Consider the following 143668-nt stretch of genomic DNA (forward strand, 5'->3'; position numbering starts at 1 on the left):
TGCATGCCCTCAATTGGATTAATTAATCTTTTCAAAATGGCAAAATCCCATAAACTTTTAAAAAGAAGCTCATTATCTCCGATTTATTTGTCAAATACAAAGAGTTGCGATACCTTATTTTTGTTAACGGGGCTTAAGAAAAGTCTTGCGTCTTGATGTCTTTTTTTGAAAAATTCTTATTTGAACTAGCTTTGGTCGAATCAAATTCATAGATCAAGTATTTATACTCGATATGTGATTGATCAATTTATTTGAATTGTACATCCATTACATAATAACTCTATTACACTTGTCGTATAATTTTTATTTAGATTCGATGAAATCCAATCGAAATTAGAATTTTTTAAGGTTGTTGCATTCAACCCCACAACTTTTTCCTCCCAATTTATAAAGAGTGGGTGAGCGGCGAGAGGGTGGCAGGGCTTCCGGGTTCCCCAACCGGCCCAACTATAAAATGGACCCAATTCTGCTACGGGAGGTTTGCAGAATCAGGCTCAAAGGTTCCACCCAAAACTAGCCCAGTATAAAATGGACTGAGTTCTTACGCGTATGTAAGTACGTACGTGATCCAGCAGCTCAATGGGTCCGACCCATTTTAGTCAGCATAATCCCTAGTTTCCAGGAAAAGAAAAGAGAGAAATTAAGGAAGGAAAATGGGAGACAGAGAGAACATTCCCTGAAGTAGAGATGATTTTAGGGCAAAAGTGGGAGAATTTTGATATGTATGTAATGCAATGATGATGAGTAAGAGAAATGAGATGCATGTGAATGTGCACCCACAATAAGAAACCATAAATAAATAAATCACAACTTTTGAGTTAAGTGTGTGTGTGGTACGTAATTCCATCACCTTTGCATTAACAAGCAGCCTGTCCACGTCCTCTCAAAATTACACCAACTTTATCTTTTCTCCAAACTCATCCATCGTCTCTTCCTTATAATATTCTACATTATTTATTTATTGTGTTGAACAACAAATTTAAATTTTTGTATATACATATTATATGATTCGACAATGAACACGTCATTTTTGCTTAATTCTTCATCAATTATTTTTAAAAAATATATATTATCAATTCAAACACTATTTTTATTTTTTATTTTTTTAAAGAAAAATATGGGTGTTGAATTTTGATTAGTGATGAGATGTGTAAACGCGTAGGGGGCGGGGGCGGGAGCAGAGATACGTATTTGAAGCTCAAAAAGCATAAAATGGGGTGTCCTTTTTGAGTACATATATATGCTACACATCACTTTAATTGCTTGCTGCTTTTGCTTTACTTTATTAAGGATAAAGATAACAAAAATTAATTAGTGGGGATTATACTCTTACACATACACCTAAACCCCTTTTACATATTCCTAAAATACTTTATTTTCCAAAACTACACTCACATATATGTATTTATAACAATTTTGTTTTATTAAAAAAAATCACCTCCTAATGGATCACTCGGCTCGTAACATCAAAATAGGACGTTTGAGTCTGAATTTTTGGCTGAGCTCAGCTCGTTGGCATTCCTATATGAATGTTTTTTTAATATAAAAGGATATTTTTCATTCATCTGACTTACAGAATAAGGAGAGTGACCGATCAGTAGAATAACATTTGTCATATTACTAATTGAACTTGAAATGATAAGGAAATTAAGAAGACGAAAATACAGTAACAAACAGAGGGGGGGAAAATTAATTCCTGAGTGTTACTAAAATGCAGATCCAATTAGTGATGGGAATCATCGAGACCGCTTGATTTAAAAAAATAAAAAAATAAAAAATCCTGATTTCCCCAAAAGAAAGAACACATAACCAAACAGCTACATACGTGTACAGATAGATATATATACAGGGTGGGTTCTTGAACAGTTACCCTATTGGAACAAGGTTTACCGTTATGGGACGAGAAAGGTATGGGTATAATAGTTTAAGGTATATGTAATAAAGAAGTAAATATTTATTCCTTTCTTTTTGTTCAAACACTGCTTTTTCTAGTCTTGTGTACAAAACTTTGCCTTCAAATTATTTGGTATGTCTTTTTAGGTCTTCTAAGCTTTTTGACTCAGACTCACCAATACCCTCTTTCAACCAACATACACCTATTTATTTACTTACAAAATATCAAAGCTGGATTTTTTATTTTTGGGATTCCAACCAACAAAAATACACATGTATATACATATATTTATAATTTCTCTCAAAGTATTCTCCGATTCTAAATACTATCTTAATTTTATACATGCATGCGAACGATATATCTTGAAGAAAGCTAAATTTTTAAAGATTATATATATGTGTAGAACATAAAAATTATTGTAATTTCAAGATAGAATAATTAGGTAAGAATTTATATATATCGGATACAAACAGTTGAAGACACGATAGAAAAGATGAATTAGGTTATAATCATGAACAGTTAATTATTTTCTCTGCGTAAAGGAACTAAATGTCTGTTCATAATAAAAGTACATAATAATAAGTTATTAATTAATTATTCTCTGGAATTTAATATTTTACAGTATTATTGATAATTGTGTTATGTATGAAGTTTTAAATTTTACGAATTAATTTTAAAAATAGTTCAGTTTAATATCATGGGGGATGCGGTAAAATGAAAATAAATTATTTTATTTTCTAGAGAGAGAGAGAGAGAGAATGTTGGGGCGAAGTTCATAATCCCCATGCAAGGCATAAAGTAATTGAAGGAAGCATATGTACACATATGTATAAATGGATGTTACATGCATAGAAAGAAAGCTAACATCTTTAACTACATGGAGAGGCTCTTTATTCCTTTGGGTTTGAGTTTTCGAAGAAAATCGTACACAGTTCCCGATTCCTTCAAACAGACAGCCCCCACTCCTTCCTCACCTTTTCAGCTCCTCGTATTCCGTGAACCTCCACCCTTCTCCCTCCCTCTTCCCCCCCTTATTTCTTCTCCAACTCATCCATTATTATTTCTAATTATTTTATATATAAATCCACTTATGAACTTATATATATATATATATATATATGCACACACGCGTCTCTCTCTGAAATAATTCATGATAACAGGATTTAGTTTGGTGTGTGCTGGAGATGCAGTGATGGTATAATTTAGGTCTCTTTTGCTCCAATTGAGGTTATTAATTAATGAGTAAACTATGTATATATATATATATATTAAATGACCACTTGGGACTTTAGAAAAAAAAAATATAAAAGAAGAATACTACTACATGATATGCTTTTACATAGAAAGAGGTAGATGTGATTCATATCTGGGCTGCAGCTTCATACTTCTATGCCTTTGCCCAATAATTAATTAAATTAATCAATATGAATTGCATGAAAGGTAGAGTCCCACTACCACCACCACTACCACTATCACTACCACTACCACCACATCCCATATATCTTTGAATCAAATTATTATGGGCTAATTCTCGTAAATTAGGATCGATTCATTTAATTTTATATTTTCTGAAATTATATATTTAGCTTTACGTTTCCCTTCAAAGAATTGCACTAATATGCACATCACGTGTCTGTGTCATTAGTTTTTTTTTTTTTTTTTTGTGAAAAACTTCATTTATATTTAAAATTCTTAATTTTGGAATTAAATTTGTAATCTCAAAAGATTTGGGATTAAATGTGTCAACTCCATGATCAATAGGGCTAAAAGTGTAATGTTGCCAATTATTATGGATATTGGTATGAAAGAGAGTAAAGCTGATTTGCCTGTCTTTGGTACTGCTGCAGATTGCAATTCCTCCTCCTCATTGTCAGCACATGCATTCCACTTTCCACTGCAAATTCGACTTTGGACCCCAAATTTTACCTCATCTACAAGAAAAGAACCCCTCCCACACATACACACACTCATCTCCCTTATATTTCATTCATCTCTTCCATCACATCCTCATACGAGTTGCTGATCTTTGATTAATACAATTACTTCATTCAACAAAGGGTTTTGTTCTTTTGTTTCTGATTGTTATTATTACATGTTTTCTGATTACTGTTTTTGCGTTTGTGTCATTGTTTCCTCTGTTCCTCGCAATAGAGTCATGAAACGAACATCTCCCCGAGATTTTCCTTAGCCTTTTTACCCTTTTCAGCCTCCTTTTCGTTACTGTTTTGGCTGAGAATAATCAGTACAAGAAAAGAAAAGATTAAGAGTAGGAAATGAGAGCAGGAGGAAATTGTGCAGTGCAGCAAGCTCTCACTGCTGATGCCGCGGCAGTGGTTAAACAGGCGGTGGCGCTGGCCAAGCGCCGGGGCCATGCACAGGTGACGCCTCTTCACGTAGCCAGCACCATGCTGGCGGCTTCCTCCGGTTTGCTTCGGGTCGCCTGCCTGCAGTCACACTCCCACCCTCTCCAGTGCAAGGCCCTTGAGCTTTGCTTCAACGTGGCGCTTAACCGGCTCCCGGCTTCCTCGTCCAGCCCCATTTTAGGCCATCATTCCCAGATTCCATCCATCTCGAACGCGCTTGTGGCGGCCTTCAAGCGCGCTCAAGCCCACCAACGGCGCGGCTCTATTGAAAATCAGCAGCAGCCGCTCTTGGCTGTGAAAATCGAGCTCGAGCAGCTGATAATTTCTATTTTGGACGATCCTAGTGTGAGTAGAGTAATGAGGGAAGCTGGTTTTTCAAGTACTCAAGTGAAAAGCAATGTGGAGAAAGCTGTTTCTTTGGAGTTATGCTCTCAGAGTTCTCCTGATCTTTCTCCTCCTGAGAATAAGTCCAAAGAAAACAGGCTTCTGTCTCTGCAGCCCTCCTCTCCTCCACCCACCCAAAACGAAAGAAAAACAACCAAGCCTTCTACATCAGAAAAACCAGTCAAAAACGATGATGTCGGAATCATAATACGAAGTCTATTGATGAGCAGAAAAAGAAAGAGTCTTGTGATAGTAGGTGAGTGCATTTCTAACATTGAGACTAGAGTTAAAGAGTTGATGGATAGGGTCGACAAAGGAGGGGTTCCTGAAGAGTTGAGAGAAGTAAAATTCATAAGTATCCCACCACTTTATTCTTTCTGCAATCTCCAAAGGGAATTAGTTGAACAGAAGATGGGAGAACTAACCTGTCTTGTAAAGAGTCTTGTGGGAAAAGGGGTTGTTTTGTACTTAGGAGACCTGAACTGGATCAGTGAATATAGGGTTAACTTAGAACAAGAGAGAAGCTACTACTGTTCTGTGGAGCACATGATAATGGAGCTCGGCAGATTAGTTTGTGGGATTGGAGAGGTTGGAAGGTTTTGGCTCATGGGAATTGCTACTTTCCAGACTTACATGAGGTGCAGAACTGGCTACCATTCACTTGAAACCGTCTGGGGTTTGCATCCTGTTACCATTCCTGCCGATAGTTTGAGCTTGAGCCTTATTTCTCAAAGGTATATATGCATGTTTTATGTTTAACTAGTTCTCGATTTTTGTGTTTCTGTGCAGATTACTGCTTAATTCAGATTAAGTGTATATTAATTTCAATGTGTTTGCTTGTTTTTGTTCAATCTGTGAACACAGTGAAGGTAGACATAGAAGAGAGGAAGATGGATCCTGTCAGCTACTGCTTACAAATGGAGAGGTAAAGCTCACTTGCTGCGCAGATTGTTCATCAAATTTCGACGACGAAGCTCGAAACTTACGAACAAATGGTTGCAACACTAATGAGCCCACATTGTCAAGCCAGCTGCCTCCTTGGCTTAAGGATGAAAGCAGAAGACTTTGTAATCATGATCAGGTCATTATTTTATCTAACTTATGATCCTGGCTTTTATTTTCTGGAGATTCTTACTTTTTTTTCTCTTTATCAGTGTTATCTTTTCCCCTTTCGCTTGACAGTTGTGATGGGTTCAAAAAATTAACAGTGCCGTTTTATGATGCTTTTGAATTCCAGAACAGTGACGCAATCAGACAACTCTGCAAGAAATGGAATTCATACTGTTATTCAGCACACAGACAAGTTAGACCAGTACTGGAAAGAACCCTAACATTCTCTTCTGCATCACCTAATTCTTCATCTACTTCTTGCTTTTCATTTGACCAACAGAACCCTAATATACGTCAATTCCATTTCCCGTTGTCCGGATCGGCATTGAAAGAAAACCAGGGTTGGCGGGCCTCCAACTTTATACGCACACAGGAGAATGGAGACTTAAAACTCGCCTCGTTTTCGTCTAACCCGAATTCTCCTTCCTCAAGCGACATCATGGACACGGGAACTCACACACAAAAGTTGAAAGAATTCAACGCTCAAAACCTCAACACCCTATGCAATGCATTAGAGAGAAAGGTTCCATGGCAGAGAGAAATCATCCCTGAAATTGCTGGCACGATTCTTCAATCCAGGTCCGGAATGTTAAGACGAAAAGACAACCTAAGAGGGAATGGTTACACGGATGTCAAGGAAGAAACGTGGCTGTTCTTTCTTGGCCCTGACGCACGAGCCAAAGAGAAGATCTCAAGAGAATTGGCTAAAGTCGTGTTTGGCTCCTATTCCAACTTGGTAGCAATCGGGATAAGCAGCTTCGTACCATCCACAAGGTCGGATAATTCGTCGGAGGATTGCCGGAACAAAAGAGGGAGAGATGAAGAGAGCTGCAGCAGCTACATCGAGAGATTGGCCCAAGAAGTGTCGGCCAATCCGCACCGTGTGTTCTTGGTGGAAGATTTGGAGCAAGCGGATTACCGGTCGCAAATGGGCGTGAAAAGGGCAATTGAGAGAGGAAGAATAAGATGTGGAAATGGTGATCAAGAAGTTAGTTTTTGTGACGCCATTGTTGTTTTGAGCTGTGAGAGATTTAGGTCCTGCAGGTCCAGGGCCAGTTCTCCTACATCTAAGCAGAAAACGGGAGATGATCAAGAAGAGACGGGGCATTGTGTTCCGTTGGATTTGAATATTTGCTTCGATGATGACGATGTTGAGAAACAGTCCGACGTTGATGAGTTAGGGATTCTTGAAAATGTTGATAGGTGTGTAGTCTTCAAAATTCAGGACTCGTAGAGTTGTAATTATCTTTCTTCTTGTAGAAAACAAAACTAGAACATTCTTTTAATTTCTCCACTTTTCTCCTTGTGTTTTTTAGTACAAATGAAATCATGTCATGGAAACTCAAATAGATTGTGTATAAACAGTTCAATCAGAATGATGTCATTTAATCGCGGATGTCATATTTATATGAACACATAATTCAAGCAAGCAATGTGTATTTGAAATATGAAAATGTGCTTTCATACCTAAATAAGCAATTAGTCCCACACAGAACTAGTTTTGTAGCTTTTCTGAATATTAATTTGTAGAGACAAAGTAAATATTGCCTAAATATTTGAAATCGCACACACACACACACAAAGAAAACTCATTTTACGATCGTGGATATCGAGGATGTCTGAATTTAAGTGGCCTTTTACGAAAAATTTTAGTTTGGACTCCACTCAGCCGAACTTGAAACATGACAAATGCAACAGATTTGATGTGTGATTGGTGTACAATTTAGAGAAAGTGGCAAGTGTGATACACTTACTCTATAATTGATTCGATTCGACCAAATCTGATTCGGGCAAAAATTTTCCTCCTTTACGCTTTCAAAAGCCGTGAGCATGACAAAAATAAAAAGAGCTAACATATATATAGGTAAAGAGAAAAAGCAAAAATTAAAGCTAAAAATAACTTGATTTAACTCTTTTAGTTTTTACGAGGTCAGAAAGAAAAGAATTCAAGTCTTCCCATTCCCAACAATTTAAGTTTCAACATCAACTCTGTTCTTTCGTTTAGTAAAAAAGTAAAAGTAAATACATTGAAGAAAAAAAAAAGGTCCATTTTTTTAAAAGTGAAACAGTAAAAAGAAAAAAAGAAATTGAGAGCGTTTTTTTGTTAAACAAATGAAGTTGTATAATTTGCATGCAAACCCACTGGAAAAGACATAATTATATATACAACTAAACCCGTATTATTTAAGAATTTAATTAATTAGATTGGCACATACATTAAATGCCTTTTTGGAAAATTGATTATTCTCATTTATAATCATTGCAATTATTCTGTCTGGAGAATCTAACAGCTCAATCCAGTGAGAAACATTCTACGACAGACTATCTATATAGTCTCATAAAAGATATATGTTAACATATATATGTACCATACAAACATTACAAATCATAAATTTTATTTTTTCAAGGACTAAAATGGCAAACATCTATAAATATAAAAATGAAGATTGCAATAAAGCTTCTATAGATGCATATGTGCATGAATTTGCTATTGAACTTAATTCATCAATTGGTCAATCTTTTTTGTTATTTTGAGGAGTGTTTGCAATAGCTTTTGCTTTCGGGCTAGAGAAAAAATCATAAATAATGTTGTAAATTAAACAATAGTAAATCTTGAAAATATTTGAATACAAATTCGAAAAGTGAGAAAGGTGAAATTGGAGCGTTTGATTTATAAAACGACTTAATAATTATAATTTTATCAATAAGTTGTAAAAATTGGTAGCGACGATGCTTATAATTTTTAGTTTAAATCAACTTAATCTAAACGGTTCAAAAGTAGAAGTTGTAAATTAAAATCACTATTTTCAACTTATTATTAGCAAAAAATGATGAACACTTATCATAAACAATTGAAAACACTCTCTTAATTATAGGTTTTAAAAAATAAAAAAGTTTTGGATAATTTCAACTGTCCATCTATATTGAACCCACATAGATTTTATCAGATAAAAAACTTTGATTGTTCCAAAAATCAGGCAGATTAATTATAAGAATCTCCTGAGAATAATCCTCTTTTCTTATCAATGTGCTCAATATATAAAATTGTCGGATTATTGCGTATATCGTTTAATTGGTCAGTAACCAATGAAATCGTTGAGGAATAATGTCCGAATTATGCCCTCGAGATATACATATATATATATATATATTTATACTTAGCATAATTATTTAGGAGAATAAATGTCGGAGACCCCTACAAAAGATAGATTAAGATATGAATGGGAAATAATTTGGTTAAGAATTTTTTGAAATCGAGTTCGGATTTTATCGAATTTAAATCAATTATATAATAAGTGTAATATATTTAGGTCCCATTTGATTTGTGTGATTAGGCATAGTAAAATTATTTATCATGACTAATCACACGTTTTGTTAGTATTATTAGAGTCCGATATTAATACTGAATTCAGTCTTATTAATCCGTATGTATAATATTTTGAATCAAGCCTATTTAACTGGTATAAGTAATCCTACCCTTTTCTTCCATCTTTCTCCGATCAAAATCCAATGAATTCTGTATTCTTTTGAAGAGATTCTTTTGCTATTAACAGATGATTGAAACAGCGAGGAAGATAGTATTATTAACAGACGCTTATTTCTCCCATCTTTCTCCGATATTAATAATCATTCAATTTTTCATCCCATCTAATCCTATCACGCCTAATCTTATCACACGAACCAAATGAGTCCTTATTGTGTAATTGATGTATAATTCAAAAATATTAATCAATCACATGATAAATATATCATACTTACTCCATAATTAATTGGATTCCATCAAAATTAATTTAAATAAAAAAATTTCGATATGAGTGATCCATAACGTAACGGTTGCGCAAAGGAGGACCAACTTTTTCTTCTTTGGAAGATCTTCAAAAATAATAATAATAATTAAAGAAAAAGGGAAATAAAAAGCAAAATCTTCCCTAACAAAAGAAAGCACTACTTTTCATGGTATGTGAATGTGTTTTGCAAAAGAATCATTTTCCCTCCCTTTGATTTTTTCGTAACCCAACCAGCCGTGTTTAGCTCACCAAATTATCTACTTTATGAGTTTAAAATTCACCAATTTATAAATATTACTCTATTTTAATAATAATTATTTTATCTCTTGTAATCGTAATTATTTGTTAGTAATATGTATTTAATTTTAATATCAACATATATATTGATTATTAATAATTGAAATTTGTATTGTAATTACAATCGATTCACTAAAAAAAATAAAATTTTCGTAAACCAACTATAAAGTCGAAGAACAAGAATCCCAATAAAAAATTCATTATTAATTTTTTTTTAGAAAAAGGAAAATACATATTTAGGGGGAAAACATAAATAGATAAAGAATTAAGAATCTATCTTTAAACCTTGGAAAAAGAGGATGTTACTTTAGAATCGTCAAAAGACGATTATATTTAAATGAAGGCTCTAAGTGTAAGTAGGGAATTTGTCGCTCCCGCGACTTTTAGTAAAGTTGGGGAGTTTAGGGAATTAAATGCAGTTTGTAAAGGTGGAAAAAGCGGGTTTCATTACATTACATACATATTCTTCTCCAACATTCTTTTCCTATGTATGAATATTGCTTAATTATGGATTAAAAGCTGAAGATCACTCAGCTGTCGGCTAATAATTTGCTTCAAATGGTTGCACATAAACATATTTAGAAGTCAGAATAAATGGTGCAACTGTAAGACATTTATAATTTTTTTCCATAATTGTATTTTGTTAATTACTAAAAAACAAATTAATTGTGTAATTACTTGGACTTTTTTTCTTTCTTTCTTTCTTTTTTTTTACAAGATTCAATTTATTACATTATGCAATACATTTAAACTCGGGACATATTTTCATTTAACGAATATATTCGAAGGAAATAAAGAAACAATAAATTGCTAACGACATTTAGTTCTTTTTTAACAAACTTAGTCTGTGTTGACAATTTTTGTCCTAACGACCTATAGTTACAAAATAAAAAAATGAGATCTATTACTATGTGAAGGAGACCAAATTGTCAACACATGACTAAACTTAACAAAAAAAGTGACCAAATATGAAATGTTCAGGACTAAATTCATAAAAAAAAATGAATAAATATGTAAATTAAGTAAGTTGTAGGACCAAAACTGCTAACAACCTAAAGTTACATGATAAAAAATATAATTTTGCCTTAAAATAAACTATCCACCCATATTCTTGGTGCTCCAACCCAAAACATTTTAATTACGAGATTTCAAACTTACCGCTCGTAATTATTTTGACCTGATGTTAGTATAAAGCATCTAATCGTATTTGATGTGGAAAACCCCAATTTGTCTGAAAAGGACTGTTTTACACTTGAAAGGGCGCAAAATTATAATTTTATCAGAAGGATCCGTGCATTTTCGATCAGATTCGAGTCGCAACCCGAGACACGTGGAAAACGCCCATTGGACCAACCAGACCCCCAGCTTCTCCCTATAAATACTCCATAATCAGTGCATTAATGATACATTCACTTGACCACACTTTACTTTCAGGTCGCTTTAGCTCGCCAGCGACCTACTTACACGACATCCAAATCAAACACTGACTTAAGCATCGGAAGGTCTTAGCTGGGGGCCACTCCAACAAGCCTAACGATTTGTTTTTTTTCTCAGGGCTCAATCACTAGTTTGGGAGATGTAGCGACCTCGAACCGCTTGGAGGACCAATTCGGCCGATCAAGAAAGTCGTGTAGATTTCAACTCGAATCAGTATTCTATGTAATATATATACTATATGTATAATATTCTTTTTAAATAAAATAATTAATACTAATACCCCAAAACAGAACAAACTTATCGAAATCTACAGGAACTTCACAACTTTTTCAAAAAGTTCTCCTTGTGAAATTTAATATGAAATTCCACCATTATGAATGTCAAAAAGAATAAATTCCTAGTGGTTTTAAAAAAAAATATACAGAAGTACGAAATTCTCAAATCAAATATAAGAAGTTTAGCTACCAATTAAAAAGTTGTGATTTGATTTGGTTGCATATCTAAAAATAAATTAATAGCGAAAAAAGAATCACGTAATAAATTTAAGGATTAAATATAGTTACCATCCATGAAATATTCATTTCATATCAATTATTTCTTTAAATATTAAAACCTTCAATCCCCCCTCTCCATCTTTTATTTTTGAGTTTGAAAAGTTCATTTTACCCTTAAAAAATTACTTTCTAAGAAAAAAGATTGAAGGCATTTTTCTAAAATGCCAAATCATCCTTTGTCAATTTTTTTTTCTAATTCTAGTTTTACTTATTCATTAAACTCTTTTTATTATCGTAATCCTAAAGTACTTGGCGTTCATAATTTTTTAGTTTCACTTATTGGTCAAATCAAATTAAAAATAAATTCTCTGTGCTTTTATTACAAAATAATTTGATTTATGAATGATAGGTACCGTTGTTCATTATTAAGAATATTTGTCCAGCCAATTAAACTTGCAAATTCGTAATTGTTTGTTTAGTTCAATAACTAGTGGTAATACAACATAGTTTATCGTGTCGTAGTGGTTCATTGTATTGTGGGGAATGTAGAATCTAACTTAAATAAATCATCATAAGAATTTATTGGTTAGAATTGAGCCTTTCTAATTTTTAATGTTGTTGATAAATTAAATTTTGAGGATGAACCGAAGATTATTTACTAATTAAAGAATTAGTTAATGAACGTTCCTTGACTAACGATAAGGTAAGGAAAAGTGGGGTCGTTAGTTCGTATCAATTATCATAGCCAATTTATTTATTATGAATAATTATTATCTTCGCATCTATGATCAATCATAGAATTAAGCATGATCATGTCTTTAACTGAAAATCTTTCTTCTCATATTTATTTCTTTTTTTTTTATTTTATTTTCTAGAATTAGACTTTAACCCCCCCCCCTTTTATTTTTGTTTGAAGAAATTAATTTAAAATAAATTTCGATGGATTCGACCCTATTCACTACTTTCATAAGTTTTAATAGGATAATATTTTTTTATGGATTTGACACTCTTCAGATGAATACTTGAGAGGTGATAATTGTATTAATATTGTCACTGATTATATATATTAAGACAAAAATTTATATCGTCACAATATTATGTTCTTTAGTTTAACTATGATATTTATTATTTTATAAAAGCGGTTACTTGCAAGAATTGGTGAGCAAAAGAGTTGTGCATAAAGTTAAAAGTTATCACAAATTAGTCCCGATAATTATTTATTGTCACTATAAATGTGTTCTTAATATATGTATCGTAAAATCTCGTACATAGTTTTTGTCACTAGTAACTATATTGCGATAAGATAAAAAATCTTGTCGTTCAATGTGTATCTTTAGTGAATTTTGTTCACCTAATAAGGTTGAAATTTCGCAATTAAAAAATTATAGACTTAAATTCCATGAACATAGAAATATATGTCTACTTTTATAGTATAGATTCTGAATAAAATATAACGAATTGTGATTATGAAAAAGAAACCATAAATTATATTAAAATTTGTGATGACAAATTTGCAAATTTCATTTGTGGGTTAACTATATATACACTGTTTTTTTTAATAAGTCGATTATAATCATCAATATCGAATATTTATATCTAACAATTATAGCAATCATATACTAATCATCTATTTCATATAACTATATATAATCAATACCTATCATTTGCAAAGACCTTCATGAAGAAGGCTCTGATACCATGACGAGAAAACAGTAAAATTGCACAGACAAATACATGATTTCAGAAAGAAAGCTCTGAGATTTCATTCACAATATATCGACGGCAATGTACAATGAGCTCTGTATAAATACAGTGAAGAAGATGGCTTAACAGAAAGCAAAACTAACTCCCTGAACAAACTAACTACTAATACACGTCATCCTTCACGTGATTGCCATATCACATCCTAGTCAAAAAATAATAAAAATGTAAAAAGAGAAAGATAAATTGTTAACAAGAAAACACATTTTTTTATCGTCTTGTTGAGCAGCTCTGCAACTGTGTATAGATATATATAAATACAGACTAACTAAACAATAATGAACTGAAAATTGTAAGAGAAAATGGGATATAATTGAATTTGTGTGAAAAAGGAGGAGGGGAAGGAAGATATGCATAAGGGATTAAAATTTTAGGAGAAAAGTGTAAATGAAAAGTGGACAGCCCTTTTAACACAAAGTTGTTCTCTTTTCTTGCTACCCCTCGTGCCATTATTATTATTTTATTATAATAAAAAAAGGACTATCTACTTTAATCCACCCACCTTTTTGTTGCCTTTAAATGACTTTGCCTTTTTACATCCTTATTATCTGTTTATGTGAAAGAAAAAAGCACTCCTCTTGTTCTTGCAGGAATTTGCATGGTGGGAAAAGCCCACTCCACGTGTCGTTCACCCTTCATTTGCTTAGTGGCTAAACAAATCATCACTCACGTCACAGATAATAAGATTTGAATGGATTTGAATCAATTATACAATATTTATAATATATTTATGGCACGACTTGTATCTAATTAAAAAATAATAATTAATTACATAATAAATATGTCTGTTTTGTGATTGATTTGATTCAATCAAATCTTATTTGGATAAAAAAAATTTTAAAGACAAACAAAATTGGCCCAACAACTTTTTGGTGAAAAAATTGCAATTTTTGATCCCAAAATATAGAATGATTTGTAATATTAATCTCAGACTTTTTGAAATAATCAACATTAATTTCACACTTTAGAAAAACATTACAAAGTTAATTCCAAACATTGCAATTGTCTTACGGCAGGACTACTATCGATTATTTCATAAAATATAAGACTCGTACTCTGAATTATCCTATATTTCGAGACAAAAATTGCAATTTTCTCACATTCCGGAAGACCGACAGCATAAAGTTTATTAGGACAGCGAATTGGGCCGGGTTGTGTACTTGACTGATGGATCAATTCTCAAATTAAGTATCTTATTTGTCCCCAATGTGTTGAAATGATAAAAAAAAAAAAAAAGAAATTTTGTGCTCTCGATGACGAAAGGTATTAAACAGACTTTGATATATTTAAATTAAGTTTCATACACTTAACAACAGTTGAGAGAAAATAAACTATATTTGCCATGTCATTGGATCAATCTGTCTAAATTTTATCCCAAAGTCACATGTGGTTGGGCAATGACATATTATGACTACTCAACCCATCTTCTTTTAGTTGCCATATTTATGACTTGTATGGGAATTTGATAGACCCAACAAACGTTTGGGCTTTTTGTTGGGCCTCATTTATATGTCCAATTCGTAATCAGAAAATTTCAATTGCATGAAATCAAGAAAAGGAAATCTTAATTGAGTTCTTTATTTTATATAAATACTTTTAATTAATCATCAAAATATAACTATCGTGCAGTATAAAGATAGTATCATTGGATTTTATAAATGATCAAATCATACTATATCTTAATTTCTTAAATTAATATTTTACTATAGATTGTTAATTATGGATAATGATGCCCTCTAAATTTTTTGAATTGGGTCCTCAAGCGAAGGCAGATTAATCCAATTGGATATGAGCCAACCGGCCACCAGCAGGGAGACCATGTACCCTGACTTACCTCTTGTTTTACTGAATTGGCAGATACAAAAAACAAGCTCATTCAAATCAAACGCGTCATATGTCGCTGACACATTAAGATACGTCATCTTAAAATATTTTTAGGTGGCTTATAGTAGATTGATGGCAAATGAGTTGGGAATCCACGAGTAACAGATCCCCGAATTTTCAGACAGACATAATACGATTCAGTCAACCTAATGTATCCCGGTCAAATCAAGTCCAAATCGTGCACGTTTTGTTCAGTTAGTTTGCTAATTCCAATGGCTTCCAAAAGGCGTATGACTCTCCATAACAATCCTATATCCTGCTTTGTACACGCTTATAAATAGAGGTCCTGTGTACTCATTTGGTAACATCAACCATCACTTTCAAACTCTTACTTATTCTCTCAAACTCTCTCGATTTCATACTATGCTAAACTTACATTTTGCACTCATCATAAAATACTTATCATTCTTATATTATAGTTTAGCATTATTATCATTTTGATTCGAATTTTTTTTTAATAAATTATTACTAACTTAAATAAAAAAGTACTAATTTTTATTTTGCAAAAATCAGTCTCCATTGATTTTAACTTTTTTCTTGAAAATCCTCCTAACTTTGTGGTGTTATAAAAAACTCATCACCCGTCACTAATTTTTTTATCCGTACAGACTACCCGAATCCACAGTTCAGAGGACCGAATATCGTGTTGCTCGGAAGTAAATAGATATATTATATAGTATAGGTTGTATGTTTTGTCGATGATGATTTAAAGACTTCAGTTTCTGTGACCCCCCAACCATGGTTTTCTCCTCGTGGATGTCTCGCCTGCGTTCTTCCTCCAAACCCATTTACTCCAAACTCAGACATTCCTTTTCCCTCAAGCAGACCACTTCTCTACAAACAAGTCCTGCCCCAGAGTTTGCGAGCTCTGAATATGTGCGGAAACCATTTGTATCGTCGTGGGCTGGCCCTTTACTTCCATTGGCGCTTGCTGTCTCCGCTGGATCTCTTGCTTTCCAATCATGCGACAATAACGGCCCGTCGTACTGTCAAGCCCCAAATCTTGATCAAACGTAAGAATCGTGCTCCTTTGTCGTTTTATTGAATTTTCCTGCAGTGGTTAGCGTTTGAGTTTGATAGTCTTTTGGGTTCTCTTTGGAAGTCAGCCGTCTTTTGGAAGCTGGAATCTATTTCTGAGGAAAAGACTATCCTTTTCGTTGCTTGCCTGTGGTTATATTTCTGCTGGTTATGGTTTGATTTGTTATTGTTGTGGAACTGAATTGAATGAACATTTCAAGAATTTGAATGGTTGAACAAGAGATTTTTGGCATCATTTCTCTTAATGGGTTTTCATTTTTAATTGTTGTTTGGATGGTATGAAGCAATGTTTTAAAATTGTTTGGTTGGGGTGAATGTACGCCTTCAGCTTAAATTTCATTAACGACTTTCTTTGGATTATATCGGAATTCAGAAGTAAGAGAATTGGTGGCAAAGACAGCACTGATTTCTTAGTCAAAGGTTCATACAAGAAAGTCCCACAAGAGCTTATGGAAGAATTACAGGCTATATGTAAGGTATTGATGTTTAAGCGTGTTCTCTCACTCCAGAGTCTGGAATTAAGCTCTGGAGCCATTACATACATATTCCCTTCAGTTGTGGTCTTATACATTTTGGTTTTAGCTTTTCTGTTGCACGCTAATTTCTGTTTGAAATGCAGACTTCTTAGTTCTTTTATCAAGTGCAAACCAAGTGTATTATAAGTTTCAGTTAAAATAATTTATTGGGTTGATGTAGAGGGTAAAAGAAATATGTTTTGTTGTATAATCTGGAAACACCTACTACGTAATGCAGGAAAATATGACAATGGACTATGATGAGAGATACTTTCATGGGAAGCCGCAGAACAGCTTTCACAAGGCAGTTAATATCCCTGATGTAATTGTTTTCCCAAGGTCAGATTGGTTCTCACTTTTTGAAATATGTACAATGGCTTATAATTTGCATTTTCTTTTCGCGCTGCTGCGGCTAAATGTATAGATTTACTCTTTCAGTCTCTCCCGATTGTTACTATTCCAATCTTTATCCCAATCTTTATCAGGAATAGGAGAATCTTAATCCTAATTAGGCTGATCAAGGGGAATCACCAATTGAGTTAACTCTATCCATTCTTGTTCCAGACTAAAAGCCTGAGGGAGAAGAGTTTTGTTGGCAGAAATAGCGAAATAAGCTGGTGACAATTGATTAACAAATGCATGTGTGCAGAGATGTGAAACTCATGACCTCCCATTATAAGAACTTAAATCTAAAGGCAGGTGGCCGAAGAATGGAAACTACAGTTGTTGTTAATGTCAAATTTAGGGGCTGAAAGGTTGTCCATTTAACAGTTGCATGATAGAGTAACTGTAACCTTTCATGTTGGCTCGTTTGTTTAATTTTGTTAACCTGACGAATGAGTTTAAACTGTAATGTATTATTACTAGCAGAAAGAGTATCAAAGTTGTAAATATGGGTTCATGCACTTTGCAAGCTTTCCTTTGCCTTGCTGTAAGACCCAAAAAATTTGTCTTCAATCAATCTAGTATGTTTCTGTTGATTTATGCTTTGCCACTCTTTTAAAAATAATAAGAGCAAGTTGAAATAAACCGTGTATGTATCATCTAATTTTTCAGCTATTAGCAATACTCTTCTTCCGGTACACGTTCGTATGCACAATTTATATCTCTCTTTTTAACATGCAGGTCCGAAGAGGAGGTGTCTAAGATAGTTGCTTCGTGTAATAAGTACAAGGTTAAAGTTGCTGTTGTATTGCAAAGTTGTGAGCTTAACAATTGTGTATTTAAACTACTGGTTTATCTTCCTGATCCCATTGTGGTTTAACAATTTAAGCAAACGGTAGAATAGGTGGAAATTTGATCTTTAAATATCAAATGAAGGTTTGACCCATTCTCTTGTTGTTAACAGGTTCCTATTGTGCCATATGGTGGAGCTACCTCAATTGAAGGTCATACTTTATCCCCCAGTGGTGGAGTTTGCATTGACATGACGCTAATGAAAGTATGATTAGCTACTAAAAATGTGTATACATTTAACTTATGGTTTTAGCAAAATTGATAGGATGGCTTGCCTTTTCTTCTATCCCTTATTCAAATAACTTCTGGCTTGACGTGGTAGGATGAAGTCCTAAGAGAGGAATAAATTTTTCATGTGAACCTAAAGAGTTAAGGAGTGGGAGTTCCCATATATACACACAGAAGTATGAATACAGCCATTTGATGTTTGTAGAAAGGAGCTGAAGGAGGGTTTTAGTTCTTTCTTATGAAGTTCATGCAACCTGAATGATTCCCAAAATATTCTATCATGCATTGCCACCTGATCTTTATTTGTTACTATAACTATCTCAGCTCTAGATTGTTCCTTGTCAGTGTGCATCATTCTATTCCTATCGACTGCTGAGCTTTAAATCAGGATTACTAAGTGCTTATCTAATTTCTAAAATCATGATTGTCGGCCTACTTATATTGTTGGAGACATAAGTTTCTTGCTGACTTTTCCACTGCGGCTTGCTTTTACAGTTTGACTCTTCTATGTACATGATTGGTTGGTTTCTGCTATTGTCTGGCAGTCCTTGTTTGTTGTCTCATTTGCTTTCTCTGGAAGATATTGAACCTCATATGAATCTTTTTTTCTTTTTTCCTGTGGAAGTACTTTACCTGCGAATTCCATGAACGAGGGATATTCAATTGTGATATTAAATATAACCATCCTTGGCTATCATCCTGGTTACTTACCTTGCTAAATATTCAAACTGCAGCAAGTCAAATCATTAAATGTTAAGGACATGGATGTGGTTGTTGAACCCGGGATTGGATGGATGGAGCTTAATGAATACCTTGAACCTTATGGTTTATTCTTCCCTCTGGATCCTGGTGAGTTTTCCACGTGTCTTTATTATTTTTGCTTTTATTTGCCGACTTTTTGTCTTCAGTTCTTATGTTTAGGGTGTTATTATTCCCATCGTAAGAATATGCCATACATAGTATATCACTGAAAGTCCACAAATGAACTCTTTCAGTTGTAATTCACAAGATCGTTGATATGAGGATGTTGAACAGGTCATTGAGTTTTTTATAATTGAAAAGAAGCTTGCAGTATCAAGTTCTGAAAACTGTATTCAGAAATTTAATTGAAGTTTGGTTCTCCTACAATCAAGGACTGTATCAGGATGGCATTCCCCTCATTTGCCACATTTTTACAAATTGACCATTTTGACATTCATAACTTTCAAATCAAATTATCAAGTAATAAAATCTAATGTGCAGGCCCTGGAGCAACCATAGGTGGAATGTGCGCTACACGTTGCTCTGGTTCTTTGGCTGTAAGGTAGTTGCTTTATCTTCAATTTTACTAGCATAAGATCATGTACGCTTGCCTTATCAGTTGCCAAAGAATCAAAGTAATGATTCTGAATAAGTATGATATAGCAAGTTAGCAACCAATTTAGTGGCTGACAGTTCATGCATAGACATGTAGATTTATTCAAACTTATCAGCATCATGCCTATTGTTGTACGATAATCTAGTATCTTACTCCTTGACAAGTTTTTCTAGTATCAGATACTAGGATATGGCTAATGCATATGGCATGGCATAAGTGACTTTGGTAAAATATTGTAATGAGAAAAGTCAAAATCATAGAAGAATTTGAGTTTAATTATTTCATTTCTAGCATGTAGGTATGGGACTATGCGCGAAAACGTCATCAACCTTAAGGTTTGTAATATTCTTGTTAAATGCCTCTTGGTCACTTACATCATGCTCATCATGCTTATTTTTGTTAGGTTGTTCTAGCCAATGGAGAGGTTGTCAAGACTGGATCTCGTGCCAGGAAAAGTGCTGCGGGGTATCTTTCTTGTTTCAAATCCCTAGTTTGCTCTATCTCTTAATTAGGATTGAGTGCTACTAAGTTTTTACATTGCTTACCTGATCCATTTACTTCCATTCCATTATACACATTCTCGGCATGTATACATATGCTAAATTAGACCAACTGCCTGGTACTATAGGATTCATTATTTTTTCCACAGAGCAGTTCTCTCTTATCTGCAATGAGATTGGTAAGCTATTGTTTCTTCTGCAACCTTACTCCTTTGGCTGTTTGGAATTTATTCATTTCTGTAGAAGCATTCATAGCGCTTGCTCTGGTTGCTCATGAGTCTGGCTTATCCAGCACGATCGTGTTTCAGAATGTCCCTTGTTCAGTCCTTTCAAATGCTATTACTTGTTGCACTCCCTTGATTTTTTGTTGAAAACAAAAGGTTTGTTTGCATAACAATATTTTGTTTTCTATGCTGTATGAAGTCTTTATTACGGTATTTTGTTTGCATTATGACCTAATTTATTCAGTAACCTTCAGTAAATAGCAATTACTAACTTAAGGTTTTCCACTTAATAGGTACGATCTAACACGCCTCATGATTGGAAGTGAAGGAACCTTGGGTGTCATAACAGAAGTTACATTGCGTCTGCAAAAGATCCCTCAGCACTCAGTGGTATTTCCTTAGTGATTCAGATGTTGGTTCTCTTTCTTTTGACTGTAGCCAATTGTTTTTTATTGTCAAAAATAAAGATCTTATGCTTTATTATGAGTCAGGTGCTGGGGAGGTATTTCATGACCTCGGCGATGAGTAATGAATAATAGCAAAGGTCGTCTTAGTGGTAGGATTTGAATCTTCACTTCACCCCATGAACCATTATAAGTAGAAGACTTTCAACTAGTACATAAGGTCAAACTTCTCTAACAAAGTCCAAAGGCGGTTGATCGGTTGCTCTCCACAAATTGCATGATGTTCTCAGACTGAGAAACTTCCACCTTAAAATCCTAGATTGGGGCAGCATGACCAATTTGTGTTTTCAACTCATAACAAAAAAGTCCAGGGCAAGCATCGCACTAATGAGCCAAACAAATGACTCAAAACATCCCACAAGATCAAGTTTTTCAAAATACGTGGTCCCCACACCAATTTGTGATATGATTGTACTTCTGAACTCTTCTAGCCTTTGTCTTTGTTTTATATATCACTCTAGTGAGGAAATAATCTAAGGAGATGTTGAAGTTAAAGATGTAGATTTCTTGTATGATGCTGGAGTTTGTTGCCAAATGCACTATCTTGCTTAAGAACTCAAGATGTCTTCATCATATCTAATGTACAAAGTTTGTGAAGACGCTAGTATAAATAGTGGTAATTATGGTAATGATATGGCTAATATATCATTTATATAATGTCTCATTTTGGTTGCTGTTGTCTCGGCTTTGTCATTGATGTGGTTTTCCATTTAATAGGATTTCACTTCAATAAAGAGGTCGTGCGATATGACAGATAGTTTTGATGTGATTACTTTTCTATGAAGTTCCATTGGGCTGAAAAGACATGTAATTGATACTATTTGATAGGTAGCAATGTGTAACTTTCCTTCAGTAAAAGATGCAGCGGATGTTGCTATTGCCACTATGCTGTCTGGCATACAGGTCAGACAACCTTTGCTTAATTCTGATTCAAGTTGCAAGTCACTTAGAGTTCTCCACTTGTCATCATGATTCTTATATGCTATTTCATATCCGATGATTTATCTGCTAAATCTATATCTGCCTCCCCAAACTTCATTTTAGCAAACTCTTTCTGCATCTTCTTCTAGTTCTTTAAAGTCCTCAAAACAAGAACTTAATAAAAGACTAATCATTGTCGCTCTCCATATTTGTGCAGTAAACAGATCTAAACAAGAATAGTCTAAGCACCTTGACTATGTTGGCTTGTACATTATCCTTTTAGATTTCTGCTGTTTTTTATGCCTCTGTGTAGTTGGTTTATTTATTTATTTTTGTACATGTCGTACTCTCAAGAAGCAAATGCAACATAAATTAGTTTATGCTGCATGTAAGATGACTTATTATGTACATCTTCTAGTTTTTGAGCAAGGCATTTGCATGTTCCTTTCATCTTTTGACATGGAATATTGTCTCACATCTACACTGCAGATGCTGGATACAGTTTATGTGGATTTTTGAATATTAACAACGAGATGCTTATGAGACAGTTTGTCATTTCTTAGTCATTTCTTTATCTTGCTTTGTATTTTGTAAAAGGTATCAAGGGTGGAGCTTCTCGATGAAGTTCAAGTAAGGGCAATTAACCTTGCAAACGGGAAAAATTTGCCTGAAGCTCCGACTTTGATGTTTGAATTTATTGGCACAGGTTAAAAATGTTTTATCTTTTGGTATCTGCAGTGCATATATTCTTTTCTCTTCTAGCCTAGCATATTGGCTTTATTGGAGTTGATTTATTGGCTAGAAAAAGCTAGCGCCCCCCTCCTTTGTCTCATGGCGCTTAAATGGATATCACTCTGACCTCATGCTTTGAATTGCTTATGGTGCTTTTGGTTTCAATTTCCACAGAAGCATACTCACGTGAACAGACACTTATAGTTCAGAAGATAGCTCAAGAGCACAATGGCTCGGATTTTGTGTTTGCGGAGGATCCTGAAGCCAAAAAGGAACTGTGGAAGGTATGTAATATGGACCCACCTCACTGAAGAGAGTTTCCATCCAATGTCTTGTTTCACAGATGGCGGTGATATGCTATTGAGAAAAGCCCAATGGACAATGGTCTCTATTTAATCTCTTGGCAATCAAAGTATCAGTATCAATTAGTTTTCACATTTCCTCTTTCAAGTAACATCTGAGTCGATCATATGTACAAGAATCTTTCCGTGAAACTCTCTCCTTTGGTGTTCTCTGGACTAGTTTTCTATGTATTTCCTAATCATCTTTATCAACCTTTCGACTGTTTAATCAAGACTTGTGCACCCCCACCCCCCCATGGGGTTCGGGGTGGGTACAGTTGCTAATTTAGTGAAGTCTTTTTGTCATGTAGATAAGGAAGGAGGCACTTTGGGCTTGTTTCGCGATGGAACCAAATTTTGAAGCAATGATAACGGTTAGTTCTTTTCTGTTTAGAATACTATTTCCCAACTCTCGGAAGTAATTTCATCTTAGTTACTTTTGAAATTGTGGATCATAGTGGTTCCCCATCATATACCATGGTTAGGTGGCAAGTCATCCTGATTGTACATAGAATTGGCTTCCCCCTTCATCATAAGCTATATAATGATGAAACCTTTTCTAGAATGGCAGTGGAGGAGTTTAATGAAATTTCCTAATTTAGCTCTTTTAGAAAAACTAGTAGAGGCCCCTCGACTGATTTTTTGTTTCCTTTTGTGCATGTTATTTTGTGCCACCTGTGGTTACTCAAGACATGACATTCTTTTCCTATCCATTACAGTATCATCTTCTAACTGTACTCTAGATGTAATGATGTCCCTTAACTTTCTGTGGAAGTGTGTCGAGCTGCTGGGGTTAACCCTTGGTCATTTCCTGGTTTTGCTGTTGCATTTCCCCTTGGATATCAACTACACTTTTTTTGCTTCATATTCAACTTGCTTAATGCTTCATATTAGATAATCTTTGGATACAGGATGTATGTGTTCCGCTATCACGGCTTGCAGACCTAATATCAAGATCCAAGCAAGAACTAGATTCTTCATCTTTAGTTTGGTACCAAATCTCCTAATCAACACGCAATTCTTGGTTTCAGTATAGCCATACTTTGAGGCATTGTTTTGGCTTATCTGCATATGACCGTGTATTCTTAACAGCACGGTTATTGCTCATGCTGGTGACGGAAACTTCCACACAGTGGTTTTGTTTGATCCTAATCAAGAGGAGCAACGGAAGGAAGCAGAGAGATTAAACCATTTCATGGTCCACGCGGCTTTAGACATGGAAGGTATTGTGCAATCAAATTCAATTCATTAGCTGATAGAGGTTTCCGTATGTCTACTCAAACCAACAAACATTGTCCAGTATCTTCACCATTCGATCTCAGCTGCAGCTATTTTCCCTATCCTCCTTGTACTCTTGGACACATGGAAAAATACATAAAACTCTAAAACCTAGATATTCTCTTCTCCTTTTCTTTTTCTTAAAATTGTTTGATTTTGTGGGTGAGCAGGAACATGCACCGGAGAACATGGAGTTGGCACTGGGAAAATGAAGGTATTTTCAATACACAAACACCTGTGCTGCAATTAGCTTCCATTGAACCATCACCACAGCAAAACTTGATTTTATTGAGGCCGTTGAGGAACAAAACCATTACTTTCATCCTAACGACGCCCTCTTTTAATTGGGACTCGCTCGGATCTTTTGTAAAGAATGATTGGTTCTCTGTTTCAGTATCTGGAAAAAGAACTCGGGATGGAGGCGCTAAAGACTATGAAAAGGATTAAAGCTGCTTTGGATCCCAATGACATCATGAATCCTGGAAAGCTCATTCCTCCCCATGTTTGTTTCTAGTTTTGCACATTTTGTATCAACTGTTGTAGCGGAATGATGATGCATTAGGACAACCTTGAGATTGATACAAAGATTTTGTTGAAGTTCCTCTTGTCTTCTTTTCTTAAACCTTATGTGTATGTAAATCCTAATAGATCAGACTTTTTGGAAGCCTCTTGTTGTGAAAAGGATACATTAAGCAAACCAAGTCAATATTGTCCGATCGAAAATTAACTGTTAAGAATCGAGAGAAAGATCCTGAAATTGTGGTTCTTTAAGGGTTTAAATGTCCAAAGCCTGAGTGGGTTTTAATTATTTTTGTGAAGGGATAGGGGATAATGAATTAATAATCAAAATAGATTAAAAATACAGATAGAAAATGATGACGCTAGAGGAAGGGCTTGAACCTTCGACCTTGTGGTTAACAGCCACACGCTCTAACCAACTGAGCTACTCCAGCAACGCGTTTTTAATCTGTAGAAAAACAATGTGCTGAGCCTCTGAGAGTTCTTTCAAAATTCCATACTAATTCAAATTTGTCATTTCTAATTTTTTTATCGAATTGGGTTGGTTACAATGACATTATCTCATATTTTAACAATAAAATACACCTCATATGGACAGTATAAAAATTTCCGTCATCATAATGTGACTAGTTAAAATAGATTAAAATTATAAATAGCTCTGTTCTTAATTGTCAAGTATGTTATGTTGTTCATGCATTTAGACACTGGATTTATTCTCGAAATGAAATTTTATATTTTAAACATCGAGAGACTATAGCTAAAGATCGTAAATCGAATTGAGGACTTGAAAATGAATAAAGATCAGATACAACCTTTGCAGCTCTACGTTAGAAGCTTGATTAGGACTCAGATGACAATAGAAAGTGAGGGACATCCCCTTCACTGAAAATCCTTTTTAATTTAGGAGAAGTTAGAGTTGACAAAATGAAGAGTTGAGAGGCCGAGTAAGATAGTAATAAGGTCATGGGCTTGTTATTAGTTGTCTCCTTCCTTCAATATTGGATTTGACCGTTGGTGGGGTATATGTGTCCAGGTAGGGATCAACGGTAGCTGCATTAGAATTAAGATATATTCTAGTTGAAAAACGATTGTAAGTTTTCATCACTGGTGTTTAATTTGTTAGTTTTAGATTACTTGTACTATAAAGTTGGGACGTTTACTCATCCTACATGTTACAAGAAAAGCTACAAACTAAGGAAAAATTGCACATTTGGACCTGTAACTTCTGATTATTTCTCTAGTGATTCGTTTGATTTAAAAGAGAAAATGAGAAGTGAAAAGGGGAGGAAAAAAATATTAATTTTTTTTCAAATTATTTGGCATGATTGTAAGTGCAATAAATCTCAAATATCCGTTCTTGTTTGATACGAGACAAGTAAATTGAGAAGAAAAGACCAATTTTTATAGTTTTACAATTACTCTTTTTTTTTTTATTTAATATTGGGTAAATCAGCTCCTTTGAGGTGTGTCATAATTACAAATATCTCCTCGTTGTTTGAAAAATTATAAATATCCCCTTGAAACTACAAATATTCTCTTGTGATAGCTCAGTGTAGGAGAGTATTTTTTAGGGTATTTGTAGTTTCAGTGGAGTATTTGTAATTTTTCAAATAATGAGAGGGTATTTATATTTAAGGCAGGGGAGCCCATGCGATTTACCCTTTCATACTAGAAAATAAATAAGTTAATATTATACTAAAATTAATTATATTGTACACAAAATTTAAAAATCTTGTTAGTAAAAATATTCATCAAACAAGAACAAAAATATTTTTTATTAATAAAAATATTCATCAAAATGAGTATTGTATATTTATTATAAACTATTTAGTTTAAATAAAATAAAAATTACTATAAGTGATCGGCAATGTACTAGTTTTTCGGCAAAAAAAGTATGTACTAATATTATTAGCACGAAAAGAAAAAGAAAAATTGGAGGGGAAATATATAAATATGGATAATAAGTAAATAAAAATAAATTATTTTCGTTGGCGAGTCGGGGCAGGAGATCGCATCTTAGTATGGAAATCCCCATGGATACCGCAGCCAACCTCCTTTCGTCCCATCACCCCGGTATCATGCAGCTGGCGAATGGATGCGGAAGAGACTGATGGAGGTGTTCCACCCGATGGATGTGGAGGCCATTCTAGCTATTCCTTTGGGCAGGAATGTGGCCATGTGGCATTGTACTTGGGATCGTCGTTTCCTGTTTGCATCGCTTACCATTTGGATCGTACTCTGAATGTGGAGGCATCCATGTCTCACAGGGCTTTACCTTTGGAAATTCATATGGGAGGAAGCCTGTAAAAACGCTCTCCCTACCTCGTTTAATTTGCAGCAGCATGTCAGTCATTATTAGGGGGATGCCCCATCTGTTTGGATACAAGGGAGAATATTTTCCATGTCTTGGTCCATTGCCATTTTGCACGTCAATGTTGCGCTCTTTGTCACTTGAGTTGGGTTGTTGTGGGGCGTGAATGGGGCAATGTGGAAAGTTGGGTGAGGGATGTATGGGAGAAATTGGAGCATGATAGTTTCTGACTCCTTATGATTATTGCTTGGGGATTGTGGAAGAATAGGAATGGCGTCCTCATGGAGGGGAAGCATTAGCAGCCGACGGAGGTATTGGAGGGAGTGACAAGGTATTTGGCGGAGTTCCATACTATCTCTGGGAACACAGTGGGAGGGCGGGAAACTCGGGTGGCTGGGCGATGGAAACCCGCTAATGCGGGTGTTGAGAAAATCAACTTTGATGGAGCGATTTTTGAGGAGAGAAAGGAGGGAGGGTTTGGAGTAGTGGCTCGCTCCGCTGAAGGGGAGTGCACTGCATGGTCTTGCACTGCATCAAACCTATTTTTCTAGAATTGGTGGAAATGATTGCAGCTAGGGAGGCGATGGCGTTAGCTATTCGCTTTGGATGGCAGGAGGTCTTTGATCGAAGGGACCAGAGTTGCCCAGGCTCTCGCTCGTTCTGGTGGTGCTTTTGCTGTGGGCACTTTGCGTGTTCCTGAGACAATTGTTCTTTTATTGCTCCCAGATTTGGAGGCTCGTTATATACATTTATTTATTTATTTATTTTTTTAGCTTTATATTTTAACTTTTCTATCCAATTTAAATGGGAACGAAATTAGACTTCGGAGGGGTTCATATACATCCAAATTTACTTCTTCTCCAGCTATTTCCCCTAAACAAATTTTTTCTTATACATCTATTTTTACTTCCATTTTTCATCCCAACCAAATAAATCATAACTTTTTCTTAAAAAGCTTATAATATGCAAATATATCTTATTTGAGATCTTATGTGCTCTTCAAGAAAATTTTTTATAACTTTTGAATTTTCAAACATCTTATAAAATATTTTGAGAACCTTATAAGCTTAGCCAAACACCCTCTTACATGAAATACTTTAATTTTATTTACTTGTAATTATTATTTACTATATTGTACATAAACACAAAACAAAAAAGAGAAGCGTTGATTGATAAAGTTAGAAAAAACAATTTGAAACAAATATTATATCTCTCATGTGTAAAATAATTTCAACTGACGTTACAATTTCCTCATCTTCTTTCCTCACTTTGAATCAATCCAACCTCAACTAAATATTAAAAAAAGAAAAAGAAAAATGAATGAGCTGACAAACTCATAGACAACGCATGTTATCAATAATTGATATATTCAACTGGTAGGCCGCAATAAATAATTATTTTTCCCAATATGTTTGAACTGAAGACGCCCAATTTTGAGATGTAGCAACAAAATAAGTAAAGCCCTCCAGTCCTCACCCATAAGTCAATTTGAGGAAATTACCAAGCAACATCCTACCTCTTTTCGAACACACATCTCCATCATCTCATCAACCAACCGCGTTCATCCAATCCTATTTCCCTACCTTACCCTAATCAAATACTTATTACTTAATTTGAGTTTATCAATTTGAATTTCAATTAATGCGTCGGTTTTTATCTTATTTTATAATTTTTAATTCAATTTATTCAAATCTTATTTTATAATTTTTAATTAATGTATTACTCAATTTATTCAAATATTAATATAGTAATGTAATTATTATTTATATGTATATGAATTTTAAAAAAAAAAAAAGTGAATTACACAATTAGCCCACTCCGTGTGCCCTTACACGCCTTTTACCGATTCTTCAATTCACACACACAAACACAAACAAAGATTCAATCAAACACACGACTTTAAAATTTGTAGAGGGGGAGAGGGAGAAAGCGCTATAAATACAGACATTAGAATCCCTATTCCCAACCAGTTTTGTTAATTTATCTGAACCCCACACGTTTCTTTCACATCACAAGAGAAAAATTATCTGCTACTCCAAAAGTTCCAAACTCCGCAAACCGCTCCCCAAGTCTTCAACCAATGGGAGATAAACAACCCCACCTGAACGGAGCCTACTACGGCCCCTCCATCCCGCCGCCCTCCAAAACCTATCACCGCCCTGGCCGCGGAGGAGGCGGCTGCTGTTGCAACCCCTTCAGCTGCTGCTGCAGCTGCATCGCCAACTGCATCTGCACCTGCATATGCCAGATCCTCATCACCATTCTCGTTATCGTCGGAATCATCGTCTTCGTCTGCTGGTTGATTTTCCGCCCCAACACCGTCAAATTCTACGCCACCGACGCATCGCTCACCCAGTTCAACCTTGCCAACAACACGCTTCACTTCAACCTGGCGCTGAACCTGACGATTCGAAATCCGAATCGGCGCATAGGAATCTACTACGACAAGATCGAGGCTAGGGCTTTCTACCAGGGTCAGAGATTCTCCAGCGTCGATTTGCAGCCGTTCTATCAGGGGAAAAAGAGTACAGACTACCTGAACGCACAGTTCAGAGGGCAGAATATCGTGTTGCTCGGAAACAAAGAGATGTCTAACTACAACGACGATAGGACTTCCGGCATGTACGACATCGACGTGAAGCTCTATATGCGAATTAGATTGAAGTTTTGGTTTGTGAAATCAACGAAAGTGAAGCCCAAGATTGACTGCGATTTGAAAATTCCGTTGAGTTCGAACGGCACAACCTCAGGGGTTTACGAATCCAAGAGGTGCGATTTTGATTGGCGCTGATTTCTCGGGTCCACTATAGATGATTGCACTTATATCTTTTACTGCTTTTATCTTCATTCTTTTATCCATGTGTTGTTGCTATTATTCTTTTGTTATCAGTCTCCTGATATACGTTCATCTCCTCCTATCACTTGATTCTTGATGCAGTACATACGTAGTTCCGGAATGATATGTTGCTCCGATCATATTCTTCCTCTGTGGCTTCTTTGTAAATAAATAATGAGTTGAATACTGCTTCAGTTTGCGTGAATTCTTCTTGGTAGAGTGAATTTTTTTGAATGAATAAAAAAGCAGATATCAGAAAATGGGTAGATTAGAGAATGCTTGGGTGTAGGATAAAGCTGCCGTTAGTGCGAGGGAAAAGGTCAAAGCCCAGTAACGTTGAGATATTATTCCAACAGAATCATCATAATAAAGTGGACCTGAATGGATTGGTTTGAACTGTAGGAACTTTACGTTATGATATAATTCAAATTTTGAATTCGCAGCACAAGTTACAATAATGGAGCATCTTCACATACATACAAAGCTGACGTACACCAAACGTCACTGGCGCAATATTTTTCTTACTTTAAAGTTACTACTTTTCTTTTTCTTTGCTTTAAAAGCTCTTTGTTTGATTTCATCCTTTTTGAGAAAAAAAGGTTTTGTAAATGATAGAGTCAATATATATATATTTTAAAGTAAACAGTAAATTTAGTTTTATATTTGATATTAATACAGCATGAACAAAAATAAGGTGAAATTCATCAAATCTTGTAAAATACAAACTAACCTTCATGATGTTTTTGACTGCCCTTTAAATAATTACATTAAAGCCCTGTATTTTATGTCAAAATCAAGTTTACTTGAGTTACATGGGTACGCATTCAATATTTTTTGTACTAAATATATGAAGAAAAGAGCTTAGTTGGTAATGATCTAATTATGGGATATATAGAAAACACAGTGTATATCTGAACAACCTTCAATTATTCAATGATAATAAGCCTATAGACTTGCGGGTTTTGAATGAATCAAATGTAAATGATGAAGTTTCTTTTATATATTGGAAGCGACTCAAGAATGCATTAAAAATGAGTTGTTTTAAACAAATTGAAGCCTCTGCTTGTTGCATATAAATATGAAGTGAACTGCTACAAAAATTCATTCATACGAAACTTTAGCTGATAACAACACTTTAACAACTTGAAGAACCTTCCAACACATGCAAAAATGAAAGCCCCTTCTCCTCCTCTGCCCTTGTTTTAACTTTCATCTTATTCTACTTCACTTCTCCAATTACAATCCAATCACACAACCTCAACAATATCGTGTAGCTTCTGGGCCAGCTCACCTCACCCCCATTCTCATCCACATTATACCCTTTTTTTGGAGTGCGTGCATTTCACCATTTTGTCGGCTTCATCCGCTAAATTGCATTGACACTCGTGAGGTTAAATTTGTTTATATAAATACCTTATATCTTTTATGATACTACAAGTATATATTTGATGTTGTAATTATAATTACAATTATATTTTTTATTTAGTTGTAATATTTTACATAAATATTCTTTTAATTATATTATACCAACATCCTATCAGAAGGTGTATTTGTAATTTTACAAGGGGTAAAAAAATATTTATACATTTAGACCTAACTTCAATTAGAGGTGTCGATGTAATTTACACAATTCAAAATGTGCAAATCTCACGGCACTGAGTTCTTGTTTTTGTTTTTTTTTTTTCATTTTAAGCTCGATTTTGTTGATGTGCTTGAAGAATTTCAAATACAATATAACTGAAATTTTATTTGACTTGTTAAAAAACATTCAGATTATAATAAATTTGAGATGTAATTTGGGAATTAAATCCCTCCAACCTAACCTTATAACAACTAGTTTAATTGTCCTACGATGGAATAGGACCTACACACCCTATTGACAATATATAGTTAATATTTGAGAGCGACTTTATATACCGCCACCACAATGTTCCACATTAATATAATAAGAATAATTACAACTACGAACTTTTAAATTTAACGTAATTATAAAATAGACACTACTATTTTATCCATGCTTATTTTTCTAATAAAAAGAGTTTGATAAAATGTAAAAGAATTTGAGAGTGGCCAAAATAAATAATTCGTTAGCGCATATTATTTCATAAAAATAATTTAGAAAATTAAAAAAAATTAAAAATTATAATTCATAATTCAAAAGGATAATTTGATCAATTCAACATAAAAATTTAATAAAAATTAATGGAATAAACATATTATTATACTAATATTAAAATTAAAAAATATTTATAATTATATCGAATTTTATAAAAAGTGGCTTAAATGTACCCATACAAGAATAGGCATAGAGCATAGAGGAGTAAGTTATGTTTAAGCATGTGTAAGTGGGCTATATATATAATGTTTCCACTAAAATTAAAGGGAGATAAGGACAATTAAAGGCATACAGTTTTCTTAAGTCTCTTTCTATATTTCAATTATTATTTCTCAACGTCTCTTTCTATATTTCAATTATTATTAATTAGGAGGTAGAGACGACTGTGCCCTTGAAAATGACCCCACAAGATAAGCCCACCTCCCCTCACCAGACCCCTACTTATGCACCTTGCTCTAATACTATATATATATATATATATATAATTATAGGATGAAAGCATAGCACAAAATTTGAAATGAAATATAAAATGATGGGCACTTGGAAAAAACATACAGATGTAGGTACCCTAATTGGGGCAGCCTTGCCAGAATTTTCTTGTGATAGATTGATGTTGCCAAACATTAAATCCTTTTTTCTCTGGTATTAGGTCACCAATCCCTATTATTAGTATTTTGCACACCTATTTTTATCCTTTACGTAAATTGGGATTTCATTTTTGTCTTATGTGGCAACGCATGCACAAGTCTATGGATAAATTTTGCACTTGCCTTCTCTCCACTCTATCAGATATAATTGGATTTATGTATTTTTAAAAAATAAGAATATTATTTGGTTTATACATGCATAATTACATATTAATGGGGGATTAAGCATAAATAATACTGAAAATAAAGATATATACATATTGTAACAAGATTAAATTTATGTATTTTTCATTATTGCTCGGTATCCGGTGCATTAAACATTTGAGATCTAACTTTTCGACCTAATCTATCAAACTCAACTTCGTATTGACTATTTACATTTTCAACAACTTTGAATTGGGATTGGCAAGGCCGACTTATTCTTTTTGAGGTTTACAACTTTTATATTCTAAATCAAAATTATAGTAGGTTACGACATCATTGATGACATGCTAAATATATTCACAAATCAAAAAATATATGTACATGTATATACATAGAAGTGATAATTGTACGTCGTTTCTGACAAATAATGACCGTGACAGCAACAAAAAATAATGTATCAATGGATTAAATATAGTAAACAATATTTATTGATAATTATGTGGATCAAATATAATGAGTAGGAGTGATTAATTATTGATTAATTTCAAATGTGAAGAGAAATTAATTAAAAGGAATAAAGGAACACATAAAAGAAGAAGATAGCATCTTAGTTTGGTTGAGCAATATTTAAGGAGCAACTATCACATGGCCTGCCTATTTTCTATGGGCATAAACAGCTCACAAGTTCCGTGGGCCAAACAAGATATAACACCATCACTACCATAAAATATTAAAATAAATACCGACGACGACTTCATTTAAATAAATCAATATCATCGTTATTAATAAAGCCAAGAAAGATTCTTAATGCAAGAAAGTGACAGCTTAACCTCCACTCAAAACCCACTTTAACTTCACTAATTAAGCACATAATAAATCAACAATTATTGCAGAATTGCTGAAATAATCCACAGCTAATTAGCTTAATCATTCATACACAAATCTTGTACAACATACAAATGTTTGCTTTAAGCTGTCTCAGCTTTTGCAGTTTATGATGGTGTAGCTTATTTTGAGCCGAATGTACAGTTCTTGATCAGTCTATATATGTAATCTGCCCCGCACGAAACAAAAGCCCAAAGCTGAATAAACCAACTGAAATAGGATCATTAAATCCCGATTTAACTTTTAATTTTATCCTAATATTTAATTTAATTTAACTCCATCATCTCCCTCTTCATTTCTTTGTTTGCTTATTTTATTTTTCACACACTGACACTACAACTCTGTGAAAGCTGATACTTAACTGCGTTGCCGACGACGATTCCGGTGTTCTTGCTATTTCCTAGCGGAATATAGGCGGGGCAGGAGACGTGGAGGTGGTAGCGGCCGGAGATGAAGGACCCCACTTTCCATTTAACACGGCCGTCAAGTTTGACCGTCAGCCTGATGGCGCCGTTGGATTGGTCCTGGCTGAGGGCTAGGCCGTTGTACGGCGCCACGGGGACGTTGTTGCCGTAGATAAACGGCGACCAGACATTGACGTCCTTGTGGCCCTGATAAACCGGCGGAATAACGGTGTAGTAGGTGATTTGCTGGTTGTGGTAGGTGGCGTAGGCGTCGAGCTTGTCGTAGTAAACACCGATCCTGGAGTTGGGATTGCGGGAGTTGATGGTGACCTGGACGGTGGTGGAGATGACGTTAGGGGCGGAGACGTTGAGGGTGAAGATGGTGGCGTCTTGGAGCGTGAAGCGGGGCTTTTTGGGCTGGAGGACAGCCCAGATTATGAGGATGAGGAGTAGGAGGATGAAGTTGAAGATGATGAGGCCGGCGCAGCACCGGCGGAGGATCTTCTTTTTCTTGCTCTTGTGGTGACTGCAAACTTTCTCAACCATGGTGGCGGAGGCGACGGAGGAGTTTTGGTTTTGAGTGGTAGGGAGAGGGTTGGGAATGTAGAGTGGGAGGAGGATGGGGTTCGGCTGTCTACTAATATAGGCTTGAGAAATGAGATGGGGTAGCCTTGTGTATGCTTCTTTTTGAGTGTACACGAACAAAGCCAACTATGTGTAGTGTGTGTAAGTACTATGCTATGTATACTTCATGGAATACCTTAATTACTTTCAACTTAATTTCTCATGCAAAATTCAAATATTCTAAAAAAACTACAACATTTGTATGATGCAAAATACAAAAATACAATATTCAATCAAAATAAAGAACCAATATGAAATTATTCACATTAATTTTTTCAAACCAATCACGAAGCAAGTGTATTTGATTACTTTTCTTTGATTATAGACAAATCATAAAATAAATATATTATACTTGTCATACAATTGACTCAAGTATTATAAGAATTTGACGTATACTTGTTCCTTCTCAACTAACTCGATTATGAAAAAAATTAATTACTTTTCGGTGTATAGCAAGAAAAACAAACCAAAAATTATTTGATTAGAGGAAATAATGAAAGGAATTGAATGAAACGTCCTACTTTTGTAAGTAGCAATAAAGATGGATTTGGAGGTAGTTAAATTAATTAGGGTAGGTACAAGATGCGAATGCATGTGTGGACCTGCAAAAACGACGGGTACGGGTCATAACTTTTGGAAACAGTGAAGTGAATTAGATTTTGGATAGAAAACTGTGCCTTTAAATAGCAAAAAGGGAGTGGAGGGCTCAAACTTTGTGCTGCATTTTGTGGGAAAGATTCATCACACTGAAGGCTACACTTCTAGTTCCAGGTGCTTACGACGTGGTTTTGATTTTTTAAAATATACTTTTAAATAAAATTATCAAATAATTTTTTAAATTTTTATTTTTAAAACCAAAATCAAAAGTGCTGTTGCGGGCGATTGGTGGTTTTAATACTTATAACAAAAATAAAATATTGAGACTAACAAAAATTAATAAATGAAATAAGTGTTTGTATGTAGCAAGAAAAAAAATCAATATTATGCATTATAGAGTATCAACACTCTCCATAACCTTAAGTAGATTAAAATATAAGATTATACATATTAATGCAATAAGAAAACACATAATCCAACAAATGTCAATTTTAGAGAGAATAGAGATAAAAGACAAAATGACAGAAAAAAGAAAGCGGTAAGAGAGAAAATAGAGAAGAGGAAAAGGGGGAGAAAAAGAAATTGAGGAGAAAAAGTGAATGAAAAATAGGACAATCATTAGATGAATTTCAAACTTGAATGAGCTTAAAGAACTAAACATTAAATTCAAATATAAATTTTATAAAAATGAGCTTTGTAATGTGCATCTTTGATAACATATGAATTTTGAAATTATATAATTCGAATATGATATTTTTCTAATTATTATTTTATCAAATTATATATAATTTAAAAAATTAATTATATATTTAGCGGTGCGGTTCAATTTTTGACGATTTTTTTTAAGTTTTAATTAAAAACAAATCAAAGTGCAGTGCAATTTTACTCTAAATTTAAAATTATGATTTAAAAAATACATTATAAAAAATGGTTTGATTTGGACAATTTTTAGAATTTTTTTATCACCCCTACCTATTACTTACTCTCCACTGACTTATAATTGGATTTGGTCTAATTCTTGGATGTGTATGTGAGGGTAAATCATTTTTATTTACTTTTAGAAGTTGCTATTTTCATATCTTTCCACATATATATCATAAGAAAGTTCCAACATATATATATTTGATCAACTTTTAATATTTTGGTATAAGTTTGAATACTTCAAATTTATGTCAGAGTTATAAGAAAAATTTTAATTCAAATTCAAATTAATTAAATTTAAATTAATTATATAGTGAATATAATATGCTTGTTGTTATACGGTTAGTGCATAGTTAAAAGAAACAACTGAATACATAAAAAGTGTATTATATGTATTCTGTATTTAAATTTGATAAATTAATTAAATAAAAAAAATGTGGAGAATAATTGGACGGTTGCATTTTGTGTGTAAAATGGACCCTTTTCCCAATCTTGTATTCCTCTTTGGTTTAAGGTGTCCATCTCTTCTTCTGTCGGTACAGTTTATAGAAATGATTTGCTCATGTCCTTAAATTCCAAGTGTTAAGTCACCAATTTCAACATTTGTGATTGACATTTGACTCGGGAAAAATTATGTGAATACGAAGCATATGTTGATTGCCTCCGTAGCATGTGGGTACCTGCCCTTATTACTTTATTTTATTACTGTCAAAAAAACAAAGAGAAGTTTCCTCGAAACTGCGAGGAATCTTGTGGAAGAATCAAAGTTCAACAAGTAATTAATTTGGACCCGGTTGTAATAAATATTAATTACTTTTTTTTTTCTGACATTTTTGTACTTGTAAATTCTTTTCTGTTTTACTCAATTAATTGGAATTTTAGCGTACAAGTGAAGTGGGGAAGTGGAATTTTCAGTAACCAAGTGTTAATTTAATAATAATTAGATGAAAAAAAAATAATTTAATTAATTATGGAAAGGGATTGGAGTAGGCAAAGTTTGGGGTGTTGACGCGACTTGGGGTGGAGGTGGGCCCGTATAATCGCCATGATTAAGAGAACTTTCCAGCTCGGCCTACCGACTTCTTGTTTGGGTTCTCGTAAGTACTTGTCCAGGAACAACCCAATCATGGAAATACAATTCACAGAGAGACGCACAATACATACAAACAATTCATCAAATATATCAAAATTGATGCAGCTGATCGCACCCTCAATCACAACCTGAATACACACAACTGATTAATTTCAATTATTAGATGCAACCTTTTTCTTTTTTTTGGTATAAAATGAAAAAAAAAAAAAACAAAATTTACAACCATTTTAGCAGTTTAATTGAAAGAAAAAATATTTTAAGTAACAATCGAATAAATCATGTCCGAAACTTATACTCTTTTTTTTGGGGGAGGGGGAGGGGGGTGTTTTGAAAACCTATGACGAGACAGGAGTTTAGACGGACTCCTACTATTTTATTACCAATTAAAATTACATACAAAATTATCTAAACCAAAAAAAATATTTAATAGAAAAACCAGTAGGATATATTGCTACCGACAGGTGTGATTCTGTATTTTAGGGGGTCCTCATTACTGTCAATCTTTTCTTTATCAATTACATCTTGTAAATAATGCTACAGTGCCGACCGAGTGTTTAATGTAACCCATATATTTATTTAATTATTTTAAAATTGTAATTATTTTCCCTAAAAACTCACTACTTCATTTTTCTCTCTTATGTTCTCCATCTTTTTTGCTCTCACAAACTTCCACAATTTTAATAAATTCATAATTATAAATTTTTCTTTTTTGTTTACTTTTCCCCACATTTTTTTTTTCAAATACCCTTTTCATTTTCATCACTTCACTGTGTTTTGTATCTTTTTATAAGTTTTTTTTTTTTTTATCTCACATTACAATTTTTTATATACTCGTGGGAAACACGTGTAACAAGAACTAGTATATTTAACCAAAATGTGTAACTTTATTCCTTCTGAATTAGTAGAATTTTTGTGCATTCAATTTATTTTTAAAAAAATTTATTCACGCGAGTAACGAGTGCAAAAGTGGCTACTATACTTAAAAGGCCTAAGTACTACGTATATATGTATGTGGGATAATTGCATTTTTTTTTCCTAAAGTTTGGTGGAATTGCATATAGACTTCCTATGATTTGATAAATTACATCTAATACTTTTGAGATTTGCTTCTATCTAACAAATAAGTTTCCATATTAATCAAATATCACTAAATTTGTTGATATTAGAAAAAATATTTAGTGAAATTTATATTTACCCTTGATTGACTTAAAACTGACTTATTGCAAGTCAAATTTTTTTTTAATTAAATTACCCTTATAATTGTGAAAATATACCTCATGACATGCATTAATGCGTGAAGATATATGAGGGCAATTTGGCCATAAAATTTTTTATTTGACATGTTATAAGTCATTAACAAGTCAATTTGGGGGTAAATATATAGATTGTTTTTATTTTTTATTAATATTAACAAATTCGATATATTTTAACTAACAGGGGGATTTATTTGTTAGACGGAAGCAAACTTAAAGGTGTTAGATGTAATTTTTTAAATTATAGAAGATTTATGTGTAGTTAAATTAAATCTCAGGGGGAGAGTGTAATATATATATATATATATGTGTGTGTGTGTGTGTGTGGGTCACGTTTTTTTGGTCAAACCCCTCAACTAATTGAGTTTGAATATAGTGAAATGATCGTAAATGGGTATTATTTTAATTTCTGTTACCATATTATTCTTTTAATTTTTTAAAATTAATTTTCGAGATCCACTTAAAAAATGTGGAACTTCTAAATAAGTTTTTATAAAATAATAAAATGAACTTAAAAAATAAGTATAGAAATTGTTAAAAAAATATAAACGAATATTTATGGTACAGTATTATGTGATGAAGTTGAATTGATAATTACGGTTGCAGTACCCGGGAGGATAAATAATTAATCGGAAACGAGGATAACAAAATGGTATCTTATAAGGGTGGATTGGGCCCAATAATAATACATTTACCCTCAAATTTCATTATCCATCATTTATTATAAAAAATAATGACACACTAGTAATGCATTAAGTCCCTGATAAGATTTAATAATTTATCCCACATCGAGATATAATTAAACTGGCCTAAGTGAGTGGTATAATTAAACCATCTTCAATCTGCCATCTTATAAGTATTATTTAAAGCAAAAGCTTGTGTAAAATTTTAAATATAAAAAGAAATAGAAAAAAAAAAAGAGACACGAAAAATGTGTTCTCTCTTAATATATATCAATAAATGTGACACACTCAAATACGTGCGTAAATCTTAAATTTATATTTTAAAAAAATTAATTACCACTTCAAACAAAAATATATTAATTGGATAATTATAAATATTTAAAAATATAAAAGTCATAAGAAATTTGTGGGAAAAGAAAAGGAGATGTGAAAGTTGATAATAGAAAAAAAACAGAGAAAAATAAATAAAAAAATAACAAATCATAAAAATGAAAGACATATATCAAAAGATGCTCTTCAAATATATAAAAAGTAGAGATAACATGAATAACAATAAACAAAAAATCAACCGACGACTTACATAAAATTAATGAGAAGTAGTGAATCCCTATTTAAATTTAAATAATCCTATTTGGATTTTACTCTTTCACACATAGACACTACAACTTTGTTCAAGCTTATACCTACTTTCGTCGGCGATGAGAACTCCGGTTTTGTTGGAGTAAAGCTCAATCTGGGCGGGGCAGGCGATGTGGATGTCGTACCGCCTGGTCACAAAGGACCCCACTTTCCATTTAACACGCCCGTCTATTTTGATAATCAGCCTCACGACGCCCTTGAATTGGTCCTGCCTGAGGGCTAGGCCGTTGTACGGCGCCACCGGGATGTTACTGCCGTTGATAAACTTCGACCAGATGTCGACGTCCTTGTCTCCATGATAAAACGGCGGAATCCCAGTGTAGTTGGTGATTTGCTGGTTGCGGTAGGTGGCGTAAACGTCCACCTTGTCGTAGTAAATACCTACCCTGGAGTTGGGGTTCTGGGCGTTGACGGTGACTTGGATGGCGGTCGATACGAGGTTAGCGGCGGAGACATTGAGAGTGAAGAAGGTGGCCTCTAGGAGGGTGAAACGGGGCTTTTTTGGCTGGAGGACGGCCCAAGTTATGAGGACGGCGAGAAGGATGATGAAGTTGAAGATGAACAGGCCGGCGAAGCACTTCCGGAGGATCCGACGCTTGCTCTTGTGGGCGCTGGAAACTTTCTCCGGCATGGCGGCGGGGAGCTATGGTGGTGAAAGGAAGCTGGGGCTTATATCTGCTAATGTGCGCTTTAGAAATGAGAAGAGATGGGGGAAGGTACAGTCGACTTGTATAGGACCCCTGCGGGTCTACAAAAAGAATAGACAAAACAACTCCGCGTACTGTTGCTGATATTTGTAAATATAGTACACACACAGGGCAGGTTCAGGTTTTACTTTTTATTGCAACAATCATAAATTTTATCTGAAAAAACATTTATACATACGGTAAACTGGGTTTTACAGTGGATTCCTCTTCCTTTCTCTCCTGACACGCAAACAGGTGTCCTCACCTGGGTGGCAATGGTATATCTTGGTCCATGCTTCCTGTTTAATCAGTACCTTCAACTTTATCAATTCAAACCCAATTTCCTTCCCTCTCATATATATATTAGCCTCTTCAAAGTTGCTAAATTATAATTTACTTCGATCACACTAATTTGAACGTCGGAGGATCGTTGTTGTGAACGAACCTGACGAGTCTCACGTTCTTGTTTTATCCTCAGGACCCAAATAATAGATCTTGAGAGTGTACGTGACCAGCGTCGTGACCACCAATCGAGATTACTTATTTCGAGCGAGATCAAACCTCAATTTTAATTATTAAATTAAAATATTATTAATTAGCAATCTGTCTGATTTACATTCGAAAATGTGAATTACTCCATAACATATGTGGCTATTACTTTATATAATTATTATTAGGAATAATAATGGGGGGAAATTCTTATCCGAACCCAATTCGGCTAAACCTGAATCAATCACATGACAACTGTAGCACTTACAATGTGATGGGTATACAGTTTAAAGAAAGTCACAATTGCTCTGTGATTGAATTGGTTCGACAGAATCAGGTTCGAGCAAAAAATTTTCGAACAAATGGGAAGCTTCCTTGTAATTGCGGGTGAAGATTTAAAGCACACAAGTAATTAATGTAGACGGACGCGGTTGTAATAAGTAGTAATTATCTTGGAAAATTGATTAATTATGGGGTGACATGATGCATTAACGTATTCCTGATCATCAAAGGTTAATTCTCCTATGTACATTATCATAATCTTGATTAGGAGAATTAATTAAGAGAACCTTGGACTCCTGTTTGGGTTCACGTACATGCTAGTCCAGGAGAAGAAACCAAATAGCCAATCATGGAATATAGTTGAGAGAAAGAATACACAAAACAAAATCATGTGTTTGAATTTCATGCAGTAGATCACACCGTTGATCATAAAACTTATATGCACAAATAATGGACTTTTAATCATTGATGCAATTCAGAACACTATGATTGGAGTTACTATCATTTTTCCTTTTGGAGCAACATGTGACTAATAATACCTACGGAGTTATCATGCATGAATACTTTAAAAAATAACTTAATTTAGTGTCGGACACGGTCTTAATGTGTTCGAAAATAAAAAGAAAGAAAAAAAAATGGACACGGTGTCGGATGTTTTAAGACACGTTAGGAGTTATTTTACGATTTTAAAAAAATTTGGACAAAAATTGAATAAATTTCACTCAACAAAGAATAATCAAATTACTCCACAACATGCTCAAAATCTAGTTTTTGTGCACAATAATCTTCAACTTTTGTCAAGAAAGACTCCACAATACATGCAAGGCGACACTCAAATGTGGGATGAGGGCTTTTTAGACCATAGAAGATGTTGGCATTCTAGAAATTGCAATCTCTTGCTTGACGAATCAGAGTTGGAGTCTGTTTTATTTGATGAAATTACAAAAGATCCAAGAGATGATCATGACGATTTAGCTCATTTGGAAGACTAGAAATTTGGATGATTTAACTTATTACATATGTATTTTTGAAACAATATATTTTGGTCAGGAACTTAGAAGTAAGACATCCTTATATTATGCTTTATTTTGATATTTTGATATTGCATATATTACTTTTACGAGAAATTAAGTATATATAATAAAAAAATATATCATTTATAGTCGTATCAGTGCCGTGTCGTGTCTTATTTATTTTAAATTTTCTGTGTCGTCTTATTCATCTCGTGTCGTGTCCGTGTCTATGCATCATAACTAGGAATAATTACATTTCCACCTTCTAATTTATAATTTATTTACACAAACTAATTGTCTTTTGTATGATTAAAAAATCTACCCTCGACAATAAAAAAATATGAATAATTCGTGAAATGATGTTGGCATTTTTAAGAGGTGTATGTATAATTTTCCATAAAGTAGGGGTAGTTTATATAAATAATATTTATATTTTCTGATGGATGCATGGATTTTTTCAAAAAAAATAAAATACAGAAAGAAATAAATTTCACGATCGAACTACCAAAATCGAATAGGCCAGAAATCGGAGTTCTAACTGAGTTATTTTTTATTCAAAAGCTAGGACTTTGTGGTTCTTATAGATTTAATTCATTGAAATCCCATCCTCCTTTATTTTCTTTTCAATTAAAACAATAAAAATTAGACCTTTTTCCCTTTTTTTTAAAGATAAGATAGGAAAAAAGAAAAGCAGTTGTTCGAATTCCATGTGATAAGCAAGTGAAACAAGTTCTTGCTAATGGTACGAAAGGGGGTTTGAATGTGGGGGCTGTTCTTATTTTACCGGAGGGGTTTGAATTAGCTCCTTCCGATCGTATATTTCTCGAGATAAAAAAAAAATAGATTGCTTAACCCCGTTCATCTTCGGCGCAAGAGCGCTCGATCAGTGAGCTATTTCGCACTCTTTCAAAGGTGGCTGCTTCTAGGCAAACATCCTGACTGTCTCTGCACCCCTACCTCCTTTATCACTTATGTAAATAATTATAAATTAAAGGTGCAAATATAATTATTCCTAATACGTATGTCAGATACACTGCCATTATTGATTAAATTAAGACTCCACTAAGTCAACGAAATAAAGAACAGAAAATGGTTTAAACAGTGACAAAAAGTTGCAAGTTGAGATAAATTAATAACATTTTGCCCTTTCTGTTTTCCACACGGTCACAGATTTATTCCATTCCATTTTCAAACATTTTCTTTTTCAGTTTTTCACTATTTCAAATCGTCGAATATATTCAAATTGGATTTCTTTTCATGGGATTTGATTCGTGAGTTCCAAAAATTATATTATATTGTGTCTTTTCATACAAAAAGGTATCACAAAATAAATATATTCTCATTGTGTCACATTTTTTCATACAAATAAATATTACAAAACATTCTAATTCAAAAGTATTTTTCGTTCTGTCACGTTTTTTTATTAAAAAAAAAAATATTTCACAAAATGTATTAATCTGAATATATATATTTTTATTTTTCACACAACCCATGAGAAAAGTTTAGAAAGAACAAAAGGTAAGGGACTAATCATAAAAAGAAAAAGATTAAAGTAGCACCATTTCAGTACTTTTCCAAGTTGAGTAATACTAAATACTAAATGATTTAAGAAACAGTAATACTAATAATTGATTTAATCAAATACTCATACTTTTCCAAGATTTAATCAAATCATTATCAATATATTGAACAATTATAGAGGTAACAGTATAACAAATATTCGAAGTTGAATTATTTTAATGATGCTAAAGTTATCTAAGAAATCAAGATTATATATTAATTAAAAAAAATTGGATTTCTGGAGGAGTCTTTAGGCCCCAATTGTGAATAATAAAAATTAATAAAAGTTTTTATTTTGTTTCCATATAAAAAAATAAAAAATAATAATAACATGTGGGTCAATAAGCACCACGCCCAATAAAGTTGCAAAGCCCAGAAAAGTACGAGGCGGACATGACCAGCAATCATTATTTATATAATCAAATATTAATTTGGTGGTGTAAATGCTGAAGTGTTATTGATTTGCATTATTAGAAATTATCATCGTACAATAATATTGCAGCCAACTGAAACTTTGTACAATGAAGATCACTTATTGACAAGATTGTAATAAATGCTGCAATTGCCCTTACACCACTAATTACCTGACGCATGTAATATAATTAACTTGGACTCAAGCCGCCAGAACTTCCCGTAATGTGTTAATTTCATACTTTGTGCAGAATGAAAGGGGAGATGGTTGGGGAATATGTCTCAAGAGAACAGAGCAAGACAAACTAAAAATTGTCCTAGGAAATCCTTACTCACAGGAAAAATTTCTACATAATACAAAAATATGAACAAAAGTTCCATAACACCAGCATAACAGGAAATCCTTACTCAACCTAAATTGTCCTAGGATTCAGACAACCTGTGCTGGTGATTGACTAAGCACCCTTTTTTCGCTACAACCTCGCAGTCTACAATCCAGCCTCCTAAATACAAGAAGACTCTATTATGGAGTAACGAACTAGAACACTAATCAGGCCATAATAACCTGTACTCGTACTCCGTGCATGTCGATCTCTAAAAGTGCTTGATAAAAACACTAATGACAAAACTTTGTTCTTCTGCCGATGCTTGTTTGACAGGATATATCAATTCCAGCAGCCATAGAAAGTCTACTGATTCACTCAAGAGACGGCTGTGCGTACATACTTATTAAGCATTTTCATGGCAAGTTTCCTATTGATTTGAGGTTGTCTCATTTTGGCTTTATGCGCTTCCTTAGCTGATTCTTGGCATTATTATTCCTGCAAAGTTGAATATAACATAACAATCTAAACAATATGGATTTGTCTACAACTAGTATGAAGATGAATTTGGACAGATAAAGGACTACATTTACCTTAAGGCTGTCATGCATATATATCAAACATCTACTCCTCCAGCCCTCAATCAAATTTCCTTGGTCATTCCAAAACGAGATTGGCATATTCTCACACAAGACTCTGAGGCTGGCTTGTCTGTAAACCATAGTGGGAGTGGTAAAATTAGCTTTCATAGACAGTATGAGGCTGAAAAGCACTGTCCCTTTACTATGATCCTCAGCAAGTTGAGGGAGCATCAAAGCCTGCATCTTCGCATCATTCAGTGCTGACAAACTGAACTTAATATCAGCTTTCTCAGTCTTCTTTACTTGAAAGGACTGCAATGAAGAAACCCCCAACAAAGTCTCTTTGTAGAATATCGACGACGTGATCGTATCAAAATGGACTGCGAGCTCCCTGTTGGTATTATGGACCGAGATATCCGCATTCCATTCACCCGTCAAGTTTGTATTCGTGACACTGAAGTTGGAAACCTTTAGGGATGTAACTCCAAACTCGGGAATGTTGGTTTCAAAGAGGAACCACATGACTAGGCTCATCATGCACATACCGCCTACTAGAACAATCATCAATATCAGCATCACTTTACCAAACGAGGAATGGTCTCTGTTTTCAGGCACGAAAGGCTTGTACGGCTGCTGGTAATAGTAGTCATTGTATGGCTGGGGATATGGATTTTGTGGGCCATGAATTGGGAGATTAGGGTCGTGCTGGAATTGGGAGTGAAATGGGTACTTAGAGTCGTGTTGGAACTGGGGCGGGCCGTATGCTGAGGGAATTGGGTACGTAGCGTTGTGTTGGAACCGTGACGGGTCGTATCCTGAGGAAATTGGGTACTTAGTGTTGTGTTGGAACTGGGACTGGTCGTATCCCGAGGGAGTCACGAACTTAGCGTCATGTTGGAATTGGGATGGGTCGTATCCCGAGGGAACGGGGTACCTCGTGTCATGTTGGAATTGGGATGGCTCATATCCTGAGGGAAATGGGTGCTTAGCGTCTTGTTGGAATTGGGATGGGTCGTAATCAGGAGGGCGTTGGAACGAAGAGGATGCATAGGGGTGCTGAGAGTGGGTTTGGAACGAAGACGATGTATGAGCCGTAGGGTGGCTGGGGCCAGGGTAGGCTGGGGGGGCTTGAGGTTGGGGCGGAGGTTGAGGCGGAGGGTGGCCGGGGCCAGGGTAGGCCGGGGGGGCTTGAGGGTACATTTGCTGAGATTGGTGGTAACTATCAGTGGAAGGGTACCCCATAACCACTTTCTGGTTAGGGTCGTCGGATGGAGGACCTGATGGGAACCCCATATGATGAGATATTTACCTCTCCCTCTGATTTTTTCAAAAGCAGGGACGGAGAACAGAACAGGAAACGGAAAACAGAAGAAGTTGTACAGAGCAGTTTTTATTCTCAGTTCCAAGATTTGGAAACTGATTATGATTATTGCCTGGTTTTTTGTTGATGACAACAGAGATGGAGAAAGGTCCGTTGTCGATTCAGACGGATGTGTCACTTTGTTGGTGTTTCAGGAGATGAAAAAAAGGGTGTGGAGCTAACGAGGGGTTGGACGTGATGTTTGGCGCCTGAGAATTAAGTGTCATTCGTTTGTAAATGGTTTGACTGAATTTTAGGATGAAGTGATGAAAGGAAGGATGAAACGAAAAGCAAATAATTGTAATTTCGTCGGGGGTTCGTTGTAGTTGATGATGTTTTTTTTCTTTTGTGGGGGTAGGGATGGGGGGAGAACAATGATTAACAATTTCCTGTTCCTGTACTATAAATAGGAGTAAGTCTGTCCTAGAATATTCTCTATAGCTACATGTTGCCTTTAAATACTCCCTTGATAAATTATATAGGGCGAGCTAATTATAATGTTAATAATTATACACTGAGAAAGACACTACTCTGCCATACATAACTTTCAAAATGGAACATTTTCATATTCCTTTACATGAAAGACAACAAATCATGGGCAGCCAATCATCTTCAAAATACAATAGTTTTCTGATGCTGGCCACTTTTTCTTATTGTTGAAGCTGTTTTCCTATTTGTTTCCATCCCACGACGTAGGACTCTACATAGCCAGAGGAATAAATCTCAACATTTCCAATTATGAGGCATACGCACCTCGGCAGCAAAATAGCCACCGCTTTCCTCTTGCCTCCTGTTGAGCAAGATCTTCCGAGGAGGGAGTTGAAGCTCATGTGATTTCATCAGACCTGCAAAATATTGGAAAGTAATTTACTGCTGTCTCATGTAACTAGAAACAAACCTCAATTATCTTTCGGACAACAAAGATTGAAAACAGGGATTTGGGATCTGGTAAATGTATTTCAGATCTTTGGAATAGAAGCTCATTAGTTTCTTTCTGATGAAAGATGCAAGAATATCATATTCATGATGCAACTCAGCCTGCACGTTTTCAGAAGACTGCACTCCTGAGAGATAGACAAGTCCAAATAAATACTTAAAATGCATCCATAACATGTGCTTAGTGCCCCTCAGGTAGGAGAAGCCTTTAGCTAAACAAATATTCTGTATACCATATATCAATATCACAATCATGAAGTTCAATGCATGTTCTACATGTTATTTACTTAGAGGTTTTGCAGCTTTGACTCAATCCACCCCCAAGCATCACCAATTTCAAGAAGTGACTAGAGTTTGTTTTGTCATGTAAAGCGAGGATACGAAATTTGAAATGTCACTCATTGACTAGCAGGACAGGGAAAAAGATAGACTTCACCTGTATTATCTTTCCTGCATTCACTGAAGTGCAAAGGTCAAGAAAGGTTGCATGACTACTTTACCTGAAGTTGTACTTGGCCTCATCGAATTACAACTCCAGAAAGCAGCACAATCCAACATAAAGCAGATGCAAAAATATCATTATAGACATGTTTTTGTACAGTAGTTCTTGTTTTTGACACCTAATGAATCCCAACTAGGCAGGCAGCCATTATCAATCAAGTGTGTGCAATAGAACACAACTCTATGCCCCTGAAACTGTGTAGGAAAAAAGTGTAAAGTTCACCAATTTCTATTTCACTCGCCACATCGGAAATGTCATCATGAAAAGAAAGCCAATCTCATGCACAGCGTTAGTCAACTTTGAGTTTTAAAGGCTCCTAGACAAGCAAGACAACCCCCGCAGAAATTCAAGTGAAGCATCACCAAAGCAATAAAGTCCAATTCGAATTGCAGACAAAGATGGTCACATCCATTAAACAGAACTACCTACCATGCACCTACTAGTGCATTCTTTATTTTTGAATAGCAGCTCCCCCTAGTGCTTATTCCTACAGCAACTAAACGATCCAAATAAAGCCGAGGATGACATCTATTAAAAGGATTATTGAATCGGAATATTGCATCAAGTTGACCCTCTAAGATCGTATGCACTTTATATGATATGAAAGCATTAATGCATAGATGAACCAATCTAACTACAGAATCAGTGGAAAAAGAATCCAATTCAAAAGCTGTGATACAATAATTAAGACTGTTGCGTCTACTTTAGATTTGATCATAAGACACTAAATTGCTATTATGAAGTAGAAATATGACTAAGGAATTTACTAGTAATTCTTTGAGGAAACTTATATTGGGAAAACGCATACAATTGTTGTAAATACTCAAATCTATTAAACATGGGATCAATATAGCTTTCGCACGTGTTAAAATAGTTGGCCAATGACTATCTAATCAAGACAACTTCTTGTTCTTTAAAAAAATCATTTGGACCCTGATTATATTAGACAGAGTAAACATGACCTATTAAGAAAATGCAACATGTATAGTTTCTGTGACTCTTATGAGACAAATGTATTTGGAATTCATCAAAGTGCCCCTGTGTACTTGAATGGAAGAGCTAATTAGTGAAATTCAAAAGTTTCAGAAAAGATTTTCAATGAACCAATTTAAATTGGGTTTTTATGTCCAAGAATTTCACCATTTAGATATTCATGCAAGAACTTATGTGGATTTTAATCTTATCACACATCATTTTGGTATTTATGATGCCACTAAGTCTTCCTGCTCATTCTTCTCACAAAGTGAAAATCAGTGCTGGCTGTTCACCCACGTAAAAAAACCTCAATCACAACATTAACTCACGCTGTCCTTTTCCAAAGCAGTGATGATTATGATTTTTGGTGACAGTGGCAGCGAGCATATCGCTTGAAATGCGAGGCAGGAAGACACCGGTCCCTCCATGAGCACCCATCCTCACCCCAGGAAAAACCCGGTTCTGGCCGAACCGGTGGTTATGCTGCTGCTGCTGCTGCTTCTGCAGAGCCCAAGCTCTTTCTCCGAAAAAGTCACCAACCTGCAGGGTATCAAGCGACCTCATTTAATGCTATACCATACCTACTATCTGACGAAAGCTGACAACTAAAGTTTAAAAGCGGGATAAGGACAACTCATAAGAAAATGGAAAGCAAAGGAATGAGGCAAATTTGGTTCAATGCCACCTGAGTTTGAACCGGGTTCAGGCGCTGAAGTTGATAAATCGATGACCACCCGGCCCAGCTATTTCCGGTTCCGCAACCACAAGGATCATGAGTACAACCGCCGACGCCGCCAGAAGCACTGTACCTAACAGCCGGCGTAAATCTCTGCACAAGCAAAACCACAAGAGGAAGAAGCATACAATGAAAGACGTAGGGACCCCAAAAAATGGGGGAAAATTACTCGAAGGCGCATAAACAAAAAAACAAACATGTGTTGATAATGAAGTGAATAGGCATGCATGCATGTACCTGTAAAGATGGGAGAGGTTTAGAAAGGCAAGGATTATGGGTTTGAGTGTGGAGAAAAGTGGAGGAAGAGAAACAGTTAGAATCCTCCATGCAAGAGAGGTTTGAGGAAGAACAGTAGTGATAGGGAGTAGTGATTTTATTGGAGACTTGGACTTCGTCCATGGAGAAGAAATCAGAGGGAAGCCATAGTTCTCCATCTTCCAGATTTTCAGCACCAAAATCATCCGCCATTTCCTGCACCAATGTGTGTTTGCAGAGAGAGAGAGAGAGAGAGAGAGAGAGAGAGTTGAGGGGGATTTTAAGGGTGATATTTCGTTTTATTTAATTAAAAGATTTGAAGTTACGAGTTAAATTTCTGGAATCGGAATGCAGAAATTCAAAGTACAGAAAGGGAAATCACTTTCTTTATTTCTTCTATTAATGAACAAAAGGGATAGAGAGAGGAAGTAGGGGGGAAGTGTCACGTGAGAAAGCAGGAAGAAGATTTGTTGGTACTTGCTACACGCTTCTCACCCACCAACACCATTCTTGCTCTCACCCCATCTCCACAACTACGCCCCCTCCACTTTTACTCCGATCAAATTTAATTATACTAACAAATATATCATAATTATTTTGTAATTATAAATCAATTACATAATAAATATATTATTCTTATTATATAATTCAATCAAATCAAATGCGAACTAAAATTCCCCTTGCCATCATTTATGTTATTTACAGATGCATAGAGAAAATTTGGGTTCATTTGCTAGCCTAGCACTAATGAGGCAAATCTTTTAGATAAATAATACTAATATTTTTTTAATTACATATCAACCGGGCATTAAAGAAGGAAATTTTTTAATTGTTATTGGGAATTGGAATCAACCTAATCTGATTCAATCATAAGATGAGTGACGTATGGAGTAAATGTGATTTATATGATAGTAATGTCTTTAAAACCTTCACCTATTGGCCTGTTTCAATAGCAAGTGTGATGTTTTTATGTAGTTCCTGTGAAGGAAGAAGTTAGGCGTTTTCTTTTGAACTTTTCTTCCAAATACTATGAAATATTCACTCCCGATGTCCACTATAACTTTCACACCACCATCTTTGCTTTTTCTACAAACAACATTTTTCAGAAGAAATCAATTCAGCTCATGGGTTTTATTATAATGTTCTGAGGCTGCAAATGTGTAGACAGACCACTGTATTAACGCACAGATCCTGAAACTAGTGGATACTTTATAGCAGAGACTGAGCTGTATGACCTCACCGGGAGTGCCAGGCACGTGTCGCGGCTAGGCAAGAGTTTGTGGACCAGAGAGCGTTTCAGTCCACACATTTGATCTCACCTTCCTTACTCCCTCAAAATCATGTATTAAAGATTTTACCCAATCTCAATTTGATCCAAACAGATCGTAAATAAATACACACTTGTAACGATCATTTTTCCCAACTCTACGCGAACCAATTGCACTGCACTTCACATTATCTGGATTCGAATTTTCCACACAAAAATTTCAAATAATGGAACTGGAAAGCGAATAAATTGAAGATAAAAAGAAACGATTACTGCAATTCAGTGAGGCTCTGAGATGGGAAAACGGAATTCACATTCAATCATGTCTAACAGCGTAATCTACACTAACCCATTACGAATGGTCCCAAACCAAGGACCCATTTACAAATTTACCCCCTCCAATCCAGGCTAAAAACCAATTAATGAAGCTGGCTGCTCACTCTGGCGCCGTTTCTACAATTCCAGAGGCGTAATAGTCAAATGCAATATCATTTACGTACTGCAAGTGCATACACAACTGCCCTATACTGTGTGCAATTGTAACTATAATACTGTATAGTAATAACTACACCTCATGGGTCTTATCATGTGCCACTCCCACAGGATATCTCTTACCCCCCACCCCCTATTCACCAAAAAAACGTGGTTCGTTGGGAACCCTTTTCCAGTTGTTTTCAGGAAAAAAAAGAAAAAACAAGAAGAAGAAAAATCTATTTTGTTTAAAACGAACAAACACTTAGCGAGACGGTTTGTTAGGCCGATTAATCGGCCCCAACCGCGTCGTGAACCGAGTGATTACCGCGTCGTTAACGCAGGCGTGGAACGACGTGGTGCTCCCATTCTTCTCCTCGTTCGCGCACTCATAACAGAAGGCTTTCCTAGTTTCATTGTTCGTCATCACCGTCGTGGGCGAAGAAACCAGAGACCAATCATCAATCTTCGGGATCGAGTCCATATTCAGGTGCGGGATCAATTGCGGATCCAAAGCGTGGCCCGAACTGAGATTAGACGAAATCAAATTTCCTTTGGCCATTGCCATCTGATAATTCTCTCTCTGAACCCTCAAACTCTGCAATCGTTCATTCAAATCCGCCAGCTCCGACTGCGTAATCTGGTCGTAGAAAGGCACCCGCTGATTCCTCCGGAGCAGCACCAGATTCTCCGGCACCGTATGCATCGATGGCGCAGAAAAGTCGTTCTCGGGCAAGAAATCTGGGAGCTCAACACCGTTCATCGGCCTTTCCCTTCGGCTTCTCGACTTCCGAGACCTTTTCAACACAACGAGGAAGCAGCAGTCTTTCTGACGACAAATCAAGCCAAAGTTGACTTTCCCGGTGATAGGAATTCGACGGCGGTCCTCCGAGAAAGGCGACTTAGGGTTGTTTCTCCGGTCGACGAGGTAAATAGAGATTTGGTTGGGGGAGATCCCAATCTTCTGGCTAAGCATGAGCTGAAAGGGCTTGTACTCGAGGGTGGGATTAATTTTAACATCTCCGATGTTCATCTCCCTCTCTCCGTCGAAGAATAGGACCGGGAACGCCGGGCCTCCGCCGCCCTCCACCATGGCGTCGTCTTCAACAAAAGAGAGAACTAGAAAGGGGAAGAAGAAGAAGAAGAAGAGAGAAGAGTCTGATTGGATAAAGAGGCGGAGCTTATATATAGAGGAGAGGGGGAGGGAGAGGGGTGTGGGGGTTTAGGGTGGGATAGGAAGGGAATATAGAAATGGCGGTTGGGGTAGTTTGGGGAAAGAAGAAGTGAAAACGCAGATTACGTGGGATTGCTGAGCAGCTTCGAGAGAATGCGTTTTGGAAATTACTTGGACCCCAAGCAAATTTGAGTTACATACATACAGTATATATATATATATATATATGTATTTATAAATGTTTGTTAGACTGTCAGCTGCACCGCGTTAACACACACACACACACACACTATTCTATAATTTTACCAATCTTTTTCCTTGTTGGATTTTTGGCATTGTTTTATCTCCATGGGAACTAGATTATGCTTTTCTTAATCCCCATCCTTATACATACATATATATATATATATATTATAATATAACTAACTGACAATTTTGTCCCCCGATTTTAAAATGTTTGCCAACAAATCTTCCACTTTTGGAGAATTTTTGTTTCTTTTAAATTTTATTATTAAGTATATTTTGAAACTTGGTATTCTTACTACTACTACATCATTTATATGTTCTAAAAACTTAAAAGATACAAGATTTGACATGAATAGTAAATTTTGTTCGTTAAAAAATAAAACAAAATATATAATACTTATTTTATATTATTTAAATTAATTTAAAAATAAATCTAAATAAATATATTATTTTCAAAATATAATTATTTTTTTTCTATCTTTACAAAACATGATAAAGACAAGCGAAAAATAAATCCAAACATTGTAAAAGATTTTGTAAAAAAAGAATTTGTGAACCGGGAAATCAAATTTTGTATAATCTTATCCAATTCCAGATTTCAGGCATCTCATAGAAGGATAATTATTATAGCAACAATGTTTTTTCTCGTTGGGGGGACATTTATCTCTTTTTCAACAATGTCCCAGATGAATTAACAGTAGCTAAGTATATTTAATTTATTTTTCCTATTTTAGTGTTTGTTTAATTAGTATCTTAGTTTCAAAGTTTCGACTTGCGACTAACTCATGTACATGTAGCGTGTATATTACATATGTTATTAATATAACTATAATAATAAATTACAACAAATTCTCCTAAAATTTGACATATTACAAATGCTTCATTATTATTTAAACAATTACTATTACTCTTTTAATATTTTAGAAAATTATATAATTTTTTAACAAAAAAATTAGAGTCCACTTAGTCCTTGTTATATATTTTTTTAAAAAAAGGTGAAAAATTATTAAAAAATCAAATAAGGTAAATGAAAAATTTTAAAATATTGTAAAAAAAATATCCACTTAATCTTTAAAGATTTTCAAAAATTTCTAAAAGCAACTTATAATTAATAATCTATAAAGATATTTTAGTCAATTTATAAAAACTTAATAAAACCTAAATAAATACTAACAGATTGAACTATCATTAAACGACTATTGAAACTAGAGGACATTAGTAACTTCAGAAATAATAAAGCATATTTGTAAGGGATGAATGTATTTTACTCCCTTGTGTTATGATAATTAAGTAATTTCCCCCCTTATGTTATTAGAAATAGAACAAATTACCACTAAGCATTTCATGTACCACATGCACATTTTTCCATTTTTTTTATTTAAAATTATAATATTTATATTTTAATTTAATAAGCATTGGATTTGATCAATTAATGTTCAAATTTAATTAATAAATTAATGTGGTAGATTTTATCTATTTTAAATCAATAATTAAAATTTAAGTAAAAATAAAAAATAATATATTATATATAATTAATATATATACATATTTATACTTTTATAATAGAGAGAGAGAGAGACGGCAGCAAAGAGGGAGGGAGGAGGAGACAACAGCAGCGACCAAGGGGAGAGCAGATCTGGGTGGAGACGGACTGGGCATGGGCGTGGGGGAAGGAGGAGGTGAAGAGTGAAGGGGAGGGAGGAGGAAAAAGAGGAGGCGGGAGGGGGGAGGGAACGGGCAGATCCCGGCGCGGTGGGGAAGAGGTGGCGACGGCGGCAGCAACGCGAGGAGGAGGTCGAGTGGGAGGCGGCAACGCGAAGAGTGGGAGATGGTGGCAGCAAGAGGGGGTGTGGCGGCAATCCGGCGAGTTGAGGATGAAGAAGAAAGAAAATATTTATATTTATAATTTTCTATGTACTAATATATAATAAATATTATTTATATAAATATATATATGTATTAATATATTAAATTAAACATATATAAATAAAATAATATTTTATTGGTTAAAAATATATCAATTTTTGCACGGAGAGTGCATGTAATGCACCGTTGAACCGAGAGGGGTATTATGCTCTATTTTTTATAATAGAGGAGGGTAAATTACTATTTTATTTTTTATAATGAATAAATTGCTCATTTTGCATAATATAAGGAAATAAATTGTATTTTTTTTCATATTTGTAATATATCAAATTTTAGAAAAAACTTATTATAATTTACCCTAACTATAATAAACAAATGACATCCATAAGGCAAACAAAATTATTTATTTAAGGATTCCAATATATTGGTTTAGTTGAGATTAACAGAATGTGATTCAGATAAAGGCAGTGAAGGTAATCTTCTGTGATGAGTATATAATTTGATTTAATATCAGAATTAGCGACCGAAAATAAAGGAAAGAAACAAAAGAACGCATTCATTAACAAACAAAAATAGCATAAAATGTGTCTAAACTTGTATTTATCATATCATATTCTCTTATTCACAATCTTGTGTTTATTAGAGCTTGGAAGGTCTATTTAGAAAAGTTTAGTATAATACATTAACCCCATTAATTAGTTGGACAAAAACGGCAAAGAGGTAGTTCAACAATGTCTTTCACAATTATGTTAAAAGTTACTGATAAATCAAAAGGAGAAAAGGTTGCAAGAAATATCATCCATTTTACTCCATTTACGCAAATGGGCATGTCATATGCATCATCAGTACATGTGCAGTGTTAGAATAGAACAAGTCAGTGCTAGTAAATTTGTTGGGATCTGTTGTTATCAAATTCCCCTTTTACTGAGATAGTAGGCTTCAAGGATGCACAAGTAGGTATGAACAATAAGGAAATTGGATGGGGAAGAAGAAACTCATCATATATATTATGTGCAATTTAGTCAAATATTAGGATGAAAATGAACTGGAAACTAGTGCATGATTGATAGTGAATAGTTTGAAGGCATATAACTTTGGTATAAGATGGAAAGCATGTTAGGGAACAACATAGAAAGTCTGAATTTGCCTTGTGATGAGTAGTAGAAATTTCTCTTTTTCTTTCTGAATAAACTATATAATTCACCCACATAAGAAACTGGCTTACAAGAGTTTGTGGTCAGACTTGAACTCTGTCCAATTAATTAATGTAATGGGGTGTGTCCAGTTTGAAAGTATCAACTGGAGAAGAACCAAATGGAGGAATATTTTTCAAACAAAATGAATAGTTTTCTGATTATGTTTACAGAGTTCAACAACTCTACTGAGAAAAAGATAATCATGCCAACAGTTGAGTCAAAATTCAGATTCAGGCACTTTCAGGAGCAGCACACAAACGGTTTGGCTTTTGCTTGAGCTAACGAGGTCAGTCACTTTCTTTGGACTTCACTTAGTTACAAAAAGTAGGATCTTTGTAGAGAATATATCTATCTACTGGCTGCAATCTTTTTAAACCCCTAAAATTGTTTACTGGTGGTATAAATCACGTCAGATATTCAAATAACCAACACATGTATGTTCATGAATCAGGTCTAAGGATTTGTTTCCCCATTCTTAATAATTCTTTAGTCAATACCTCATCAAAGATGACATACTTACCAAATGATGTTCCTAACCAGTAGAATGTTGAACTGTCGAAGGAATTCAATACTACAAAAGAGTCTCCCGAGTCAGTTACCCTATTTAGTTGAAACCTAATGTTGTGTAATATCAGCTACAGACTTAATAGCATGTACTAAGGGCAGTAGCAACTAGCAAATCTTGTATGATGGGAAAACAGGCCTGTCTTAGAGAAATGGTTTGGCAAAAGATATAGAAAAAAATGGGATCATAACAAGAACAGAGTTTTGTCCATCTCATCGTCAGGGAACTAATCATTTTCAGGGAAAAGATAACGTACAATTCCTGCCACGCTTACTTATAGGCTAAAATTGCAAATACGCTGAGATTAAATTGTTACCTGAGCGTATTTCAGAACCAGCTCTAGTCCATATTAGCTGTTGTATAGACCAAAAAAGAACTTGTCCTTGTATAACTGGAAAACAAAGCCTTTCCAAGTGAGGTGGGTTGAGAAAATGCCAACTCTGTATGATCTAGAATCAAGCCTGTGCAGAAACTCTTCCTGTAACCAAGGAAAATTTGGCAGATATAGTTATAGTTGTCAAGAATCACAAAAGAAGTTTTGAATTCGTGCAGCTTCCAGTTAAAGTAGACCTTGTATTCACTTAAACAAAATATATGATAAGTTTGGAGGGTGCTAATAGACTGAGATGATAGAAATAGTTGAATAGTCCATACTTCCATCCAGTTTTGGTGGGTATACTCAAGGTGTGTGAAATCAGCTTTCTGTTGCATATATAACTTGCTTTCTGTGGTACAAACTCCAGAATAATAGTCTTTTTACAATTTTAGTAATTGAATGAACAGATTACATAATGAGGACATAGCTAAGATTGCTTTAGAAAGCTGAATGATTAATGAACTTACCTTGCCGCATCAAGTAGATTACTCGCCATGTGCTTCCTCCTATTAGAGGGAGTTACCCAAATGGCTCTAATGCCACAAACAGCTGGCACAGCCTTGTCCTCACACAGAATCACTCCATCATGGCTTCCTTCTTCATGACTTTTGACGAATTCCCTTCTTATGATTTCCCTCTGGAGACTAACACCACCAAATTGAAGAGTTGCTGATTTCCTTCTTTTTTCTTCCTTTGCAGACACATCACATATTTGACCCACTGAGTTTAGGAGTATCCTGTAGGCCTTTTTTATTGGTTCTGCAACTAGACATCCAGATATTCTTCCTGATGAAATAAACAGATATACCTGCTACCATGCAAAATGTATAAATTTCTTGCCACTTGCAGCAATGAAGTTAATTGAACTCAGAATTGTATGAAACCCAGACTTATTTGATGTAGGAGTCAGAAAGGGACCGCGGTGTTTGATCTTTATGATAATAGAACAGATAAAGCATGAAATCAACCACTATGATTCTTGAATAATGAGGACGAAGTTAAAAATTGACACTGGAGTGACAAGTGGTTGCACGAACTGCATGAAGCTGTAAAATAATAGAATCTTGAGAAGTTACCGAAAAGGGAAATAGCATTAATACTATAAGAATTGGCTACCTTACAGTGCTTATTAAGTATCCATCCATCTCCAAGCTCCATTTCCATCATTTGCAAAACCTCCTGAACCTGCAATTTCACTAGATTTATGATTAAAATGCTTCAAAGTAGAGAAAGTGAATCAAATCTGTTCATCAGAGATAAAGCTCTTAACCATCCAGTACCTTGTTTTGCTGAGTAGGAGGATCACCATCTTGTACTAAAATAATGCGCCCCTTTTCCACGGAATCTATAATCCTCTCGCTCCTCCAACCCTTAGAATCAGGTGATGGTATAATGCACAAACCACAAACATGAAATATCAGAACATAGTGATGATATAGTTAGAAAACCACACATATAAAAAACATGAAGATACCAAATTATGGACTACCTTAAAAGGTATCCCATGGGTGTAGTTCTTGTGAAATGTCTTATGAACCTTTTCATCAACTTCATCGCCAGGAGCATACTTGAACCCACATGTTGTGCATGTATGCAGTAGAAAATTAGACTGACCAACCACCAAATGCAACTGGGCATAATTTCTTTTCTTATTCAGAACTTTGCTACACTTGGCTTGCTCCGATTTGGATTTTTTGTCCTCACAATCACATTTCTTTGATGCTTTGCCATTTGATCCACCATCAATCTCACTGAAGAAAAGGAAAACTAAATAAAATTTAACAAAGTCCGAAAAAGTGCTTAGAGTATGAAAATAACTGAATAGACGATCATACACCAAGTTTAGGCAAAATCAATCAAAATGCTCCTAGATTCAATAGAAAAATAAATACCTAAAAGAGTGCAAAATTTGGAAGGAATGAACATAAAAAGGCACTAGCATATCTGCATAAGTGAAGTAATCGGCAACAAAATAGTGTATAAGTATGCAAGACAAATAAGTCCAGATATCTGAATATTACAACTGAAAAAGATAATAGAAAATTCAGCATTAATTACCATTCTGGGTTAGAACTCTTGCGTTTGTAGGTGAAGGTGATTTCTGGATCTTCAGTGGACTTTTCAGAATCAGCAGTAAATAAATTGCACGAAAATGGAGACGGATGGGGAGGTTCCTGACGGGAAGAAGGAGAGGGCTTGAAGAAGGCGCTAATCTTCGACTGCATCTCCTCCTCCGGATTTCTCTTTGCTTCGGATTTACTTACCGTCGTTCTTTGATCGATTTAGGATGAGAGGGAAAGGTCAAAATGAGCTGCAAATTTTGTTTCCCGCCAGACCGAAAAAGTTTGATCAATTTCAACCCCCGCCAAGAAGGTGTTATATTTGGGTCGTTGTCATTTAGGGGCCCATTTACATGTAGCCCACAATATCGTTCACTTAAGGCCCAATGTAGTCTAATTTAGTTGATACTTTACACATTATATCTGAATGTAATTTCTTAGTCTTCTTTGGTTGCATTTGAATGTCGTTGACGAGTGGTTACCTTCTCAAGAAAATCGATGAATTTCCAGATCGTGTTCAGATAAAACTAATTTCGGCTGTGACGTTTGGACATGGTCATATCCAGGATTAATCATCAGAATACAGGCTGGACTATGTTTAAATTACAATTTATTTTTCATGAATGATACTTTCACAAATTCTTTCTTGGGTATTTTTACACCTATTAAATGAGAAACCTTTTACTGGTTCTAACACATAATTGAAGAGGCTACAGAAGTACCATCACCTCCAAATTCATGGACTACTATTTCTCAGTTCAACTCTAGAGAAAAGGACCAACTAAAGCGTGATGATATTACTCCTTGGCTGTGTTTAACCGACATCACTTAACTTCAGTGAGACCACAACAATTTGCCAAGTATCGTGTTTGCCTAAGATGGAAACGAAGAAGAAAGCTGAATAAAAAGAAGGAAAAAGAGTTTAGTAGTCAGTACACCAGTCATTTTGAACAAAATTGGGTTTCTCTGCTCTAATAATTACAATGTCATGTCAGCTTTTAGCTATCCGCTACATTTTCTATCACCCTGGTTAAGTGATTTTCATCTGTTCAATGAAATCAACGTCTGCCCCTTCCAAATCTCTGATCGAATCTACAAATTTCTTCTTTTTCTGCTTGTTTTGTCCCCTACACCAGAATCACTTGGGAGATGGCCAATCCCCGGCTAAAGAAAACAAATGCAGATGCAGAACAAGCCAGCACATGTCTAATTGTCGCTGCAATTTTTTTGCTCACAAAGAACAGACAACCGTTTGGAAGCCAGCAATTGCATATGCCATAGAACGCACATTCTCCATGTTGACTCTGAAAGTTCTGGATGCATAGAACTAAAATACGTTAGAACAAGAGAATGTTGAAGAACAATATTGCAAATAGACAATTGGCATAAAAATATTAACACAGTTTTAATGTAAAGAAACTCACCTTAAGCAAAACAGGAGTCCAAAAATTAGCATGGACAAGGCAACGACATACTCTAACAAGGCAAACTTGAGATGTACTTCCAGAGCCCTTCCCTTGCCAAAAATAGCTATAGTAACCACAGCCTCCAGCAGTGAACTATTCTCCATGCGTGCAGCTCCAATACTTCTCTGGTTAACATTAGAATCATTGATCTTTGATTGACTAAGGTGTCCAACATACTTCTACAAAACAGGATGCAGCCAAAACAGCGACAATATCCACCATTTTCACAATATATATACAATATTGAACGGCCAAATCCAGGACACCAGTGAGGATAAGAAAGACAACATACTTGGTCATTTCTCGCAAGTTATGGGTGTCCCACCACATCATTATTTGTAATAGCTCTCAACCGATCATATGCAGTCTGAATTTTGTGCCTTTCCTCCAAGGTCAAGTTTGTCCCTTCGGAAGACTGTAGAGAAGTATGAGGCAGTGATCATGATGTTAAGGAAATAGAGTCACACATTCTCCAATATGTTGTTAAGAAATAGAGTTAATTACACATTCTCGATCTGAAATAGCTTATTACCAAATCCTCTCCCTCTTCTATGATTACAAAAACCTTCCCTCCAAATTTACCACATTTGGTAAATTTCCTGCCATTAAGATTTTAAACAATAAACAATGACGTTGATGAAAAAGTTCAACGAACTTACAGTTTTCCCTTAACCTAACTACCTTTATATTTCGTTGACCAAATACCCCTAATACAATTCAAAAACAGAGTGCTGCATGTGTCAACCAGATACATAAAGAGTCAGGGTGACAGGTTCACAATTAACTAAGGTCTCGTAGGATTAGGTTTCAAATTGAGAATAAAAACAAAAAACAGGGAGATACTTAATTGAATAACTTTTGTTTGGGTCTCTTAATAAAGTAAACATAGAGGTGAGCTTTGATAATCATGAAAGGAGGAGATAAGTTGGTAATTCAGCTAACTGGAAGTACCTTATAAAATATTATTCTTTATACTTACCACACAAGAACGCAAAGTTAATCATCACAAAATGTAAGTCAAGCAAAACATGAACGTTCTTATCTTCTTGTATAGTTAGTGTTTAAATATGTAAATAGAAGCTGTTTCTTACCAGTAAACTGAGCAGATTCTGTAGCATAGTCCCTATTTCAATCTCGCACGTCAACAGAATTTGTTGGATCTTGACATCTTTATACATGTGGAGGAGTACGGAGCAGATGGAACATACCATAGTTGAACGATCAACTGAGGGATAATGATGATGGGTACCAAGTGAGGAACTAACCTTAGAAACCCAAGATCCCATCACATTTAACACAAGATTTAGTAGTCTTTTGCTACGTTGAAACAGATAAAAGGAAGGTAATAGGTAATATCGTCTTCTTTTTTCTTCATGATCACCTTCCCGAACATTCTGCATCAAATAACAGGTTTCAAGTGAAATATAAGAGCAGACAGATAGGCAACTAAATAAATTAATGATTCTGACACGAAATAAGAGTAACATCAACTTAAAAGATCAAAAAGAAGTTCACTCACTGAAACAATGTCGGTCAAGTATTGTGGAAGGACATGGCTTATTTTGACAATACTCTGATCAGTAAGTCTAGTTGGTCTTGAGTCTAGTGTGATGAGCAATCTCAGAAGAGCACACTTATTGTCCATCAGTGTTTCGCCACACTGAGGCAAAGTAAAGTTAAAATTTATGAATTTTTTTCATATCAATGTCAATAAGCATGGACATTATGAAGGGAAAGCTGACATGATACGTCTGCAGAAGCAAAAGTTTTAATAACATAGGAAGAAAATCACCAATAACAGAAAGACAAAGAATTAGGATCCAGGTTAATGGTAAGAGAACATACTATCTGATCGACAATCATCTTCTCCAGCATCTGGAAAACAAGAGAATCATCGCCAATCTGTGACAAAAATGAGCAGACAATGCTGGTAACATATTTAAATGTCTTCTGATTAGACTTCCCATCATCCTTCACAGCAGGACCGATGTTCTCTGTTAGGCAATCCAAGATAGTAATCTGAAGTAAGAAATCAGCAATAATTGGCCAAAAATAGAGCAATAGGCGGAGTACTAAGCAGAATGACGATGATTGTTTCAGAAACTCCAAGTTTGAAGAAAATGAATAACTTATTGAGCCTGATCTGCCCCTCCACACCCCCCCCCCCCAAACACACACAAAAAAAAGGCATTTATTAGGTCAATTCGAAGAAACTATTTGACCACCCCAATGTTACTCCCATAAGTTAGCACATGAAAATGAACTGAAAGGACAACAAATAGTAAGTGCATTTGCGTAAAAATGGCCAGTAAATTCACAAACATCAAGCTACTTGCATACCCATACATGTGAAACACTGTCAAATTGGAAAAGACTAGAGTAGAACTTTTAACACTCAGCCAGTTTACAAAATGGCTTTCATGCCCAAAAGAGAAAAAGAAAAAAAAGAAGAAGAGAGAGAGACAACCAGATATGAGAGCAACAGAATTAATTCAGAAGGTACCAGGATAAACATGGAAGCGTGAGAGTAAGGTCACATGGAAACTTGTGTAATCTGGAAATTGGATATGTCCAGCTCTAAAGGCGGAGTGCAGAACTTCTAAGATACGGAGAACCAAATATGGCTCGAGATCATCACCTGTGGTAGAGTGACAAGAAGAGTTCATAAGTAACTCGTATTCTACCATAGAGGATACTTTTCCGACAGCACATTCTCTTTCTGGTTGTTTGTTTAATGACAATACGACCTACAGTTCTGCATGTTCCTTTCTGATGATAAGAATGCTCTTACGTAGACAAATATGAACGAACTTAGGGTTACACAGCCTAAATAACTGATTCATCTTGCTTTCAGATGTATAATGTAGTGAGGTGGGTCATGAGGACCCCCCCCCCCCCACCACCACCACCAAAAAAAAGGGTAAATTACAACCTTCTCCTCTGTGGTTTGGAATAATTACGAATATCCCCTAGTTATTTAAAAAATTACACATACCCCCCATGTTTGATGAAGATGTATGAAATTATCAACTTTGTCCTTACAGTATTTTTTTTTTTTTAAAAAAAAAATAAAAACTCATAAAAAAATCAATTGGGTGGATGGAAAAATTTTATAAATTATAAAAAAATTATCCACTTAGTTAAAAAAATTAGAAAATTTTACAAAATAAATAAAATTATAATTTTTAATCCACAAGGGCATTTTGGTCAGTTCACCACAAAAAATGGATGGAAACCTAACGGATTGAGCTAATTGTTCGACGGCCATTAAAATTAGGGGATATTGGTAATTTTTCCAACAATGAGAGGGTAGTCGTAATTATGCCAAACCTCAGGGGAGGTTGTTGTAATTTACCCAAAAAAAGAAAAAAAGTTTCAACTTACACAAGATAAGAGGCAAAAAGATGAGGCGCTTCTTGACCCAATCACAGACACTAGCACCATGTATGTTTTACTAGCAGCGTATTATTTTAGTTTTGACAGGTATTAACAAACTAGAGTAATAAAAATAAGATACCTTCAAATTATTTCTCAAAAACATATTGTTCCAGCAAAGAGGCTATATCCTTAACAGAAAAAATAAGCACCATGCACAACGGTATATGGTAGACTGACAGCAAAGATCATACATAATTTAATAGCAGTATCTGAGATAGAAAACAGAGTGTAACCCAAGAGCATGTATTTTAAAAAATACAAAAAGTGAAAGCAGCACATAACAACACATTAATGACTATAAAGAATCCTGGGAGTGTCATAAGATACTTACATAAGCAACATGAGATTAGTGACTGCAGAAACTGGGAGTCCATGAAAGAGAAATAATAAAGGCAACAGATGGCAAGCTCCTGAATATCTGCTGCGAGCCTCACGAATGGACCATAGCATATGCCTGCAAAATAGTGTATTACATTAAACATATGGCACATGTAGCCAAAGGAGAAAGGAAGAATGAGAACCAGTTGTACCATTCTCATTTTGTCTGCTAAAAAAACCTCCAAAACTGCACTGCAAAGTATCAAATTCCTGAGATAATGGAGAGTCAGCTGGAGTAGCTTGTCCCACAAGAAGTAGAAGGCGCAACACAGCCTGCAGAAAGAACAACATCAAATAACGGAGTCTGGCAGAGGCAAAGTAAAGATTGTTTGCTAGAAGAAAACACCAAGTAGTTCGATACCAAAGCAGGGTCCAGAAAAGCACCTTGGAACATAATGGGTTTTTGTCGTCCAACAATAACAGCAATAAAGGAAGATCCTGTATCCAAGCAATCTGATATTCTACTAATGCAGGATCACTTGGATGGAGATAAAGCCAGCTCCTTTCCTGTTCCACAAATAAATTTTGATTCCGATTTTATATAGAAACACCAACTTGAGGGAAATAAATCAAATTCTACTCCCAATAGGGCATCATCAGCTTCCGTCCGGAGTATATAGTACAACAATAGTCATAAAAAATTTAATCTGAAAAAAAGAATTATCTTTTTATGTTAAATGCGCAATGCTGATCTCCAGTTCTTAAGGAAATGAAGTTTCATCAGATTAATAATGCAAACATATAACCATTAGATCATACTCACAATATAATCCGCAAAAATTCCATACTAATCATAGTTTTTTAAAAGTCTCAAGATTTCTAGTTACCAAAATTGAAACCATTAAAAATTCCCAGTTCCCATTGTACAGATCAATAAGTAGAAATAAGTAATGTTTTCAACACAAATGCCATAAATTTCCTACCACAACATCTTTAGCAGCAGCTATGTGGGAAATACTATACAAAAAGTGGATACTCCATTTGCTATGCTTTCTTAATTCCTAGCGTCCGAATAAAGTCAGAAAAAGGTTGAAATGACAAAAGGCAATCCAGTTCAAGTAAATTTGAAACCAAATGCAGAGTATCTTTTTCACCCTCCCATCCAAAAATGATGCAGCCCTCTATTTCCCAGACCAGATTAATTTGAACTAAGATAGTATACAAACAAGAAGTAACAGTATAGCCCACCTTATATCTGTAAGCCATTTAACTTTCATCTATATGAATTTTAAGTGTAATCATACTCTGAACTTTTAATTTGGCAATAAAGATTTTCTTTTACCAGTTTCCCAAAACACACTTAGCAGAGAACATGATAAGTTAAACATTATCTATGGATGCAAGGTGATAGATAAATTAACATGATCCTAAATGTCATTATCCATATGTCAGAGTGCTGGAAAGAACATCCAATTTAACTCAACCATTTTGACAGAGACATAATAAGATGATTTCACAATTTGTGGCAAGCAAACATATCATATTGGGTTACTTTTGATGAGCTTTGACTATGTGTTATTACAACTATTTACTTGAATTGTTTTCTATCAGGAGCTTCAACCAATATCTTTGTTGAAGATATTAAATATCAAATGTTCCTCCATTCTAACAACTTAAGCAAATGAGGTAACTATTCAACATGGCATCAAAGTCATGCCAAACAAAAGGTCTTAAGTTTGACTCACCTGCTTATGGAAAAAAAAAAAGAAAAGAAAAGAAAAAACATGTGCTAGGCTTCACAAAATGAATATTGCCTGCACACGAGGAGGCATGTTAAATAGATGAGGTAGTCATTCAATCATTGTTTATAACACTTCAAAATGATCCAGAAACCATACACATAACATGAATGATTAACGTCAAGCTAGGATTTACAAATTGAATATTATATTCACATGAATTTTAGTATTTGAGTTACACACAAGTGCTTGTAATTTAAGACTCAAAAATTAATCCTAGAGTGAGATGACAAAAAAATAGCAAAGTAAACATCTCACAGGAGCAAGCATTTCTTCAATTGCAGAAAGGCAAGCTAATTTCATTGAAGAGTCTGGAGTACAGTTCTTGAAGACCACAGTGAAAGCCTACAACAATTGATGAAGGTTACAATTGACACACGCCTCCATAAATAGCTAAGAAGTATTGAAAGATAAAACAAGTAACATTCATAAAAAAACCAATTAGCAATCAACTAATTGAATACGTAATTACAGACCTGAAGAATACGAGACCTCCAGTCACCACAAATTTGCATTGTTAATTTTGGAATGTATGGTATGACTGGAAGCAAATGTTTTTCATGAAACACTTTACCCGATTGTATCTGCGAATAATATGAATATCATAAATGGAAATATGTCATATGGCTGAGTAAAAATGTTAAACAAAAAAAGTTCTGATGTATCAGTAATGGGAAACAATAAGGAAAAGAACCTAAGGACCCCAAATGACTATCACTGAAGTCCTCCATGTTTTACTGTCAAAAAAAAAAAAGAAAAGAAGTCTTCCATGTTTTTATGTTTAAGGATCATGGATCAAGTCAGAAAACAGGAAAGAAGCAGGATCAGAATTGAAACTACGTGGAGAAACAATAGCATTTCATGGTATAACCAGCTGAATTCTATTTGGTAGTGTTTTGTGCAAGTACCAGACAAAAATCTCAAAGATCTTATATCTGTAAGAATAAATAATATAATTCAATAATCAACACCTTTATAGACAGTGAACCTTCAACGAATTCCAGGAACTTTTCCAACAAAGCAAAGGAAGAGCAGTCCCAGTTCCTCAACTGCAAAAATATTTTGGCAATTACAGTATTTAGCATGAAGATTCGATCTTCATCCTGCAAGGCACCAAGTAAAGCAAAATTAGAGATTATGTCCTCCCAAAAAGAACAGCAGTATATATAAAATTGGCAATTACACTATCAAAATCACAAATGTAAAGTAACCAAGATCATGGCCAATATAAAGTAGAGGATGCATTTATTATTCAATATAGATGATTGCTTTTGGAAAGGCAATGTAATAGTCACTTCTGCCTAACGTTTTATTTTGCCTGTTGCTCCAATTGGCCCAAGCAGTACTCAAATTTAAAAGGAGCAAATAAAACTTATGTCATCTCTAAAGACGGTTTCCAGAGAAAATATCATTTGAGATGCAAAGGAAATCAGCTACACCAATTCACAATATGGGTCAAATATACCTTCCCAGAGAGATGAACCAGGTGGAGGGGAAAAACATCCCATAATTTCTTTAACAACATTGGTGATAGAAATTGATCATATGTGGTAATATCAGGCTTCTGACAAGGTGGAAGAACTTGTGGATCTGGTTCACTTCCATAAGTCCCGCTAACCAAAAACCCAACTATGAGATCTATGCTCTGAAGAATAAATTGCATACAATCACATGATTGCAGATCCGGTTGGGGGGTACTGTCAACCAATGGCATGAAATCCTGGAAGCAACCGACAAGAATGGGCAAAAGATCCTTCAATTTCTTGGAAATGTCAGTAAGCCCTGCCAAACATGGAAGCAGAGTGCACAACTGTCAAGCACTTTTTTCCAAACTAAGAATTGAAGGGGAAACATTGAGCCCATAAAATATTATATCTCGGGCTGTCCCAAAATCATGCAAATTGGCAAAAATAAGCCATAGAGATATTATAAGGACATACCACATGTGAAAACTATAAATTAGTAACAGTAAACACGGGCAAACAATCCCACAACAATCTTACTATCTTAGTTAGCCAAGTTTAAGTTTTCTGAGAATCACAAATCTCCAAATTTTATTGATTTGGGGCTTTCCCATTTCTGAACTGTTAGCAAACAGATAGCGGTTCCTGGAGCAGACAATTACATATATCAATCAACAATGTAAATGCAAGTGAATACTTCAAGTTTCAGACTAGAAACTCATGTCAACAATTATGAACCGTCAAAGCATAAACGAGTGGGTCACAAGTATTAGATAGAAAAAGGATATCCATTAAGTATAATGATTTGGCATCCGAAAAATGATGGTGGAACAGAAGAAGCATTATGAAGCCATAGTTTATTCCTCAAAATTAGGTGCAAAACAATGGTTACTAGTTGTCACATGGTATGGAACAAACCTTAATCCAGGCAAACCAAGTAGCTTAAGCAAAAGAACCAACTAAGACCATAGGTGCAACTACTATTGAGCAACAACTAGAGAACTAGCCACTCACTTTCCTCCATCAACACCATGTTTCCTTCAAATAAAGTTAGTCTTGCCCCAATAAAAATCTCTACTTTTGTAGAGGACCAGCATCTGGGTTTGAAGAGTGACATAGAGTGAGGTAATACTTTTGGGATTCGATCGAAATGGACAGTGGTATATGGAACGGAATCCTTGCCAAGTTTTGATAGGTTGCAGACCAGAACTTAACATCATATATGCAAACACTTGGAATATTCCGAGTTCAAATAGATGTTGCAGGGGAAAGTAGTAAACTGAATCTGTCCTCTCCAATAAGGGCATGTCATTTTTGCCAGTTATCCATCATTTACGTTCCAAAAATTGACATCTCTATTCCATTGCGGATGTTTGAAGTAACGATGAAAATCATAAATTCATCCGTGTGAAATTGTCTTCAACCTTACATGTTAATCAAAATGAGACTCTACTTACTCCTTCCTATATGCCTTTATTATTCTCCCGATTGGGATTAATTTAAATCAATCTATGGAATTTGACATGTTAACATGTGACTGAACATAAAACAAATGAATTGCAAAAGAATACAGATATGTAAAAGTTTTACCAATACATTAAATATCAATTGACCACAGAGACACATACCCACACACAGTATTCTCAGGAAGAGTTCCAGATGAACACATGAAAATTAGAGAATGGCGGTGGCAAAGACCAGGAACTGATAGCAAGAATAAAGTATATATCAAACCAAGAGAGTCAAAACTGTTGTACAATATTTTTAATGGACATACAGTAAGTTGAAAGCTAGGCAAGAAGACTGGAAGATAATAGAAATAATTCACCTGCTGTGAGTTAAAAAGATTTTGGAACTTACCAATAGGTTCTCTAGCAACCTCAGGCTCAAAAGCATGAAGAACGTCAGGAGTTGGAATATCCTGTAAACATCAGCCTTCAATGAGTATTCTATCTAAAGAACCATCTGATACAAGAAACAGATACTCTGGCTAGCAGTCGAGAAATGATGAAATTCTAACAAAGATAGCTGCAGATACAGGCAATTGCATTATAATACATGGCTTAATTAATATAATTTACAACAAATAAATACATAAAATTGCATGCATAGACACAAAACATTTTATACATATATATGTATGTATGTATGTATGTATCTATATGTATGTATATTCTCAAGAAGAAACATGTTATTATGAGACGGATGACCTGAAATTGAAGAAAAAGAAAGAATACTCAAAAAATCCAATGTGTATATTAAGTAACGGCGGTATAAAGGCAATTCGAAGTAACTTCATACATACACACATGAAAAAATCTTGACCATTAAACTTTACCTTTAGTAACTGGGAATTAGTTTGGGGTGCTAAAAGAAGGAAACAAGGGCATTCGATGGAGATAGAGCAGCTACTGAAGTAAAACCCAAGATTTTTGGGAAGATTAGTGCAATAAATAGAATGGCACATATAAGCTCATCTACGTAACCATAACAAAGTAGCTGTAGATTTTCATTGTCAGATGCCAAAGACACGGGATTAAACATCCTTTTTCACATTGTACCAAGTTAGTCAATGCAACCAAGTCAGTAATTTCCTTGAACAGACAAGTGAAATTAGAAATTAAAAAAAAATTTAATAGCAACACTATCTGAGAGAATACATTTTTAACTGCCGAGTGATCTTCTCTCTCATTAGATGGCAACAGTGATAAGCAACGAATCAATCCAGCTAGAGTGCTCTTTAATTTGCTCTTCTCCTCTAAAAATTTGTTCTTCCGTAACATGTCTTCATAGTTTTGGAGAATCTACAAATTGGATGCAAAAGTTTTAGACAACGAATGATGAAAATAATGTAGACAAATTCCACAGATTCCTGATGAGCACACAGAAAGAAAAATCAGTAGTCAAACGTCAGACTGCATCAATTGACAATTTTCACACGTAAAACATAAAGATCAAAAGCCAAAAAAAAAAAAAAGAGGAAGAGTAAACTACATCTACCGCAACACCAAAGATGAGAGAAGATGCTAATTTTCTTTTTAAAAAAGACCTAATTTAAAGCTCTGACCAGCTGAATCACAGCATTCATTACTTTCTTTTGCTAATTAACAAAAATGCAATAAAATGAGAATAACAGCACAGGCTAATTTACAGAGTATAGCAGCTACTAATGGATAAAATGCAGTAAGGGTCCATATCAGAAATGAAAGATGTGAGCGTACCTTTTCAGCATACAAGGAAAATGAAGGGGGGTAAAACTGGACAACAAGGTCGAAAAATTTGAAAGCCATCAAACGCACATCAATTGCTAAATGGGTCATAGCACTAAAAATATATGCCATCATCAGGGAAACTAATGGTCCTTGGTTATCCTGTACAAGAAAATCAGAATATCAACAAAAGCAATTCCATTTTTCCACTTAATTACTTAAAAACATCTGAGAAATGTTACTATCAGAAAGTCCAATGTGTGCTACCGTTGATTGCGCTCACCAACAAACTATTAAAGAAAATACAAAAAACAAACAACATGTCCGATTATAACAACTGATGCTCTGGTTCTTGAGAGTTGGGAAAGTTAACTTTCAAACTGACAGAAGACTAAAATTATCTTCCCTAGTCATTAATAACGCTCCATGTATTTCTTTGATATTCATAAAATAAAACTTTGTTTAAGTGCATTCATGGTCAAACTCCAGACTCAAAAAGAAAGTCCTTTAAAGATTATGTATCCCTTGTCTCTATCCCCACTCAGGAATCCCCTCAATCTCATCCACCACCACCAGTTTATATATGCTTCAGCCGTATAATAAATAAATGAGACGAAAGACCTGATGAATATAATAGAATAAGTACAAGAAACTAAGAATGTTCATATAAACTTCCAATGACTGAATGATTCCTATGTTTTCTGGATCACCTGTGCTTATTGATACATAAAGCACCTTACAATATATCTCCACATAAAAATGAAGAACACAGACATGCTAAGTTCTCAGATAATAAAGACTAGGTTTCCTTTGAGCACAAGAACTCAGCACAACACAGATTCTATTGCCTGGAAAACAAAGTGATGCACCAATTAAAGCCTAACAGAAAGTTGTAAACAAATGCTTTCCTTAAAATGTTTTGAGAATCAGACAAAATAACCCTAATTGAAGATTTCCAGACACTGGTAAATACAAAGATAGAAGTCTAAGATTTGCTACAGTAAATATACAAATAATATTAATAAGTACCTTTGCGCAGCCAGGGAAAATTACTGACTTGAACAGTTGATACAGCAGCTCACGAACCAACTTGTCATCATCACCAATTCGCTCACGCAGTTTCTCTATAATAGCAAGTTTATGCAACTTCAGCTCAGCTGGATGCTTAAGCAATATATCTCTGATACCTAGCAGCGCATCTGGGGAATGGATAACACCCACAATGAAAAGAAAGACAACACACAGAAACCAAACATCAACATAAATTACGAAAGACAAGATAGCACATGTACTGGTTAATCTTGTTCATTTCACTTCAATAAACTCAAAATGCCAGGAAACAACAGAAGAAGAAAATCACCTAAAGAAAAGATTTGATTAAAAAGGATCCTCACACAGGATCCTTGACGTCTTTAACCAGACTATGGGTGTAATCAACAATCAAATCAAGCGACATGATTGAAGCTAGCCAACTTTACATTTACTGAGAACAATTGCCCCACCAGTTTGGGTTAGATGATATGTTTAATAATAAGAACTTGCTCCAGTCCCAACTTAGTCTCAGTTTTAAGATAATGATAATAACTCCTATGTTCCTGTAACAGATATGAACTAACATAAAGATTAAGGGAAACATCATTCAACTTTGGCAAACTGCCTACTTAGCCACAAAATATTGAACCCTAACTGAAGGTTTGAAATAATAACTAAAGCAATTATAATGTGTTCTTTTGCTGGCCCACATATATGTAAATGGGGGATCACTTCAATAAGAGAAAGGAAAAGAACAACAACAACAATAATAGCAACAACATTTTGCAACAACAGTCATTAGTTTCCTCTTATTTCAACCACAGATGTCTCTAGTAATTTATCTGCATCAAGAGAATTTACACATATTTGGACAGCATATTCAGCAGAATTTCAGCACCTAACCAAAGGTAAATAACAGAATTGGAATGAAAAAGCCCGACCTTTTCGGACATGTATATTGTGATGGCTTGTCTGCTGAAGAAGCTCCTTGAGTGTCAATCCCTTTTTGCTTACTGCTAAACCAGCTTTTTCAGACGCTATACTTTGCTCTGGAAGAACAATCGCTTTCGATTTTATTTCAGTGTTTGTTGCATTCTTTGGGGGCGGCAATTTCCTGCCGATTTTCCGCCTAATTTTCTGCAAAAGCAAATTTTAAAAATTGAGAATCATACTCATCATAGCTTGAAAATCGAACATTTTCATCAAGAATTAAAACTTCAACAGATTAACGAACTTCTGATCATTACTTTGAAGTCCACCCCGCGTTTCTGGGGCTTTTTGGATTGGGATTTAGGTTTCACCATTGTAAACCTTCTTCTGCCTGGTTTTCCAACAAACTACTGTGGAACCGCTAAACTGGATAAAATCTAAAGGCAATTGAGGAGGTGTTCAACTCAAGTTTCAGACAAATAAAAAGAAATCCAAGACCTCGAACTAGGGTTTTTGAGGTTTAAGCAATACAGAAGGGGAGGTGAGATTGGCAGTTATTTTAACTGTAGGAAGAACTGCCTTCAGAATTTGAGCTATCTCAACTTACTTTGGGCCTAAGTTTGAAAAGCCCGGTAATATATATTAGAATAGTAATGGGCCTCTTGCTGTCGACTTAGAAATATATCATCCGTTGAACATCCCCAACCAAAGCCCACAAGTCCAATGGGTCTATAACCCCACTTAGGCTCAATCAAGTCCATTGTTGGCTTCCAATTGGGCTGGCCCATTAATATATACTTCCAGCAGGCCACCTGATCTAAGGCCCAGCAGCGACAATCAGCCTAACAATCGGCCCAGTAAAGTTGCCCATATGCTGTAAGTATAGCAAGCTTAAGATTATGTTAAACTAGCCGTTGTAGCACGTCGTTTCTATGTGCATATAATAAGTAATATTTTACATATTAAAATATATTATTTATAAGAAAAATATATAAATCAGGAAGTTGCATTAATAAAAAGAAAGAAGGAAAAAAATAGTAATTTACACAAATCACTCATATTTTTTGTACAATAAAAAATACACTACCCACGGGCCACGATGTAGTTTACAACTACAAGAAGTAATAGTACTTATAATTTTGCAAATAGTAAAAAAATATTTATAAAATTAAATATAATTATAGGAGACGGTGGTATAATTTATCTTTAGTTTTAGGGATAATTACATTCCCCCTCTTTTAAGATTGGTATTTCTACACTTAGACTCCATGTGGTTTGAAAAATTATATCTAGACTCATGAGGTTTGCTATTATCTAACAAATAAGTCATTTTGATAGTCAAAACCTACTGAATTTGTTGATATTAATAAATAAAATAAATAAAAAAAATTATATTTACCATAGATTGATTTATTACTGATTTATTGCAGGTCAAATATTTTTTTTCAACTAAACTACCTTTATAACAGTGAAGATATACTTCATCGCATGCATTAACGCGTGAAGACGTCAAGGGTAATTTAATCATAAAAATATTTATCTGACATACAATAAATTAATAATAAGTTAATCAGGAATAAATATAGTTTTTCTTTCAATTTTTTTATTAGTGTTAGCAAATTTCATGGTTTTTGACTAATGAATGGGCTTATTTGTTAGACAGGAATAAACCTTAGGAGTACTAAATATAATTTTTCAAATTACAAAAAATTTACGTATAATTATACCAAACTTGATTAGAGGGGAGCGTAATTATTCCTTAATTTTATGAAGCCATAATTCACACTATGTTTGGACATACGATCTCTTTTGATGAATAAAAGAAAAGGTAAGATTGAAAATAATATTTCATCGGAATATTGTTGTGGAGAAGATATGAAGAAGAAGAGGAGGAAAAAAAAGAAAAGAAAGCCGACAATCACGTAACGGGATTATGGGATCAATAATTTATGAGAAAGAATGGGGTAGGGAAAGTGACAAGGAGCGTGATTAGAAAGGATGATGAGGTGCATCATTACCCATTAACTCACAACAATACTAATAATAATAATAATAATATAATATAATAATAATCCACGTAAATCGCATTTATTGGTCATGTGACAATCATACACCTACCTAAACATGACTCTTTCACGTTCTACTTCTACACCCACAAATCTCTGACGTTGATGCACCACTTTCTTTTATTTACCCCCATAATAATTTGAACATCAAAGTGATGTTGCTCTTGGGTCGTGCCACGTTCTAGGCTTAGTGGACATTGACATTTCATCTCCGTTACTATGTTTTAAGAATTTTCAAGTATGATTAAGACTATGATTTGAGGAATATGTTTGTCTGGGACTGAGTGGGAGTGGGAGGATTAACAGGAACATGTGTGGGTTTGTGGGTGTGGGTTCAAAAGGACAATTGATTCAGACAATTCCTATTTTCAGTTGTAGTTGTAGGGTAGATGGGTCCACTTCCTTTTTACCAGAATGTATTTTTGGAATTTTAATTATTATTATTATTATTGCTAAAATAATTATGTTGGTATTTTTTTTCATATTTACATATGTTTTAAAAAAAATCTCTTAATTATTTCTTAAAACTTTATGCATAGTAAAAATAATAATAATAATCTTATGTTACATATATTCCTTGTTAAGATCATATAACCAAAGATGACCTTTTTTTTTAAGGGAATACAAGAGATACTATATAATAAACTTACCGCATATATATATGTGGGATCTAAATCTAAAATTCTCTGTCAATTGAAGAGTTTTGAAATTTCAACTTTACCATGAAATAAAGTAAGAAAATATACATTACAATATTTCAATATTAATGAATCTTTGTTATAGTAATATCTAACTTTAATGATTATTTTTGGGTGTAATATCCCTTGTTTCTAAATTTTCATTTGTGTATTTTTAATTTTCCTTAAATAGGGCAAAATCTTGTGATCATAAAATCTGAGGGAAATACATCAACTTGCACCCTTATGCTTTTGAATCAATAACAAGAGATAATGCACTATGATCAGTGGTGTTCTATACTTGGATGAGGATAAAGGGGCAAACATCAGAGACCATCAATGAAATCTGAAACACAGAGCTCAGGAAGCAACAACATGAGATGAACAATGTTCATAAAAAAAAAACAAGAGAATAACATATGCAGCTTTGAGTGGCTGACTGTTTCTGCTGTTCTGTATCTACATCCACAAGATCAGTATTAGAGCCGACAAATAGACATTGTGAGCTCTAATAGAAACTTGTCACCAGAACCAATAGTTTCAAGAAATAAAATAGAACTCCACATGGAAAATAAACCAAGTTATCTACATCAAAACAAAATTGCAGAGTACCTATGCTACCGCCCATCGACTGAGGTGAAGGACTCAGCAAATCCAGCAGGTCTAGCCGGGATGCTTCCCTTACTATCCTCGAGGTCCATATAGCTCACATCTTTTGATTCAGCTTCTTGCCAATCCTTGACCATTTGGTTAAGTGGGAGGCTATAGTCGATACCGCAATACTCCTCCGTATCATCAGCAAGTGGTTTCCACTTCTCTACAAGGGAGGCCAGGACATTAACGGCATGGCCCATGTCGGGTCGTTGGTTGGGTTCTCTTGCCGTGCAGTGACCAGCAAGCTCAGCAACAATGGAGATGCTCTCTAACTTTTCTTCTTTGGCGTCAAGGGCTGGGTCTATTGCTGCCATTAGCTTGTCTTTGCTTGATTTGATGTGCCAGAACCATGCAACTAAGTATTGGCTTTCCTCAGGCCTGTCCTCATCAAGTGCCATCATTCCAGTTAATAGCTCCATCAGCACAACACCAAAACTGAAGACGTCTGCTTTTGTCGTGATTTTACCTGTGACTGGATGAGGATTGAAGTTTTAGTAAGTTGTTGTTATGCTCAGACTACATAGAGAAACATGGTAATAATAGAAAAGGGAAAGCATGATGTGTCTCAAACTGGAAGACTAGACAACAAGGCAGGATAAACTAGTTATGATAGTCATCACCAAACTAAGATTTACATACCATTTTGTGCAGTGTATCATAGAATAACATGAAAAATGAAAAAAGGTAGAAAAAAGACACCTTAAATTTTTCTTCTAAAAGTTTCTTTTAGAATTCGAGGAATGTTTACAGTATTCAATCACACGCGACTTTAAATGACAATTTCAAAAGCATTAATTGTATTACTGAGTAGAGATGGCACTTGCACGATTCAATAAGTACATTAACAGATTACTGATCAGAGAACATATGTTCAAACAAGGGAAATTTAGTTAACTAGCAATGTCACACACTCAGATATAGGAGGTGTAGATATTTTACTTTAATGTTTTAACAAACTGAGAAACTTACCAGCATATTCAGGGGCCAAGTATCCAAAAGTTCCAGCTAGCCGAGTGACTACCGATTTCTCTCCATCAGGAGCAAGTTTAACCAGACCAAAATCTGATACTTTTGCTCGAAAGTCATCCCCGAGTAAGATGTTTGAAGATTTAAGGTCTCTGTGTATGAAACTCTGGTGCGCTAGAGTGTGAAGATACTCCATTCCTCTAGCAACATCGAGGGCAATATTTAGCCTCCTCTTCCAAGAGAGAGGCTCCAGCTGCAATTTCTTCCAATGAAAAAGATGCTTGCTAAGAGCCCCCTGAGACAAGTACTCATAAACCAGAATTCTTTCATTTCCGGCAATTGAATATCCCAAAAGAGATACCAAATGCCTGTGACGAACTTTAGACAGAACAGCAATTTCAGATTGAAATTCATCCAACGCCTTGCTGCTAATTACCCCGGCCTCCATTCTTTTTACTGCTATTTTAGTTCCATCATCCAATTCTCCCTTGTAAACGACCCCAAAACCACCACGACCAAGTTCGTTTTCTGGCGCAAAATTCTTGGTCACGTTTCGAAGAACTTGAATTGATATGACCAGATTTCCGGCCTCGACCACATGAGATCCACTACTATTCAAACTTGCAGGACTACTAGTGGTCAAGGAAGAAGCACTTCTATTTGCGCCATCTGCAACCACAATCTTGACCGTGTTATCTGAATCAGATGGATCTCGTGGATGAATCACAAGGGAGCTTGGAGCAGGTTGTCCCTCTTTTCTCTTTTTATAGAAATAAATAGAAACTGGCAAAACCAAGACCACCAGAAGTGCAAAACTTGCAACTGGGGCTACAATTACAAGTAACTTATTGGAGTGTTTTCCTCCAGTGGGTTCATATGTAGAACCGGCAGAGTTAGGTCTAGACGGTGAACCCTGAGAATCCGACGTGCCATTACTTCCGGACGGGGATGCTCCAGGAGGATTGGAGTTTAATAGAGAGTTCCCTTCTAAAACAAGCTTTACATTGCTACTAAATCTTGGAAGAGGAGGCGAGATATTGTTCTCACCCAAATTCAACAGTGTCAAAGATTTCAAACTAGTCCAGTTCGTTGGAATTGGGCCTGACAGGTTGTTGGACTCAAGATAGATATGAGTGAGGGAACCGAGGGCTGCAATTGAAGGGCTTAATATGCCAGAAAGATTATAATTGGGTAAGTTTATGGTAATGATATTTCCACTGGGATCACACCCTATTCCTAGCCAGGAAACTTGGCATGGATTATTACCTGACCATGACTGGACAAGCCTGGAGGGGTAATTCACCCCATCAAGAAACTCTAACAAAGCCATAACATCTGGGGCACAAGGAGCTCCTGGATTAGGAAGACAGAAAGGGTTTGATTCATAGGTTGCATTAACAGCTTTGAATTTCGGCATAGGACCCATGAAACGATTGTTATTCAAATCCAAATGAGCTAATGCCATGTTTGCCAAGCTAGCAGGAATGAGACCAAAAAGATCATTCCTATTGAGATTAAGATCCTGCAAAGAAACTAAATCACCAATGTTGTCAGGTATTTTACCTGAAAAATGGTTCCCATGTAGCCAAAGACTAGTGAGTGACTCCATGGTCGCCACTACATCAATCGGACCTGTCATACCCTCAGACTGTTGATTCAACCAAAGAATTGTCAGCAAAGACCCCCTAAAGCTCTCAGGAATGCCGCCAGAAAGTCGATTTAACGACAACTTCAAGACCTCCAAAGAGGACATATTTCCCAAGAATTCAGGCAAAGGACCAGCCAAGTTGCAACTCATCAGAGTAAGATTTTTCAGCTGAGCTGAACTCTGCACGTCAGACGGCAATGACCACCCAGTGGTGGCATTCAGAGGGTTATAATCCAATGCCAAAACCTCCAAATTCACAAGCCCTTTAAAGAAATCTGATGGGATTGTGTCAAAATTGTTGTAATCCAAATAAGCGTACCGCAATTGCGCCAACCCACTAAAAGATGGCAAATTCCCACTAAACTGGTTCTGTTGAAGACCTATATTCGACAACATAGACAACTGATTGAAATTCTCAGGCAAAGGGCCCTTTAAACCCAAACCTCTAACCTGAATCTGCGAAACCCTGTTGCCAGAACAGTATATGTGAGGCCAACTCGGAGGACCACAAGGGTCATCTCCAGTGGCCGGCCATTGCAAGAGCTCAGCATTTTCCAGACCTTTCCTGAACTGATTCAGAACAGCTAAATCTTTGGGGTCTGTAACACCACGAACAACTGAAACACTAAACACAAAGAAAGACACAAGAAATGCTATCCGGGTACAACCCTCCATGGCAAATTTTTGAAGAGGAACAGCACTGCACAAGCATTGAGAATTCAAAGAAAAGCTATAAGAGCACTCTAACGACAGTTTCTTGAGAAGCCCATCTGAAATCTTGGAAGAAAGAGTGGTAGAGAAACATGGGACATGGGCTCTTTGTTTCAGATCAGAAGAATCCAAGGGGAGGGGGGAGTGATAATTGGAGCGAGAAATACGGCTGCAGAACCCTTAGTGGTGGTGTGGCATAAGCAAGACTAGTAAACAGAGAAGACGAAATTAATTAACAACTGATAAAGGAAGAAACTTTTCAGTGAAACTTGTTGTGGAAGTGAAGACACTGAAAAAATGTGGATCTTTGATGAGAATTTTTCAAATCCTGATCAAGAAAAAGCAGATTGCGGGATAAATCTGAATCTCAATTAGTTTTCTGTTAAATTGTGGATAGGGGCTGCGTCCAATTTTTTTGTCCTTTATTCAAAACAATAATAATATATCAACAATAACAAATTTCATCTACACAATCAATACATTAAAATTTTATTTACTTAATTTAGATATCCAATCAATTTTTTTTGTTTTTCTAAAGGCGAACTCAATATAATAAGAGAATAAATGATTGATTGTAATTCCATCAAATGAGGTGGGATTAATTATTCTGCAAAATCCACCGGCCCAAAATAATTTTTTGAAAGTCTAATTTATCTAAATTCTTATTATTTTCATTTTGGGTGCTTTGAAAAAATCATTAAAAAAATAATAATTAAAAACTAAAATTGCTAATTGAATTTCGAATGATCGTTCTGTCTTATTAAGGCTTAATTTGATATTTCATAATATTTTTTCAAATTAATGGCATACTAGTAATTTAAGCTAAAATTATCACACATTAATTCAATAACTTCATCCCACAAAGTAACTAATATATTACATAGTCCTATCACTACATATCCATCTCACTAATTTATATCATTTTAATCTCATCACACAAAGTAACGAAGCCTAATATTATTAAAAATAATAATAAATTACGATACGTGATATTTCATATAAAGTGAAACAAATACTTATATAAAGTGAGACCTAAATCGTGGCCTCCAATTTTATCCTGAAATGGTGGAAATGGCATTTTCGTCTTTTTAGACGTGGTTTCACAGCAGTATTTTAGGATTGCATTACATTATTATTATTTGTGATTTTTCATGGATAGGGCATCTTTTGGTTTGTTCTGGAATTCCAATGAACCTGGTCTTCATTTTTACAATATGCTTTGTTTTTTTCTTTTTAACGGGATGCTTCTACGGTTTGCTCTAAAGAAGATGTTGCTGCTCTGTGTTTCTGTCTACGGCTCCGTTTTACTAATAATAATAATAATAATTTTTCATACATATATAGCATAATTCAAACCTATAACACGTATTTTTACATCATAAAACCTCAACGTAAACAATTAAACTAATTCCTCAACCCATATTTTTTACTATATTTGTCATAATTTTGACCATAGCTAATGTTTTGGCTATACTTGCAGAAACAATGACCAATGGCCATTGTGAAGCCGTAGTTGATTTGTATTTGCCATAATTTTCTTCTTCTGCTATAGTAATTAACCGTAACAGAAAATCATATATTTTATATTGGCACCTTATAAGATATTTTTAGAACTTATACTAAAATGTTAAGTTTTATTCTACAGATAAACTTTTAAAATATTTGGATAAAATAACTACCAACAACAATTTTGTCATGAATATTATCAAATTTGAGCGAAATTTTTAAAAAAATATGAACTCGTTATTTTTTAGTATCTTAGTTTATAATCTTACAAGCTCCTCCCAAAAAAAATTATCAAACGTTTTCTAATATCTGATGTTTTTTTTTGAGAAAATTTATGAGTTCAGCTAAACCCTCTAACTAAAGTACCAAGTAGGCACTAGGCACCCAAATAACCAATGATCGCTTAGTCTTAGTAATTAAAGTTGACCATTTGTGAATAAGTTTGCATTTATGGGTTCGAGTTCCACCTTATGTGTGTGTTTATATTATTTAATGTAATTTTACCATAATTTGTAGGAATAAATACTTTCTTTTTTGAGGTTTGGTGTAATTACACGTAAACCTCATGTGGTTTGAAAAATTACATCTAACACTTCTAATGTTTGTTTCCGTCTAACAAATAAGCCCCCATTAGTCAAAATTCACTCAATTTGCTGACATTAACAAAAAAAAAAAAAAACAGGATAAAAATTGTATTTATCCCAAATTGATTTATTGCAAGTAAAATAGATCTTTTTATGATCAAATTATCCTTGTACGTCTTCACACATTAATATATATGATGAGGTATATTTTCACCGTTATATGTGTAGTTTAGTAGGAAAAAAATTATTTGATTTGCAATAAGTTAGTAATAAGTCAATCATGGTAAATATTAATTTTTATTAAAAAAATTTTATTAATATCAGTAAAATCAATAAATTTTTACGTGTAATTTTTGGGATATTAGATGTAATTTTTCAAATCAAATAAAACATATAATTAAACTCAATCTCAAAGAAGAAGAGTGTAAATAAAATCTATTGTCTCGCTCAATACGAATTTATGTTAATATCAAATATATGCTTAGGCACCTACTTAGGAGTCTAGGACATAGCAGGTATCTAATTAAATAATCATCAATGCTAATTTTGCATATTTATTTAAGATTTAGGTATGAATGTGAAAGAAGGTCGAAAGATATTTAACTTAGAACGGGTAGCCACATGACCTACCCCAGTTTCCATGTTTAGATTTTTGGGAACAGATTGATTTTTTATTGCATGAGATGTTGTTTCTACGGTAATAGTAGATGATGGTTAAATTTAGTTTATTCGATATTATTAATTAGAGTATGATTGTTGTGATGGTTTTTGTTAGATATTGATATTGATATTCGACAGGAATGATTGTAATCGATTTATTTTAATTAATAATAATTTATTATTTTTACTTTAAAAAGAAATGTGTTTTCATACAATAGCAGTTTTGAGGAAGGAGTGATGCATAATAAATGAGCAAATGAGAAGAAGCGTGGGTTGCATTTAGCATTTATAGTGTGTTGAGGTATATGGTTAAGGGTTCACGCAGTCATGCGCTTCTACATTTATTATGCGCGTGTTGATGTTACATAATTACCCGTTTATATTATTACATAATTTCAATTTTGCAGACAGTTGTGCCCCATGAGAAAAGCTACTAGAAAGTCCACTTGCCTGCCACCCACACTAATTCTCAATTATTGAATTCCCAATGCTTCACCCAAAATAAACGTAGTATTTGTGTGGGATTGATGAGTTGGCGATGATGGAGGTCAAATGAAATGACAATGATGATGACAACAAATATATTCATACAAAGCTTTTACCATAATTCATGTGGTGCTCATTTTTTGGTGCAAATTGTTGTGAATTATTGTTTTTTATGATACACAAAAATTATGTAGTTTGGATTATTTATGATTTATATCATCAGCCTTTCATAAGAAAAGCTTTCCTTTTCACTTAGATTCTCTTACCCAATTCTTTTCAACCCCAAACAACCTTTTACCTATTTTCGGACCACAAAATTATGACAATACTAAGAATATGTAAATGCGATTATTGTGACTTTCAGTTTTCGATGTTTTTTTTTTAAAAAATATATAATTATATTATTATATCAATACTTTAATAAATTGAGCAATATATATATCAGTTTAATCATTGCAGAAATATTTGATAATTAATACATCAATGTAATTAAAAATAATAAATGAAACAAAAATTACAATAATGTGAGACACATATTCATACATTTGGTGGTCAAATTCAAATCCATGACTCCGAACTTGTTCACGTGACCTCAGCCTTAACTATTGGACCAAGACATCATGGGTTCAATATCTTTTCTATTTCTCTTTATATTTTCTGCCAAAAATTCAAATATCCAATCATAAATGTAGTTCCAGAAACTTGGCAACGTAAATATCTAATGTTGTACTTGGATAGATGGATTTTTAACCTAAGAATATCAAATTCATGAAACCTGTTTGAATAAATTCATATCGAAAAGAATTTGAAACTAATTATTAAAATTTTATTTTTTTAAATTATATTTTGTGGCATTATAATGATTTGTAAATACATTTAATATGAAATCATTTGAAATTCTTTTCTGAATCTCCCAAATTCCTCGAGAAATTCAACTTGGGGTAATTATCTGCGGTACCTTGTCATCTTTTTTTATTCCGGAAAAGGGATGTAGAATAAAAAAAAAAAAAAACACAATTAATCCCTACAATTTTTTTCATTAGTTTTAAATAAATTGAAAGGTGTGGATTATTGCTTTGTTTGAACTTTAGGGTGGTCCTAAATATCAGTAAGTGGATGTAAGAAAAATAATCTACTGAACATTTGTATCACTCAAAAATTCCTCGTATTGACTGATAGACGTTGATGAAATATTTGTATGAATATGATGGATTCCTAAGAGAGAGGGAGAGAGAAAGAAGGTTCCTTTCGTTTGACTTTTGAGGTATTCCTTTCGGAAATTTACTTACAAGAATGTCTAAATCACCGGAAATAGAGGAGTCTATTATTTTTCAACTCGAGACAGCCTTTTACAAGAATTATAATGAGATAAATATCAGTTTATAATATAAAAAAAAAAAGAAAAAATAACTCGGGTAATACACTAGTCGCGTTAAGTTTCTTTTTTGTTATTTAAACAAAAAATAGGAAAAATTAAATATTTTAAAGCAAATAATAGACTATTATAATATTTACTACGCAGTACAATAATATTTAAATATTGAGCACTTGATATGGGGGAAAATATTAATTTTGCAGCCAATTAGGCATTAAATAAAAAAGACTTAAAGAAAAAACAAACAAAGCAAAACGCGACATCCTTTTTCATCATATGCTAAAAGATACACAAAGTTGAGTTTGAACGCTTTCTACGGCAAAAGACTGAAATAGTGTCATAGTCGGTAAATATATTTGCTTCCACGTTTCTTAGCTGCCTATTTTGACTTCCACTCCACTAAATTTAACATCACCTTATGTACGTGGGTATATAAAATATTTCTTTAAATAGAATAAATTATATAATTTATATACGCATAATATGTATATTTTAAATAGAATAAAAAGTACAATATTTTTTTTAAAAAAATAGAACCAAATAACACACCAAGAAAACAGGAAATTAATGGCCCGGAATCACTTCTACTCCAGAGACTCTGATTGATTTAAGCGGTGTTTGCAATTATCTAAAAAAAATGTATGTATCAGTTTATTATTGGAAAAAATATTTTTTATTTATACTACCTATTTTACGTTGATTTAAGCAAAAAATTATAAGTAATTCTCTATCAATTTTTATACCATACTGATGAGTTTGTAAATATGAAATAATTTTCAAATTTTAATGTTGATTAACTACCATTTTTTTCACAATTTATTTGGACTACAAAAAAGGCGGAACTATTGTATTATGTATACATACACCCATCTAGCGTCATCAACTGCTTAATTTCATAACCAATATACATACTAAATAAATGTGTAGATTCTGTATGAACAATGGGGCCACCGTCGGTGAGTCGTCGCTTTCAGTTCCACCCTCAACTCAAATACAAAATAATCTTTCCATTACATAATTGCAATCAGACAACCAATGATAATCAAAATTCTATGCAAGTAACAAAACCCACAAAATTAGTACAAGATCTCCCAAATCCAATCATATGTATTTTATCCTATTTCTTAATTGAGCATTGGATTGCTGGTAATAAACGAGCTTTGGTGTGGAGTGGCGGTGCAAAGGTGTGTTTTGATTTAGGACAAACTTTGGGCCCCAAAGTATGATAAAGTTAATCTTTTTGTCTGGGATGTGTAGGGGAAATAGTGTTCAATTAGTCAAAAAGATTAAGGGCCCCTTTCTTTATAATACTAAGATTAATAGATTAAATTGTTCCTTGCAACTTAGGTTTTGTGACGGATTTTGTCTCAGATTCGTTGTTGGTGGTTGCCCGCTTTTAATAAAGACTATATATCTATATTCAAATTCTCTTTTGCTTTTGTTTTTGGTTATTATATTTTAGAAATAGTAGGCGGAGAATCTTGTAATGTGAGGGGAAATGAGGTTATCCATCCGGACAAGCTGGAATGCTTGTGGCAGTGGGTGGATTCCTGTCTGAAATCCGTGACAAGGTTAGGCTTTGTTTTGCTAAATGTTTAGCAAAGTCTGAGCTCATTGTGTCGGAGTCATGTGTTTAGTTTATGTGAATGCAGTTGTGATGTTATTCTGAGGTATAGACTTGACTCAGACAGGTTGGCCACCATGTTAGATACCCCCAGCCATAAAATTAAGTGTCAATATTGTGAGTTGTGACTGTTTGATGCGTGAATCCATGTTAGCTACGACGAATTTCTTTGTGGAGAATTAGTTGATGAATTGAAGCAGCAGCGGTATGATGCCTATATGCGGATGATTTGGAAATCAGGCCTTACGGTTTCTGAAGATACATCGATATTTTAAAAGCAATCAATATACTATTATAATATTCAGTATGTAATACAATAATATTTCTAAATCAACAAATAAATATATATCTCCCTAAGAAAACAAACAAGGGCCTTTTCTGATTTCCTACTGAAATATCAGTCACAGTAATTTTTTTGAGAAAAATCAGTCACAGTAATTTTTTTCAAGTTTGGTCCTTTTTCATGCTTTTGGTGGAAATAAGTTGCAGTTGTTGTCGAAAGGGGAAGCCCTCATCAATCGGACAATCCATGAGGATCAAATCTGGGGATGATGGGGCCGTTTTGGCAGTTAATATCAGGCCACAGCCCATTCTGTAAGGGAGTGGGTCCACATTTCATTGATATTTTTTTTTGAGCCACCACTTAGGCTATAGTTCGAGAATGCTTCTTGGACCTCTATTCGGACGGCCAGAAATATTGATGGAGGATAAGGGGGACCACTTTGGGAGAACAACTCGTCTCTCAACAATCACTTAGACGAAGTTTGCATCTTGCACAAAGTTTTCTTTTATTGTCCTACGTTTGCCTCTTATGAGCATTGGGTATCTGTGTAGTCAGGAACAGGAATAGCGGTCACGGGATGGGCCTCCATCCGTGTTCCGGCACTGCAATGGGGTTCACGATAGACACGCTTTCATGATTGTCTAGACTTTAAAATCTGGGAGACCTCCTAAGAATCAAGAATCGCTCAGGTAGCACACATGAACATCTTGATCCTTGGATTTGTTCAGTGTTTTGACTATATATCCGCGATGGCAGAGGTGTGAACCCGCAGATGTAGCAGCAGCCGGCAACTAACTCTATACAATAATGAAATCTTTCTTCTGCTTCATATTAAATAGCCATGCGTACATAGAACTTGAAACCCGCATAAAAATGTCTATTACACCAGTCCAACCAACTTCAGTAATCTTAGTACTGAAATAAGTACATCAAGTTGTCATCTCTTGCGATAAAACCAAGGAACAACGTAACTTAATCTCATAGTTAAGACACAGCACACGTGCTAATTAGCAGGAGCTGGTAGAGCTGCAAGACTTGGTTCAAGGACCTGAAGCATCCCTGTGGCTAACCTCCTTGTAAGATCCTCGACAGGAATTTTCACAACATCCATCCTCATACCAATGTCCGCAGCATAACGGCTAGCACAATAAACTCCAACGGCAGTAGCTACCATCCCATAAACATTGGTGGTGACGAAACGCAGTGGTGTAGATAAGACAGCCGCAAGGGGTCCACCTATGATGGACACGGCTTGTCCACTTTGCCCCATTGTACTTTGATCCAGCACAAGCAATCCTGTTTTGCAGTAAATAGCAAAGTCTTCACAATTGTTCTTGAAAACATTATAGCACCCAAACCCGTTGTCAAGCAGGTACTTGGCACGATGAATCACCACATCATCAGGATCTGAGACAGCCAGCGTACAAGTTCCTCCTCGCGCTTTTGCAAGAAAAAGAGCAGGGCTGACAGCATACTCAAAGCGGTATAAAATGCCACCGGCAAGGAAGCAATCCAAACATGAGGAGACCACCCCATGGCCCTCTGCCGCAGGGACACAGGTGGGGCATGGCACATGAGATCGAGTAGGTCCTGAGCTCACCAAAAGGAGATCTAACACAGTCCCAGTCCCCACTTCTTGGCCGCGCCTCGTGAAATGTATCACTTTATCATCCCCAACATAGATCCCTGTTCTCATCCAAATAAAATGCTAAAAACATTTATCAGTATGAACAATAACAACGAAAACTAGTTCTATTGTATAGTCATAAATGAAATAGATAATAAGGGCACTAGATATGGAAGACGGAGGACAATCAGTTTAATGAGACTCCTGGTACTTCCTCGGATGGCATAAAAATAATGCTCCAGTTACATAGAGGTAGAATCCCATGTAATTTTCTCTTAATGCCACTTAACTACTTGCGTTTGACTAGATTAATCAGCTTTTATTTATAAACACTATCAAACTCAAACAACATCTACACAAAGCTTTGAATTGTGAGGTCTTAAATTGTTAAGTGTAAAGAAGTCTGTCCTTTTCTGAGTGTATACCACAGTTCTGTGCTGTACTAATTACTCATGAAGGGCTTCCTGTCAGTTCTGTTCTCCAGGAATAATAGTAATGGTTAAGAAAGTGAAAGCACCTAGTTGCTCCAGAAAGTCGAGCAAGGGTGCGCCCAACTCCAAGAGAATGAAGACTACATCAATGTCTAGAGCGCTTTTCTCATGACCATCAGATTTTAAATGTAACAGGCCAGAAGAAAAGAAGTTCCTCCTCCTATAGTTTCTAATGTCAACGGCTCATAATTATTCAATTAAATAATAATGGAAGAAATACAGTAAAATATCTGCTTTGAGAAAGGAAATGCTGGTCAAGTAGTCATCTTTCATTGAGAAGATAGTAGTACTAAGAAAGGATGTAAACTATGATATGATACAGCGGCTACAACTTGAAGTATATAAAATGTTCCTGAATTACTTGAAAACCAAGAGCTGAACTCAAAAGGAATTAACTTTGGGGCACAAAAATTGAATGAACGGGATCATGGATTTTGTGAAGAGTAAACTACATATTAGCAACATAACTTAACTAAGGAACGGGGGAACAACAAAAATAAACTATACAAAACCATTCTTTGGTTAAATAACCATAAGAAGTTTGATATATTTAATTACTTTAGATCTTGGAAATGGTTGCGAAGCTGCAAGCTGAAAATAAATGCACAGCAAACTCTGATAATGACAGAATTAATACACCTAATAAGCTGCCTCAGAATCTCTGGATGGTGATCGGAAAAAAGCAGAGTGCTTTCACCAGGCTAAGTTGTATAAAATGACATACAGTTATTTAGCCCAAAACTCCTTCCAACTAGATACATTCAAGCACTTACGTTGAAGGAAATAATACTCTAAAGCTTAGCACCATTAATATCCACGTCCATCCCATTCCAGTTAACGCAATTTCATCAAATCTCTCAAAAGACTTAACTTTCAGAACCCTGTCCATATATACAACACAGAGAGCCTATAATATCAATCTAGTGAAGGTGATAACGAATAAGTCTAAGATACTGAATGGAGCAAAAAAATAATCCATCAACTTCTTGGGGGAGAACCAATTGATCCTCTTACGTTTCGCACAACTCTATTAGGATTTGTCCTAAAGTTTGTTTCACGCACCCTCTCTCTCTAGGATTACCAATACTATCCAAAAGGACTCAGTTATCATTCAATAACTAAAAATAACAGAAGACAATATGCTCTTCCAACATTCATCACACACCATTATACAACTTAATTACTCCGAAATTCGCGCACACACCGATCTTTTTTTCTTTTTCTTTTACATAAATCCAATCAAAACTAACCGTGATGAGCATAGATATAAGCAGTGCGCCATGAATATATGTGATCCCCTGGTTTGAGGCTTTTCCTTTCGATTCTGCACGGTAAATCCACATAAAAAACACATACACAAACTAAAATGAATTCAACAAAAATAGAAACAGGAGAAGCGAGAAAATTGATGTATGTATTACAATGATAAAGAGAAAATTAATCAAAATTACCTATTAGAGAGCAGCCCCATTTTTCTTCCTCGATTCCTCTTCTGGTAACTTAGGGGAAGAAAATGTAGTAGTTGAAATTGAAAATCAAATGCAAACGATTACTTCTTCTCACGGGGAAAATGATAATGGGGCAAAGGGGTTTTACGCAAGTTGGGGAGCTTTGCTTTTTCTAGACGATGGTGCCTGGCTTTGGATTACGATTTCCGGTGTATTCGATTACTTTGAATGACATAAATGCCCTTCTCTTAAGTTACAAATTCCGAGTCTTAGTCTGTAAGGAAAGAGACCGTCTCCACTGATCGCCACCTCCACGCCTATAAACTGCTGAATGCACGCATGTCAACTGTCCTAACTCATTTTTTATTTCTCATGTTTTTTTTTAATAAAATCAATTAAAATTATATCGACCTCACTACCAACTTATGCTATTATTATCTATTGTGACAAGAACGAAATCAACGAATCTTTCAGTATATTGGCCGTACATATGACACATTGTTGCTAAGAATGTAATTGAGGAGATTAGACATATCATATTTAGTCCTATCCTCCCCTCTGTAGTTAGTATACGTGTTCTTTACCGACCTTGGAGGAGTCCTTGGTTTGACGGGACCTCCACTGCTTGAACCGTGTTGTTTTATTTCTCTTTTTATCTATTTATGCAATTTACCTTTATTGAAAACAAAATTGTTATAATAGGAAATCAATTTCCTATTAAAATTGAGTAATAATCCACATATATATAGGATTTGAGTCCATAATCATATAGATATGGGATTCAAACTTTATCAATTAAATTAAATTTTATTGAAATATTTTATTATATATAACTATCAAAAAACTATTATATAAATAAAAATTATTTATGCATTATTTAAAAAAAATTCAACGTGTAATATGGATACATACAATTAAAATTAAAATGAAAATATAAATTTAAGTCGCCTTAATTGAAAACCTAAATATAAATTAAGAATATTTTGCTAAAATTTAAGTCACAGGTGAAGCAAATAGGGTTAAGTTGGACATGTCCTTGTGTGAGCCCATGTGGCCACATTGTGTGGGCTCAGCAAATGGGCTACACCATATATTGATCCGAATTCCAAATAATTCTACCAAAAAGAAAAATAATTGGAGAATATAAATAAATAGAATGAGATACCAAAATGACACCCCGTGTTACTCGACCAGTACCTCTTTGCGTAAAATATTATATGTTTTAATTTTGTGTGACTTTTATAATTTATTTAAAATATTTTATTGAGAACATATTTTAGAATTTATAAATAGCTCAAAATTCCACCTTAATTCTAATTCCGATTAACTTATTTTCATCGTTACAAGGGTAGTTTTTAGTTCGAAAAAAATTATTTGACCAGCAATAAGTTAGTAATAATAAGTTAATTGAGAGTAAATATCGATTTTTATTCATTTTTTTATTATTATTAATATCGAAAAATTCAGTGAATTTTTTGACCAATAAATAAATTTATTTGTTAGATGAAAGTAAAATACAGAAAATTTTATATGTAATTATACCAAACTTAAAGAAAAGAAATTGTATTATTCTCAACTTAAAAATAAAAACACGGACATTCCAAATGGTTGATGGATGACAGGCACACATGGTCATGGTAATTGGTAAATGCCCCACTGCCACCAGACAAGCTATTGTGGGTTCACACGTTTGGTGCTCCACACAAGACTTTGATTTTACAAGGGAGAAAGAAACACACCACTCCATTTCCCTCCCTCTTCCAAGAAACTCCCACCTTCCAATGCGTTGGGTTCTATTTACTTACCCTTCCCGACACATTGTTTTCAGAATGGAAAAACAAATGTATGCTTGTGGAGACTAATAATTTATGTCCCAAACTTTTGTGGTTGTAAGAACTGGGCTTCCTTCCCTTCACACCACCTTGTGCAAATCTGATTGGTTTTATTGTATCACACAATTCACGAGTAAACATCATCTGTTGATGAGTTGTTAGTTTAGTGGTTTTCAGATTTTGTCTTCTATTCTTTATGAATTCATGATTTTACATATATTTATATGTTGAGAGAGTGTAGTGATATGACAGTTCCAATGAATAAATCATGTCCTTTCATAAAGTAGATTATATGATTGAAATGGCTCACCACTTATATGGTAATTATAAGGGTAAATTACAACAAACTTCTCTAATTCTTGTTTTATAATTTCTTCTTAATAAAAAAAAAGTAAGGATACAGTTAACATTAACGTCATATCTCTATTCAATAATTGTATAATTTCATCAAATAATATGAAAATATTTATAATTTTTTAAATAATGAGAGAATATTTATAATTATTCTAAAATTATGGGAGTTGGTTGTACTTTACCTTAATTATAATTTAAATAAAATATGTCATGGTCTTTTACCTCTCTATATATAAAATGCTGGAATGATTCAGAAACTGACAGCATTTTACATCTCTAAATTAAAGTAGCGAGCAACAATATATCTCAAATCCCAAGTCACGTCAAGATGTCAATTTGACATAATTGGGGAAAACTAACACACTAAAGAGCATGGTCATAAATATTGGAAAGGTAAGTGAGTTGGATAAGAGCAAATCAATTTTATCCTATTTTAATTGCTACACTCAATATTTGCACTGATGCCACAATTGCATGTACATTTAAATACAGAAAGAAAGGAAGAAATTACTTGAAAAAATGCATTATTTTTAGAGGTCTGTCTCTACTTATCCATTTTCACGAAATTAGTCAAAATCTTAGTTATGTGGGAGTTTGGTAAGCCGACCTATCTAATAAATATCATTTGTGCCTCACCACGTGACACATATATATATATATATATAGAATAACTATTTTATATCATGTTTTGGTTGATTGCTGATTAATATATTATATGCTTAATAAAAGTCAAGCTTGCAATTAATATAATAAATTCAAACAAGATACCTTCCGTAACTCTCGGTCACGATTTATTGATAAAGTTTTATTTAAGATTGAAATCTTATAAATATATATAATACTTTGAATTAAATATTTTAGTAGTCGTTTGATGAGAAAGGTGGAAGATGTGCTGCTTTTTCCCTCATATCACAAAGCATATAACAATTGAAATAATTAGGTGGTGAAAAAGGATGAACAAATTTATAACGTTTTAGTCTACGATTAATATTAAGATTTTTTATGAATAAATTTAAATTGTATTTGATATGTGGGTATTTATTATTACTTTTTTAAAAAAGTTAATACTAAAATTCCAAACAAATTTTCAGAGGAAAAAAGAAAAAAAGAAAAAAAAATAGGGATGAATGTGGTCAAAGAGAACGGCCGGGCAGCAAAGTACATTATATTGTGATTTCCAAGTTCCAGGGGGGTTGGCCAACGGAAATGGATATCCGCTGCTATAAGGATATTCTGCAACACTCCTTCAACTACCAATTACCCTCCGCCACCTGTCCATCCTCTAAAATCTATGCCAGTTCATCAGCCAGCTGCTGCTGTTGTCAAATCCCAAAAATACAAACACAATTGTAAGTGATTTTCATCACCCAAAAACAAAAAAAAAAAAGAAAAAAAAGGAAAAAGCAAAAAAGTGGATTTGAGTTTCATGATTAAGTTGGTGAAGATCGAAATCAATGGATGTGACATAACACGTTCTAATTGCTTATTTGCTTTGGCACAAGCACAAGATTGGCATGAGAAATCAAACTCACCACCCCTCCTTTTTCCTTATCTTCTAACTTTTTAATTTTACAACCATTTTAGTAATTTAAAATTATCATAACATCAAATCATAAATATTGAGCACTTATAATCCGGTTCTAATAAGTTTATTTTGTCTACGTGATATGAATGAGGTTTCATTATTTATTTTCTTTCATGTTTTTTGTGTTTTTAAATAGAGGTTTTCTTATGGGATAATAATTTTCAGAAATGGAATTTACGAGGATTTGTTTATGAAAATAATAATTTTAATTTAATGATAACAAGTTTACTTTTACTTATCTAAACTAATTTTAAATTCTTATCATTTGAAATTTTTGTATTCTGATATAATTAATAATCATATAATTACATTAGTATTTTGATAAATTGAATAATATATTAATATTAGATCAATATACTAATGTAATAAAATAAATTATAATAAATAAACATAAAATGAGACTCGAGTCCACACATTTAAATTTGTATTAATATCTTAATTTCAAGTTATTAGATATAAATATTTCATATTGATAATTAATGTATAAGGATTATAATTATCGTTAGTTGTTAGATATAAATATTTGATATTAAATCAATTTATTCAAAAAATAATAATTTATCGCTTTTATTTTAAAAAAAATAAAAAGAGCCATGTTATAAAATTGTAGGCAAATTAAAATTGACCTTAAAATGTCCATTTAGATGGTAGTGCCATTAATTACCCATTTTTATTAATGAACTCCTTGATACATATGTCAATGAGGCTTAATTCAATTTGCAAAGTTGAAACCTAAAATTATACGTACGAACAACGCTATATGTGTGAAATGTTGTTTTACTGTATAATAAATGTTGTCTGCTATGACAGTAAGTATTATTTATATTTCATTTATTTAATATTATTAATCATGTATGGTTATATAAATAATTATAATTAAATTATTTTAATTAATAATAATTCTCAAAATTAAAAAGAAAATCTTCAGTAGATGTACAGATTTAGAACTCTTTAACTCCATATAATTCTAGAAGAGTGGTGCGAAGTCTATTACATGTCAACTCCCCTCCAAAAATTGAACTTTCAACAAACAAAGCAAAGCAAAGCAAAGCAGAGGTTGGCGTTGAATGCATCACCCACATCCTTGTTACCATAGGCCCCATCACGTTATCATGTCACGTGCCTCCTCCACTCATGTCACCACTTTGCACGACCCCGAATCAATCTCATGGATCCAATCAGAACGGGCTAGTCTTACGTGGCAATCCACGTGTCAGTCTCCCTCCCTCGACATCACCACCCTAACAAATCCCTTACCCCTATTTTCTTTATTTTGTGTGTGTGTCTATATGTATATATATATATGACTACACACATATTTCTGTATTTTGTAAAGGGAAGGAAGAGAGAGTAGTAGTAGTAGTAGTATTTTCTAAATATTAAAATAGAAGAAAAGGGACCAAAATCTTAGCCGTAAAATCCTCACAGGCAGCTCCTTCGCCAATCAGCGTTTCTATTCATCGGAAATTTCTGCTGCCCTACGAATCGATTGAAGGATCTGAACACAAATGAATTTCAAGCCGCCGGAGGCGCGGTCGCCCTCCTCGACGGCGACGGCTTCCCGCTCGAGCAGCTCCATCGTGACGGCGGAGAAAGCGTTCTCCTTCATATCCAAGGGCTGGCGCGAGGTGCGCTCTTCAGCTGATGCCGATCTCCAGTTGCTCAAAAACCGAGCCAACTCCTTCAAGAACCTAGCCGACAAAGAACTCGAGAATTTTCTCAACTCTGCTTCGAAATCGCCCTTCAGTGTTCCCACAATTACCGCGTCCGCCACTCTCAACCCCGCTCCCCCTGCGGAGATAGACTTTGTCAAGAAGCTTCAGCCGAAATTATCGGAAATCAGAAGGGCGTATTCGTCGCCGGAGTTCAAGTTTTACCCACGGCCGCAGATTAAGATTGATTTGTCTGCGATTAAGAACGCGATTGTGGCGGAGGTGGGCGAGGAGGAGGAGGAGGAGGAGGATGATAGAGAGAGGCTCAGGAAATGGAGGAGGGTGAGGTTTAAGGAGAGGGAGAGAGAGGAGGGGCAATTTGGGGAGTTCTGGGAACCCATCAAGACTTTTAGGTCGAGGCTGAGGGAATTGGAGCACAAGAGCTCTAGTGATATTCTGGAGGGGATCAAGAATAGTGAGTTTGTCGAGAAATTAAAGTCAAGCCTGGTAGGCATTTCCAGTTTCCTATTTCTCTTTTTCCCTCTAAGAGTACTTTGTTTTGAACGTTCACTTGGTTAGTTAATTATAGTGCTCGACATGACGCATGCATGTTTTCAGTTTTTCTAAATTTTGATGTATGCTATATCATTAGCTGTTAGTATGATTTTGTAGATGAAAGTTGGTTTTACAAGAATGATCTTGGTGTTGAATTTTGCCCGTTGTTTCTCCAGAATTCTAGTGCAAAGTTGGACGTTCTAAGTATATTGTTTCATCTGTTATACTGTTGCGGAGACTATATGGTTAGTTCAACCAAATTTATTAAAGCAAAAGTTATCTACTCCTATGAAGTTAGGGGGTGGGGGGAAGGAATAACATAGAATCTTCTGACCTGTTTACTATTACTGGCGCATGAACATAATTTGCATAGATTTTAGGGGTTTCAAATTGTCCTTTTAGAACCTTAGGCCACTGGCATTTGATTGCAATGTTATGTGTGAATGCAAGACAGATTTCCTGACCTTAGTACAACCAGGGTAGTTCTAGATTTTGCTAATTTGTTGTTCCTCTCAGAGTAGTTGTGTTGGCTAAACCAAGATGTCTCTTTAGTCCTGCCAAGATATTTTATGATCGTCATGGCTATTTCAAACTGGCTAGGCTTTGTGTTTTGACATTTGAATTCTGTTAGGCTGATTTTTCTTTGTTTTCTCTTTCACCTTGTATTTGCAGAGAGCAATTTACAAGGATCCAAATGACCCGAAGGTTAGTCTCTTAGCCTCTCTCTCTCTCTCTATATATATATATATATGTATATGATATATTGTGATATATTTTGTTAACTGAAGCTTAGACCTACCATCTCTATTCTACTTGATGAATTATCTGGAAGAGAGAAAATGAGTTGAAAAGTAGAAGGGCAGAAAGGTTGTAATGGTTATCATATAATCTAGAAATTCCAGGAAAAAGTTCTCCGAGATGTAAACCTCTGTATAATTAATTGATATTTGATACCTATCATTGCATGAGCAAATGATATATGATCCAATTCTTGAAAAGAATGAAGTATTTGCAAAATCCAATTTTCCAGAGGAAATCCACCTATGTATGTTGTAGTTTCTTTATTTTTCCCCATCTTAATGAATAGTTTCTCTTTTTTTCCCGATCCTGATTTAGGAGGTTCCGCCCCTTGATGTACCAGAACTCCTGGCGTGTTTGGTGAGACAGTCTAGCCCCTTACTGGATCAACTCGGTATTAATAGAGGTATGTAGCTCGGATGCAATATGTTCTGTTCTTCGCATAATTCCACTGAAAATTTGACGAAATTTCTAACATCGAGCCTTTTTTTGTGCGAAGCCAATTGGTCTTAATTGGTTTTTGTTGCTAAAATCAATTAGTGCAGAGTTTACTGTTAAATATTTTTATATTGATTTTTTCTGTGAAATATGTTTCGTTTGTCCACTGAGGGACCATCTATGAGATTGCTATGGCTGGCATTTGTAGTAAATGAATACGGTCTATAAAAGGATCCCGGGCATCAAGGACTTTGTCTTCAGATATTTACCTGCCATAATGTCCTTCTTAAAAGATAGTTTCCAGATTGATCTTAGGAGCGGTGTTCTTCCTTATGTTAAGAGGGAAGATATGCTTTCATGTTTTTATTTTAAACCTATGTTTGTACTTACTTTCCCCTATTTTCTAATCCTGGAATAAACCTAGGATTTCTTCCCATTCCAGGTTATTCTGGTTCTCTAAACATGGCCCTGTGATATCTTATTTAAATGATGAGTATAATGTGTTTATCTTTGTCTAATTGTCATTTTAAAATAGTGTGCTTCTCTGCATCTAGCTGAGTTCAGAATATTTGTTCTTTGGTGGCAGGCATATCAGACAAGATAGTGGAAAGCTTATGCAGCAAACGCAAAAATCAACTTCTATTACGTTCCGTACCTGCAGGCGAGTCATCTATGATTGAAAGTGAGAACATCAATGATGAGTTAGATTTAAGGATAGCCAGTGTTCTCCAGAGTACAGGGCATTGTTATGAAGGTGGCTTTTGGAGTGACTTTGGAAAACACGATGCATCAGATAAAAAGAGGCACGTGGCTATTGTCACCACTGCCAGCCTTCCTTGGATGACAGGAACAGCTGTAAATCCATTGTTCCGAGCGGCATATTTAGCAAAATCTGCTAAGCAGAATGTCACGCTTTTGGTTCCATGGCTTTGTAGGTCAGATCAAGAACTTGTTTATCCCAACAATCTCACATTTAGCTCGCCTGAGGAGCAGGAAAGTTATATACGTGGTTGGCTTGAGGAAAGGATTGGCTTCAAGGCTGACTTCAAGATATCGTTTTACCCAGGAAAGGTAGATTTCAATGAATAAGTTTCTTGTTGTAATTCCATACCTGCTGACTTCAGTAAAGGTTTATTTATCTAGAACCTCCTTGAATCATCTGTTGGTACTATCATATTGTATTTACTACACCTGTCTACACATTTAATGTATATATAGAGATATGATTGAGAGGTCTAAAAATATAAAAGATCTATAACATGGTGTGATTCTGCTTCATATAATTTATAAATAAGTTCAGATATTTGGTTCACTGTTTTAACACTGTTATTCTTTTTGTCCTAGTTCTCAAAAGCCAGGCGGAGTATTATCCCAGCTGGAGATACTTCTCAGTTTATTTCATCAAAGGATGCTGACATTGCAATCCTGGAAGAACCAGAACATTTGAATTGGTACCATCACGGTAAACGCTGGAGTGATAAATTCAACCATGTGGTTGGCATTGTTCACACAAATTACTTGGAATACATCAAGAGGGAGAAGAATGGTGCTCTCCAGGCTTTTTTTGTTAAGCACATTAACAATTGGGTTGTGAAGGCATACTGTCACAAGGTAGTGGTCATTCCTCATTTGGCCTTTATCTGAGTTCTTTCTCATGACCAGCATCCCTCTATGCATATTAGGATATGATTTCCCAACAAATAAATTACTACTTAGAATGGGTCAGCTTTTGATTTGAATTAACTGAGTTTGGATGCTGTCAGCAATAACTATGTTATCATTCTCTTTAGGTCCTTCGGTTGTCTGCTGCAACTCAAGATTTACCGAAGTCTGTGATTTGCAACGTTCATGGTGTAAATCCCAAGTTCTTAAAGATTGGAGAAAAAGTAGCTGCTGAAAAGGAGCGTGGAGAGCAAACTTTCTCTAAGGGAGCATATTTCTTAGGCAAGATGGTATGGGCAAAAGGGTATAAAGAGTTGATAGATTTGTTAGCAAAGCACAAAAAAGACCTTGATGGCTTCAACTTGGATGTGTATGGCAATGGAGAGGATGCTCATGAAGTTCAGAGCACTGCCAGAAGACTAAATCTGAATGTCAACTTTATGAGAGGCAGAGATCATGCAGATGATTCCCTACAAGGGTAAGTTTCCCCATTCTCCCTCTATACAGGATATGCATATCAGTTTGATAATATCTTCGTGTGGAATTTGATGTAATTCTCAGTTCTCACTTAGTCATTTGATCGATCTCCTCCCATACTGTATGATTTTGTGGGTGTGGGGTGGCCCACCTGCATGGGAAACACAAACAAATTTGAATCGGTCACGTTTCCTGAAAATACTTAAATCATCTGAGATTATTATCCTGAGGACGTTTTTGAGGAGTGAATTGGGAGTTTCTCATTGTTATAATTTCGCTGATTTTTAATAGTTTCTTCCCACCTATGCGCACACCAAGGGTTTGTCTTGACCTCTGGGAAAAGATCTTAAGGCCTAAACCCACTAGGGTGTTCCCTAGAGTACAATAATCTTGCTGATTTAAGTAAGGGTCAACTTGATTTTATATACAACTATGTTCTTTATGAGGATACTTATTTCTACGGATAAACCTTCTAAGAGCAAGTACATCCTTGTTGTATTAGGTTAAATCAGTTGTCCCCTTGCAAAAGAGATTTATAAGGAAATCTACTATTTAGTTCCCTGATTGACCAATGTTTGTTGCCCTGCAGTTACAAAATCTTTATAAATCCAAGTGTCAGTGATGTGCTCTGCACTGCTACAGCTGAGGCCCTTGCCATGGGAAAGTTCGTTGTTTGTGCAGATCACCCATCAAATGATTTCTTCAGGGCATTTCCCAATTGTTTGACATACAAGACCCCTGAAGACTTTGTTGCGAAAGTAAGAGAAGCTTTGGCCAATGAACCTCAGCCTCTTACCCCTGAGCAGAGATACAGCCTTTCATGGGAAGCAGCCACCCAGAGGTTCATGAAATATTCGGATCTTGACAAGATTTTGGATAATTCAGGTGATGGATATTCAGGTAGGAATAGCAATAAGGGTTTGACGAAGTCAACTTCATTGCCCAACCTGAATGAAATGGTTGATGGAGGACTGGCATTTGCTCATTACTGTCTCACTGGAAACGAGTTCCTTAGGCTGTGTACTGGCGCAATCCCTGGGACGAGGGACTATGATAAACAACATCGCAAAGATCTTCGTCTCTTGCCCCCACAGGTTCAGAACCCGATATATGGCTGGTAGATGGATGCTTAACTAAATTGTAAATCATTATTTATGTCATGTAAGATAGATATGCAAGATAGATACGCAGTGTCTTTAGGGTATATTACTGCACTAGCTTGGACTTGATTAGCTATGTCGTTAGGGTATATTACTGCACTAGCTTGGACTTGATTAGCTATGTCGTTAGGGTATATTACTCCACTAACTTCGACTTGATTGGTGGTGCTTCATGGCAATATTCAATTTTGTTTTTTTTTTTTTCTCTTTGATCTGTAGCTATGAAAGAGTAGAATGACGGGGATGGTAAAATGTTGCATGTCCTGAATGTAAATATAGCTTCTTTAATCTACTTTTGCCCTATCCGCTATGGTTTTCCCATGGCATGCTTTTGTTTGTTATTTCAAGAGCACTTGTATTCATGTATGACTGAGGCCCTTGTATAGTATTAGTACTACATCATTGGCTTAGAAAGAATTGAATCAAAGTTTAGAGTCGAATTACAATCGGTATGTTTGGTTTCATGTTTTTGCTTTTTTCAAGACAAGATAAAACACACTCAATGTTTATTTTTATATTTTTATACCTTATTTATGTTTTTTTGTTTCAATTTTATATATATAATATATATATATATATATTTATATATTATTGATATAAAAGAGATATAATTTGACAATAAACAGTGATCTTTGTCTTCCAAAAATACAACATTAAACATACAATAATTATATATACATATTTATATATAAAAATATATATAAAAGAGATATGATTTAGCAATGAACAATAATTTTTGTTTCCCAAATCTCAACATCAAACCTACACCACTTATTTTAAAATACTTTAAATATCTCAAAGCACAAATCCAAATATACCATCTATCTTCAACACACATTTACTTATCTTTATATTTTTCTCTCTATTTTCAAAACACATATTCAAACATTAAGTAATGTGTTTCTAGACGTGGATAGGGTGTTTCTTTTGCCTCAAAATATAGTCGATCTCTTGATTGGGTGGTTTGTCGAACTTTCGACCAACGTAGTTCTCATCCACACATTCGTTGTGAATTGGTGAGAATTCCTAAAGGCCCAAATGCATGGACTGAGGTGAAGAAATAGTAGTACGTACGCTGCTGCCCAAGTGTTGTTGCATCATAACGTCCTCGATTATGTTTTCTTTTACTTCATTCGTTCCTTGACAACTTTGGATTAATTATATGTTGAACAGTTGATGTGAATACCTAGAAGACAATTAAGGGCCGCAGAAGCAATTAAACCAAGTAGCTAGAGATGCAAAAGAAGTAAATAAGCTGACGCCAAGCAAGAAACTGTGTACGGTGCGGGTGTGGGTGCAGGTGCGTGCTCGTCATGTGCCCCAAAGCCTATCAATTCCAAGAAATGGTGTAAATATCAAGTGGTCACATGTAAAAATTAATGAAGCATGTGTACACCATTATATGATTTCCTACATCAACTCCAATCCGACTCTTCAATCTTCGTTGAGGTCAGGTCACACGATTTCACCGACAGCACATAGGAATATTGTAATTTCACAATTACTTGACGTGGTAGCAGCAGGTTGTGTGGTCTGCTCTGCTGCCAAATTGCTTTTCCAAGTTGATGAAGAATGATGAGGAGGGCAGTGGCAGTGGCAGTGGCTGCTGCCTACTGAGAATATGCACTGGATTCTTAGCACAAAACTAGTGTTGTTGATTGATTGTTGGGTATCATTTTGATTCAACCCCGGAATTACGTCCCCACCTACATGCGCAATTTGATTTTCTATCAAATTTTATTACACATTCTATTTCATACATTATTTTTTTTACTTTGAAAAAACTTGATATATGTACCTCAATTAAGGTTACAGGTCACAAAATCGTACTTATTTAAGAACATTACCATATTTAAATAATGTTTAGTACTATATTAAATTATTATATATAAATAAGATTGTAATATCTTTCAGGCCACTTGCCTTGCCTGAGGGTTGAAGTTGGAAACAACTCAAAATCCCACCGCCAGACTGCCTCAGCCTACCTCGTACTATGTCCTTGCGAAAGAGGTCGTGCTTTAAGGATATCGCGCTTTAAGAGTATCTCATCACCACCAACTCTTATTTGACCCCAAAAGACAATTCTTCAAAAATGGGCATAGAATCTTGTATCTATGATGGAGTCCCCAACATGGATTTACATGGACTCCATATATTATTTAGATGGATAGTATTAGAAGTATTATTTTTTTTGTCATATATGGTAAAATATAAAAATTATGACCATAATTAATTAATTAGAGTTGCGTCATACAAAAGAGGTCAAAACATTCAGCTAAAATCTATACTTAATTGTCATAGTTAAAAATCTAAAGGACTGACTTGGAAAGGTCTGTTCAATCACCAGAAGAAATTCAACATTTAGCATGACTAATTGTTATGGTTATATAAATAATTGTAGTATATATTCATTAATCGTGGTCAGTCTATGGTTGTTGGTTGTAGTTTTTGCAAGTGTAGTTTGTCATGGTTAAAAACTATAGTTAAAACATTTGCTCTGACTCACGGTCAAGATAAGAATAGTTTCAATGGTGGATAATCTAAATTTTTGCATTGATTGTTATTTAAACATAGTTAATAATAATTATTTACCATAATTTTAATCCATAGTCAATAGTAAATTTTCTTCTAGTGGATCTAGCGGTGTTATTGAACAGTCCTACCCCCACCTCCACATATTTGCGTCAGCTGATGCTGGTTTTTAAATTATGTATTTAGTATATAATTTATTATATCATTCAATATATTCAAATTTAAAATTTAATTTAATATATCCACAAATTAAATTAAATATGTCGAAACGAGCCAAAAAAATAATATTACTATAAAAGTAAAAATATACGTTTTTTTGTCTTACCAATCAAATAAGGCTTCATGAACAGCTAGTTGTTAATACAAAATGAAGCAAACAGAAGTGCAAGCTGATCGCATCAAAATGAACCCTGTCGTGCGGTTCATGTGCTTCAACCTGTGTGATTTTGTGCTGGTTAACATTTTCGTTGTACTCCATTTTCATGTAGTAATGCAACTCCATAGTAGAGACTATTAATTAAGCATTTTAAGGAGTGTTTTTAGCGTTTTCAGAAAAGTAATTTTTAACTTTTAGCTGTCTAAAAGTAGTTTTGAAGTATTTAAAATGCCTGTTTCTACTTTTGAAATGGCTAAAAAAAATGCTTTTAGACCAAAAGTTAGAAACACCTTGGATGGTACTTTTAGCTACTTCGCCTTCTTCGTAAATAAATACAACTTTATTTTTTACTACTTTACCTTTATTATAATAATCTTAATTCAATTTTACTGTTTTTAATTTATTTTTAAAATTATATATTTAAAGTTGATACGGAGTTTTCAAATAATTTAAATTTTAGCAATAACTGAATCTACACTTTCATATATTTAATATTTGTAAGTTTTTTATATTTTATGCGCTATATGTCATCTAATTATATTATTTTGTTCACATATTATTATTTGATTAATTAATAGAACTATTATTTTTTGGAATCATTTAAGTTTAATTATTGTGTATAGATGAACATTATATTACTTATTGGAAGGACTATTAAATTAAATACAATTTTTTAATATTTTTGAAAAACATAAATATGATACTAGTCGAAATAAAATTTATATTTTGTGAAACAATAATTGTTAGTGAATAGTGACAAACAACAAGTGAAATAATAAGTAAAAAAACAGTATTTTTTAACACGTAGGGACAAAAACAGTCTTTTAGAAGTGACTTTTCTCCAATACTGTGCAATTTAGCTTTTATCTACTTTTCATTTTCTTTACAAATACTACACACTTTCATTTTGTTACAACTTTCAACTTTTTCTACAAAAATCACTTCTCTAAAAGCAAAAGTTTTTGCAAACACACCCTGAAAGATATAACAAAAGAAAAAGGGACATGAACTTTATTTTCTTAACTAATATTAATTAATTACATATTAGAGACAAACATTTCGTGCGATCCAATTAATATTGTTGACTGTCTTTCTGGTGAGATTACATTAACTAATTACTTTATCAGAAATATTATTAAAATATTCAAATACACGAATATATATGATCGATGATGCAGGTGGAATTAAATTAATTTTACTTTAATTAATTAAGTTAAATAAAATATATTTTGTGATTAGGTATAAAAGCTAAGGCATTGTGGGGTTGATGAATCTGTCCGTATCTCATTCAAGATACTGAGTGCGTATTGGTTTTACTCCAATCAGTTCATTAGATGGTGGAGGTTTATGTCCAAGAAACACAAACCAAACTATTTATAAAAAATGTAACTCACAAATAAGAATATTTACTTTTCGACAAAAAGTATAAATGTACAGCTTCTAATCGAAGCCAATAACTAATATTTATAATCTTTGTCTGGGAAAAGAGATTGGAATCTTTTCAAAAAGGGATGATTAATATATCACCAGATCAGAGCATTACGTACATCCACACCTCATGCTCAAGAAAATCTTTTATTCAAATCGGGTTTGGTCGGATCTGAAATTAATTATATGACAAATTAAATGTAATGTATACTCATCATGTAATTAGTGTATAATTAAAGAAGAGTGGTCAATCACATGATAAATGTATTATATTTGCTGTGTCATTAATTTAGTTCAACTAAATTTAATTTGAGTAAGAATTTTTTCATACTTAAACTAAAAATTGGGGGCGGCTTTTGCTCTTATTTTAGCTATTAAATGAACTCTAAGAATCGTTTTGTCATTTCATATCACATATATTGTACTTTAAAAGCTTTTAGTCTTATTGATATTTTATTTTATTTGATATAGATAATTTGCATAACTTATACAATATATGCAAATATTTTAATTATGTAATATTAAAGCGCGAAACTAATTTAAATTAATTAACTGATCAGTGAATTCTGCCGCTTCACTTGCCTTTAGAAATTATATGAAAGGGGTACGTACTCCTGTTCGTCGTATTGGCCCGTCTTTTTAATCCAATACCTATGAGACAAGACAGCGTTAGAATCACACGGGGACGGGCTTGGTAATAATTTTTCAATGTTTAAATTGATTAGTTATGTTGTAAGAATAAGTGTGCACTGCTGTAAGGGCAACAAAGCCGTATTTGGGGCACAGAACGTGATCATTTATAATTTTTTTCCAATTATACGTTTTTACATATACGAAAATGATCGATTGATCATGGTGAGTCTATATATATTATAGTAACTTTTGAATGTATTGGAGCAGGGCCGTGACGTGATGACTGTAAACGGATGGTAAAGTTAACTACAGGTTGACAACGAACTAGACATGGTGGGTAAAATTTTGATACGATCTTGATCAAATTATTTATTGGGCATAAACCACCTAGTAGTGAAGTCCAGAAATCAAAACCTAACCAATTATTACAGAAGATAAATGTGTTCGAAAAACCCTTATACAATTATTATTACAAATCAACAATAAAAGTACAAAGAAGAAAGATTATTTACAGATTATTTACAAAGAAGTAAGTTCACACAAAACACTTTTAAAGTGAGGGAGAAGGAGAGTGTGTTTTGTTTTCTGCTTTTTCTTACTGATTGCCAGAAAGCAATCAAGGGTTTATATAGGAGGATGCCATTGACTATAGAGAGAAAAAATTATGCCGGAGGAGAAAACCAAGAACGGCGGCGGAATACCAAGATCAGAGAATGAGAGAGAGAGAAGAGAACGAGGAGACGCTGAGAAATAGGGTTAGATTTTGACCTTTCAATCAGTAACTAAATATTTAAAGAAGAGAGAGTGCGAGTCGGATTGAATGGGGAGGGTAAGAGGACGTGGGCTGGGCCAGTCATCCAAGTGAGTGGTGAAGGAGATTTGGGCTAGGCCATTGGAATGAGACATGGGGCCACATGTTTTTCCATTATCTTGCATTGATATTGAAAAAATACCGTCGTCATCATAAAACTAGAAAAAATAAAATCAATTGATCTGAATTCCAGCATTTTCAATCGGAATTTTCTAATTTGTACAGCTATGAGAAATTTTATAACCGTAAATAGGATTACAACGAGGACAGCTAGAGATGATGAACTAACCTAGGCGGAGAGGAAACTCAAAATAATGAAAACTATCCCAATTCGTTTTTTCTTCCCAAATTTCCCAACCAAAATTTGAGTAAAGTAGGCGTCTCGTCACTTAACCGTAAAGTTTCACTTTAATTACAAACTATGGATTTCATTAAATTAATTAAAATTTTGTCCGAGGACGCCATATGTGGGACATAATATGTATATGCTACAGCATATCTTCATGAACGATATAAAAAATTGGGGACTTCATAATTTTAATTTCAGACAAGATTATTTAATCATGTAAAAAACATGGTACGTAACATAATAATTAGTCTAATGGTAGTGCTTTGATATATATCTTAGACAAAATAGCTATAATTAATAATATCTGATGCACAAAATGCCTGGAGCTTTGGATTATCTTCGTGGTGCTAATAATTCTTTTGCAAAAGTGGAAAAATGGTTTGTAATTATCCACAACAACCAAATTCCGGAATTAGATACATAATATTCTTCCATGGTGGAGCTTTTTGGACTAATTTTGTTTATATAAATTAAAAAAATCTCTTATTAATTTATTGGGTATATCTTTGAATCTTTTCACTCTAAATTGTTTCTCTCCATTCACTTAAATAACATCAGATTACAAATATTTTTAGAGGTCTAAATATCATACTTTATTTCAGACAATTTTTTATAAGACAATCACAACTTTTTGTAGAATTTTTCAATAAACTTGAAATTTAGACCATTTGAAGTTAAACTCATAGAGCTTTAATTCCAAAATGATAATTTTTACCCTGAAAACGCGTCTGGAAATTTGTTGAAAAAAGTCATGACGATTGCAAATGAGGAAATAAGTTCAATTTTCGATAGTAGTAATATAATGATATGACAAACATTTAATTTCTTTTATGATTAATTATTTTATAAATTCTTTAACCGCGATCCCCAAAAGGATTTGACAGTAGGGAGTGTGAGTGTGAGTGTGGGGTAGATTCCTTTTGTCCCACTTGCATGAGATGAGAATTGAAGTGGGAAACAACTCAAAGTCCTCTAATTGGGAAAGAGTAATTTCTTGTTCTGGGGCGTGGGGGTGTGTTTGAGTGGCCTACACCCTCACCCTCAGACATGCCTATTTGTACTTGCTACAGAAATTGGGGTTCCAGCCCAGTATCTCTCTCTACTCTCTACCTATACCACTAACTCTTCCAATAGATTCCAGATATCACTTGTGTTTATTAAGTGGCCACTGGCCAACCTGCATCTCAAGACCAAGAACAACACCCTACGTACTCCTCTATTATTCTTTAAATGTTTTTTTTTTTTTTTAATGAAACGACGTACACCGCCATTACAGTCCCACCAAGATGCAAAATGAACCACAATCACTTGTCATATTAAATCAGACATGAGTGATCTATTACTGTATGTATATTTATGTTTAAATCTGTTCGATTTCGTACTTCACGGGAAGGTATAGGGAGTTGCATTTGAACTATTTCATCTCCACCTACGTTTTCAATACAATTAGTTAGGCCACCAGCATATATGTACTTCTACAAATTACTCTTTCATAAAAAGAGATAATTATATTTGTATTATGAGTGTGTTTGGTTGGAGTGAGAAATGGGAGTATAAGAGAAGTGGAAGTAAAAATGAATATTTAAGAGATAATTTGGTGTTTGGTTAGAAGGAAGAGATAAATGTGAAGCAAAACTTAATCTATATGAAATCCTTCCGGAGTCCAATTTTGTTTCCATCCAAAATTGAGACGAAAAGATAAAAAGGTACAATTTTTATTTTTATTTATTTTATTACCCATATATATATATATATATATATATAATTTTCCTCCAAAGTTTTTTTTGGTATCAACAAAGGTAACTGGTGTTTGAACATTAGTTGAAAACATTGTTAGTAATTTTTATTTTATTTAAACTAAACAATTTAAAATAAATAAAAAATACACATTTATGATGAATATTTTTATTAACAAAAAATATTCTCATTCTTATTTATTTTTTGATACAAAATGAAGAGAAGAGTTATTCAGTAAAATTACAAAAATTAGTCTTTCGTTTCTCAATCTGTTTTACTCATACCAAACAAGGGAAATTATTTGTGATTACTCTCCTTTCAATCATACCAAACAATTTAAAAGAAAACTATTATTCTTGCCCTCCCCCTCCCCCTCCCCCTCCCACTTTCATTTTCCTTTTACTTAAATCAAACGAACCCTTAATGTCTATTTATATAAATTACTACTGCCTTTTGAATAATGACATATATACACATAAAAACATCAAGATCATTTGCACAACCCACTTCTTCTGTAAACAAACAATAAGTCGGAGATGTAAATATAATTATTCTTAATTTGAGGTTTTTTCTTTGGGTTCATAACATAATTGGAATATTCTGTGTGCTAGGTGAATTCTATAGCTGTCCTGACCAACTTGTCATTTCTAGTTGTGAGGAAACATATAATAACTAGAAGTGGAGACTGAGTTTGTTTGAAGAGGAACGAGGCTTTGTTATCACGCTGATGAGGCTCAGTTGGAACAAATCATATTGACATTCTCGTGACATTGTTAAAAGAATTTAGGATAATACATTACAACATTGAATTAATCAATTAATCAACATGCTGTCATGTATTACTGCAATATCTACAATCACACTTCTTCTATTGCTCTCTCTCAGACGGACGAGGATTTTTGTTCTCCGGTACTGAGTCCTCCAATGTCTAGTTGATCTTTATCACTGATGTGGTCATTGCCGCCACTAATATCATCGACGGGTTTCACGACTCCACTGCGAAGCTTCTTGTTATCCACCGAGTCCCCTCCTGTCTCCCTAATCTCCAACACGACATGATCGTTAACGGGTTTCACAATTCCTCGATGAAGCAACTGCTGTTGCTTTTCAAGTGATTTGATTGGCTTTCTGAAACGTGCCTTTTGAGAAAGTTCGTCAATAGAAACTGAAATTTCCTCTACGCATCTAATGATGTCGATGAGTATTGATGCAGTGACGAGTACAGGCATGATTTCTTGGAGGTCTGTTTTGGTGGACAACGAGGAGTTCTCCAATACGTTCTTAAAGCCGTCGGCTGTGGCTGCGGAATTTTGAATGTGGATTTTAGCAGCTGGTGATGGAAATGTCATGTTTTTTACTGCAAAAGATAGTTCTTTCAGGCCTTTGCTACATTCAATGCTCATGTTTTTGCATGTTGATTGGATTTTCAATTGGAATTCTGATGCTACCTGAAACTCAAATTATAAGTTGGTCAGAGAATTCTATAGTATCAATTTTATATATAGAGACGAGTATGTATTAATTAAACGCAATAGAATTTGTAATAGAAAATTCAATATAAATAATTGATTGAGTTTTTGACTACACTTGCCTGAGGTTTTGTGTTTATGCACCTGCTAAGTACTTCAATGTGGCAAGCACAATCCCGGACGAGAACCCCAATTTTCAAGTACTGTTTCCAGGGATGATGGAACTTAAAGCCACCATGACCAATCTCCCACCACGCAAAATTTGCCTGAAATTAAACATTATTCATTATTAGATCGATTCATAATACTATATATATAAAATTAAAAGAAACTCTTATAACGACTATTAATAATAAGTACAACATAAATTAATATCCTAGGTACTTGACGTAATATATATATATATATATATATGTGATAATCATCAATTATTATGTCACTAATGCAATAGTTGAAATATATATAGTACGAGAATATATAAGCTTAATTACTAACCAAAGATTCCTCAGTTGCTTTTGAGTTTAGCACACTCTTGTATATTTGGAGGTACGACTTTTCCTTGTCATCTTTACACTGAACCACACTACTTTCATCTCCTGGAGAACTGAAAAGCTCACCTCCAAAACCTGTAAACTCAAATTTTCAAAGAAGTTTCTTAGGCTCCATGCACTATATCAGTACAAATAAATACAATAAAAAAAAAAAATTCTAGTAAACTACCCAGAAAATCAAATAGAGACCAAGTTTGGCCTATTTGAACTAATTATATGGCAAGGGTAATACATGGCCTATGATTGGTGTAAAATTTAGGAAAAGTGATCAATCAAATAGAAAGTGTATTTTCTACTTGATATATGATTAATTTAGTTCACTCAAAACTTGATTTGAGTAAATTTTTTTCATAAAATACCATAAATGGGCCGGGCCCCACTATTTCTTATTATTTTTTTCTTTCCAAAGAAGGGAATAACATATATTAACAAAAAAGAAGAAGAATAAAATGGAAACTGATCCCACATGTATATTTGCACCTTCTAAGAATGTAGCAAGCTTTTCTACATTTCCAGTAATAAGATTATGGAGATCCTGACCAGCCCAAACCGGGCAAATGAATATGGAGATTATCATGCACGTCGCCCCGCCGATGAGAATGGTGGACAATCTTTGGTAAGCTATCTGCAAATTGGTGGTGGCTTGGGAACCCGACACCGCCACTAGGCTGAACGTTAGTATGAATATCGTCACTCCATAGTCGTATCTCTGTTTCACCTTCGGGAAAAATCGCGTAAACGTAGCTATTGCAGCTGCATTAAAACAAAAATGTATAATTAATAATTTTATATTATTTTGGAATTATTAATTGTATTTTGTGTCTACATGCATGAAATAAAAATAATATATTTTCTTACGAGAGGTTCTAGTCGGAACCAATCATATGATAAGTATAATACACTTGTCGTGTGATTGATGTACAATTTAGAGAAAATGACCAATCACATAGCAAGTGTGATACATTTATTGTATGATTGGTTTGGTCCTGTCAAATATAATCTGGACAAGAATTTTTATATTTTTACCTAGAATAAACACCAGAACCCCGAGAACAAAGGCCTGCCCTTCCCCGCAGAGGTTTGCTAAGTACTCAGCTCCAACCCCTAATGCACCAGCTATCAATGTTGCACATCCTCTGTTTATACTTTTCGATAGGGTTCCACCTGAAAAAGAATAATTAAGTTAGAAAATAATTAAAAAAAAAACAGTTGTATTGAAATCTTGATAGTGGGTTTTTCATTACAAATAATTATTCGTACAAAACTATAGGTTGAAAATTGTATTTACCTACTGTAAACTCAAACACGACGACCACCGTTAAGATTGCCCACATTCCGGCTTGTCCGAAACCATCATAGAGAGGTCTGATGTAGTAGAACAAGGACACAAATGTGAGAGCTAATCCAACCTTAATCGCGTGCACGATTCTTCTCGGATCGTCCTCGCCTATTTTTTTCGTCTGCTTTGCGATCTCCATAACCTTGCCCTTGAACTTCCTGAGCATGGCCTTAAGGGAATCACGCAGACAACCTATGCAGCTGCGTGTATTCTCTTGGTATGTAATTGAATTCATTTCTATGGAGAAAAGACACGGCTGTGGATGAGCAACCATGCAAAGTCAAGTGGTAATTAGAGGGAAGAGCGCCAGCCCAGTTACTTAGGAAGGGAGGCAAAGTCGTATAGACTTTTTGGTGTTGGCCTTGTGATTTATAAGGACAAGTGTGAGCATGAATTTATAATGATGTAATAAGGAGACAAGGCAGTAATTAATTGTGAGGTTTCAATGCAAATTAATTAATGAAGGGTTATGACCTTCCAAAAAAAGTGATATAATTTGTCTGTCTAGTCTTCAGGACTAAAAATATAAACCTAACCACTTAATATATAATTTGTTTCAATTCTATTTATTCGATAAGTTTTTGAACTCGAGCCAAACTTGAATTGATTAGTGTAAAAGTAATATAATATATTTAAAGATATCAAAATACTCAAGTCCTATTCATATTTGATCCAATTAAAGTTTGTTTGGGTTCAATTACATTAGTAATCAAGCCAAGTTTAAATGTCATTTTGTAAACTCGATAACTAATTCAAACAATCTTGAATAATAATGTGTTTGATTTGGCTCGAATAATTTACAACCTTACTGTTCTTGTTTCCTCCGAGTCATCTCTATTTAATTTATATAATTACATACTAGGGTGGTCATAGATTTTTGCTGTGTTTAATTGATGACATGGAGTAATTAATTTTTCTAATTATTATTTTTTAATTGAAGGAGGATTGAAACTGATTCCCTAAATCTCTCTGGACCCAAATTCTATAGAAAATATAAATATGTAGCACAATTATATAAATTGATGGTATTAATTAAAAAAGCATTTCAGTTGTGACATAGAAAAGTTGGTGGGGATGCAATTTGGATATATAGTTTATTGATACTTACATGTATGTATGTCTTTAATTTGTTTTTATATATGGTAAGAAGATAAAGCACTGTTTGCTTGACCATCATCACAATAAGGTGGATGACTAGACTAGACTTATAAGGAGTGGATCTGGACATTATTTTCATGGATGGGATACAGCCCTTTTCCACAATTTTAAAGCACATAAATAAATTCCACCACCCCTTTCACTTTTAACACACACACACGCCCGCAGACACAAATTTGGACGTGTATGTATATATTGGGGACTTGTTTAGAACAACGCCAATTAAGACACAGATTGTCTAATTATATTATACAAACGTAGGTAGATTAGTCTTAGGATGGTGTGTTTGATATTACGCAAATATGTTGAAACTATTACCATTGATCACCCAATTAATGAAGGAGAATTGACGGGAAATTCTAATATCCGGAAATTAATTTTTTATGTCATGATTTATTATATTTATCATATGATTGACGTATAATTCATAGAAAATGATAAGTATATTATATTTACTATGTAATTGATTTAATTCGATCAAACCTAATTTAAATAAGATCTTTTCGAGAATTAACATTAAGAAACAACTCAAACTCATTCATCCCCATGGACTTCACTGACTTGGGGGCAATAATAACTCTAAGGGTAAATTTTATAACGATTTTTTTTTTAAGATTTGACATAATTATGAATATTTTTCATTATTTGAAAAATTATCCATATTATCTTGATTTTAACGGTCGTATAACATTTAGTCAAACCCGTTAGGTTTCTGTCCATTTTTGTGGTGAACTGATCAAAATGTCCTTATTATGGATTAAAAGTTAAGAATTAATTTGTTTTTTTAATTTTTTTGGACTGTGTGATAATACTTTATAATTTTTAAAAATTTTCAATCCACCTCTTTCGATTTTTTAATAAATTTTTAATTTTTTTAAAAAAATAAAAAAATACAGTAACGGCAAAGTTGACAATTTCATTCCCCTATTCAAGGATTACATAATTTTATCAAACATCAACGAAAAGTATTTGTAATTTTTCAAACAACAAAAAAATATTCTCAATTATGTCAAATCTTAAAAGAGGTCATCGTAATTTACCCAACTCTAATGGTAAATTGAAACTTGGAGGAGAATTGGACATAGGAAACAACTCAAACTTCCAAATAGGTTTCTTTCTTTTGCGTTCCTCTTCTTTACCAGTACTGCCTAAGCTGTTACCACTTGTTAAAGAAATTAATTGTGCTTGCAAGTTGCCCCATATTTCTAAATACATACTTACTTTTAATGTTCTTGTTTTGCTACAAAAATGTTGGGGGTATTTTACGCCTGTGTTGTACCTGCAAATTGTTCTAACTAACCTACTGTCAACAACAACGAAGCCATAATTAAATCATAATAAACACAGAATGTCTTGGCAAGAATTTAATCCATATGCATCATGAATGTAGCCTACTTCAATCCTAAGCTTCAGGGGTGGCAATATAGGTGGAAACTCATGCTTCCCACCCATTTAGTTTTGGGTTGGGTTTGATATTTTTTTAACATGGGTTCTATATGATTTTTATTTTAATTTAAATAGATTATGAGTCCTATATGAGTTCTAATTTGATTTTTCATGTTTAATTTTCTATTAGTTTATCAAAAATTATCTAAATAATATAATAGAATTGATGAAAAATATTAGTTTATGAATTCTAATTATGAATTCGTTATGAATTCTATATGGGTTGATTATGGGTTTTAAGTGGGTCGGGAAAAGTCTTATATAGGTTGTGATGGGTCTCAAATCGTCTAATCCCATGGTTTAATTAATTAAATTTATTGTTGATCAAGTTGACTACATATAACTTATCCATATGTTTTAATTTTTCTCACGTTTTTTATTAATTAGAAATAAAAGTCTAATCCCGTAGTTCAATTAATTAAATTTATTGTTGATCAAGTTGACTACATATGACTACTTTCATATGTTCTATTTTCACATTTTTTATTAGAAATAAATTTATCAAAATATATTAAGCATGTTTTAGTTTAACTTAATAAAATTAGATTGCACCATGGATTTTATATGGATTGGTGATGGGTTTTAAAAAAGTGTCCAACCCATTATTTATTTGCTTAAATTCATTATTAATTTAATTATTATACTATATATTACTAACTACTTTTACATTTCTAACTTTTCACATTTTTTATGAGGAATAAATTTTTCAAAATATATCTAGTAATTCATCATTTTTCAAATTAATGAGAAACAAATTAAAGGAAAGTGAAGGATTTTATAAAATTGTCGGAACTTTCAACTCATATGTGACTATTTAATTTTTTTTTTGTTTTTGAATAAATTAACAATATATAATTATATTTTAAAGTTTAATGAATATATTAAATATCAATATCTAATAGTAATAATTTATAATGAACTAACATGTACCACTGTTATTGCCGTTGAGAATTTACAATTCAATTCCAGAATTAATTATGGAGAAGTTGATTGCATTGTGTGGGGATATTTCCAACATACATCCCTTATTGAGACGTTCATCACCTAAAACGAGACCTATAAAGATCATGGCAAGCAACATCACTGAAGGTACGAAATAAAATGTAGGACCTTAGAGGACCTATAAAATGGAAGTATCTGAAAGTTATTGGAGTCCTCTGAAGATAAAGGACAAAATGTCCGAAAAGTACTGCGAGAGCTGCCTGCACTATACTGTCCGCACAGTGTTGGTCCCCTAGACAACTTCCTGTCTTTTTCAGCGGCCCTGCTACAATCCATAGCAATTCATCAGATCAAAACACGATCCAAGGGATCATGCTACATTGTGCAAATTTACTGTTACATATAAATATGGTTCTCCACCTTCATAATTAGGTGCGGAACCTTTATCTAACTCCATATACTCACTACATGTTTATGGGGAATTTCTAATTGACTTGACCATTGGAGAGTTATCACCGGAATCTCCCCTGGCCTAGCTCTAATATGGGTTTGTCTGCAATTCTCAAGGATAAGCCTTCATCTTGCGAACAGTAGGCCCAGAGACCTTCAGAGCCCTTCCGTCTACCTGTAGTATCCTCATATTTCTAGGATACAACACACTGCTATTCATCAAACGATTTATTTCGAAAATACAGTATTTTGTAATACATTACGAGCTTTCATTTTATATTTAATAAATAAATCTTTCATGTAATTATATGATTACTCTTCATAGACAATGAATAATACAAACTTAGTCGTATTATATTACAAGTTGTATGAAAAATATTGTCATCTTATATTATCTAAAATTTCAAATTTTGTAAATATTAAATATAAAAAAATAGGTATCATTACCCAATCTGACCCATTTACAACTCAATTTATTTTTAACCTATTATTTTAAACCAATTTTAAACTCGACTCACCGTGACACAAAATTAAACATATTAATCAGATTCATGCGCATTTTGAAAGAATAAGATAGACATATGTATGAAATCAAATAAACAATTGAAAGTTAAACGGCTGAGCTAAAGTAAGCAACCAAATGCAGAGAAGTAATGCTCATTTCATCTCAAAGTAAAAATTGATTTTGACATATGAACCTAATACTATTTATATTGAAAAAAAGATCGTAGGATGCTTTATCACTTACATCCTCATAGTCCATAGTATTCTCCTAGGTAGGTTTGTATATAGAATTAATTTTGTGTTTTTATTTATTATTTTCATTTAGTTAAAAAATATATTTACGAATAATATTTTCTTACTCGTTCGGACTTTTGTCTTCTATGAGTCCCTTCCCTCAATCACATTAATCTTAAGTTTCTATTTATAATATCACTATTTGGGAAAAAATATAACTTTAGACCCATAGGTATATAGGGTGACAATTTTGGTCGTGTTGAATTCAATTTTGACAATTTGGTACTGCAAATTAAAAATAATTTGGGAACAGCAACACAGAGACCTCAAATGTTTGGGCCAGAGTTCTGGATAACCCATTTAAAGAAATGTAGCATGTTCTTTTGGGCTTGAAGGCCCACACACTTTCTTTTATGTTTGAAATTTGAACATAATCAGTGGGGTTTAAATAATTAGATAATTTACTAGGTTTAGGTAGTTAATTAAAAAGGAGAAAACAAAGCAAGTGATTAGAAAGATACATGCATCGAATGATGTTCGTCGTGCACGACTCACACACACACACACACATATATATATATACACACACAATAATCAACCATAGTTTAAAAAAAGATTTTCATAGGATCTCTAATTTGTCCATACTTTGTGAGGCAAAAAAACTCCCCATTAACCCTAAAAGTATGAATTCCACAAACCCCACGAACCAACATCATTAATATCATAATCATGAAAAGCAAGACTATGTAACATCGATCTCCTAATATCATTTTAATTTAGTTAATTATGTATTAATTTCATTAGTACGTTGAAATATTTTTTGGAACACATATATGTATATATAAATAAATAAAATAAAAGTTTGGAGGGAAATAATATAAGTGGAGAATTAGGGGTGGTGGCATGCAAAATAATTAAATTATTTATGATATATTTTGTGGGGGTGGGGGTGGGGGTGGGGGTGGGTGGGGGGGGATAGGGGTAGGGGGTTTTAGTCACTTGACTATAATGGTAGTAGTGGTTTGTATCTTTTGATGAGATAATAATAAGTGTAGGGAAAGTATGATGATGGGGATAACATCTTTAAGGTCACAATCCATTTCTTTTTGAGGTAGAATTGATAGTGCAGTCTTCTTTAATAGATGCCAATTTGCCATCATTCCAATTCCAAATTATTATTATTATTATTATTATTTTTATTATTATATATATATTTCTTCCCTTAAACTTAAAAGTGCATAATAAAATAACTTGAAGAAACATCAACCTATTAACTCATTTTGCATCTCAAAAGTATTACAATTGGTTGATACCTATTACTACCTAGTTTTTCTTTTTCTTTTTAATCTATAATATATTTTGAAGGACTATCTTTCCATTTTATATGTATTAATTTGGTTGAATTTTTTTTTTTTGAATTGTTAAGTATAGTGTATATTATATAGTTAAGCAGGAGTACTATAATACGTATAACTAATTCAAATTCAAGAATCAAATATTATATATTCAGTAAAAGAAATATAACTTTTTATCATGATTAATTATCACAGTAAAAAAAATTATAGTGATTAATAACTAACTACGACCACATAATAATTATTGATTATTGTTTTTGCAAATGAGTCTAAAATATTAATCATGACTTTATCACAATCTATGTTCTTATATAATTTTATCTGATCATGATAAATATTATTAATTTATCATAATTTTTAAATTTTAATAATTTACAATGTAGAATTAATTCCAACTGTTAAATCTCCTAAAAATTTCTTGTATATATCTAGAAACAGGATAAGTGAATCATACTCAATTATTCATATATATATATATAAAGAAGAAGAAAAAGTGCTCCACAGGGTAGTAATTAAGATATGGGTCAAAAAGATAATATGAGGAGGTCTGTTGGCATACCTAACATACAAAGTTTTGGCGTTGTCTGGACGTAGATAGGCCACGTTTATACCATAAAAAATAATACTATTTTAATATCTCAAGATTTTCAATATCTAACCACACAAGCAGCCACTTTTATAACATTTGTTTTCTTCTCAACTTTGGTCTTGCATGAAAATCGAGTAACACAGTGCCACGTCTAGTTGCAAAACCACACCACCAAACCAGAAATTTTAACAAATAGACATCTAAAACTGCACACACACACACACATGGTCGTCCTCAAATTATTAATAGAGACTTTGGTCCTTTTATTGTTTTATGTTTTTTTCCTTAACTATGAATAATAATAATGAGATCTACATCATGAGTGAACAGTATTGCACAAACAAAAGTTAGAACACAACAGTTTCTATCTCTGTCAAGGAAATTTTGGGTGTGTCCAAAACCCAATTCAGGACCCCAGTAATTAATTTACAACACACATTTTTCTTGCATTCTTAATGATACAACAGAAACAAAAGGACATTCTTTAAGTTTTAGGTCTTGGTGCAAAGTACCCCAGCAGGACATGTCAATAACTTTCTTGGACCGTAATCACTTTCATCTTTATGTATTTCAGTTAGGCAGTGTTTGAAGCTCAAGAAAATTATGTAACTAAGACCACAATTATCTCATTTCAGGTCAGAAAGTTTTACGTTTTTTTCCTTTAATTATATTTTTATAAGATGAATGTCATGTAGTGAAGGAAACGATCATCTTATTCGGTCAGGCTCTGATACTATGTTAAACGATCATTTTATTTAAAAATTTAAACTGTTAGAAACGGCAAACATTCAATACTAATATTTTAACAAGTAGTGTAGGAATGTATAGAAGGTTATTAATTTGATGTTGAATTCTATTGAATTTTTGAATTTTTACAATTTGTGAGACGATGGATAATTCTTTTTCTTTTTTTTTTGGGTTTTAATGTGAGAGTAGTAATTGTAAGATTCTTTTCATTGACTGGAGCATTAAAAGTATAAAACAGAAATTAGAGTTTTGAAAAATAGGGTAAGTTATAAAGGGAAGTGATGGTGAAAGACACATAATGGTTGTCAGAAGTGATGAATATACTGCTTTACATTCCATCAATTACATATGACTTGCCCGAATTACATAGATATATATATATATATAATAGTAAATTAAATAAAAGGTAATTAGTAATAATTTGTGATTAATTAGCGTGCATTAAAAGATGAGGGCCTGTTATAACCAACACATTTCAACAACTTAGTTGCAAAACATTAATTGCGAATGCCGGCAGGTTTCTTTAATGATCCCTCACTTGTCTCAACTCATCATTATTTCCAGGTGGTCCTACGTACTCCAACCCCTCATGCACAACACAAATATATTATATTTTTTTATTGATGAATATATATATATATATATATTATGGAAATAATAGATAATGTTTATTAAAAATAAAATTTTCGAAATATATAGAGAAAAACCCTAATTTTCTTAGTAGAAATCATGAAATTAACAGTGGTGATCAGAAGATATAATTAGCAATAAATTACGATTTGCAATGATTGGTTTCACTTGGAGGGATTTTTCAACATTTTTGGATGAATGCATTAGCTTTTTGGGTTTGAAAAGCGTACACACTTGAAATTGTGAGCCATTCGTAGGGTCCATGGAAATACATTTTCCCATCCCAAGTTGGAAAAGCAATAGGTGAAACGACTAAGGAACTCCATCTCTAGTACAGTAATTCATTCTCAGTTCTGATTATTGTGTTTTTGAAATCTTTTCGTTCCAACGGATTCTAATTTATTTGAAGAACAATACATAATGGAGACATTTTCAAAAAATTATGAATAGCACGCAGAGCAGAAATTCGTATGTTGTATATTACCATATGTATATATAATTCTTGTTTCTCGGAATCAAGGTATATTGTAGGAATAATAATTACAATTAAAGAAAAAATATAAAAAAATCATCAGGTTGAGGTGCGGATAGCGCGCACTTTTTAAAGAGATTCAAGCCCATTATAGTCCAGCAATATCAGTCTTTACTTGTTGCCTTATGGGTACAACAATCCAACAGTATCGTATGACTCTAACTCACTCTGGACAAATTATAAAACAAAAGCTCTTTCCAACAACTAATACAATTTATTAAGAAGATACAATGTATTATCACCGTATCTACGATCAGTAATATGGTATAACTGCCTGCTAGCGAAAGCTTGTGCTTCTAAAAAAATGATAATGAATATTAATTAAAGAAAAACTAAAAATCCATGAAAATAATAAAATATCGAAAATTGACGACAATAAGTTAGACATTGATATATGATAAAAAGGTTAAATTTTAACCTCTAAATTTCAGCTTCATATTATATTTTCCTATTTAATCGAACAAGTTCAATATTTTACATTAATTACTTGGATTTATGATTAAATACAAGCGATAGAAGCAGTTTCGACAGCTCTGTTAAAAAGTAAAGGATGAACAGGATAAAGCACTATTTCTCCTCATCATGCATGCATCAAAAGAAAGTACTGTGGTAAAAGGAAGATGAACCCTATCTTTCATCATTCATAAATCTCTCTCAATTATTAACATTAATTAATTTGTAATCGTACTGTAACTATATATTCGAATTAATATTATAATTAAGTGGATTAATTAATCTCATCTATATATATATGCAATTTCCATTGGGTTTTCTACTTATATAAAGAGACGTGAACATAACCTAGAAAGATTAATTAATTAGGAACAACCAACTTAAGATACTAATTATTAGAAATCAATGATTCTAGCTAGCTAGCTAGCTATCAAAATAGTTGTCCTAGCTAGCTACCCTTTACAAAATTCTAGTGGTTCGTTAATAGAATTTTCTGTCTTTGTACGTATATAGGTGTAATTAAGATCAATTGTGCATGATAGGGGTTTATTACTTCTCACCAATTTCTTGTAGTAATTAAACAAATGCGTGATGAAAGTACTGAATTCATCATTTATTCAATAATGACAAATATATTTTTATGTTTTAATCAATGTAAATTATGTTGTAAATTAGTAAATCCTTATATTTCGATATTTCAGCTAGAGAATAATACGACTTCCTTCCTAAATGTATTACTTAATTATTGTAGTACCAAGCTAAAGTGCACAATTCTCTAATTTCTAACATTGTGAACAATATTTTAAAAATAAAGTTTAATTACATTTAGACCCTCTTTAAAATATAAAATTATACTTTTTTTGAAGAAGTTCAAAAAATATTATACTTACATTATCTTCGAAAATTAATTATTTATAATTAATCCCATTTTAAGATTTGGACAAAAAAAAATATATAAATATTAAATAAGGGATAAAATTAAATATAACTTTTTTGTTAACGTCGACATATTTTATCAAAACCCTAATAGAAGGCCGGGGATCGGATGTAGAAGGAGAAGTTTTGAAGAGTATGTAAGATTAATTTTAATTTTTATTTTAAAAAATATAATTTTATATTTTTAGATGAAATTTATCTATAATTAACCCTAAAAATAATTGATAAAGTGCGCCAAGGAAGTAGATGGACAGTAATTTATACGGTGGGGATTAAAACAAGAAAATGGTAAGAGTTGGGGGAGCAGATGCGTCAATAATCAGAAAATGACGGAGCTCACTGACGTGGAGACGACGTAGGGAAGGAGAAGGAGGCCCCTCACGCTCCGTTAAACAGCGTCAGAAACGGGAGCAGTGGATTTCTGACACGTGTCCTGCCGACAGCGACCGGGGGGTCGCCAATAATAAATAGAAAAGCAGTTGCTGATGGCCACACGTCTGCCCTCCCATTGGCTACTTTCTTGACTTTTCACCATTTTCGTTTTTTTCTTTGGGTCTGGGCCCCACGTGGGCCCCCCATTATTCGTGGAATTGCACCCACACTACACGGCTCTCCAAAAAATCCAAGAAAGACTGATTGGACATGTGGGCCCCTACAACCCAGGCCGGCGAATCTTCTGGGAGTAGGGGGATGTATGGTTGACGCGTGTACAGTTGCGATGGGCCCATGTTATCTGCGGGGCCCCTCCGTCCCACTAGATGACAAACAGAGGGAGAAAATTGGAAAAAGAAAAAGGCATCAAGTTGGCACGTGTTGTAGGGGAGTGGGGCTCCGTGGTGCGCCTAACCCCAAGCAATTAGTGCGCCCTGCTCTCTGGCTTTTTTTAACCCACCCGCGCCCGCATCACTTGATTTTTGCAAACATCATCGCCATCACGACGTCGTTCCAATTTTACTACTTCCATTTTTCATTTCTATTTCTTTTCTTATATTTTATCCCAAACTAATCATTTTTATATTTAATTTAATTTCTTTTACGAAGATTTCTATTTTTACTTGAAAACACTGTAAGTTGATAAGAGTTTAATTCATTTAATCTATATTTTGAAATTTTTTACCAAGTTAAAATAAAACTGTAAAAAACAATTACATGATTTTTAAATCAACTTACACATGAATTTTAATATATCGTATAGATCAATTAGCGCAAGAATTAATATTAAAATACAATCACAAACATATTTCAATTAAAAGATTATTAAGATATTATAAATAAATGCATTTGACTTTCTTTTTTTTTTTAGAATTATTTTGTTATTTTAGAACATCGTAAAACTATTGTAGTTCTATTAGAAGAAAACAAATATATCAAAGAAATTATGCATACAGGAAGCGCGAGCACTGATTGGATTTGTGTAAAATTATAAGATTTTTGTGTTTGATTTAATTAATATTTTAAAATTTTTACATGCGTGGGAACCGCATAGAGCTGTCGCTAGTATTATTAAATGCAAGGAATCCTACAAAAAACGCTTTTGGGCAAGTCTCACGTTGAATCAGCATCATGATCATGCATGTTCTACTTCTACTGCCTGTCTATACCCCGACGACTACTGCTTGTCTATACCTCGTACGCCGGAAATAGGCAGCCCACATGCGTTGCTACTTCAACTTCATACACATCATTAATATATATGCCTGCAGTAACTACTTATTAATTTCGTGATTAATTAATAATGTAAGAAAATGATTAACTCGTGAAAAAGGTGGATTGTACTCACGACTATGAAGTGTCAAAATCACGATTTCTCATGATAGGTTAAAAAGACAAGTGATATTTTCTCATACTATTTGAGTTGGACATCGATTTTAGGGGGAGAATAGCTACTAGCTGGTGCTGTTTTAGCTAATAGCAACTCATGAAGTGCTAATACGTTTACTTGGAAACAATGTTAGCCTCCGTGGCTATCTGCTCCTCTTCTTGTCATGTTTGCCGGATTCACTCATGTATTCGCAATTCATAGGTAAATGTGCCTAGTTCTTGGCCAATCCTTTGATTTTAATGCTGCCCGTCTATTTAATATCATTGGATTTTAACGAATATTATATGGCAATATAAATATTATTTACTGCACTGTAAAATAAATCAATAATTATGAATTTCGGTGCATCTTACATGACAAATTAAAGAACATAGTTAATATTTTTTATAAACTTAACATAGAAGTATTTATGGTTCTAATTTATGGGCCAAAATAGAGGTTTCTAGATGCTAGTAGATGAGCTGGAATCAGACCTTTCTAATATATGCCATATTAAAAACCTGAACATACTTTTTTTAATTTTTAACTTAATATATTCATATCTAACTTATAGGCGTAGTTCTATACCTAATTTATAAATGACAAAGAGTTTTCTAGTTGCAAGTGGATGAGTTTCAACCAAATTTTAATAAACATGGCATGTTTAAACCCTTTTTCCAGCGTATTTCTACCCCTAAACCCACCCAAAAAAAAAAAAGGAAAAAGAAAAAGAAAAGGGGTTGTGGTATATAGTGAAAAATGAAAAAGAGTGGTAGAAAGCGTGTTTGGATATTAAGGAGGGAAGCGCGTGGAAAGGAAGGTGGAGGACATAAGTCGTGGAATTTGATTGCAAGTAATGGGGTTTGATATTCTTTTAGCTAAAAACCCAATGATGATAATTAGTGTTACGTATTTGGATGAGTTTGTGGGAAAAGAAAGAATCGCACAACAGAGAAAAGGACCATCCTTTGTTGTGGCTAATAAAGACATGGACCCATTTACCAAAGCAAATTCTTTACCTCTACAATGGGTACTCCATCATTTCTCCCTTTGCCAAAATATCCTCTCCCTACTTCTTCATAATTCTATTTTATTTTTTTATTCATACTTTAATTCTAATATTAACTCACCCTACACTATATACCACTTTTCTCACATCTTTTTATTCATGGCGGTGTAATATATATATATATATATATGTATATTATTTGTGCTCAGAATTCAAAATAAAGTCTGTTTAAGTGGAATTATGTGATTTGTTATTTTTAAATAGTAAAATATATCTTCATTTTCTCAATTACAAGTTTATAAAAAATATCACAGTTGCAATCATATTGAGAGTCTCTGATTATGGCACTACAAATAGGTTGCAAGGGAGGTAATAAAGTGGGTCGTAAAAATATTAAGGTATCAACAACTTATACCCTATAATGCACGAATATTTCAAAAAATACCCAATGCAGTGTCAGACACAGACACGCTTAAAATTAAAAAAAAAAGAAAAAAAAGGGCAAGACAAGTTTCAAATTTTCTTTTCATAATTTTAAAAAATTTTGGGTTGTTTTCAAGAAAAAATGAGTTTTAGGCTTAATAAAAAAGAAAAAGAATTAATTCACTCCTCTTAAACTAAAAATATTATGATGAAATTACTAGTATTTTGAGAGTTGTTCACGATAATTTAACTAATTTAAATTATTAAAAAAATTCATTGCATTTTTTTTTCAAAATTAACTGATTGTGTACGTTTTTTAAGACACATTCGATTAATATAGATGTAAGCCATGTTTATTTTATATTTTATCTTAATGTTTTTCATATTGCATATTTTAATTTTATGAAAAATTGAGAATATATATAGTAAACATATATATTATATATAGCCGTGTCGTGTCCTAATTTGTTTTATACTTTTCGTGTCACTGTGTCCGTGTTGTATCGTGTCCGTGTCGTATCGCGTTTGTATCCATACATCATAGATTATACCTATTACATGTATAGAGAGCGATTATACATAAACCACAAACACCGAAATGATACCAATGATACATGCATCTAGGTCGGGTTGCAAAGACATTGAATTAATAAAATGTATCTAAAGCTTGTCTTGATAAAAATCATGAATACTCTGTGGTGAGGTCTTGGTGTAACGTTCATGAGACCCCATATCATATATATATATATATATATATATATATATATATATTCAATAGATTCTAGTATAATTGAATAATTCTTTCCTTTACTCGGCAGAGGTGAATAGCAGCTATTGCATCATGATGATTGATTTTAAATATATATATATAAGTAAACCGTCAGTATAAATTGGATATTTCTTATACAGATCTAATGAGCTTAAATTGGATGTTTCTTATACATATCTAATGAGAAAATATCGAATATATAATACTTATGCCAGATAAAATTAATAATATTGATTTATATTAGGAAAAATCGAAAAATGTAGATGGCGAGTAAGAGTTCCACGAGGAATTAGTTCAAACTGAGACAGTGTGTATGTATGATATTTGCGCCTTTTGGCTTTTGGGGAGTGGGTAGATCTCCCGTGAGAGTAGGCCATGCCAGAAGGCGAGAGATGCACTCATTCCATATATATTGCCTGTAGGCCACATTTGCGTCATAATTTCACCAAATTATCTGATTAGGTCTAATTAAATAGCCGCTATTTGACCAATAATTTAGTCTGATCTAATTTATAAAAAAATCTCGATTTATTTGCTCATTAGATATTAAGATCAGTGTAAAGACAGAAATACCACCAAAATAGAGATTATAAATAATTATATGTATTAAATTATAGAATTTTCTATAATTTTAATCGTAACAATATATTTACGTTAGGTACGTACAAAATGGTCACTATGAACAGTTAGTAACACATGTATGATGACCAATATAGTTACAAGAAATATAACGATGCTATATTTATGTCGTCACCTACTAAAAATGCGCCACTAATTACATTTAGTAACAGCTTAAGGCACAATTTTAATTACTAATAATTGTATTATGACACAATTGTCAATTAAAATATATATCTTCATCCACAACTGGGACATGTATTACCAAAATCTAATTAATTAATGGGCCTAGCATGCACATTTATTCAAATTAATTTTACATTCAACAATATATATATAATAATAATAATAATAATCCGTTGAGCTGATGACCTAGCTAGCTAGTTGATCACCAAAACAGATAGCATGCATGTCTTAATTTAAACATCCTTAAATATTAGTCACATTAAATTAATGTAATCTGTATTTTGTTTAATTTTAGCTCTGTCCCGATCACTTTCTCATTACACCAACTCCATCCGGCCATATTGAAAAATTAAAGAAATGTAGAACTTGAAATTCATGAAGACTATAGATTAAGTCATTTTAATTAATTAATTAATTGACTGAATATTAATTGTAACGGTTAGATCCTCTCACAAATTCAAAGAAATTGTTCACCGACTCGAGTGAATTAATCAAGAAGTGGGTCCGAACAATTATTTCCCCGTGACTATAGTATAGTATAAGCATAATTTTTTCAGATTCCACGTTTGAATATAATATATATTATGTTGAAAATTTTGATTTAGGACTCAATTTCTGAGGACTTCCAGTCATTTTCTGTGAAGATGGATCTGTTTTTCTGCAATCAGGAATGGGGTCTTTGACTAAGTAATTTTTCTTTTTTTAATATAAGCGATGATTATATAATTACATTAATATTTTAATAAATTGAACAACTGGATAATTTATAATTAATTTGCTTAATATATCAATATGATTAAGAATTACGAAAAAAATCACAATAAATTTATATAAAATAAGATAAATACTCAGATTAAAAACTAATTACGTCATTCACCACATCTTTTTGTACATATCTATGTAGAAAATTATACAGTGCATATATTAAACGTAAAAGAGTGTGAAAAAAACAAAACATTATCGATTAGAAATTAATTGTGTTTCGGACCGACACCATCATTTATAATAAAAAAATTCAACATATATAGAAAATTATAAATAAATATTTTTTTATTATCTCGATCACAGAAATCGTATTAAAATTACGCATTCTCCCTATGCCCACCCTCATTTTAATTCTACTCCCTATTCGTAACCCGTCTTAATTAATTGTTTTCAAATAATTAAATACATTATCAGCATATTCATAGTAACTGAATTGATGAATTTAAAATCATGAATTTCAAAATTTTAATTAATAATGAATTCTTTTTTATTTAAAAAAATTAGTAAACTTCAAATTCTCTTCTATTATTGTAAATTATCTTTCAAATAAAAATTCATCTATATGTCAAAATATATAATTTTTTTTTCTCACTGATTTTGACCCCCTGTTTGATTTGCATTCCTAGTTGAAAGGTTCTGACACAAAGGGATGTGTATATTTCTAATTGTACACTTTTATTGCCATTGTAGTGCACGTGCACGCATTTGTAAGATGTGATGTGTGGTATTTACTACATTTCTTGAAAAATAATCATAGAATGGGCACTAAAGGGACACATATAATATTGTACGGTCTTGTACCCAACACAAAAGAAATAAAAAAATAAAAAAGAATTACCCCAATAGAGAGATGTGATCCTTAGAGTTGTTAATATTGATTAAGTTGTCAGTGGGTTACATCTATCCACAATCATACCTACATTACTACTCACATCTTTTTCTGATTTCCCCAAACTATTTTATTCGAAATTTTATCATCAATTTCAGTTTGCAGTTTCAAAGGTTGCAAGACATCAATGTCACACAGGTCACTTCTATTTTTAGCACCACAGATTATGCTCTAATTAACACAGTTTTTATCATCATTATCACTAATACATGACCACAGCTATTATTAGTCCACAGTACTCGGGATCACACTGATTAATATATTAATTAGTCCTTTTGGTTAATCAACTTATTAATTAATTAATTTCATTAGCCTTTTCTATATGTCATCTCTATTGCATACTTTCTTCAGACCATTGACGTTTATTTCAGTTATATATAATGAATTAGGGCCTGTTTCTCATGCACACAACATGCGGAAAACAATGCCGCAGAACCCCTGGAAATTGGTTTGGTATGTTCAAAGGCGCAAATGGTATATAACTGCTGGATTATATAATATTTTTTTTATAGCATACGATGCATTACATCATTCAATACATTCAAATTCAAAAATTACTTCAATACATCAATAATTCATCAAATTAACAAATATATTCAAACGAGACAACGAAATAACAAACTATATATACTATAAGACATGCACCTATGTACATTCATGAAACTCAAATTCATAACATTTTGGTTATGGGGCCTCAACTTTACCAGCCAAGTAGCCTTATTGACCATATAGATAAAATTATTCCGGATTGTCTATGTCATTCATTACGTACTTTACAATGGCTGTTTCTATTTTTTTTTTTAATTTAATTTAGTGTTTTATATTGCGTTCATCTTTGATTTGAAACATAATTTAATAAAGAACTGTGACGAAAAATTGAAATAAATGGTTATGTAAAAAATAAAAATAGTAAATGTTTTTCCCAGATAGGTGAATTTAAGAATGTTGGAATTAATAGTAGTTATGTGGTAGTACTGAGGGGGTACAAAAGCAACAGAGTGGTGCAAAACATATATAGGTATTCATGTTTGGAAAAGTATGTAGTAAAACATATATATTGTGGATGTTTGGTTGCATAATGGGTAGATGAGGTACGTTGATGTTTTTGTGATTACATACATATACATATATATATATATATATATACATTTGACGTAGTAATAAAAAAATGAGGGGGGGGGGGGTCTATCCATACCATACCATACATGTAGCCCACCTGCAGCAGCTGATGGGAAAAAGAAACAAGAAATGAGATAGACACTGTAGACCTTTAAGGGAGAATCTTAGGATGAAGTGATGATCAGGATCAGTGGGTTTCTTAGTAAATAAAAACAATTCTTGATGATATTGATATGATCGGAGAATGACAGTTGATCACGCCACCCCTCCAACTCCATCATTAATTCTCTTACTTAATTATTCATCCATCAACTAATTTTAATTAATTCTTCTAAATTAATTAATGATTTATATATATATTGCTTGATCATATTATATATATATATATATGAGTAAAGATAAAATAAAGAATATGTAGCTAGATATAATATTACAGAGAGGGGGAAATTGCATTTTTGTCCCTTATGTTAGAGTCTTTTTCAATTTAGTTCTGTTAGTTTTAGTTTTCTCATATTGCATCTCATTATATGAAATTTTTCTCAATTTTAATCATCACGTGTCTTTTCCATCAAATAATTAACAAAGTCGTTAGCAGACCATTATGAAGGCACATGATTTCGCCGTTAAATATTGGACGAAAAACGCGCATGAGGACTAAATTTAATTCAAGTTACTGGACTCAATATGATAAAATCATAATAAATGAGATTAAATTACAAAAGACTCTAAATATATGAACCAAAAATACAATTTTCCCTAATTGAGGCATGAGAATTAAATAATTTCTTTAGCCAATGATATATGTGTATTTAATATGTTTGAACAAAATAAGAAAGGCAAAATTTTTCAAATTTTTCATGCGTTATTAATGGCTTTCCATCCTAGGACCACATGACTTCCCCTCGGTTCTAAAAGTCATTGACCAATGAACATGCAGATGGGGTCCTATGATCCTATCCACCAACATGCTTTTTAATTAATTAATTTTGATTAAAAATAAAATTAGATTAATTAAGCACTCCAAATTCTGAAATCAGACACCTAATTATTGTTCTATGTACGTTGTTAACATGATTATCAGCAAGAAAAAAAAATGACTTGACTTGTATAAAAATCATCTATTAATTAACGCTTGTTAATTTTGTACGTCATCATACAAACTTGATGCGCGCGTACCTATATATTTATTTTCACATATTTTTATATCCAAGTTAGGTTTCGTCGTAGTATTTTATTAAGAAATCTAAAATTCCATGCCAGCTTGTTTATAGCTAATATTTTTTTGGGAATATATGAATAAAAATAATTTTTGTTGGTTGAACAAAATATTTATGTATAAAAAAGATGGAGAAAACAATAAAATAGGGTTTGGGGCATTAAGTAGGTGTAATGGTAGTTGGTCCCGCGTTCCTTGGCATTTAAATTGCTTTATCTTCAAACTCTGCCTTCCACCACACAATATACCAAGATTGATCATCAAAATATAATTTAAATTTAAAAGAAAAAAAAAAGAAGACAAAAGAGAAATCAATAATGAACAAGAGGACCCCTCCACCCCCCACCCCATCCCCACCCCTCCCACTTAAAAAAGATATTCATAAAAAAAAAAAAGGAAAAAGAAAAAAAATAGCTATCTAACTATAGCATAAATCATCATCGTCGTAATCTTCTCCTATCTTTCTTCCTTTATTTATTTTGCATTCACTATGCACTCTCGATTTTATTTTTTATACATACCCTAATAATCTTTAGTGGGAAGGGGACGTTTCCTCGTTTTTCATCTGTTTGTATGTGTCCATCTTCTGACACAACTTTGATAATGGCACTTTCATACATCTAACGAACACACAAACACGCACACACATACACACACATCTTTTTCTCCACTCTGAAAAAGTTTAAGTTCTTTGTAGAGGTGATGGCGCAGGACTGCCTGCATCAAATGATTTGGAAAGGAGGGTCAAATCACTGAACTTCCCTTGTTTGATCAATTCGCAGGTAATTCACTCAAAAGACAGACACACAAGAAAAGATTAGAACAAGTTCGTACATCTCAGTATCATGATCCAAGGACATGTACACATGAGATCATTCATCATCATCATCGACCAGTTCTTGCATCTACATACTTTTCTTGAAGAACCCGTTTCTTTCTTTCTTCTTTTTTTTTTTTTTTCTCTTTTTCTTTTGAGAAAGAAAAAGAGTGATAAATTGTGTGTGGATAAATGAGTGAATAAAGATGGGCATCTTTTTCCAAGCCTTTTTAACACCATCTCTCTCTCTACACTGTTTATTTCCTTATCAAGAGAGGGAGAGTTATCAGAGAGCTATGGATTTTTGAGTGTGATGACATACAAACACAATTGGAGTGAAGAAATTACACTACTGATACTTACACGCACAGAGATACACATACATAGAGCTATAGACTCTATATCTGTCTGTAGCTACTAGCTAACTAGCTAGCTAGCTTTATAGATATAACTCAAAATAGCCCGGTGGGTACGGAGTTATGTCTCTGTGTTTTGTTATCTCTCTCGCTCTCTCTCTCATTCCTTCTTTCTTATTGTTTTCTCTCATCTTCTCCATCTATATCACTCTTACACACACACAATTAACTACAAATTCTTATCTCCTGTCATTAATTTGCAGATGGCGATGATATGCAACACGTGCACACTCAGATTTCCATCACACGAGGTATATATCAATAATATAATTAACCTATTAACCAATCCCTTTCTCCTCCACTCTCTCTCTCTTTCCTTAGCATAAATCCAACTGCTGATATCGCTCTTTCTCTTTACCTTTTGATGGTAGAAGAGAATACTACTTGTTCTAGTTCAAGATTATATATGTGTGTGTGTGTGTGTGTGTGCTGTAATTAATTTGTGAAGACAGATATTTTTTATGTTTTTATTTTCTTTTTGTGGGTAGAATGAAGGGAGTTGAGTTGATTGTACTGTATGTTGGACTTTTTGGTACAAGGGTTTTTCCAGGGCAATAATTATTATTAATTTATTTCATTATACTTTGAAACTTTCTTTCAGGGCTCACCCCATCAGAATTAGGCTATTACACTTTCTCTGCAGTCAATCAGTACCAACAATTATCTTCAACACTTCTCTCACTGCCATTCATATGATTGAACACCCTCCTCCTCCTCACCACCTTCTTTCTTATTAATATTTCATCAACAGGTACAAACACTCATATTCTTTTTATATGCTCCCTATTAGTAGATATATTTATGTCTGTGTGTGTGAAAAGTGAGTTGGATTGGATGTGAAATGAAAGCTAACGTAGTCTCTTTTCTCAGGTCTGATAGTTAACAGGGATAACAAAATAAATTAGGTGGTATATTTTCCAAGATCGATGGCGACGTACTTTCATGGGAATTCAGAAATCCAAGGTGGTGGCGGTGATGGCTTACAGACGCTGATTCTCATGAATCCCGCCTACGTTGGATATTCTGACACCCAACAGCAACAACCGCCACCCAGCAGCAACTTCGTATTCCTCAATTCCAACTCCTCCGGAAACAACGGCCATAACATCCCCCACGCGCCGCCCACTCAGACCCAACATTTCGTCGGCTTCCCCCTTCAAGGCACCACCTCCGCACCCGCCGCCCCGCCACAGGATCCCCAGCAGCAAGATGTTTCGGCCCTCCACGGTTTCCTTCCAAGAGTCCAATACAATCTCTACAATCTGCCCATCGACCTTGGAGCGGCGCGTGATGTCACACGCGCTCAGCAGGGACTCTCGTTGAGCCTTTCCTCGCAACAACCTCCTGGATACGGCTCGTTTAGGCCAGAAAGAGAGGTCCCGTCCCAGCCACTGGTGACGGCTGTGTCCCCCCCTCGCGGGGGCGAAGATGTTAGGGTGTCTGGGGGATCGCCCTCATCGGCTTCAGGGGTGTCCAATGGTGTGAATGGAGTGCAAAGTGTGCTGCTGAGTTCTAAGTATCTGAAGGCGGCGCAGGAGCTTCTTGATGAAGTCGTTAATGTTGGAAAAGGAGCTAAGAGTGCGACAGAATCATCCAAGGGGGCTAATGGACAGCCCAAGAATACCGGAGATTCCTCCTTGGCGGCGGCGGCCGCCGCTGCCGCAAGTGGAGACGGACAAAGTGGAGGAGAGGGCAGTGGAAAACGTGGGGCTGAGCTCACTACAGCAGAGAGACAAGAAATTCAGATGAAGAAAGCAAAGCTTGTTAACATGCTTGATGAGGTAAGCCTGTCTGTGTGCGAGAATTATACATTTGAAAAGTAACAAATTTGATGAGGTATTGATGATATTGCTGACATAGTAAAAGCAGCGGTTTTTGGTTTTGTAACTGGAAACTTTCAAAAACAAGTAAAAAGAGTTGGCTTTCCAAGTAAAGTTTTTTGTAATTTTGGTTTGGCTGAAGCGTAGGAATTGAAAGAGTCAGGTCTCCATCAGCTGAGTAATTGTATCAGATCTTTGCAAAGAGTAACTATCATGTGATATTCATGTCAGATGTGTTCTTTTCATTCAGTTCTGTTTTCATAGTATTGAAGAATTTAGAACATCAAAAGATTTTGAGGTGGTCTTTTCATTGCAACATACGGTTCCTAAATTATCAGAACTGGAATTTCTTTTCTTTTTTTTTTAATTCGATTCCGTGCTGTCTTTCTCTTTATGGTAATAACTAATTAACAAACTGATTTGAGCACTCTAATGTCTCCTAAACTCTACTTGATTATCACTCCTTTTTCTCACTTTAATTTTGAATTGAATTGATCATGTCTTAGGTTGAGCAGAGGTACAGGCAGTACCACCACCAGATGCAGATTGTAATCTCCTGGTTTGAACAAGCAGCAGGAATCGGTTCTGCAAAGACTTACACTGCTCTGGCTCTGCAAACAATCTCAAAGCAATTCCGGTGCCTGAAAGACGCAATCTTGGGCCAAATCCGAGCTGCAAGCAAAAGCTTAGGTGAAGAAGACAGTTTGGAAGGGAAAATCGAGGGGTCGAGACTCAAATACGTCGATAATCAGATAAGGCAGCAAAGGGCCTTGCAGCAGTTGGGAATGATCCAGCACAATGCTTGGAGACCCCAGAGAGGATTGCCCGAGCGATCTGTTTCTGTTCTTCGTGCCTGGCTCTTCGAACACTTCCTCCACCCGTAAGTTGGCTTAGAAATTTCATATTGTATCAAATTTTAGGTGCAATATTTGATATCAAGACAAATGAGTTACCATGATTCTTGATTTTTGCCAGTTATCCCAAGGACTCGGATAAGCTCATGCTTGCTAAACAGACGGGGCTTACCAGGAGTCAGGTACTTATTGATCGTCTAAAATTCCTGATCAGATTTTTCACTAGTTCAATGGAGTTCTCGATATTGAGTTGGCTGCTGTAATTTCAGGTTTCTAATTGGTTTATCAATGCTCGAGTTCGTCTCTGGAAGCCAATGGTAGAGGAGATGTACATGGAAGAGATGAAGGAAAACGAAAAGAATGGATCAGAGGATAAGACTAGCAAAAGTGAACAGAATGAAGATTCAGCCTCAAAAACCACTGCTCCACAAGCCAAGAGCCCAGGGACTGATCATCCGAACAAGAATTTCATCTCGAAACAAGAGAACCCCATTAACCAGAATGCTGCTCCTGTGATATCAATGTCCACAAACTCAACATCCCCAACTGGGACAACCTTGAGGAACATTGCAGGTTTTAACCTTATCGGATCAACAGAAATCGAAAGCATTACTCAGGGGAGTCCAAAGAAGCTGCGCAATGCCGACATTCTACATTCACCGAGCAGCATTCCATCAATGAACATGGAGTCAAAGCCCACTGATCCCCACAACGAGAACATGTCAATGAAATTTGGCAATGAGAGGCAGGGCAGAGATGGGTTCACATTGATGGGCGCGCCAACAAATTTCATTGGAGGATTCGGCTCGTACCCTATTGGGGAACTCGGGAGGTTTGGGACCGAGCAGTTCCAAGCACCATACTCAGGCAACGGCGTTTCTCTCACATTAGGCCTCCCGCATTGTGAGAATCTCTCCATGTCAGGAGCCCACCAGACATTTCTGCCAAGCCAAAGCATACAGTTAGGACGAGGTGTTGAAATCGGGGAAACAAATGATTTCGGTGGAATGAACACTCAGACAAACACACACTCAACCAACGTGTATGACAACATCAACATTCAGAACCGGAAGAGGTTCGCTGCGCAATTGTTGCCAGACTTTGTAGCTTAACTGATGAGTTTCAGTAGAAGCAAAGTTAGATAGGCAAAGAGAGGTATTGCCACAAGGTACTCTTAGGGTCCTCTTCACTATTTTTATCCCTTTTCTTCATTACTAGGAAGAAGAGGATAATTACATGATAGTGTAGAGAAGGGTAAGAGAAACTTAGATAGTATAAGTATATAAATATGTATACATATTTCAGGAGAACCATTTCGGTTCTTACAGGCAGCTTAGGTTTTTTAGAATATGGTTGGGGATTGTATATTAATTTTGTTTCTGCAGATAATAGATGATTGTGATAATGTAATGTGGAGAAAAACTAGTTATTTTGGGTGGTATACGAGAATAAAGAGTGGTTTTAAATCTGGTATATATATTGCTGCTTGTGTCTAAACAGTTTTATTACATCTATAAACCGTGTTTGCCCCGTTAGCATCGTTTCATGATTCCATCTTCTTGCATTCATGGCAACAGAAACGACTGTGGGACAAAACAGCGAAAGGTTCAACATCAGGCCACGCCTGATTTGAAATTTTGGATCAGCTTTTTGGATTGGAATCGCAGAATGAGAAGATATAGAATAAGAATACGGAAGAAAGGGCCCCAGGACAATTGATTATATGTTGCAAAAATTCAAGGATAAGGATCATAGCAAAAGGCCTCTTTTTCATGGTCTTGTCTTGGCAATATGAAGAAAAAGAACTGCCAATCAAACATAGTCCACAGATATAAGACAAAATATCAGAGAAGCTACAAAATCTTGTTCTTGTTACTTGACAATTTGATCAATTGACAAGAGCAATAAACTAAAACTGGTAGTTGATTATAACGTGTATTTTTATTGGAATAGTTGCTTGTATGGGAAGGGTGCTTTGCTAACTAGCTTTCAACTTCTCTTTCTTTAATCTTCGATTGCTTTGGACCACCCTAGGTTGACGACCCTTATCCTCGACTTCATTCTGCCTTTGTAGGCTAAGGATGGTGCTACATGACAGACACACTGTCCTCTGGTTTCCACGCTTGTTGAATTATTACTGAATTATTGTTATCAGGGTTTTTCCTCATTTACTGACCAATTGGCATCTAATCTAGGTAAATAGCTTCACATATATTACATCTCTCTCATCACACAGTACTTTATCCATCTGATTAACAACGGCTGTTAACGGATATCATAGACGGATCGATCATACCTCTAACGAATGCAGCAGATGTTTACCATGATCAGAAATCAATTCAAGACTTCATGAACCTCATAAATGAAATCACTTGTCCAGCAACATGCACAATAATCACTGCTTTCTTCAGCAGGAGTATGCAAAATCACCCAGGTTGTTAAACAAATAGAGGAGCGACATTTTCGGTCCTCTAAGTGTAAGTGTGGCAATAAGAACACTAATTCTTATAAAAACAAAAAAACAAATCGTACATTGCGGATGAATTTCGCTAGAAATTACAACTTGTTTGAATTGATTTTTTGATACAGCACTACTACAAATATAACATTTAACCATCGGCAATTATCATGGTTAATAATAAATTATCGAAGTAAATAGTCATTGACAGACCATACAATAGTTTTTGCATGGGGTGCTATAAGTTAAGACAAATATTTTAATCATAGTTCTTAAATGTGACAAATAATTTTTTTTATGGTAGAAAAATTAATGTTTTATTTCGATTGTTTTAAACATGACTAACAATAGTTATTTGTCATAATTTTTAGTCATAACCATTAATATTATAGTCAATGATATTTTTTTTGTAGTATGGGAATTTTAGATTCTTGGCCAATATACTGACGTGGACTTTTAAACATTAAAGATGGGCACTTCATGCCTACGTAAATCTGATTAGACAAAGCATAAAATTGTTTGTGAACATCATATTTTAGCAGAAATAAAAGGTTCTCAAATCAAAAATCGTTTCCATTCTAGTATAATCTAGTACAATTTTCAGCAAAGTCTGTCGTAATTGTTAATTCTTCTAAATTACTGTGTTTGATTGTCAGAAGCTGCGTCGATCATCAGTTTGAGATAATCTCTTTATTGTATATATGTCTTAATTATTTCAAAATGAAATTTTAATCCATGTAAGCAAACAATCACCCATGAGCCTACCATACAATTGGATCATACGATTATGGGATAAAGACTGCATGGGCTATCTTACACGCTCAACCCAAACGAACGAGCTGAAATGACATATGAGTCGTCAATGAAATACTAGTAATATATCACTAAAATATCGTGCTTATTTATGAATATATTTAAAGATTTCAAACTCATAATAAATTTTCTTTTCTTTTTTTTTTTGGGTATATATGTGAAGGAAAACAAGAAAGTATTGCTGACTCAATTCAAAGCTTTCTCGAAAAAAAAAAAAATTAAATGTTACAATAAGTTTGTTTTGTTTTTTATTTTGTATTCTATACTGAAAGTATTACGTCAATTTATCAATTAATATTTCAATTGTCGTTAGATAACTATCAAATTATAAATAACTATAAAACAAAATTATGATAAACTCATATATTGAGATAGAATAAATATTTTTACATGTGTGATAAACTCAAACCCGTGAGTTAATATATAATTCTAAAGTTATGGACTTCACCTCCCAAAGTTAGTCATTGATGTTTTTATTTAATGCTAATGAGTATCCTTTTCATAATAAGAGAAAATGAGTGGTTATTGACTTAATTAAGGAGACAAAGTAATAACAATAATAATAATAATAATAATAATAATAATAATAATAATAATAATAATGGTTTAATTTGAAAAATCAAGAGGTAAAGTAAAATATCACTACAAGAACTATAACGTTTAACAATGGCTAATTGTCATAATTCAAAATAAATAACATAGTAAATGGTTATTGAACATGGCCAAGTAATACTTATTGGTCGTGACTTTTACGAAAGTAGTTAAAATATTTGTCATGGCTCTTAGCTATAGAAAATATTTTTTTATAATGAATAAGATAAGTTTTTGTATCAATTTTACTTAACATGATATAATAATAGTTATTTATCATGAATTTTAGTTCATAGTCTTTAAAATGGTAATAACAAATATATATGGTGGGTCAACCGGATGGCTATTTTTAAAATGTATTAATAATTACATTTTGATTAATAAAACCAACACTAATTAATTAAATCAAACAAGTAATAAAATTCAATATCGAATGTTGACTTTATGATGAAATAAAAAAGCAAGAATTTTGTAATACAGAAATACTATTTATCATCAGCTAATCCTTAACGTTTTTCGCCTCTCATTGACTTTAAAAGTCTTTTCTTAATTCCTGTTACTTGTACTTGCGGCTATTTACGCTCAAACGCGTTCTAAATTAATTAAATGAATATATGCAGAACAGCTGTATATACATAATTACTATATATATATATATATATATATGTTTATTGTCTTACTTATAATATATAGACATGGTACATATGCACATATGATATACATACTCGCATTATATATATGAAAAAAATGCATCTTTTATCCTATAACTATTGGCCGACACTTTTAATCTTTTTGAATTTTAAATTTTGTAATTGAGGATATAACTAAAAGAATTACTACGTTTAGTCCAGATATCGTCAAAAAATACTAAATTCGTCGGAGATCAACACATGCCTGACAAGTGACTCTTTTAATTTGCTAGTTTTTAATTTTTCAGATAATTTTGCTAATATGGTATTTTTCCAAAATTCTCCATTTCTATACGTCTCAATATCATGGTTGTTAATCTTACCAGAGTATTCGAAATACAAAACATATGCTTTTCCTCTATTTTCAACAGAGTTATAATGAGACATACCCATGAATCTCTAATTTTAAATTATTTTATTATTTGTTTGTCAAGAATGGTGCAATTTTGCTTTTTTTAACCATAGAAACAGGGAAATAAATGGTTTACTTTTGCAGCTATATATATATTGGTCTGGATCGAAACTGGGTAGAGCTCCTTGAAGTTCTTCAGGTTGAGCTTGTGGCTAATCTCGCACAAGTATGGTCTCTGAAAAAAGAATAGATCGTTAGATAGTTAGAAAGTTCCAAATTAAATGTGATCGAAATTGTAGTAAATGTATATGAACAGTGATATTTATAAATTCAAATGTTCATACACAGCTGGTCTACGTGGCGGCATCTCATATCCAATCTTGACAAATGATCTATGGTTCAAGCCTTGGGTCCGAAAATCGGGTCGAACTTGGTCGGGTCCGATCGACGACCCGACCCAAGGAAAATACGCAGATCTTTAGAATTTTCTCCATATTTTGAGGGCATTTCAATCCATTTCCTTGGTTGTGGTACACCCGCATCATATATATATATAGGGAAATTAACATTAATTTATGGATGCAGAAAACGTTGTTTTAATAAAGAAGTAGTAGTTCGGCAGGTTTGATCATTTGCTTTCAATACCCGCTTTTTTGTTTTGCCATAACAGGGGATGTCGTGATTCACGGCATGCAGTGGCCACAAAGTGAACAGTATGGGTGGGTGGACCATTGAAGACGAGTAAACTAAATTGATGGTCAGTTGACCGTTGACTTGGCCTTTTGACTTTAATCATATGGAAGATCGTTGTATTTATTGTGATTTTGAATTGAACGGATCATTTGTTACGCCATCCACTTTGATTATATATACTAATTAATTAGAGTGGATTTGGTCAAAATCCCATTTTCTTAAATTACAATTAACAAACATTTCAGTCAAAGTAATTTTATGAAATGCTATACGTACATACACTAATTAATACATATAGATATCATCTGGACATGATATAAATTAATTCACTGCCAAATTAACGCATTAATAATTCACGTGCATAATTCTCAGAACTTGACAATGCACATTAGTTATAAACTTATAAACTCTTAATTGGTTCAAATCTGGTATTTGGCTATCACATTTTTCTTGAGTAAAATCGTGTTTTGGTACCATTAAAAAATATTAATTTTATTTTTGGTACCACAAATTTTGTGAGTTCGAGTTTTGGTACCATTAAACCAAAAAATAAGCATTTTTTGTACCAACTTAACGGCAGAGCACATGGGTCTTAACGGCCGTCAACCTCACAATTTTGGCGGAAAAGTCACATGAGTTTGAGCAAAAAGAGGAAAAATTGATCTTCCAATATTTATTTTCGTACCACTAAACTTAAAAATAAGCCTTTTTGGTCCCATAAAGTCATGTGCAGCACAAAATAAGTAATACAACACATTCCAAAATAAAAAATAAAATTCATAAATATGAAGCAAAATATATTGGTTATAAATACACGATTTGAAGCAAAAATTATGTATTGCAATGCATATATTTTGTCAAGTGGGTTTTGTCAAACCATGTTTCAATTAGCTCAAATCGTGTATTTATAACTAATATATTTTACTTCATGTTTATGGAATCTATCTATTATTTTGGAATGTGTTTATTACTTATTTTGTGGCGCACATGACTTTATGGGACCAAAAAGATTTATTTTTAGGTTTAATGGTACTAAAACACTATGGAATATTGGAAGACCAATTTTTCCTCCTTTTTTTCAAACTCATGTGACTTTTCCCACCAAAATGGTAGGATTTACGGCCGTTAAGGCCACATGGGCTCTACCGTTAAGTTGGTACCAAAAATATTTATTTTTTAATTTAATAGTACTAAAACCCGAACTTGCAAAATTTGTGACCAAAAATAAAACTGACATTTTTTAATGGTACCAAAACACGATTTTGCCCCATTTTTCTTGCATGCAGTTTGACTACCGAAATAGTCCGGCTAAAATTTTCCATGACTTACATAATTAATACCTATGACCAATTTACTTCTTGTGAAAACTTTCACGCACACACACACTCTCTTACAAACAATGAATCTAGTTCATACATTCTCCTTTAATCTCCAGACCTTATGCTTTCATATATATATTTGCAGTTTCATGTTAGGTAGTATATGTCTATTTTATTAATAATCCCCAATTCTTTGTAATCTTTCTTGGTGAGGTAGTACTCATGGACAACATAGAAGTCCCCGAGTACTTCATCTGCCCAATTTCACTTCAAATCATGAAAGATCCAGTAACAGCCATAACTGGAATAACCTATGATCGACAAAGCATCGAACGATGGCTATTCGAGACGAACAACACGACGTGCCCTGTAAGTAAGCAGCCGCTGCCTAGAGACTCCGACTTGACCCCAAACAACACGCTCTGCCGGCTGATCCAGGCCTGGTGCACCCTAAATGCGGCTAATGGCATCGACCGTATCCCCACCCCTAAGCGTCCTCTCAGCAAATTACATCCAATTAACCTGATCAGGGACCTCTACCAGCCTGATCTGCAGATCAAAACACTGAGAAAATTGGAAGCTCTTGCCATCGAGAACAATAGAAATAGGGTTTTCTTGGTGGAGGCTGGCTTAGTTAACGCCTTGATATCTTTTATCACATCATGTTACGATAAACAACAGATGAACGGCCTGGAAGAAGCTCTTAGCCTTTTCTATGTCGTCCGTGCTTCGTTAGCCCAATTGCAGGGACCCTTAACTGAAAACGATGAAGTTTTCGACTCTCTGGTGTGGGCTTTATGTTGTGATTATCTTCCTGACAGCGTGGTAGTAAAATCCCACGCAGCGTATGCATTGAGAGTCATGGTCGAGAAGGCAAATCCGGGCCTGCTGGAGAGACTGAAGCCCGAATTCTTCAAGAGTATATTGTGTTTGTTACGGGCCGAAAGCAGCAACATTTCTCAGCAAGGAAAGAACTCCCTTTTGCACGCATTGCTGGATGCCTGCCCGTGGGGGAGAAACAGGGTCGTGATGGTCGAATCAGGGGCTGTTTTTGATCTAATAGAGGTGGAACTGAGGAGCCCGGATCAGAAGAAAACAACAGAACTAGTATTGGGAATACTATGTCATCTGTGTTCGTGTGCAGATGGAAGGGCTCAGCTGGTGAATCACACGGCCGGTATTGGAGCAGTCACGAAGCCAATCCTGAAGGTTTCTTCGATCGCGGATGAAAGAGCCGTTTCCATTATTTGGCTGATCGCTAAGTACTGTGGAACGAGTAGAGTGCTTGAGGAGATGCTGAGGGTTGGAACAGTTGCAAAGCTTTGCATGGTGATGCAAGCGAATTCTGCTGTGCATCTCAAGGAGAAAGCGAAAGAAATCCTACGGACAAACTCTGATGTGTGGAATGATCACTGGCCGTGTACAGAAGCCGATTGGACTTTCCGCTGCTAATCATATTTCATCCTCTACTCCATTTAATATATACACATATAAAAATGATATCATATATTTTATTTAAGGAAAAATTTTATACGCTTAGTTAATGTATGTTGAACAAAGTAGGAGATGAGATATAGTTTGCAACAAAAAATCCAATTCAGTACCAAAGTTGCTAGCTTGACAAGGTTCATCCTATTTAATTAGTTATAGTTTTTATTTAGATCTGGTTTAATTGGATCAAACTAATTATACAATAAATGTAACTATATTTTATTATACGATTGATCACTCTTTTTAAATAATGCATTAATTATGAATTATATTTATTATGTAATTAACTCAAATCTGACAAGCCGATGCAATTTAGACTTAGAGTACACAAAGTGCTGCCTGAAAATATTGGAAATAAATTATAGGAAAGAAAACATATATGTGATGAGAAAATATTGGCCTAGGACCTTTTTTTTTAATAGGCCGAGCCCACAACATCTAAACCCATACATTTTGGAGGCACGCCCACTGCATCTCTTTGGCCCATTTATTGACTCAGCCCACTGAACCCACTTTTTTCGACCCGTCTCTCTTGTTTTCTTTCCCTTTTCTGCAAAAATTCTGAACGTAATTCTCTCTCTCGTCTCCTCGATTCCTTCTCCTTCTTCTAAACCTAATTTAGTGTGGGCTGGACATGGGTGATGGACGGTTGTGGGCCGAGAGCGAGAGGTCTGTGATTGCTGAAGAAATGGAGCTGGATTGTATAGTGGGTTGGACGATGAGGATGGTTTGAGAAGATGTAATGGTTGGCACTGTTATGGGGTTCATGTCAGCAAATAGTGGGAGTATGTTAGGGCTGATTGTACGTGGCTTATGTGGAGTAGTTGGGTTGTCTAGTGGGGCGATGGACTTCTTTACTGTGATAGAAGTTGATCCATTAGTTGGCAGTTGGATGGGGGTGAGAGGCAGACCATTATATTCGTTTTTCTTCCGGCCCCTACGTATAATGCTTCCTCGCCCAACATTTTCCTTGTTACCTACCCCCCCCCCCCCTCCCCCAATTAATGCCCTTGGAGTTTTCGATTCAACTAATAGTAATTTACGTTCATGTTATTAATCAATCCATTAAGTGAAGTAATTTATATGGTTATTGCTTGGGTTGTTAGTAATAGTGGGTTTTGACCAAAGTCGATTTAA

At 34.2% G+C, this 143668-nt stretch overlaps 14 protein-coding genes, 1 non-coding gene and 2 pseudogenes across 24 annotated transcripts; 6 read left to right on the top strand and 11 right to left on the bottom strand.

The window, feature by feature from the left end:
• The first annotated feature begins 3681 nt into the window (after positions 1–3681).
• Positions 3682–7098, top strand: LOC105173980 (protein SMAX1-LIKE 3-like). Its single transcript, XM_011095924.3, has 3 exons — positions 3682–5375; positions 5506–5722; positions 5879–7098. Exons 1-3 carry the CDS (start codon positions 4168–4170, stop codon positions 6983–6985), a joined length of 2532 nt encoding a protein of 843 aa, XP_011094226.3. The 5' UTR covers positions 3682–4167; the 3' UTR covers positions 6986–7098.
• An 8931-nt stretch (positions 7099–16029) lies between these two features.
• LOC105173982 (FAD-linked oxidases family protein) lies at positions 16030–24910 on the top strand. Of its 2 annotated transcripts, none has more exons than XM_020698093.2 (18): positions 16030–16425; positions 16827–16926; positions 17204–17304; positions 18091–18139; positions 18314–18406; positions 19164–19278; positions 19672–19732; positions 20085–20121; positions 20190–20251; positions 20804–20900; positions 21803–21877; positions 22493–22601; positions 22802–22911; positions 23280–23342; positions 23880–23959; positions 24061–24191; positions 24417–24460; positions 24641–24910. In XM_020698093.2, exons 1-18 carry the CDS (start codon positions 16151–16153, stop codon positions 24758–24760), a joined length of 1722 nt encoding a protein of 573 aa, XP_020553752.2. In that variant the 5' UTR covers positions 16030–16150; the 3' UTR covers positions 24761–24910. The 2 variants fall into 2 exon arrangements, with proteins under 2 accessions (XP_020553752.2, XP_011094227.2); XM_011095925.3 differs by having other exon boundaries at positions 16032–16425; positions 16824–16926.
• A 215-nt stretch (positions 24911–25125) lies between these two features.
• On the bottom strand, positions 25126–25199 carry TRNAN-GUU (transfer RNA asparagine (anticodon GUU)). The gene has a single exon. It is a non-coding gene; the product is annotated as a tRNA-Asn (tRNA).
• Positions 25200–29012: 3813 nt separating this feature from the next.
• Positions 29013–30117, top strand: NHL2 (NDR1/HIN1-like 2). The gene has a single exon (XM_011095926.3). The coding sequence runs from the start codon at positions 29157–29159 to the stop codon at positions 29865–29867; it is 711 nt and encodes a 236-aa protein (XP_011094228.1). The 5' UTR covers positions 29013–29156; the 3' UTR covers positions 29868–30117.
• Positions 30118–33714: 3597 nt separating this feature from the next.
• LOC105173984 (NDR1/HIN1-like protein 1 pseudogene) lies at positions 33715–34755 on the bottom strand (annotated as a pseudogene).
• A 5024-nt stretch (positions 34756–39779) lies between these two features.
• On the bottom strand, positions 39780–40688 carry LOC105173985 (NDR1/HIN1-like protein 1). Its single transcript, XM_011095929.3, has one exon. It carries the CDS (start codon positions 40547–40549, stop codon positions 39926–39928), a length of 624 nt encoding a protein of 207 aa, XP_011094231.2. The 5' UTR covers positions 40550–40688; the 3' UTR covers positions 39780–39925.
• Positions 40689–44570: 3882 nt separating this feature from the next.
• LOC148785111 (uncharacterized) lies at positions 44571–46940 on the bottom strand. The gene is made up of 2 exons (XM_088875378.1): positions 45276–46940; positions 44571–45180 (listed from the first exon to the last, which is right to left on the bottom strand). The coding sequence occupies exons 1-2, from the start codon at positions 46554–46556 to the stop codon at positions 45175–45177; spliced, it is 1287 nt and encodes a 428-aa protein (XP_088731504.1). The 5' UTR covers positions 46557–46940; the 3' UTR covers positions 44571–45174.
• A 190-nt stretch (positions 46941–47130) lies between these two features.
• Positions 47131–51392, bottom strand: LOC110012814 (uncharacterized). The gene is made up of 4 exons (XM_020697739.2): positions 50010–51392; positions 49722–49865; positions 49366–49576; positions 47131–47468 (listed from the first exon to the last, which is right to left on the bottom strand). The coding sequence occupies exons 1-4, from the start codon at positions 50238–50240 to the stop codon at positions 47347–47349; spliced, it is 708 nt and encodes a 235-aa protein (XP_020553398.2). The 5' UTR covers positions 50241–51392; the 3' UTR covers positions 47131–47346.
• Positions 51393–51590: 198 nt separating this feature from the next.
• LOC148785112 (uncharacterized) lies at positions 51591–52961 on the bottom strand. The gene has a single exon (XM_088875379.1). It carries the CDS (start codon positions 52856–52858, stop codon positions 52031–52033), a length of 828 nt encoding a protein of 275 aa, XP_088731505.1. The 5' UTR covers positions 52859–52961; the 3' UTR covers positions 51591–52030.
• Positions 52962–56981: 4020 nt separating this feature from the next.
• Positions 56982–59413, bottom strand: CTF7 (protein). Its single transcript, XM_020697740.2, has 6 exons — positions 59247–59413; positions 58678–58939; positions 58469–58558; positions 58305–58373; positions 57656–57996; positions 56982–57290 (listed from the first exon to the last, which is right to left on the bottom strand). The coding sequence occupies exons 1-6, from the start codon at positions 59411–59413 to the stop codon at positions 57152–57154; spliced, it is 1068 nt and encodes a 355-aa protein (XP_020553399.2). The 3' UTR covers positions 56982–57151.
• A 714-nt stretch (positions 59414–60127) lies between these two features.
• On the bottom strand, positions 60128–73477 carry LOC105173986 (uncharacterized). 5 transcript variants are annotated; one of them, XM_020698103.2, is made up of 20 exons: positions 73221–73477; positions 72915–73110; positions 71971–72140; positions 70954–71103; positions 70393–70536; positions 69593–69653; positions 67735–68051; positions 67241–67372; positions 66746–66853; positions 66528–66614; positions 64915–65037; positions 64683–64803; positions 64484–64606; positions 63218–63352; positions 62560–62708; positions 62234–62374; positions 61806–62108; positions 61007–61129; positions 60673–60834; positions 60128–60561 (listed from the first exon to the last, which is right to left on the bottom strand). In XM_020698103.2, exons 1-18 carry the CDS (start codon positions 73275–73277, stop codon positions 61025–61027), a joined length of 2622 nt encoding a protein of 873 aa, XP_020553762.2. In that variant the 5' UTR covers positions 73278–73477; the 3' UTR covers positions 60128–60561; positions 60673–60834; positions 61007–61024. The 5 variants fall into 5 exon arrangements, with proteins under 5 accessions (XP_020553762.2, XP_020553761.2, XP_020553760.2 ...); XM_020698102.2 differs by having other exon boundaries at positions 60673–60839; XM_020698101.2 differs by having other exon boundaries at positions 60673–60893.
• Positions 73478–75958: 2481 nt separating this feature from the next.
• Positions 75959–80000, bottom strand: LOC105173987 (receptor protein kinase TMK1). The gene is made up of 2 exons (XM_011095931.3): positions 77270–80000; positions 75959–76772 (listed from the first exon to the last, which is right to left on the bottom strand). The coding sequence occupies exons 1-2, from the start codon at positions 79587–79589 to the stop codon at positions 76264–76266; spliced, it is 2829 nt and encodes a 942-aa protein (XP_011094233.2). The 5' UTR covers positions 79590–80000; the 3' UTR covers positions 75959–76263.
• A 6943-nt stretch (positions 80001–86943) lies between these two features.
• On the bottom strand, positions 86944–89882 carry LOC105173988 (protein LEAD-SENSITIVE 1). Its single transcript, XM_011095932.3, has 3 exons — positions 89713–89882; positions 89512–89585; positions 86944–87829 (listed from the first exon to the last, which is right to left on the bottom strand). Exons 1-3 carry the CDS (start codon positions 89730–89732, stop codon positions 87147–87149), a joined length of 777 nt encoding a protein of 258 aa, XP_011094234.1. The 5' UTR covers positions 89733–89882; the 3' UTR covers positions 86944–87146.
• Positions 89883–94791: 4909 nt separating this feature from the next.
• On the top strand, positions 94792–100563 carry DGD1 (UDP-Glycosyltransferase superfamily protein). The gene is made up of 7 exons (XM_011095933.3): positions 94792–95639; positions 96360–96392; positions 96804–96891; positions 97510–97994; positions 98268–98534; positions 98714–99063; positions 99652–100563. The coding sequence occupies exons 1-7, from the start codon at positions 94989–94991 to the stop codon at positions 100181–100183; spliced, it is 2406 nt and encodes an 801-aa protein (XP_011094235.2). The 5' UTR covers positions 94792–94988; the 3' UTR covers positions 100184–100563.
• An 8263-nt stretch (positions 100564–108826) lies between these two features.
• Positions 108827–111815, bottom strand: LOC105174205 (aluminum-activated malate transporter 8). The gene is made up of 6 exons (XM_020697721.2): positions 111397–111815; positions 111135–111272; positions 110589–110861; positions 110053–110183; positions 109680–109823; positions 108827–109536 (listed from the first exon to the last, which is right to left on the bottom strand). Exons 1-6 carry the CDS (start codon positions 111719–111721, stop codon positions 108970–108972), a joined length of 1578 nt encoding a protein of 525 aa, XP_020553380.2. The 5' UTR covers positions 111722–111815; the 3' UTR covers positions 108827–108969.
• Positions 111816–130718: 18903 nt separating this feature from the next.
• On the top strand, positions 130719–135600 carry BLH1 (BEL1-like homeodomain 1). 5 transcript variants are annotated; one of them, XM_088875530.1, is made up of 8 exons: positions 130719–130789; positions 130916–131000; positions 131655–131702; positions 132053–132202; positions 132322–133232; positions 133778–134151; positions 134247–134307; positions 134395–135600. In XM_088875530.1, the coding sequence occupies exons 5-8, from the start codon at positions 132378–132380 to the stop codon at positions 135235–135237; spliced, it is 2133 nt and encodes a 710-aa protein (XP_088731656.1). In that variant the 5' UTR covers positions 130719–130789; positions 130916–131000; positions 131655–131702; positions 132053–132202; positions 132322–132377; the 3' UTR covers positions 135238–135600. The 5 variants fall into 5 exon arrangements, with proteins under 5 accessions (XP_088731656.1, XP_088731658.1, XP_088731655.1 ...); XM_088875529.1 differs by having other exon boundaries at positions 130724–131000; XM_088875531.1 differs by lacking the exons at positions 130719–130789; positions 130916–131000 and adding an exon at positions 131098–131500.
• A 5506-nt stretch (positions 135601–141106) lies between these two features.
• Positions 141107–142782, top strand: LOC105174206 (E3 ubiquitin-protein ligase PUB24 pseudogene; annotated as a pseudogene).
• The last annotated feature ends 886 nt before the right edge of the window (positions 142783–143668 follow it).

Source organism: Sesamum indicum, linkage group LG11 (genome assembly GCF_026168435.1).
Source record: "Sesamum indicum cultivar Baizhima isolate 11 linkage group LG11, ASM2616843v1, whole genome shotgun sequence".
In the NCBI taxonomy this organism is placed as follows: Eukaryota; Viridiplantae; Streptophyta; class Magnoliopsida; order Lamiales; family Pedaliaceae; genus Sesamum; species Sesamum indicum.

What these genes read in the sequence shown, in the direction of transcription:
- DGD1 (XM_011095933.3), top strand. Translation starts at nt 94,989, where the DNA reads ATGAATTTCAAGCCGCCGGAGGCGCGGTCGCCCTCCTCGACGGCGACG. An exon ending in TCAACTCGGTATTAATAGAG is followed by an intron (nt 96,892 to 97,509) that starts GTATGTAGCTCG and finishes CTTTGGTGGCAG; the next exon opens with GCATATCAGACAAGATAGTG. An exon ending in GCAGATGATTCCCTACAAGG is followed by an intron (nt 99,064 to 99,651) that starts GTAAGTTTCCCC and finishes GTTGCCCTGCAG; the next exon opens with TTACAAAATCTTTATAAATC.
- LOC148785112 (XM_088875379.1), bottom strand. Translation starts at nt 52,858, where the DNA reads ATGGTGGAGGGCGGCGGAGGCCCGGCGTTCCCGGTCCTATTCTTCGAC.
- LOC105173986 (XM_020698103.2), bottom strand. Translation starts at nt 73,277, where the DNA reads ATGGTGAAACCTAAATCCCAATCCAAAAAGCCCCAGAAACGCGGGGTG. An exon ending in TTTCCTTGTATGCTGAAAAG is followed by an intron (nt 70,537 to 70,953) that starts GTACGCTCACAT and finishes TCCAATTTGTAG; the next exon opens with ATTCTCCAAAACTATGAAGA. An exon ending in ACGCTTCCATGTTTATCCTG is followed by an intron (nt 62,709 to 63,217) that starts GTACCTTCTGAA and finishes ATTGCCTAACAG; the next exon opens with AGAACATCGGTCCTGCTGTG.
- LOC148785111 (XM_088875378.1), bottom strand. Translation starts at nt 46,556, where the DNA reads ATGGGGTTCCCATCAGGTCCTCCATCCGACGACCCTAACCAGAAAGTG.
- LOC105173985 (XM_011095929.3), bottom strand. Translation starts at nt 40,549, where the DNA reads ATGCCGGAGAAAGTTTCCAGCGCCCACAAGAGCAAGCGTCGGATCCTC.
- LOC105174205 (XM_020697721.2), bottom strand. Translation starts at nt 111,721, where the DNA reads ATGGTTGCTCATCCACAGCCGTGTCTTTTCTCCATAGAAATGAATTCA. An exon ending in GGTTCTGGTGTTTATTCTAG is followed by an intron (nt 110,862 to 111,134) that starts GTAAAAATATAA and finishes GTTTTAATGCAG; the next exon opens with CTGCAATAGCTACGTTTACG. An exon ending in AAGCAACTGAGGAATCTTTG is followed by an intron (nt 109,824 to 110,052) that starts GTTAGTAATTAA and finishes GTTTAATTTCAG; the next exon opens with GCAAATTTTGCGTGGTGGGA.
- LOC105173982 (XM_011095925.3), top strand. Translation starts at nt 16,151, where the DNA reads ATGGTTTTCTCCTCGTGGATGTCTCGCCTGCGTTCTTCCTCCAAACCC. An exon ending in GTTTGAATTTATTGGCACAG is followed by an intron (nt 22,602 to 22,801) that starts GTTAAAAATGTT and finishes CAATTTCCACAG; the next exon opens with AAGCATACTCACGTGAACAG. An exon ending in ATTTTGAAGCAATGATAACG is followed by an intron (nt 23,343 to 23,879) that starts GTTAGTTCTTTT and finishes CTTTGGATACAG; the next exon opens with GATGTATGTGTTCCGCTATC.
- NHL2 (XM_011095926.3), top strand. Translation starts at nt 29,157, where the DNA reads ATGGGAGATAAACAACCCCACCTGAACGGAGCCTACTACGGCCCCTCC.
- LOC110012814 (XM_020697739.2), bottom strand. Translation starts at nt 50,240, where the DNA reads ATGGCGGATGATTTTGGTGCTGAAAATCTGGAAGATGGAGAACTATGG. An exon ending in TGAACCCGGTTCAAACTCAG is followed by an intron (nt 49,577 to 49,721) that starts GTGGCATTGAAC and finishes GATACCCTGCAG; the next exon opens with GTTGGTGACTTTTTCGGAGA. An exon ending in CTGCTTTGGAAAAGGACAGC is followed by an intron (nt 47,469 to 49,365) that starts GTGAGTTAATGT and finishes AATATTTTGCAG; the next exon opens with GTCTGATGAAATCACATGAG.
- LOC105173987 (XM_011095931.3), bottom strand. Translation starts at nt 79,589, where the DNA reads ATGGAGGGTTGTACCCGGATAGCATTTCTTGTGTCTTTCTTTGTGTTT. An exon ending in CTTGGCCCCTGAATATGCTG is followed by an intron (nt 76,773 to 77,269) that starts GTAAGTTTCTCA and finishes ATCCTCATCCAG; the next exon opens with TCACAGGTAAAATCACGACA.
- CTF7 (XM_020697740.2), bottom strand. Translation starts at nt 59,413, where the DNA reads ATGCAGTCGAAGATTAGCGCCTTCTTCAAGCCCTCTCCTTCTTCCCGT. An exon ending in CCCATGGGATACCTTTTAAG is followed by an intron (nt 58,559 to 58,677) that starts GTAGTCCATAAT and finishes CCTGATTCTAAG; the next exon opens with GGTTGGAGGAGCGAGAGGAT. An exon ending in CTCCTACTCAGCAAAACAAG is followed by an intron (nt 58,374 to 58,468) that starts GTACTGGATGGT and finishes GTGAAATTGCAG; the next exon opens with GTTCAGGAGGTTTTGCAAAT.
- LOC105173988 (XM_011095932.3), bottom strand. Translation starts at nt 89,732, where the DNA reads ATGGGGCTGCTCTCTAATAG. An exon ending in ATGGGGCTGCTCTCTAATAG is followed by an intron (nt 89,586 to 89,712) that starts GTAATTTTGATT and finishes TTTACCGTGCAG; the next exon opens with AATCGAAAGGAAAAGCCTCA. An exon ending in TTATATCTATGCTCATCACG is followed by an intron (nt 87,830 to 89,511) that starts GTTAGTTTTGAT and finishes GGATGAGAACAG; the next exon opens with GGATCTATGTTGGGGATGAT.
- LOC105173980 (XM_011095924.3), top strand. Translation starts at nt 4,168, where the DNA reads ATGAGAGCAGGAGGAAATTGTGCAGTGCAGCAAGCTCTCACTGCTGAT. An exon ending in TTGAGCCTTATTTCTCAAAG is followed by an intron (nt 5,376 to 5,505) that starts GTATATATGCAT and finishes CTGTGAACACAG; the next exon opens with TGAAGGTAGACATAGAAGAG. An exon ending in GACTTTGTAATCATGATCAG is followed by an intron (nt 5,723 to 5,878) that starts GTCATTATTTTA and finishes TTTGAATTCCAG; the next exon opens with AACAGTGACGCAATCAGACA.
- BLH1 (XM_088875530.1), top strand. Translation starts at nt 132,378, where the DNA reads ATGGCGACGTACTTTCATGGGAATTCAGAAATCCAAGGTGGTGGCGGT. An exon ending in TTCGAACACTTCCTCCACCC is followed by an intron (nt 134,152 to 134,246) that starts GTAAGTTGGCTT and finishes GATTTTTGCCAG; the next exon opens with TTATCCCAAGGACTCGGATA. An exon ending in CGGGGCTTACCAGGAGTCAG is followed by an intron (nt 134,308 to 134,394) that starts GTACTTATTGAT and finishes CTGTAATTTCAG; the next exon opens with GTTTCTAATTGGTTTATCAA.